The sequence below is a fragment of the Oncorhynchus kisutch genome, linkage group LG15 (assembly GCF_002021735.2).
Source record: "Oncorhynchus kisutch isolate 150728-3 linkage group LG15, Okis_V2, whole genome shotgun sequence".
In the NCBI taxonomy this organism is placed as follows: domain Eukaryota; kingdom Metazoa; phylum Chordata; class Actinopteri; order Salmoniformes; family Salmonidae; genus Oncorhynchus; species Oncorhynchus kisutch.
The window spans coordinates 69803318-69924985 of NC_034188.2; the positions used below are offsets into that span (position 1 = coordinate 69803318).

The 121668-nt window shown below is 44.1% G+C and overlaps 1 protein-coding gene and 1 long non-coding RNA gene across 4 annotated transcripts; one reads left to right on the plus strand and one right to left on the minus strand.

Moving 5' to 3' along the window:
* Positions 1 to 47331: 47331 nt before the first annotated feature.
* On the minus strand, positions 47332 to 94195 carry LOC109905795 (protein C-ets-1). 3 transcript variants are annotated; one of them, XM_020503400.2, is made up of 10 exons: positions 94085 to 94195; positions 92738 to 92832; positions 89886 to 90042; positions 61937 to 62056; positions 61060 to 61260; positions 60423 to 60500; positions 59577 to 59822; positions 57956 to 58216; positions 51086 to 51204; positions 47332 to 50625 (listed from the first exon to the last, which is right to left on the minus strand). In XM_020503400.2, the coding sequence occupies exons 2-10, from the start codon at positions 92804 to 92806 to the stop codon at positions 50410 to 50412; spliced, it is 1467 nt and encodes a 488-aa protein (XP_020358989.1). In that variant the 5' UTR covers positions 92807 to 92832; positions 94085 to 94195; the 3' UTR covers positions 47332 to 50409. The 3 variants fall into 3 exon arrangements, with proteins under 3 accessions (XP_020358989.1, XP_020358990.1, XP_031646870.1); XM_020503401.2 differs by lacking the exons at positions 89886 to 90042; positions 92738 to 92832; positions 94085 to 94195 and adding an exon at positions 80832 to 81265; XM_031791010.1 differs by lacking the exons at positions 89886 to 90042; positions 92738 to 92832; positions 94085 to 94195 and adding an exon at positions 74642 to 75346.
* On the plus strand, positions 93408 to 96929 carry LOC116353644 (uncharacterized). The gene is made up of 2 exons (XR_004203175.1): positions 93408 to 93515; positions 95010 to 96929. It is a non-coding gene; the product is annotated as an uncharacterized LOC116353644 (long non-coding RNA).
* The last annotated feature ends 24739 nt before the right edge of the window (positions 96930 to 121668 follow it).

A 121668-nucleotide genomic window follows, 5' to 3' on the forward strand; every position in this document is an offset into this window, starting at 1 on the left:
AGAGTTCAGAACGTGGTCCTGTCCGACTTAGTTTAGGGTCACTGAGACAAGAGCCAGTGAGGTACACAGCACACCTGATGGCTGGAACACAGTCTGTTTCTGTTGGAGCAGCGGGCCTCATATTTTGGCTGACGTGTGTTTGAGCAGAGTGGACCCAAATGAAAGACACATTGGGTCGCACAAATGCTGCGTTGGCAGTTGGATGAATGACTGTGGAAACAGGCTTGGCTGATCCCAAAGAATCGAGAACTAATGTCATGATTGAGTATTCTGGGCTGGTAGTCGAACACAAGGCAAAACAGTTCATCCTGATTTCTAAGTTTTATTTACTTGGATTATTTAAAAGCCTGATAAGTGTGTCTAACGCATTAAATGGACCTAGGCCTGCAGGGAGGCACATTGTTTGATAGGGGGCAGCAATAAGCTGCTGAGAGGGTGACGTGGTTTAAATGGATCTCCATCCAGTCAGATAGCCACACACTGAGGACATGCAGTCATGATTTTAAGTAGATCACACTCTTCCTAGTTTGTCCCATTTTGTCTCTGTTTGATTCTGTCAGCTTTAGAACGTATCCCCAAGCAAAAGACAAACTGCTACATCTTTTGCTACATCTTTAAACATTTTTGAGCATCTGCCAGCACTTTCGGGGTTGCACTCAATTCACCAAGAGAGTTAATTTGTCACTTTGGAACAAAGCATAATTTGAGATATAAAAAGGCTTGTAGCTCTAGGCATTCCAGTATTGTGCAATTCTTCCCTGTTGTTGACAAGGAGAGTACAGTGCTGAAGATGGGTTGAATGAGACTTTATTTTCTCTATAACTCTTTTCAGATTGTTGTACAGGTCCTCAAGGCCATTTTATCACAAGGCCTTTTCCACGTTGAAGAGACAAGCTCTCAGCTCACATGCTTTATGTACCCACAGAGCCACCTGCAGAGTTTACATCACCCCAAAGACACAGACTGTGAAAGGTGATACCCTCTATGACAGGGAGTAAAGACGGGGCCACTCACAGGTTTCTGCTTTTATTTCCCTGTCTTCATCCCACTGCACTGGCCTTCTGTGGTGATGCAGGTTACACATCTCCAAGGTCTATGCCTGAGCTCCACTTAGGTTAGATTTAGTTGACGTTCAGAAAGTGTACTACTCTTCCTACAGTTCAATCCTTTACAACAGTGTTATAACCATAGGTAGAAACACTACCAGGTCCTGACTATTTTATACTTCATCGTGGGACTTAACATTTGCCTTTATTTCATGGCTATCTTCCCAGTATAAATCCTATAAAAGCAGTTCTCTTCCCAGTATAAATCATATAAAAGCAGTTCTCTTCCCAGTATAAATCCTATAAAAGCAGTTCTCTTCCCAGTATAAATCATATAAAAGCAGTTCTCTTCCCAGTATAAATCATATAAAAGCAGTTCTCTTCCCAGTATAAATCCTATAAAAGCAGTTCTCTTCCAGTATAACTCATATAAAAGCAGTTCTCTTCCCAGTATAAATCCTATAAAAGCAGTTCTCTTCCCAGTATAACTCATATAAAAGCAGTTCTCTTCCCAGTATAAATCCTATAAAAGCAGTTCTCTTCCCAGTATAAATCATATAAAAGCAGTTCTCTTCCCAGTATAAATCCTATGAAAGCAGTTCTCTTCCCAGTATAAATCATATAAAAGCAGTTCTCTTCCCAGTATAAATCCTATGAAAGCAGTTCTCTTCCCAGTATAAATCATATAAAAGCAGTTCTCTTCCCAGTATAACTCATATAAAAGCAGTTATCTTCCCAGTATAAATCATATAAAAGCAGTTCTCTTCCCAGTATAAATCATATAAAAGCAGTTCTCTTCCCAGTATAACTCATATAAAAGCAGTTCTCTTCCCAGTATAAATCATATAAAAGCAGTTCTCTTCCCAGTATAAATCATATAAAAGCAGTTATCTTCCCAGTATAAATCATATAAAAGCAGTTATCTTCCCAGTATAACTCATATAAAAGCAGTTCTCTTCCCAGTATAACTCATATAAAAGCAGTTCTCTTCCCAGTATAACTCATATAAAAGCAGTTCTCTTCCCAGTATAAATTATATAAAAGCAGTTCTCTTCCCAGTATAAATCATATAAAAGCAGTTCTCTTCCCAGTATAAATCCTATAAAAGCAGTTCTCTTCCCAGTATAAATCCTATAAAAGCAGTTCTCTTCCCAGTATAACTCATATAAAAGCAGTTCTCTTCCCAGTATAAATCATATAAAAGCAGTTCTCTTCCAGTATAACTCATATAAAAGCAGTTCTCTTCCCAGTATAACTCATATAAAAGCAGTTCTCTTCCCAGTATAAATCCTATGAAAGCAGTTCTCTTCCCAGTATAAATCCTATAAAAGCAGTTATCTTCCCAGTATAACTCATATAAAAGCAGTTCTCTTCCCAGTATAAATCCTATGAAAGCAGTTCTCTTCCCAGTATAAATTATATAAAAGCAGTTCTCTTCCCAGTATAAATCCTATAAAAGCAGTTCTCTTCCCAGTATAAATCCTATAAAAGCAGTTCTCTTCCCAGTATAACTCATATAAAAGCAGTTCTCTTCCCAGTATAAATCATATAAAAGCAGTTCTCTTCCAGTATAACTCATATAAAAGCAGTTCTCTTCCCAGTATAACTCATATAAAAGCAGTTCTCTTCCCAGTATAAATCCTATGAAAGCAGTTCTCTTCCAGTATAAATCCTATGAAAGCAGTTCTCTTCCAGTATAAATCCTATGAAAGCAGTTATCTTCCCAGTATAAATCCTATGAAAGCAGTTATCTTCCCAGTATAAATCATATAAAAGCAGTTCTCTTCCCAGTATAAATCCTATGAAAGCAGTTCTCTTCCAGTATAAATCCTATGAAAGCAGTTCTCTTCCAGTATAAATCCTATGAAAGCAGTTATCTTCCCAGTATAAATCATATAAAAGCAGTTGGATGAACTTTGGTGATCATCAACAGCTCCAATAGTCTGGAATGTGGGTCGTTATGAGACTGACCGGATCTCCTCAGTGTTCCAATGTTGCAGTGTTGGCCTCCCTATCTCTCACTCCCCTCAGTGGCAGACAACCAAGATGGATGCTATGTTGCCAGGTCCAGGGGGTAAGAGAGGGAGGCAGCTCATTATAAGGTCCAGGGAACTGGCCGTTCTAACTGACAACCCCCACCTAGTGTACTCTCCTATTTAGGTCTGTAAACAGAGGTTGCATTGGGCCAAAAGGTCCAGGCAAGAGTTCATGCACTTGAGCTTATCATGTTTACATTCCTTGATAATCTCAGTAGATGTGTTCATGATATTTCTCCCTCATTGATTGTTTTTAGTTATTTTTACTCTAGCCTCATATCAGGATTGCCATGGCCTGATTTAGAGTTGATGTTGTTTGACCGTGTCAGAAACAGTCAGTGTTTTCTTCTTGCTAATTATTTGATCTATAATAGATTAGAATATTATAGATATCTATAATATAATAGATAAGATATAATAGATTGTATCTATCATATATTATAAAGGTCATAAAATATTATATTTGAAACAAATTCCACATATTTCAGTCCAGGCTAGTGTTTTATACACTAAAAGTGAAATTATAATATGAAAACAAATGCATTTTTGTATTTCTGCCATGTCTATTATATAATGAGGATAAATATAACTTTGTTTGGGCAAAAAGTTCAAAGACTGAACCAAACCATTGTAGATGCTGCGGCTGTGCTCTGACCAGACAGAAATGACCAGCTCTGTTCCCCTGGTAAACCTTTAAAAAAAACCTAGGCTACGTAATTTAGAGGGGGATCCATTTCCACTGGTCTCCATTTACTTTTAACCATTTCAGCCGCGCTGTCCCACACCTGGCCTCTGAGTGTGCCACTGAACAGAGCCTGCACTGTTCTGCACCAAGACAGAACTGCAGAGCCATGCGGAAAATAAATCAGATCCGCGTTCATTACACAAAAGCTGTGGGCAGATTTATTTCATTATTGGACCTTTCTCATTCTGAGCCACCACTTCACTGTTTTCTTTCTTTCTCTCCTTTCCCTCACAAGTGAACCTCTAGAGGGGGCAATGTCTATTAGTTTTGCATATCCACCTCCATGCTGTTTTGACTGTGGTTTTGGAGTGGTCGGAATAACACTGGCCAAGCCACCCAAATGACCCTGTAATGGCTGTGAAATGTCCCCTATCTGGAGCGAATCAACTCCCTGAAGACAAACCTTCATAAATACGCCTCTCTCCCCAGATCAAGAAGGAAGGCCCGTGGATATAATTGAGGTCAGATTTTTCAAAGCGTGCTACCTTCCCCAGATCCCTTGCTTATCGTTCTGATACAGCACCCACAGGCCCCAGTCCCCTGCAAGCACTTGTGATCAAATCCAAGGGCTGACTCTCGCCCACTCTCAAGTCATAGCACATTGATGAAAGTGTTGATTGAATATAATTCTGTCTTGATATAGCTGCTGACTTGAGGTCAAAGTACAGAGAAACTGTGAAACCACAGAGTCCAATCTACCATCCTAACAAAAACAAACAGCAAGACAGTTCTTCAGAGAATCACACTGAACAAAATATGAAGAGGCTCTAACACAGTAAATATTTCATTAGTTTATACATTTTCTTCTCATTGAGTGAGGAACGAGATCTAGTGGAATTATCCAAATAGGCATCAATTATGTGTCCAATATCTTGGCCAGAGAAGCAACATGAAAATGGCTCAAATGGCAGAGCAGTGCTCTCCAGTGTCATCAATTGATTGTGTTTGTGATCAACAATGACAAGAATCACAAACATACAGTGGGTTTCAGCACCCATTCAGACATTGCACAGCTTTTAGCTAATACTGTAGGCACCAGCGGCTCTACCAGATGCTCAGAGTGGCACCCAGCAGCAGCAGTGGTGAGACACTGAATGGGTAGCCTACGTAAAGTCACTATCAGTGCCGAGAGCATCCTCTCAGGAAGGAAGCAAGCTATGTTAGTGCCCCTCTGGCTTCACACCATCAGCTCCTGCGGTGACAGCGGTTGTTTTTGGACTGTGGGGGGGTCATGTTACGACTATGAGAAGACCCCTCTGACAGGAAATCACCCATCGCAACACCCAGCAGCTCCAGCATTCTTGGCACAGAGCCAAGGTGGGGCTTGCTCGCCCCAGGACTGGACAGTACAGGAAGAGGACAGCCTGAAAACCAAGAGAAGAGGCCTAATGTATCTTTGTATCTTTAATTATTTGTTATTCTTTTATCTTACTTTTTGTAGGTATTTTCTTAAAACTGCATTGTTGGTTAAGGGCTTGTAAGTAAGCATTTCACTGTAAGGTGAATACAACACCTGTTATATTCGGCGCATGTGATAAATAAAATTTGATTTGATCTCATCGTCAACTCTAGCTGAACTCTTCTCAATACCCTCAGCCCTCTATTACGTACGGTTGTACATGCAATGTCCCCAGCCAGCCCAACCACTCACTGAACCCATATTCACTTTCAATCTCTTTTCGATTTTTAATTCGATTATACCTTCCGGTAACCTGCCTCACCCAATGTGATACGGAATCACTATTATTTTTAATTTTTAGAACACATTCAAGAACCTCCAGAAGCTAACCAGCTAACTAGCTACAAGCTATTTAGTCATTGTTAGCCACTGCTAGCGGCTTTTACCTTCTGCACAGCCAGACAGTTTTTTTAACCTGGATAATACTCGCCAGTCTAGCTTCCCTGCCCCATCCACCGCTGCCCCCTGGACCCTGATCACTTGGCTACATAGCAGATGCATGCTGGACTGTCCATTAATCACGGTACTCCATTCTGCTTGTTTATGTTTTATCTGTCGGCCCCAGCCGCACTCAGGCTCTGTGTGTAGTTAATCCGACCCTCCCTGCCTAGTCAACGCCATTTTACCTGCTGTTGTTGTGCTAGCTGATTAGCTGTTGTTGTCTCACCTACTATTTTAGCTAGCTCTCCCAATTCAACACCTGTGACTGTATGCCTCGCTGTATGTCTCTCTCAAATGTCAATATGCCTTGTATACTGTTGTTCAAGTTAGTTATCATTGTTTTAGTTTACAATGGAGCCCCTAGTTCCACTATTCATACCCCTGATACCTCCTTTGTCCCACCTCCCACACATGCGGTGACCTCACCCATTACAACCAGCAGGTCCAGAGATACAACCTCTCTCATCATCACCCAGTGCCTGGGCTTACCTCCGCTGTACCCGCACCCCACCATACCCCTGTCTGCGCATTATGCCCTGAATATATTCTACCATGCCCAGAAATCTGCTCCTTTTATTCTCTGTCCCCAATGCTCTAGGCGACAAGTTTTGATAGCCTTTAGCCGCACCCTCATACTACTCCTCCTCTGTTCCGCGGGTGATGTGGAGGTAAACCCAGGCCCTGCATGTCCCCAGGCACCCTCATTTATTGACTTCTGTGATCGAAAAAGCCTTGGTTTCATGTCAACATCAGAAGCCTCCTCTCTAAGTTTGTTTTACTCACTGCTTTAGCACACTCTGCTAACCCTGATGTCCTTGCCGTGTCTGAATCCTGGCTCAGGAAGGCCACCAAAAATTCTGAGATTTCCATACCCAACTATAACATTTTCCGTCAAGATAGAACTGCCAAAGGGGGAGGAGTTGCAGTCTACTGCAGAGATAGCCTGCAAAGTAATGTCATACTTTCCAGGTCCATACCCAAACAGTTCGAACTACTAATTTAAAAAATTACTCGCTCCAGAAATAAGTCTCTCACTGTTGCCGCCTGCTACCGACCCCCCTCAGCTCCCAGCTGTGCCCTGGACACCATTTGTGAATTGATCGCCCCCCATCTAGCTTCAGAGTTTGTTCTGTTAGGTGACCTAAACTGGGATATGCTTAACACCCCGGCAGTCATACAATCTAAGCTAGATGCCCTCAATCTCACACAAATCATCAAGGAACCCACCAGGTACAACCCTAAAACTGTAAACAAGGGCACCCTCATAGACGTCATCCTGACCAACTGGCCCTCCAAATACACCTCCGCTGTCTTCAACCAGGATCTCAGCGATCACTGCCTCATTGCCTGTATCCGCTACGGAGCCGCAGTCAAATGACCACCCCTCATCACTGTCAAACGCTCCCTAAAACACTTCTGTGAGCAGGCCTTTCTAATCGACCTGGCCCTGGAAGGACATTGACCTCATCCCGTCAGTTGAGGATGCCTGGTCATTCTTTAAAAGTAACTTCCTCACCATTTTAGATAAGCATGCTCTGTTAAAAAAATGCAGAACTAAGAACAGATATAGCCCTTGGTTCACTCCAGACCTGACTGCCCTCGACCAGCACAAAAACATCCTGAGGCGGACTGCAATAGAATCGAATAGTCCCCGCGATATGCAACTGTTCAGTGAAGTCAGGAAACAATACACGGAGTCAGTCAGGAAAGCTAAGGCCAGCTTCTTCAGGCAGAAATTTGCATCCTGTAGCTCCAACTCCAAAAAGTTCTGGGACAATGTGAAGTCCATGGAGAACAAGAGCACCTCCTCCCAGCTGCCCACTGCACTGAGGCTAGGTAACACGGTCACAACCGATAAATCCATGATTATCGAAAACTTCAACAAGCATTTCTCAACGGCTGGCCATGCCTTCCGCCTGGCTACTCCAACCTCGGCCAACAGCTCCCCCCCCCCGCAGCTACTCGCCCAAGCCTCTCCAGGTTCTCCTTTACCCAAATCCAGATAGCAGATGTTCTGAAAGAGCTGCAAAACCTGGACCCGTACAAATCAGCTGGGCTTGACAATCTGGACCCTCTATTTCTGAAACTATCCGCCGCCATTGTCGCAACCCCTATTACCAGCCTGTTCAACCTCTCTTTCATATCGTCTGAGATCCCCAAGGATTGGAAAGCTGCCGCAGTCATCCTCCTCTTCAAAGGGGGAGACACCCTGGACCCAAACTGTTACAGACCTATATCCATCCTGCCCTGCCTATCTAAGGTCTTCGAAAGCCAAGTCAACAAACAGGTCACTGACCATCTCGAATCCCACCGTACCTTCTCCGCTGTGCAATCTGGTTTCCGAGCCGGTCACGGGTGCACCTCAGCCACACTCAAGGTACGAAACGATATCATAACCGCCATCGATAAAAGACAGTACTCTGCAGCTGTCTTCATCGACCTTGCCAAGGCTTTCGACTCTGTCAATCACCATATTCTTATCGGCAGACTAAGTAGCCTCGGTTTTTCTGATGACTGCCGTGCCTGGTTCACCAACTACTTTGCAGACAGAGTTCAGTGTGTCAAATCGGAGGGCATGCTGTCCGGTCCTCTGGCAGTCTCTATGGGGGTGCCACAGGGTTAAATTCTCGGGCCGACTCTTTTCTCTGTATATATCAAGGATGTTGCTCTTGCTGCGGGCGATTCCCTGATCCACCTCTACGCAGACGACACCATTCTATATACTTCCGGCCCGTCCGAGCTTCAATGCCATACAACACTCCTTCCGTGGCCTCCAACTGCTCTTAAACGCTAGTAAAACCAAATGCATGCTTTTCAACCGTTCGCTGCCTGCACCCGCACGCCTGACTAGCATCACCACCCTGGATGGTTCCGACCTTGAATATGTGGACATCTATAAGTACCTAGGTGTCTGGCTAGACTGTAAACTCTCCTTCCAGACTCATATCAAACATCTCCAATCGAAAATCAAATCTAGAGTCGGCTTTCTATTCCACAACAAAGCCTCCTTCACTCACGCCGCCAAACTTACCCTAGTAAAACTGACTATCCTACCGATCCTCGACTTCGGCGATGTCATCTACAAAATAGCTTCCAACACTCTACTCAGCAAACTGGATGCAATCTATCACAGTGCCATCCATTTTGTCACTAAAGCACCTTATACCACCCACCACTGCGACCTGTATGCTCTAGTCGGCTGGCCCTCGCTACATATTCGTCGCCAGACCCACTGGCTCCAGGTCATCTACAAGTCCATGTTAGGTAAAGCTCCGCCTTATCTCAGTTCACTGGTCACGATGGCAACACCCACCCGTAGCACGCGCTCCAGCAGGTGTATCTCTCTGACCATCCCTAAAGCCAAAACCTCATTTGGCCGCCTTTCGTTCCAGTTCTCTGCTGCCTGTGACTGGAACGAATTGCAAAAATCGCTGAAGTTGGAGACTTTTATCTCCCTCACCAACTTCAAACATCTGCTATCTGAGCAGCTAACCGATCGCTGCAGCTGTACATAGTCAATCGGTAAATAGCCCACCCATTTTTACCTACCTCATCCCCATACTGTTTTTATTTATTTACTTTTCTGCTCTTTTGCACACCAATATCTCTACCTGTACATGACCATCTGATCATTTATCAGTGTTAATCTGCAAAATTGTAATTATTCGCCTACCTCCTCATGGCTTTTGCACACAATGTATATAGACTCTCTTTTTTTCTACTGTGTTATCGACTTGTTAATTGTTTACTCCATGTGTAACTCTGTGTTGTCTGTTCACACTGCTATGCTTTATCTTGGCCAGGTCGCAGTTGCAAATGAGAACTTGTTCTCAACTAGCCTACTTGGTTAAATAAAGGTGAAATAAATAAAAATATATAAAAAAGTAAACCCCAAGGCATTTTTAACTCAAATACTTCTAGTAAGTTGAACTCAAAGTCAACGAAAAGTAATTATTACTTAAAATGTTACATAGTACTGACTAAAATCTAAATGAGAAGTCACATCAACTACATTTAAGTTATGATAACAAATTAACTATTTTCCCAGCAGACTTTTTAAAATTGTTTTTCATATCTGTGTTTTTGCATGTACATTGAGTGATTGATTGATTCATCTGATGCTACACAAAAATAAATAATATGCAATTTTCTAAACTAATCCAATCTTTTAGATATATTTTTTTGCACCCGTTACTGAAATGGGTGTTCCAGTTTAAATGGCACACTGTTCCTAACCCTGGCAATCAGTATGAATGCAGGTTGAGGGTGAATAAAAATGTCAACTGTTGTATATCCTAACTCTGGTTGGATTCCAATAGGAATTACACATCACGTTGAAGCCCGCAGAATGTGACTTGAAGGTATGGCTGCAAAATTATGTTGTTTTCCAGAAATCCTGGTTTTCAAAAACTTCAACCAAGATTTCTGGAAAATGTGGGAATTTTTGGAAAGTGATCAGAATTTTGCAAGGCCTCAAAATAAGGCCTTATGAGATATGTAATGTCATAATGAGTAATTACAATGATACAATTCACCTAGGAACTCACTTGTTGAAGGCCACAAGACTGAAAATGAATTCATTCAACAACCATGTCTCTGTCACTAACAAATACAATTCACTCGAAAAGCCAAAGCACACTGGGAAATGATATTGGAGGTGTGGCTTAGTGGTGGTGTTACTCAAAATGTTCAAACTGATACCATTTAAATCTGGACCCCCTACAGGGTCACAGTGACTCTATCGGTTTGAGGAATGACTGCAACATGACTTTAAGTAACTGTACTCAGATTAAGAGCAACAGGTTTCCATCAAAGTTTTGAGTCATGACAGCACATTGGTGTTTACAGTGTGGACATGGAGAGATCCAATGTGTTGTGGCTTGAGGAAACATTTAGGTGACTCCTATGGTTCTGTAAGTGATCTAGTGAAAGTTAATAGAATTTGACATGAATCAGATCACCACATGGCAAAGCAGTGACATGTTGTGATATGTGTTTGGTGAAGGCATTCCTGAGGCTGGGTTAGGAACCACAGAGTTACTACGCGGGAAATATCAAAGGCTTAGCACACACCACTGCTGTAGCAGAGAATGTAGGAGGTTTACGACAAACCCAGGATCCCAACCCATTCACCCTGAAAACGTGTGTGTGTGTGTGTGTGTGTATGTGTGTATGTGTGTGTGTGTGTGTGTGTGTGTGTGTGTGTGTGTGTGTGTGTGTGTGTGTGTGTGTGTGTGTGTGTGTGTGTGTGTGTGTGTGTGTGTGTGTGTGTGTGTGTGTGCGTGTGTGTGTGAATGTTTGTGTCTGTGTCGCCAAAGTAGTCATTTATTGGCATCCCATTGATCTGACCTCAGAGTGTAGAGGTTGTTTCTCCAGAGCAATTTCAGCAGCTCAGGTTACACTGTCCACCCTGAGAGAAGAAAAGATGGAGAACACTCCCCTGAGACTCCTCCCTCTCCCTCTCTCTGCCATGCCATGCCCTGTCTGTCCCTCACAACACATCACAACATATGGGATCCATTAACCCTGTTAGGTAGGGCCACATAAAAGTTTATTTCAATTTTCTACAACCCCACTCCTCACTGAGGCCCCAGCAGACAGTAAATTAAATGCTTCAGGGCCCATGATTGCTGCTTGTGAACAGCAGGGGAGATTTGGGTAGGCTGAGGTGACACTTCAGATCACCTGGCTCACTACGACTATTACACATCATTTTTGGGGGGGGGTGACCTTGGAAACAGAAATCTGGATTTTATCTTCCGACAATAGCTGACGAACGACAGAGTTTGCCCTTAACTTTGCCTGACTTTACTCCTCACACAACAATAAGTATTTTATAGAAACATGTTTTTTGTATTAAGTTCAAATGCCATGATACCTGACACTGTGATAGATGCTGTAAACGTGTGTATCTTTATGAGACTGAGTAGTACTACCCCAGAATGTGAGGTTCAGCTCTATGAGTGTGGTGGGTCAGTTCAGAACAATGAAAAGCAGTAGTGTTTTCAGGGTCTATGAATGTTACTAACACAGCAGGCATTTCATATAGTATTTATCGGTCTGGTTTGTTACTCTCAAACCACTACTCTATTCATGTAATTTACCTTTTTTACAATATAATTGTATGGCTGGAAAGGGAATATGAAAAGATTGGAGGAAGCTTAAAACAAATGAGAAGAAATTAAGTTAAAGTCGAAGTCACTTGTCTGAGATATCATATTCATCGGACGGCGGGTGGGGGAGTTGACCCCCCCATCCTCCTCCCACACTCCCCTGGCCTAGTAGTGGAACAGCCTTCATTTAAACCCACTGGAGGTTTATGAATGGTCTGTCTGGTTCTCCTACACCCTTGAAGCGCCAGCTGCTTCACATTACAGAGAGAGTGAGAGAGAGAGAGAGAGAGAGAGAGAGAGAGAGAGAGAGAGAGAGAGAGAGAGAGAGAGAGAGAGAGAGAGAGAGATGTAGCTCTACTCTGATGAGGCCCAGAGTTCAGTGTGCTGAGGAGGAGGTAGAGGAGGAGGGGGAGGCAGAGTACAAGGGAGGGGGGAGGAGAGGGAGAGTGAATAGGAGGAGGACGAGGTTGCGAGGAGGAGGGAGGAGGATGAGGGGGAGGATGGGGGGGGGTTGCTTCACTTCCGGACCTAATGTGTCCATCCCAGCCTAATATCTCTATTTTTTCCTACTCCCCTGTTCATATCATTCATCCATTTTATTGCTTTTTCTGCCCCTCTTTCTTCACCTGATGTTCCTCTAATTTATAGTAATAAATGAAAAGTGTTGTCTCTTTTTGTGAGCCGTAACCATTACTTTCCTGGCAGCAGACCAAAAGTGAGAATGGGAGATTTGAGCCTTCCAGACTGTTTGGGCCAGTTTTATGAAAGTGTATAAATCTGAGTGTCAGCAGAGACGTAGATGTTAAATCCACTGGCCTTATGTTCTCATGCGTTCTCATGTGTTCTCCTTCAGGAGACAGTGGGGGGTTGGGGAGTAATGAAACAAAGGAAATTAATATAATGTCACGTTATCACACAACGAAGAAGGAGAGCTTTAATTTGATGTATGTTTGGGTTTATGGGTAGATTAGACTATCCAGCAAATATCAGATTTGTAAAATACTTTTTAGGTCTTATATTTCCCTTTAGATTGACGATGAGAAAAGCCATAAATGCACTTCACCACAAATAACCTAAATGGGAACCATCATGTAATAACCCTACACACCACCACAACGGTTACAGTCCATATTCAGACCATCTGCATTATATTTATGAGTGTCAAAAAGCTCTGGGTGACTGACACTGGATAGCAGATCGTTGTGGTCAAAGCGAGGCAGAGATCATGTCCACATTTATGGTTTGATGTAACTATATTGTTTATTGGACAATGTGGTTTAGATTGAGCCCACTCAAAAACATCATCCCCCTCCTGCATTCCCATGGATTTAGTAAATTGCTTGATTTACGTAGTAGGGGATTATATTCTCATGCCCTCCCAGCTACCAGCAAATCCCCTTCAAACTGTGTTTTTAGTCTTTCTCTCATAAGCAACATGCTCATTCACAATAGCAGATCACTCTCTCTCCACCCCCTGCACAGCACAGCTCAATGCAGAACATATGCTTCCAATGAGCTTCCATTTGTTGTAAATGAGGGTCCTGTAGATCCTACCCTCTCTCGTTCACAGATACAGACACACACACACACACACATAAAATGCTCACTTATTTTCTAAATTGAATCTTAGGATGTCATTGAGGTTTGCCCCTGGAGATGTAATGTAAAACAAATCTGACAGAGGGCCCCCTTCCACATGGTGCAATTCTCAAACACACCACTAGAGGAGCCCCTACCTCACCAGACAAGTTCAGATAACCACTACCAGTTTTTGTGGTGAAAAGCACAAAGCATTGATAAGCAGGTAACATAATTTCAACTACATGACTTAGTGATATTGTTAACTACTTGTAAGAAGAAGTTTCCGAAACTTCCCTCACAGACACATGACATGATATGGCAATAAGTTATTTTATCTAAGATTTTCTCAATTCGATTTTATTTTTTTAATTTTTTTAAATCACCTTTATTTAACCATGTAGGCTAGTTGAGAACAAGTTCTCATTTGCAACTGCAACCTGGCCAAAATAAAGCAAAGCAGTGTGACACAAACAACAACACAGAGTTACACATGGAGTAAACAATAAACAAGCCAATACAGATTGCTGTATTGTGAATGTAATGTCAGAGCCCTGTGAAATAAATGTGCTATTTTCTAACAGGTAGGCTAATGATGAGTCAGAACTTATTTACCTACCCCATGAAGTGGATAACTACCAACAGGTAGGCTAGGTTATTTGTATAATTGTTTAGAATGACTAGTCATACATGATGAGAGAAGGTGCGCTAAGCCAGCAACAGCTCACTGGAGTCATCTCACCTCTCTCGTCCCGTCTGCGGCAAGATTTCCTGAGGCCAAGATGGTGTCGTTGTAAGCAGAAGCCAAGATAACGTCGTTGTAAGCAGTGGCCAAGATGGCGTCGTTGTCGGCAGAGGCCAAGATGGCGTCATTGTCAGCAGAGGCCAAGATGGCATCATTGTGAGCAGGGGCCAAGATGGTGTCGTTGTAAGCAGGAACTAAAAAGTCCTAAATTCAAACAGAAATTGAAAGGTTGCCACCAACTATGGAAGTTGTGGATAAAAAGACAAGACAAACAACTTCTCTCATCGATGATGAATCTAACTTTTAGCTTCTCATGACAAAAATAGTAATTAGAACACAAAGGCATTGGCCACGATATGACCTTGTTTTCAAGATTTTCTGATTGACTGATGATGATCATCGGAATCACATAATCAGAAGAGAAGACAGTTCTGATCAATTTGTTTTGTCCTTTTCCCCAGGTTAAGTTTACACCCCCTCTCCTGGCGAGGAGACATTTACAGTAAATCACCTTTTACACAGGTAATAAACAACTTCAACTATATAAAATCAATTCAAATTGTATTTGTCACATGTGCAGAATACAATAGGTGTAGACCTTACAGTGAAGTGCTTACGTACAAGCCCTTAACCGACAATGCATTTTTAAGAAAAATAAGTGTTAAGTAAAAAATAGATAAGTAAAAAATACAAAAATACAAAAATTAAAGTGCAGCAGTAAAATAACAGTTTCGAGGCTACAGTTGAAGTCGGAAGTTTACATACACTTAGGTTGGAGTCATTAAAACTTGTTTTTCAACCACTCCACAAACTATAGTTTTGTCAAGTCGGTTAGGACATCTATGTTGTGCATGACACAAGTCATTTTTCCAACAATTGTTTACAAACAGATTATTTCACTTCCATAGTTGGTGGCAACCTTTCAATTTCTGTTTGAATTTAGGACATTTTGCCGACATCTTAGTTCCTGCTTACAACTGTATCATTGTTCCAGTGGGTCAGAAGTTTACATACAGTAAGTTGACTGAGCCTTTAAACAGCTTATGTCATGGCTTTAGAAGCTTCTGATAGACTAATTGACATTATATGAGTCAATTGGAGGTAGCACTGTGGATGTATTTCAAGGCTACCTTCAAAGTCAGTGCCTCTTTGCTTAACATCATGGGAAAATCAAAAGAAATCAGCCAAGACCTCAGAAAAAAATTGCAGACCTCCACAAGTCTGGTTCATCCCTGGGAGCAATTCCCAAATGCCTGAAGGTACCACGTTCATCTGTACAAACAATAGTACGCAAGTATAAACACCATGGGACCACGCAGCCGCCATACCACTCAGGAAGGAGACGTGTTATGTCTCCTAGAGATGAATGTACTTTGGTGCGAAAAGTGCGAATCAATCCCAGAACAACAGCAAAGGACCCTGTGAAGATGCTGGAGGAAACAGGTACACAATTATCTATATCCACAGTTAAACGAGTCCTGTATCGACATAACCTGAAAGGCCACTCAGCAAGGAAGAAGCCACTGCTCCAAAACCGCCATAAAAAAGCCAGACTACGGTTTCCAACTGCACATGGGGACTAATATCATACTTTTTGGAGAAATGGCCTCTGGTCTGTTAAACAGTTTTTAAAAACTGTTTGGCCGTAATGACCATCGTTATGTTTGGAGGAAAAAGGGGGAGTCTTGCAAGCTGAAGAACGCCATCCCAAACATGAAGCACGGGGGTGGCAGCATCATGTTGTGGAGGTGCTTTGCTGCAGGAGGGACTGGTGCACTTCACAAAATAGATGGCATCATGAGAAGGAACATTATGTAGATATATTGAAGCAACATCTCAAGACATCAGTCAGGAAGTTAAAGCTTGGTCGCAAATGGGTCTTCCAAATGGACAATGACCCCAAGCAGACTTTCAAAGTTGTGGTACAATGGCTTAAGGACAACAAAATCAAGGTATTGGAGTGGCCATCACAAAGCCCAGAACTCAATCCTATAGATAATTTGTGGGCAAAACTGAAAAATCGTGTGCGATCAAGGAGCCCTAGAAACCTGACTCAGTTACACCAGCTCTCAGGAGGAATGGGCCAAAATTCACTCAAGTTGTTGTGGGTAGCTTGTGGAAGGCTACCCGAAACGTTTGACCCACGTTAAACAATTTAATGGCAATGCTACCAAATACTAAATCAGTATTTGAACTTCTGACCCACTGGGAATGTGATGAAAGAAATAAAAGTAAAAAATAAAAAATAAATCATTCTCTCTACTATTATTCTGACATTTCACATCCTTAATAAAGTGATGATCCTAAGTAACCTAAGACAGGGAATTTCTACTAGGATTAAATGTCAGGAATTGTGAGAAACTGAGTTTAAATGTAGTTGGCTAAGGTGTATTTAAACTTCCTACTTCAGCTGTATACACAGGGGGTACCAGTACAGAGTCGATGTGCGGTGGTATATTGAGGTAATATGTACATGTAGGCAAAGTTCAAGTGAATATGCATAGATAATAAACAGAGAGTAGCAGCAGCGTAAAAGGTGGGGGGGGACAATGCAAATAGTCTGGGTAGCCTTTTGATTAGCTCTTCAGAAGTCTTATGACTTGGGGTAGAGCTGTAAAGAAGCCTTTTGGACCTAGATTTGGCGCTCCGGTACTAATTGCCGGTGGCTGGAGTGTTTGACCATTTTTAGGGCCTTCCTCTGACACAGCCTGGTATAGAGGTCCTGGATGGCAAGAAGCTTGGCCCCAGTGATGTACTGGGCTGTACCTACTGCTTTCTGTAGTGCCTTGTAGTCCGAGGCCAAGCAGTTTCCACACCAGGCTGTGAATGCAACCAGTTAGGATGTTCTCAATGGTGCAGCTGTAGAACTTCTAGAGGACCTGAGGACCCATGCCAAATCTTTTCAGTCTCCTGAGGGGGAATAGGCTTTGTAATGCCCTCTTCACAACTGTCTTAGTGTGTTTGGACCATGATGGTTTGTTTGTCGTGTGGACACCTGCTTCACTACAGCCCTGTTAATGAGAATGGGGGTGTGCTCTGTCCACAATCATCTCCTATGTCTTGATCACGTTGAGGGAGAGGTTGTTATCCTGGCATCACACAGCTAGGTCTCTGACCTCCTCCCTATAGGCTGTCTCATCGTTGTCGGTGATCAGGCCTACCACTGTTGTGCCGTCGGCAAACTTAATGATGGTGTTGAAGTCGTGCCTGACCATGCAGTCATGAGTGAACAGGGAGTACAGAAGGGTCCTGAGCACGCACCCTTGAGGGTCCCCTGTGTTGAGGATCAGTGTGGTGGATGTGGTGTTACCTACACTTTTTTTAATATATATATATTTTTTTACCTTTTTTTTAACCAGGTAGGCTTGTTGAGAACAAGTTCTCATTTGCAACTGCAACCTGGCCAAGATAAATCATAGCAATTCGGCACATACAACAACACAGAGTTACACATGGAATAAACAAAACATAGTCAATAATACAGTAGAACTAAAGAAAACAAAAAGTCTATTTACAGTGAGTGCAAATGAGGTATGATGCGGGAGTTAAGGCAATAAATAGGCCATGATGGCAAAGTAATTACAATATAGCAACTAAACACTGGAATGGTAGATGTGCAGAAGATAAATGTGCAAGTAGAGATACTGGGGTGCAAAGGAGCAATATAAATAAATACAGTATGGGGATGATGTAGGTAGATAGATGGGCTGTTTACAGATGGGCTATGTACTGGTGCAATGATCTGTGAGCTGCTCTGACAGCTGGCGCTTAAAGCTAGTGAGGGAGATATGAGTCTCCAGCTTCAGAGATTTTTGCTGGCCGTTCCAGTCATTGGCAGCAGAGAACTGGAAGGAAAGATGACCAAAGGAGGAATTGGCTTTGGGGGTGACCAGTGAGATATACCTGCTGGAGCGCGTGTTACGAGTGGGTGCTGCTATAGTGGCCAGTGAGCTGAGATAAGGTGGGGCTTTACCTAGCAGATACTTGTAGATAACCTGTAGCCAGTGGGTTTGGCAACAAGTATGAAGCGAGGGCCAACCAACAAGAGCGAACAGGTCGCAATGGTGGGTAGTGTATGGGGCTTTGGTGACAAAACGGATGGCACTGTGATAGACTGCATCCAGTTTGTTGAGTAGAGTGTTGGAGGCTATTTTATAGATGACATCACCAAAGTCGAGGATCGGTAGGATGGTCAGTTTTACGAGGGTATGTTTGGTAGCATGAGTGAAGGATGCATTGTTGCCATATATGGAGGCCAATTCTAGATTTAATTTTGGATTGGAGATGCTTAATGTGAGTCTGGAAGGAGAGTTTACAGTCTAACCAGACACTTAGGTATTTGTAGTTGTCCACGTATTCTAAGTCAGAGCCGTCCAGAGTAGTGATAATGGACAGGCGAGCAGGTGCGGGCAGTGATCAGTTCAATAGTATGCATTTAGTTTTACTGTCACGGGCTGGCCATAGAGAGGCGTTTATTCTCTATTTTGGTTAGGCCAGGGTGTGACTAGGGTGGGCATTCTAGTTTCTTTATTTCTATGTTTTCTATTACTTAGTTTTTTGCCGAGTGTGGTTCCCAATCAGAGGCAGCTGTCTATCGTTGTCTCTGATTGGGGATCACATCTAAGTTGTCATTCTCCTTTTGGTGTTTGTGAGATCTTGTTTTTTGTTAGCTCTGTGAAGCCTGCAGAATGTGACGTTCATTATTCTTTTTGTTGTTTTTGTTTGGTGTTCTGAGTCATTAAAGAATCATGAACATTCACCACGCTGTACTTTGGTCCATGCCTTCTGACGAGAGACGTTACTGAAGCAGCGTGGTCAGGAGGACTGGACATGGGAGGACATCCTGGACGGCAACGGATCCTGGACGTGGGAGGAGATCCTGGCCAGAAGGGTTCGCCTCCCATGGGAACAGGTGGATGCAGTGAGGGAGTCAAGGCAATGAAGCAAGCACGAGAGGCAGCCCCAAAAACAATTTGTGGGGAGGCACACGGGGAGATTGGCAGAGTCAGGTTGTAGACCTGAGCCAACTCCCGTGCTTACCGTGATGAGAGAATGACTGGTCAAGCACCGTGTTATCCGGTTCTACACACCATGGCTTCGGTGCACAGCCACAACCCGGTGCACTCTGTGCAAGCTCCCCGCAGTGGCCATACTAGAGAGGGCATTCAGCCAGGACGGATTGGGCCGGCTCAGCGTTCCTGGCCTCCGGTGCGTCTCTTCGGCCCAGGTCATCCTGCGCCAGCTCTACGCACGGTGTCCCTGGTTCGCCAGCAAAAACCCAGTGCGGCCTGTTCCAGCTCCTCGCACTTGCCGGGCTAAGGGGGGTATCCAGCCAGGACGAGTTACGCCAGCTCTGCGCTCCAGACCTCCAGTGCGCCTCCACGGTCCAGTGTGTCCTGCGCTGGCTCTACGCACTATGCCTCCAGTGCGCCCTCATAGCCCAGTGCGTCCTGTGCCAGCTCTCCACACTCACCGAGTTAGAGTGGGTATCCAGCCAGGACGTGTTGTGGCAGCTCCACTCACTAGGCTGCCAGTACGTCTCCTTAGTCCGGTGAGACCTGTTACGGCTCCACGTTCGAAGCCTCCAGTGATGATTCATGGCACGAAGCCTCCAGTGATGATCCATGGCACGAAGCCTCCAGTGATGATCCATGGCACGGTGCCTCCAGTGATGATCCATGGCCCGGAGCCTGCAGTGAAGATCCATGGCACGAAGCCTCCAGCGTTGATCCGCGGTCCGGAGCCTCCAGCGACTGTTTCCAGTCCGGAGCCTCCAGCGACGGTCGCCAGTCCGGAGCCTCCAGCGATGGTCCCTAGTCCAAGCCTCCAGTGACGGTCCCCAGTCTGGGTCCTGCAGCGACAGTCCCCAGCGATGTTTGGTGGTCTGGTTCCTCCGGCGATGATCTGCGGCCCGGTTCCTCCAGTGAAGGTCCATGCACCAGGGCCGCCATCAAAGCGAAGGGATCTGCGGGCGGAGGGGGTTCTATGTCCTGCACCGGAGCCACCGCCGTGAAGAGATGCCCACCCGGACCCTCCCATTTAGAGTCAGGTTTTGCGGCCGGAGTCCCCACCTTTGGGGGGGGGGGGGGGGTACTGTCATGCCCTGGTCATAGAGAGGCTTTTATTCTCTATTTTGGTTAGGGCAGGGTGTGACTAGGGTGGGCATTCTAGTTTCCTTATTTCTTGTTTTCCATTTCTTTGTTTTTTGCCGAGTGTGGTTCCCAATCAGAGGCAGCTGTTTATCGTTGACTCTGATTGGGGATTACATATAAGTTGTCATTCTCCTTTTGGTGTTTGTGGGATCTTGTTTTTTGTTAGCTCTGTGAAGCCTGCAGAACGTGACGTTCGTTATTCTTTTTGTTGTTTTTCTTTGGTGTTCTGAGTCATTAAAGAATCATGAACACTTACCACGCTGCACTTTGGTCCATGCCTTCTGACGAGAGACGTTACATTTACTTTGCATTTAAGAGCAGTTGGAGGCCACGGAAGGAGAGTTGTATGGCATTGAAGCTCGTCTGGAGGTTAGTTAACACAGTGTCCAAAGAGGGGCCAGAAGTATACGGAATGGTGTCGTCTGCGTAGAGGTGTATCAGAGAATCACCAGCAGCAAGAGCAACATCATTGATGTATACAGAGAAGAGAGTCGGCCCGAGGATTGAACCCTGTGACACCCCCATAGAGACTGCCAGAGGTCTGGACAACAGGCCCTCCGATTTGACACACTGAACTCTGTCTGAGAAGTAGTTGGTAAGCCAGGCGAGGCAATGATTTGAGAAACCAAGGCTGTCGAGTCTGCCAATGACAATGTGGTGATTGACAGAGTCGAAAGCCTTGGCCAGGTCGATGAATATGGCTGCACAGTAATGTCTCTTATCGATGGCAGTTATGATGTTGTTTAGAACCTTGAGCGTGGCTGAGGTGCACCCATGACAAGCTCTGAAACCAGATTGCATAGCGGAGAATGGGATTGGTAATCTGTTTGTTTACTTGGCTTTCGGAGACCTTAGAAAGGCAGGGTCGGATAGATATAGGTCTGTAGCAGTTTGGGTCTAGAGTGTCACCCCCTTTGAAGAGTGGGATGACCGCGGCAGCTTTCAAATCTTTGGGAATCTCAGACGATATGAAAGAGAGGTTGAACAGGCTAGTAATAGGGGTTGCAACAATTTCGGAAGATAATTTTAGAAAGAGAGGGTCCAGATTGTCTAGTCCGGCTGATTTGTAGGGGTCCAGATTGTGCAGCTCTTTCAGAACATCAGCTATCTGGATTTGGGTTTCTGGAGAAATGGTGGGGGCTTTGGCGGATTGCTGTATAGGGTGCTGGGCAGTTGACTGGGGTAGGGGTAGCCAGGTGGAAAGCATGGCCAGCCGTAGAGAAATGCTTGTTGAAATTCTCAATTATAGTGGATTTATCGGTGGTGACAGTGTTTCCTATCCTCAAAGCAGTGGGCAGCTGGGAGGAGGTGCTCTTATTCTCCATGGACTTTACAGTGTCCCAGAAAATTTTTGAGTTAGTACTACACAGTGTAAATTTCTGTTTGAAAAAGCTAGCCTTAGCTTTCCTAACTGCCAGTGTATATTTGTTCCTAACTTCCCTGAAAAGTTGCATATCACGGGGGCTATTCGATGCTAATGCAGAACACCACAGGATGTTTTTGTGCTGATCAAGGACAGACAGGTCTGGAGTGACCCAACCAATATCTTTTCCTAGTTCTATTTTTTTTATGGGGCATGCTTATTTAAGATGGTGAGGAAGGCACTTACCACCTGGGGACGGCCCGACTGGATGTCCAGGATCCAGTTGCAGAGGGAGGTGTTTAGACCCAGGGTCCTTAGCTTAGTGATGAGCTTTGATGGCACTATGGTGTTGAACACTGAGCTGTAGTCAATGAATTATCGCATAGGTTTTCCTTTTGTCCAGGTGTGAAAGGGCAGTGTGGAGTATAATAGAGATAGCATCATCTGTTGGGGCGGTATGCAAATTGGAGTTGGTCTCGGGTTTCTGGTATAATGGTGTTGATGTGAGCCATGACCAGCCTTTCAAAGAACATCATGGATACAGACATGACTGCTACGGGTCGGTAGTCATTTAAGCATGTTACCTTAGTGTTCTTGGGCACAGGGACTATGGTGGTCTGCTTGAAACATGCTGGTATTGCAGACTCAGTCAGGGACAGGTTGAAAATGTCAGTGAAGACTCTTGCCAGTTGGTTAGGGCATGCTCAGAGTACACTTCCTGGTAATCCATCTGGCCCTGTGTTCTTGTGAATGTTAACCTGCTTAAAGGTCTTACTCACATAGGCTACGGAGAGCGTGATCACACAGTCATCCAGAACAGCTTATGCTCTCTTGCATGCATCAGTGTTGCTTGCCTCGAAACTAACATAGAAGTAATTTAGCTCGTCTGGAGGGCTTGTGTCACTCGGGAGCTCGCGACTGTGCTTCCCTTTATAGTCTGTAATAGTTTGCAAGCCCTGCCACATCTGATGAGTGTCGGAGCCGGTGTAGTACGATTCAAACTTAGTCTTGTATTGACGCTTTGCCCATTTGATGGTTCGTGTGAGAGCATAGAGCGATTTCTTATAAGCTTCTGGGTTGGAGTCTTGAAAACAGCAGCTCTACCCTTTAGCTCAGTGCAGATGTTGCCTGTAATCCATGGCTTCTGGTTGGAGTATGTGCGTACAGTCATTGTGGGGACGACATCATCAATGTACTTATTGACGAAGCCTCAATGCCATTGGAAGAATCCCGGAACATATTCCAGTCTGTGCTAGCAAAAAGTCCTATAGCTTAGCATCTGCTTCATCTGACCACTTCTTTATTGACCAAGTCACTGGTGCTTCCTGTTTTAGTTTTTTCTTGTAAGCAGGAATCAGGAGGATAGAATTATGGCCATATTTGCCAAATGGAGGGCAAGAGAGAGCTTTGTACGCATCTCTGTGTGTGGAGTAAAGGTGGTCTAGAGATTTTTTTCCTTTGGTTGCACATTTAACATGCTGGTAGAATGAGGTCAAACGGATTTAAGTTTCCCTGCATTAAAGTCGCCGGCCACTAGGAGCGCCGCCTCTGATTGAGCGTTTTCCTGTTTGCTTTTGGCTGTATACCGCTCATTGAGTGCGGTCGTAGTGCCAGCATTGGTTTGTGGTGGTAAATAGACAGCTACGAAGAATATACATTAAACTCTTTTGGTAAATAGTGTGGTCACTGCTTATCATGAGATTCTCTACCTCAGGCGAGCAAAACATTGAGATATCCGTGCTATTAGATTTCATGCACCAGCTGTTGTTTACAAATATGCACAGTCCGCCACCCCTTGTCTTACCGGAGGCAGCTGTTCTATCTTGCTGATGCAGCGTAAACCCCGCAAGCTGTATGTTATTCATGTCGTTGTCCAGCCACGACTCGGTGAAACATAAGATATTACAGATTTTAATGTCCCGTTGGTAGGATTTTCATGATCGTAGTTTGTTTGTTTTGTTATACAATGATTGTACGTTGGCTAATAGGACTGATGGTAGAGGCAGATTACCCACTCGTCGTCGGATCCTCCCCGATATCTCCGTCTCTTTCTCATGCGAATCAAGGGAATTTGGGCCTTGTCAGTGTCTGAAGTAAATCCTTCGCATCCGACTAGTTAAAGAAAATTTTTTCTTCCAGTACGAGATGAGTAATCTCTGTCCTGATATCTAGAATCTTTTTTCGGTCATAAGAGACAATGGCAGAACCATTATGTACAAAATAAAATAATGCAAAAAAACACACAAAATAGCACAATTGGTTAGGAGACTGTAAAACGGCAGCCATTACTAGTCTGCACTACAACTTCAACTGATAGGTTTTGCTACTTGCACTATGGGTTTTAAAAACTCCCAAATATAACATGATTAGCCCAACCTAATATGTGATAGCGTAGCTTTACTATGGAAGCAAGAGTAAAAGCAGAATGGCCTACATTGCCTTGTAATGCTTACCTCAGCGTTAACAGCTTAGCTAGAACACTAGGTGAATCTCAAGGGCCACACATGCTTCAAATCTTTATATCTCATCATACTGTAGCTACTGTGGTCATTGTATTGCAGGCCTTGTAGTTTGCCTGCAACTAAAGAATAGCCCTTACTAACCCTTAGGCAGGTCTCCTTGGGTCTCTCTGCATACTTGGTGGATGATACTAACCCTAAGGGTGGATTGATAAATCCTTTTGTCAGAAATCAGTTGGATAATCTAAAAGTCAGATTGCATTGCTAACATTTTCAATAACCCTGGGTGATAGGTTAACTCAATTCAAACATTGAGTGCATGCAGCACCATCAGCATCTCGGATGAAAACAAGGCTTCTTTTTTCTCTCAACATCATTCAATGTTCATACTGATGCTGATTTTTGTATGAAGCACATCATAGGTTTGTGTTCATGTTTAAAGTAAAGGCATATTTCTAGGCCATCATTGCACACGGTGATTCAATTTGCTGTTGCTAGGGCGACGCTCTAATTTGGCCCTTGTAGTAGACATTGTGGTTAGAGCAACAGGTGCCTGTTATTTTGGTCCCCTTAATGCATGGTGCTGTGTGTGTGTGTGTGTGTGTGTGTGTGTGTGTGTGTGTGTGTGTGTGTGTGTGTGTGTGTGTGTGTGTGTGTGTGTGTGTGTGTGTGTGTGTGTGTGTGTGTGTGTGTGTGTGTGTGTGTGTGTGTGTGCGTGTGGTGTGTGTGTGTGTGTGTGTGTGTGTGTGTGTGTGTGTGTGTGTGTGTGTGTGCGTACCTTTGTGTCTTCAGAGAGACTGAAATGCACGCCCGCAAGCTGAGACAAGAGGGAGCAAATGAAGGCACTGCGGTTCGCCGAGCGCCGCACCCAAGGGATCCACAGCATTTGTTTACCGGCTCCCCGTGAAGGTGTGAGGCTTGAAAAAAGTGTGTGCGTGTGTGTGCTTAAACCTCGATAAGCACACACGCACTGCACATACAACAACTCATAGTCCCTTTCTACCTCTCTCCTATTCACTCAAAAGCTACCAACTGCCACCCAGTTTGACCTTTCAATGTTTCCATTGCACTGCTCGGGCAAGGAGGTGAATGCTAGGTTAGATCAGAGATTATGTAGGTGACAGGGTCTCTACACTGGTTAGAGTGCATATTTTAGTTCTCTGGATTTGAGTGGGACACACTGCTCTGCACTGGGTTTATACAGAGGAGATGCTTATTTCAGTCTCCCCCACCTGGACGGATACCATGGATATATTCAGTAGTCATTGCTTTACAAATACAACTGTCTCTTTTGCAAACTGTCAGCTTAATGTAGCTAGTTGTGTGACCGCTCAATAAGATACCATCTGAATTGATAGTAATTGCCATCATCTGGAACAGATTGGCAGGGTGTTCCATAGCAGATGTGAGTTACAGGGCCATGCTGACAGGAAAAGAGATGGCTTAGGCCAAGAGAGGAAGAAGTGAGAGGTTTTACTCAGGCCAAAGTCTCTCCAAGAAAATAAGCCCATGAAGTGAGGAATTGTTGTATGGAGGTCTAAAAATATAAAAACAATCTATGTGACAGTGTGTAATTTGGTCAACAAAGAAATGTAATTGCTCATTTTCTAATTGAGGCTTATTTAATTGAATATGAGTTTTGTAATGGTTAGGTTGATATGAACACACTGATATAAATTGACGCACATGGCATTTCGGCAACTTTGAAAAAAAACGACTTTATATTGTAGTTGTGCCTGTTGTCAGAGAGATATATAGAGGACTCATCATGGACATAACCTGTTTTTGCATCGACTTTGCCATTGAGGGCTTCCACCATTTGAAAACAGTCAACTGGGTGTGGATTCCTATGAGTTGGGAGCATTCAGCCAATGAAGAAGAACATTTCAAATGGATTACTTTAAAATGGAGATATCCTCAAACGCGCTGCCCATGCTGTCAGAGACGCCATAATGGCACAGATGAAAGGTGAGTCCTCTATCTGTCTCTATGGCCTGTTGTTCACATGCGTATCTGCCCTGTCATTGGCTAGAATGGTCTCACCTGATCTCACCGTCTCCCGCCTGCCTTCCATCTTTGAGGACATTTCCATTGTTAAATCAGTCACTTAAGTATCTTGTCAATATAATAGACAATCGTTGCTTAGGCCCAGTCCTCTTGGAAATGGTTGTTCTGAGTTTTTCTCCAAAAACACCCAAATACATCCTTTTAGAAACTGAAAAGCTCTCAGTATAGTGATGCATGTCTTTTGATGTTGTACACATGAAATTGTGTCACTCCAAACTATATCCATAATGTTATATTCCATTTTGTTGCGATTCGAGCGATACCTCTCCATCCATTCTAGCGGCAGGCTATACAGAGAATGGAACTGCTGGATAGGGGAAACAGATTGAGTCCCACAAATTGGAATGTAATGTTGTAGATGAAGCTCAGAATGTATACAACATCTAAAGACATGATGTTAACATCAAAAATAGAGATTTGGTTGTAAAAAAAAGATAACTTCTCCTTTAAGTCTCTAACATGGAGGCACATGTCAGTTCTAATTGGTCTTCAGAAGTACCACAGCTCTCTTGTTTTAAGGGAATGGGGTCTACCCATACCCATCTTTTGAACTCTAGCTGTTGATCCACAATGTGGAGATGAGTTAAGGCCTGGTGTCTGTGGTCCCATATGAGTGGAGAGAGGGGGAGTAGTGTGTTGGTATGAGGGCTAGAATATTTATGGCCTGGTCTGGCCTGCAGCGTGCTGCTCTGCTCTGCTCTGCCCCTAGGTAGTTAAGGCAGTCAGCATGTCCACCTTTGAACCGCTGATCTCCTGGCTAAAGCCTGACACAGTTTGGGTCTGCAACTCTCTCTCCTCTCTCCCTGGTCTCCTGGATCATCTCAAGTCCCTCTGTGATATACACTTCCAGGGAGGGGGACTCCTCTGACCCTAACCCAGCCCTCCTGAGACCCCTTCCCCATGAACCTCTGTAGGAAGAGGAGGGAGTTGGGTTGTGCCCACGTTGCGTGAGGCACCACCGGTGTTCCCTGCTCTGTTATTCCAACTCTCTGGTTACAGTCCTAAACCCAAGGGGGTCTTTAACGTCCTGGAGATCATGACCCTGGCTGTTAACAGCTACAAGGAAAAGACCCTCTACATTCTGCCCTAGACTCTCCCCATGTTACCAATCCCCTCCTGTGGCTAACCTAGTCCCTTGAGGTGTGTTGCCTCCCTCTCAGTATAGGAACCCTCTTGTAGACCCACAGTATTTGCTTGCTTTGACAAGGCCACTGAGATGATTGTTGGCCAAATAGGATGAGGAACTATTTGCTCTGCATATCCCAAAATCTTAAACCACTAAACCACACACGTGGTAAAGATCAGACGGTGAAGATTATGTTATGTCCAACCACTGACTTACAGTATTATATCTTTATTTCATCAGATATTTGCACTGAGTCAAAAATTATATCTAGGCTACAATACAGTTAAAAGAAATTGAAATGTACTTAGATTTCACAGTTAGAAATAGATGTTTGCCCCGGTAGTTTGAGAGGAAAAAACGCAATCATGATCATTCAAATAATATACTAAATGTATAGCCTAGTTTTCAACTGAATATTCCTTTTTACTTTTGACCCCTGTTCTGACCTGGCCATTTGTCTTTTTGACAGAATGGCAGTTTTCAACCCAGTTAGAAATGTTGATTATCTCCCAGACTATTACCTTCTTATGTACCACAGTTGAACTTGTCAGAGCCAATTGAAATGCTGTAATTGAAGCTTGATCCAAAAAATGCCCAAGGCCCTTTTGCTATGTTTGTCTAAATTACACCTGTCATTGTTTTTTATCTATGAGCATGTCTTTCAAGATAACGATTGTGTGTTGGCCATGGGAAAGTTTTGTCTCCCCTGTCATTTGTGTGTGATCTCAAGTTCACTCACAGTGATAATTTAATCTCAAACATATTCAACAATAAAGAGAGAGAGAGTTTGACATCAGGTGCTCAACGGTAAACCATTCCGTTCGGCAACCTCAGAAGCTCCTAATTCATTGACTGGAAGTTAAGTAAACTTCGTTTTAAATGTACTGACTGATTAGATAATGTGTCTATATTGCAGAACAACTTGATACAGGCTAAAACAATCTACTTTGTATCTTTGCTTACAAACCACTACCAATGCACAAATGTGAGGCAATGCTTCCAGTTTGTGTCATTGAGTTCGACATTTTGGAGTGCATAGTGATGATCACATGTTACGTCTGGCCAGGCAGGGCAAGGATTTCCTCCTGGAAGTGTCTGGCAGGAAAGGGTGTGATGGTGCTTCAGTGGAAGGCTGGAGTCCTGTCTGAGGTAAGGAGCCCCCCATGGTGAGTAGCAGAGCAGCCCCCCCCCCCTCCCTCTCTAGTCAACCCCCACATCTCCCACATCTCCAACGGCCCTCTCCCCTCCTCTCCCTCTCTAGTCCACCCCCACATCTCCCACACCTCCAACAGCCCTCTCCCCTCCTCAGGCTCTCCTACCGTCTCTCAGCCTCTGACCATGACCCCATGACCTCATGCACTGTGGGGTGGTTCTGGTTCCTATTTATAAAGGTGGGTTTCCTCCAATTCCATTGTCATCATCCCATCCTCCTCTTTCCATGGCTTCCCTTCCTCTTTTCATCTGTGGTCCTTTCTTCCAATTCCTGTTTGTGAGATAGCTGGCTGCCAGGCAGGCGGGCGGTCATCTTGGGAGCTGTTTGGTCATCTCTCCTAATTATCCATGGTTAAAGGCAGGGTGTGGTGAGAGAGAGAGAGAGAGAGAGAGAGAGAGAGCAGACTGCCACTGGACCACTGAGTCATGTCTGGACCGGTTATATCCTATACTCATCTTCCTGGCTGGCTCACAATGAGTTGGGATGGAGTAGGCCTATGTACACACACATCAATGGAAAGTTTTTTACTCCAGTCAACATCCACTTGATTGGTCATGCTATTCATTCTATTCATTTTGACATCCCTGTGCATGAAGGTTATGGTTTGTAATAAATGTGGCCTATACTTATTTTTGAATATTCCATTTTTATTAACTTTGATACTGTTGTCTCTTGTATGTGGAAATATGTGTTCTCTGAATGTACTGTAAATAGGTCTAATTCTTTTCTAAAATGAAAATCTCAATTCGTCGTACTTTATTAAATGTGACTTTTTTTGGTTGGTGGTGCGGAAAAACATAGCTTTCTCAGTTGCATGGTTGAAAAACAGATATTTTTTAATGACGTGATTTAATGTATAGGCTTATACCATGTAAGGCCCCTCCATACAGAGATATACCAAACAAAGAAGTCTTATAAAAGTTAGCAACTTTCTTCAGTAGTCAGGAGACCTTTATTTCTAAATCTATAAAGAATAAGGCTAGTGCTAGCAGCATAGTTGTCTCTGATTACAGAGATTTCTGCCAGTCCCAATTAAGATCTCAGGTCCCCAGAGAAGCCTTTTTATAGTCAAACAGGAACCTACGTTCCCCTCTGGGCTTTGCTTCATCTGTGGGCATGACACACTTTCTTCATATTTAGTCTGCTTTTTTCTCCATTGTTTTGACGTCTTCCATTTGATTGACAGCTAATCTGAGCCAAGATTGAAAATATTTATATTTTTGTTAATGAAACGACATTGTCGAAAGGTGAGAAACTAGAATGTAGAAATGTTTTAGTGCATTAATTCAAAAAAGGAAGTTTCATGTAAACATCACATGTGCTGGAATGTGCAATGTTTACTCAAACAATGGACAAAGTGTTTAAATCAACGATTTAATATGAAGAATGCAAAGTTGATACAATAATCTAATAAAGAAATTCAACAAATTAATTCAAACTCAACAAAGAGCTAGAGAATGGTGATAATGCATGAATGGTTGACCATTGATACATATTTTGTTATTTGCTGCCTCCCATCAACTAGGAACTGATGCAAACGGCGACCTGCAGAGGTAAAAGCATTGTGAACAAGGGCCCCCGGAGAGGCCTTCTGACAATGGATCAAAATGAGACCCCAGACAATGGACCCCCAGGTCCCTGACAATGTTCCAGGCCTTGTCCAGATCCAGATGCTTGTCCCGTCCTGGGCTGGCCGGACGGAGTGAGAAAACGTGTATGGTTTGATTACTTGGACCTTGTGTTTGTTTGAGCCAAGGTTACGGCCCACCTGGATGTAAAAACGCCCAGTCAGACAGACGGGTTAAACTCTCACTCTGCTTTTATCTCACACGGACATCTGTTGCTGTGAGTCTCCCAGATGTTTCCTGCCCGGCTGGGCTGCTGGTGTATGGTAGTGGTGGTAGTAGAGCACTGGGCCCAACCCTGCTCACTCTCCTGTTCTCCTGGCCCTTTCATGCTGATAGTATTTTGGCAACTTGACTGAACAATTCCAAAATATCATCATGCGGAGGACGTTGTAATTTTTGTAGTTAATATGACTAGCATGTCGGCTCTTCCATGAGGACAAACAGGAGTGATGTCATTTTTCATTGTGAAGTGTTCTTATCCAGATACATTATGTAATTGTACTAAGAACCAGTGTGTCAAGTTGTCAACCACACTGCGAAGACTTAGCTAAAACAAAATGAATCAGGAATTAGGATTGCTAATCTGGCAGGTTCTGTATATCAGTGTAGGCCTACGTGACAACCTCCACACCACTCTCTCCTTTATAAAGGCCTTTGTTTTGGTTTATGGACATAACTTGGAGAAGCGCCAAAGTCACCTTTGCTCTAAGTACCCTTCCATACTGGAAGGTAAGGGATCATTCAGCCATTATATTTAATATGCTCAGACAGAGATGTGTATCTGCTCCTCAACCTGTTGGTATCAACAGGAGTTTAGACTAGTACACACTACCATTATTAGAATGATTCATTATATCACATCTTCATCTGTTTTTAAGTGTCTTACCTTGGGTAAACTAATTTATAGAAGAGTAGGTGTGTACATTCATCCACCCAATGTAAGATATCTGTCACGCCCTGGCCTTAGTATTCTGTGTTTTCGTTAGTATTTTGGTGAGGCCAGGGTGTGACATGGGGATTTATGTGGTTTGTTTTGTCTGGGGTTGTTTGTAGGTATGGGATTGTGGTTAGAGTAGTACTCTAGTTAAGTCTATGGTTGCCTAGAGTGGTTCTCAATCAGAGGCAGGTGTTTATCGTTGTCTCTGATTGGGAACCATATTTAGGCAGCCATATTCTTTAGGTGTCTTGTGGGTGATTGTTCCTGTCTTTGTGTTTGTGGCACCAGATAGGACTGTTTTGGTTTTTTCACGTTTCTTGTTTTGTAGATTGTTGTACTTTCATCTCTATTAAAGATGTACAAAACTAACCACGCTGCATTTTGGTCCGCCTCTCTTTCCCCAGAAGAAAACCGTTACAATATCCCTGTCACTGCAATATTTATTATTATTATCATCATTTCATTATTTATTACTATTTTATAGACATTTATGTATTTTAGGTATAACATGTTTTTATGTTTAACATGTTTTTATGTGGCTTTTTGTAATCTCATTAATATGGAACATGTTGTTAAACAAATAGTGTTTTCTGATTGATTTCTTCTGCTCTCATTCTTTTCCTTTACTGTGTACACCAACAGTTTATCCAGCCTAGTGGCTAGTTGTTATTCAAGCTAAATTATATAGGTACAGACTTTGAAAAACTGGTCCAGGACTTTGAACGTTGAACTCATTTCCACAACTGTTAAGTAAATTGGCTCCTTCTGAAGTGAGTATAGACTTTACAGTTACTGCAGTCTGATAGTAGGAGACAGTGCTCTTACGACAGGGAGAGTCACTCTATCATCTGTCAGGCCTGGAGTCTGCCTAGTTCCCTCCTCCCTAGTCTTTCCCCAGTCTGGGGTGCTGGATGAGGGGGAGCTATCTATGATGGAGGGGGACAGATAACAGTGTCTGGAGCCCAGAGGGAGCCATGATTCCATACAGTACACAGTGGCTAGAACCACATGAATCCCCAGAGAGGTTCAGACACATGGGGACCTGTCACAGTGAGCCTTTGGTTTGCCTCTCTGGCTCCATCTAACTTTAGCCTACATAGCCCAAATCCTGCCAGTATTGTTTGCTAGTTGTACGTTTATTTCATGCTGTAGCGACCTGGTTGTGTATAGCTGTGTGGGTAATGTACCTGTATATAGATCTTGTTTATATACAGCTCTACAGTTTGATTATCCTATCCATTAATGTACAAACAATCTCAACGTGTGGTTTGATCGCATTGCCCCAAGAAACTAATTGCATTCCATGTGAGATTTTCCTGTTATGGTATCACGTATCAAGGTAAGACGCAAGTGCAGACTGTGTGAAGTAACAATGTTTATTGTAACAACAGGGGAAGGCAAATTACAGGTCTAGGCAGGCAGTAGGAGCAAAGTACAGGATGGCAGGCAGGTTCCGGGACAGGCAGAGTGGTTAGGCGGGTGGGTACAGGGTCAGGACGGGCAGAGTGGTTAGGCGGGCGGGTACAGGGTCAGGACAGGCGGGCCGGTACAGGGTCAGGACAGGCAGAGTGGTTAGGCGGGCGGGTACAGGGTCAGGACAGGCAGAGTGGTTAGGCGGGCGGGTACAGGGTCAGGACAGGCAGAGTGGTTAGGCGGGCGGGTACAGGGTCAGGACAGGCAGAGTCGTTAGGCGGGCGGGTACAGGGTCAGGACAGGCAGAGTGGTTAGGCGGGCGGGTACTGGGTCAGGACGGGCAGAGTGGTTAGGCGGGCGGGTACATGGTCATGACAGGCAGAGTGGTTAGGCGGGCGGGTACAGGGTCAGGACGGGCAGAGTGGTTAGGCGGGCGGGTACGGGGTCAGGACGGGCAGAGTGGTTAGGCGGGCGGGTACAGGGTCAGGACAGGCAGAGTGGTTAGGCGGGCGGGTACAGGGTCAGGACGAGCAGAGTGGTTAGGCGGGCGGGTACAGGGTCAGGACAGGCAAGGCAAGGGTCAAAAACCAGGAGGATGAGGAAAAGAGAGGCTGAGAAAAGACAGGAGCTGGAAGGATAAACGCTGGTAAGATTGACAAACAAGACAAACTGGCACAGAGAGACAGAAAACACAGGTATAAATACCCAGAGGATAAGTGGGGAAGATGGGCGACACCTGGAGAGGGTGGAGACAAGCACAAGGACAGGTGAAACAGACCAGGGCGTGACAAACAGTTTTTTGGCTAATGGTTTCTTTGTATGTTAAACACCATCCACTTGTTTGCTCTGTCTCGTAGTGGAAAGAAACATATGGCTGAGTGCACAGAGAAGCGTGAGGTGCCTGTCACACTATCATCACATGATATCTGAGGGGCTCTATATCTAGACAGATATCAGAGAGAGACAGTATGTCACGCCCTGGTCTAAGTATTTTGTGTTTTCTTTATTATTTTGGTCAGGCCAGGGTGTGACTTGGGGTTATTTATGTGGTGTGTTTGGTCTAGGTTTTTTTTTTATAGGTTATGGGATTATGGTTGGTGGGGTTGTCTAGAAAAGTCTATGGTTGCCTGGAGTGGTTCTCAATCAGAGGCAGGTGTTTATCGTTGTCTCTGATTGGGATCCATATTTAGGCAGCCATATTCTTTAAGTGTTTCGTGGGTGATTGTTCCTGTCTCTGTGTTAGTTTGCACCAGAATAGGCTGTTTAGGTTTTTGCGGTACGTTTATTGTTCGTGGTTTATCTTTTATTAAACATGTATCGTAATAACCACGCTGCATTTTGGTCCTCCTCTCCTCCGACGAAAGAAAACCGTAACACAGTAGTACTGCTGGGTGTATTTGTTTTTAGCTTGCAGATTATGCAGAAACGTAGCCACCATCTTTCCTCTCCTCACAAGTAAAAAAACAGAACTGAATTTTCATTAGTTAATTCTAATTTTTAGTGTAGACAGGTTTCTGAAGAATGACTGTTATGAATGTGACTCTGAGATTGTTAATCTGCTCTGATGTTGGCAGACAGCCATGATAGATGCGGTTATTGACTCTAAAGTTTGATGTTCTATAATGTACCCATATGGTTAATGATTTTGCAATGTTTTGTCACTGAGGTTTTTGTGCTTGTACCACCCCATGCTCAACATCATTTATAACATGGATTTCACTCACCACATCACATGTTTCAGGTAGCTCAAATATGCATTGCTTGATTACACTTATTTGCATATGAGATCTGAAATAAATAAGCAAATGATCAGCCAAATGTTCCTGCACATTGATGGTAATGCATCATGCTTGGTAGACGACTGTTGACAAGCCAATGGCTGACATACAGGCCCAGTGTGCATGCTTTCAGATATTTACAGTGTCACTAGTTCAGCCTGGGCATTTTCTGAACCGTTTTTGAATTGTATTGGCTTGGAGGAACTGAAGACCATTTGAGGTGCTGCTAGATGTGAATCTGTGATAGATTCAGAGAGTTATTTCCAGTGAGCCTCTATTTCTAGTGAGGAACTGTACCTACTGGCATTGATATACAGAGGCTTTAAGGCATTGGGATCTATTTAATATCCTCCTACGTTTCATTTGAGTTCTAAGGATCACAGGATATTTATAGTACTGCCAAGATGTGTGATTCTTTCCAGACTGCTTGGCTGGGCTTTGGGGAGTGCCCAGGCCCAGCAGATGGTTATTTTATTCACCTTCTCTCTCTTCTTTTTCTTCTCTCTCTCCCTCTATGTACTTTTTCATGAAAACAATCAGCTGAGTATTTTGGAAAAACGTGAGGAAATCCATCAGATCTGCAAACCAGCACCCAACCCCAGTGTCATCAATTCTGGATGCTTCAAAGTAGCAGGAAGTGGAGGCCTAATAAGGTGTATCCTCCAGGCTTCCTGTTAGGCTAACCCTGGAACCCTGGGCCAAGTTACTTTAGACCTGACACTGGATCCTCCCATTTGACCCCCACACTTAAACTGGGGCCATTATGTTGTCAAGGCAGCAAACTCACCACTCAACATGTCTCAGTGGTCATTTTGCTTTAGAGTAGACCGCCAAGGTAGATCTTTGAGTCATTGTTCATTAAAAATACAATCCCATTACGCATTTAATGCAATGTCTAGAATTACTGGAAGAAAGTACTTTATATTATTTTCTCATCAAACTAAGAAAACACACAAAAGCCCAAGAAAGGTCCATGATTTAATTCCTATGTTCCTCTGCTCTCTGGGGACTGCAGCCTAGTGATGAAGGGGTAGACTTAGTCCGTCAGCAGGAGACCCCGCCCACCCAGGGGAGGAGGGGCGGCAGTGGGTTGCCGTGTGCATCAACACTCATCTCAGCTGGGCTGGAGTGTCTGCATGGTCTCATCTTCAAATTGAGCTTGGCTTTGAACCATTAGGATCAGCCTCTCCTCGCCCGGTTCAGAGATAAGATGCCTAGATTAGACATGTTGAAAGGATATGTTTTCAATTTGACTCGTGCCACCCTCCGCCTCCCCCACATCTCCAGCTCCCCCACCTCTCCTCCTGGCTCCCCTCTTTCCCTTCTCCTCCCTGTCTGCCTCCCTGTCTGCCTCCCTCTGTCTGCCTCCCTGTCTGCCTGGGCCATGTGTCTGACTGCTGACTAATTCTCCTGTGGAGAGGGGGAGCCAAACGGTGGATCGATAAATAATTTCTTTATGCATCTGCAGGTAAATAAAAAAACCTGTCTCTGGTTAAAAATACATGAATCCCTTGTCTGCTGTGCCACAGATGCTCCACATGAATGTCTTCCTGGCCTTCCCCGGAGTAGCTCTGTCATTTCTAAACTGGTTTTACATGCAGACCCAACAGACATGTTTTATCTCCACAATAGCACAGAGCTCTGCAGACCATTAAACCAAATGCAATGTTCAAGATGCAAAATGTGTCCCAGAACATAGCTAGTGTGTGTGTGTTGCGCATGTATGTACTGTATGCACATCTGTTGAAGCAGAGTTGCAGCTATTTAAGCTATTCAGGTTGACCCCAGTGGGCTAGTGAGTTGATAGTACACAGAAATTGTTTTAGTCAATTAAAAGATCCTATATTTCATTTTTCTAAGTAGGTGTTTCTTTCTCATAAGCTGCTTCTATAAGCCTTGATAGTAACTATACTTCATAAACAATCTAGCCCTGGTTGGGTAAATCCAACACTAGCTGCGGGTTGTAATAATTGTGTTTTTGTGTGAGTCTCTTTGAGGCTTTCCTTATTACATTTAACAAGGTCTGAAATATTCAACAATATTCAACAATCCAAGAGAGCTCTCCGGCCTCTAGGTCATCAGGCTGCTGATTATCCCACACACCTCTCACCATCGTCAAGCGCACCCGCGCCTCATGACACTCACCTGGACTCCGTCACCTCCTCATTTATCTTCCCTATATCTGTCACTCCCCTTGGTTCTTTCCTCAGGTGTTATTGACTCTGTTTCATGTCGGTGCGTTGTTTGTGTGTCGTGTTTATTGTTTTGTTTATTTATTGAAACACTCACTCCCTGTACTTACTTCCTGACTCTCAGCACACATCGTTACAAGTTCATTGAAAAGCCTATGTGGGTTTTGAATATTTTTCTCATGAGCAAGGCATGCTGTTTAGTACCCCACCTGCACACACTCTTTATCCCTCCAGATGTTCTCTCTAAGCAATGCAGTGTTGGGAGATATGGATCTCTGGCTCTGGTCTGGTAGCTTGCTGATAGTCATCAATTACAGTATAGTAATGACAACACACTCTCGTCTCATTGGAGCTCCTCAAGCCCCAGAGTTTACTTTCAAAGCAGCTGCCATCGCTGGAGTCTGCTATAAACAAACGTCTTTAGGCTGAGAACAGTTTGGTTTGAGACAATGTGTTTACACAACCAATGTACCACGCTGGTGTAGGTCAGGATGGGTTTTCAAATGATATGAGATTTAGTAATGAGATGCAGATGTGTGTCTGTAAATTAATTTGGATGCAAGACACTTTTGTTTACAGTTGCATTCATTTTTCTTGAAGCTTCTTACGGTCCAAAAATACTTGAGAATAGCGTTGGGTTGCAGGTCCCAGAGAGTGGTGTTGTTTTAGTTCAAACGCGGTGACGGCACAGAGCTCTGTGTTGTGGTGCGCTGCAGAGTTGTCTTCTGGGGTGTTGTCGCGCTGCGATGTGTGCCTGATAAAGGTGGTTTCCTGCCACTGCTCTACTTAGCTGGGAGAGATAGTGAAAAGTGCAATCACAGCTGAAAGGGAAGATCCAGTGTGTGCACCCACATGTGTATGTTCATTTTTTAATTTTATTTAACTAGGCAAGTCAGTTAAGAACAAATTCTTATTTACAATGAGGGCCTCTACCCCGGCCAAACCCGGACGTAGACGGGCCAATTGTGCACCACCCTATGGGACTCTATCACGGCTGGTTGTGACACAGCCTGGAATGGAACCAGGGTCTGTAGTGACGCCTCTTGCACTGAGATGCAGTGCCTTAGACCGCTGCGCCACCTGGGAGACTGTGTGTGTGTGTGTGTGTGTGTGTGTGTGTGTGTGTGTGTGTGTGTGTGTGTGTGTGTGTGTGTGTGTGTGTGTGTGTGTGTGTGTGTGTGTGTGTGTGTGTGTGTGTGTGTGTGTGTGTGTGTGTGTGTGTGTGTGTGTGTGTGTGTGTGTGTGTGTGTGCATGCATGTATGTGTGCTTGTGTGTGTGTGTGTCTGATCAGCGGAGCACGTCCTCTGGCCATTGTAGGGAAGGAGTGGCGATTTGAACAGCCCCTGTTGGCAGCTCTACAACACACTGATGGTTGCCAGGTTAATTTACCCAAAAAACAGACCTTTTCTCTCTCCTCCCTTATCTACTTTGCTGCATGGGGGGAAGAGAGAATGGGGTGTTCAAGCTAGAGTAGCACTCTTTTTGGTGCACATCTGTCCTTTGGCAGTGTTTTGGCAGTGCAGTCTAAGTTTAGAAAGTTGGTGTATTTGTAGTCTGCAGAGTATAGAATTGCACGTATTCATCAGCATGAACATTGCAGGAGGAGTTTGTTCTTGTCCACGCAAGCAGTTGTAACAAGAGAACTTCTCTCACCAGTATGTATGCTGCAGTCAGTGACTGTCCTGTTGTAAATCAGTCTCCATATCACCTAAAACTACTCACACCACTGCTGCACTGGTTGGCTCTCCCCTTCCCTGCCTCTCTCCTCTGCACTGGTGCTGGAGGCTGGAGCACGGGCCAAGTCCCCAACTACACATCTGCCTTTGGGCTGATCCGAGCCTTCTTGCTGTGCTGCAGGGGGAGGATGTGAGAACGGTGGGCCCTGGCCTTTCCCAGCCAACAGCCACGGCCCAGGAGATTGCCATAGAGCGAGTCCGCCTTGCCTCGCCTCGCTCAACCCTGTGATGTGGGAATGGGAATCGCCTGGGAGGGAGGGAGGGAGGTTGTTGTCCCACTGAGTGGACTGAGGCACCCAGCCCGGCCCGCACAGTTAAAGATAGTTAGCTCTGTGTGTGTTTTCTCTTCTGTTGTTTCGCCTTGCCTCATAGACCGAACAACAGTGCCACACAAGTGGTCGGGACTGGAGTCTCCGCGGCCAAGTGGCTCCAGGGGTTATGACCTCTTTCTGACTTCATTTAGGAGCCGTGTGTAAACATGTTAGCATTGTTCCAGAAAATGGTCACTCCAAGGTTAATAATTAATGTTATTCCCCCTTGTGTTCCTCATTTGTTTTTCTAGCATACTACACTTTCTGCCCTTTGTCCTTTTTCAACTCGTTGCTGTAGCTTCTCTTTATTCAGCTATCACCTCTCTTGTTCCTACTTCAAACAACTGTCAGAATTATTACAAGTATCGAAACCACTTATATTGTGTTATGACTCAGATCCAGCTACCTCAATAGACTACTGTTAGTGTGTGTTATGTATTACACAACCACTATCATAACTGAAGAGACTACAGGGTGGTTTGTGAGTAATCTTTAGTCTAACCCCACCATGTTACACTGATAAGGAGCAGGACTGTCTGCTCTGGCTCAGACCTGAGAACCAGACCCCCCTCCTCCCCTCGTTCCCTCCCAACACATCTCTGCTAGACGCCACACCCCCGAAGAGAACACTGGGGGCAACCTAAGGGCCAAACTTAGACCAGCAACCTTCATCTGGGCTTAGTGAGGGGTTTCAACATCCCTGTTCAGTCTATAGTGCTATGAGAATCAAGAGGACTACCTCCTTCGCCTACACCTCCTTTGTCATGAAGCTGTCATTCCTAGAAGCATTCCAGTTCCGACTGGAAAATAACTGCTTTTGGGCAGTCACACACACTCACAAACACATACACACACGCAGACACACACACAGACACATACACAGACACACAGATATAATACACAGACCCACACACATATACACAGACACACACACATATACACAGACACACATGCAGTCACACAAAGTTATGGGAAGTTCTTCCAACACTAACTCAATGTCCATATGTCACTGGGATCCTTGTGTGGGAAAGTGGGTGACCTGAGCTGAGTTTGTCTACTATGCAGTGTGTGAAAAACTGCTTTCCTTCCTTCCCCTCACGTTCCCTCACTATTGATTGTATGTGTTACATTGTATTTTCTCTCTTGTCTTTTAAAGTTTAATTGACTCAGTGGGGTGGTACCCAGCTGGCACAGACAGACGCCTAACTGTGGTTTATAGTAGGCCTTAGTCACTTGGAGGGCCCTGTTTATATTGCTGCCTGAGTCTGGGCAACGCATGCTTGGGAAGCAGGCCCAGGGAACCTTTCCTCACAATTTTTTACACTTTTTCTCTCTGGCTTTCATGAGATACACGCAATGTAGGCCTAAGGGCCTTGGGGGTGTATGGGGGGGATGCTAGGTCATAGGAGGGAGTTTGGACAGTGTCTTGTGATGTCACTCTCTGACACAGTGAGAGAAGGCTGATGTGTCTACTTAGTCATACAGAAAGATTGTGTGGAAAAATACTACTGGCAACGTGGCGTAGTGGATTGCATGATTTCAGCTTCCATGGAGAGATGCAGTGGTACTTACCAAACTATATTCTAGGTATTGTACACTGTTGGTGTGTGGAATGTTGCCATCCACTGAAAATAACCAGGGGAGATTATGATTTTGTAGTGTGATCGTGAACAAGGAAAAATATGTCACTGACTAACTTTAGAGCAACTTCGGGAATGACTTCAAGAAACCTCTGTTTCCAAATATAGACAGTCACCCTTTGAACTACAGTGAAAAGAGAACATGTTTCCATGTTCTTGACAAACTGAAACCTTATCTAGCCATAATCACCTGTCTATTAACTCCTTCAGATTTTTCCATATTACATCAGTAAGGTTGTGACATTTTAAATACAGAAAACGAATAAATGAAAACGTAAGGGTGACTATGATTTCTGACCTTTAGGAGCTCTTGCTAGTTCCCATGAAGAACATCGTATTTCCATTAGCAACTGCAGCACCAAAGAGCATTGATGTGGAACTCCACCTGTGACCAACTTCTGCCGTTGAGATGCCTACTCATGGGCAGAAAACCACTCAAAACCACTCAAAACCCACCAAGTCCCATTGGCCTTCTCCCCTGGCGCCCTAGCTGCCCTGACCACTGGCAAAGCCACCGACCAGCAGACCAATCAATTCAGGAATGTTTTCTTGTGTAAGTTTTTGCCCGCCTAGTTTATGGCTCAAGGCAGACGAGAGATATTTTACTGTATTATTGCAAGAAAATTAGTTAATTTATGTTGTGTGAGTTAATTCATGTTGTATGAGTTCATTCATGTTGTGTATGTCTTTGTTCACACAAACTCTAAACGCTCTTGTCCTTTCCCACAAAGCTTTAACCTCTGAGATGCCAAAGGTTGTCACAGATTTACTGAATGTGGCCATTGGAAGAGATAGGGAGGGTTGAATTCCTCCTGAGGACACTATCTGCTGTACTCTCTGGTGTTTTCAGTCAAAGTAAGACTGTGAACATTTTGCATTTTTTTTCTGTTAAACTGCTTACAGTTTAAAGTGTCACCCAGTTTGGGCTGAAGTCTTTTAGCTTCAGATGAGGACCCATTTGTTTGGCAGCTGTAGAGGTGTACTTTAAATTGACAACATAATTAATCAGCCTTAAAAAGATAGACAAATACTCAGGGCTCTAATAATCCCTATTGCTGAAGCGATTGAGCCAACATATGCAACATTTACCGTGAATGCTGTTTTTGCCAATGAGGGAGCATTGCCTTTAAAATGTCATTGGACTTTAGCGCAGAATTTCCATGATATGGATTGAATAGAGCCCTTTACTGTGAAGCGAGAAAGAAGCAGGTCACCAATTCCCCATGAGTCACTAAGGAATGTGGGATAGCAGGTGCTGAATATACTTTCATTTATTTTTCCCTTCTTCTGCTTAATTAGCACAGGCTGCAGTCACACACATTCATCTATATTTGTTCTGTGTCCATGTTTTTATTTTTGGTTATTGCCAGTGCTTGCACTCTGGCATCCTGGTCAGCCACCTCTGAGAGGGAGACCCCAATTCCCACAGTCAGAGGTAACCAAAGGGACACAACTCTTCTACTTTCACAAGTGCCTGTGCAGCAACTACAGGAAAGAAGACGGTCAATTAAAATACTCATAATGTTTTATTTGCGTTCAGTTCAGGTTGGATCAATGAGATTGACCAGAAAATGTCTTAGGCAAAAGACACAACCTAAAAACCCAGTCTGTAGTTTTACCCTAGTTCCCTCTTGACAGAGATAGTAGATTTAATGCCAGTCCAGGCCAGCCCTGAGATTACCCAGGAAGAGCAGTCAGCACTACTGGGCACTAAATCACAACAGCTTCAGCAGGAGCTTCAGCAGCAGGCCAGAGAGTCAATGAAGTTAAGGGTCAAAGGTCAATGGGAAGGAAGCTCAAGCACAGTCTGCATCTACTTCTGAGGTTACTCTCTGGCACTCACTAGAAAACAATGACATGTGTTTGTGCCTTGGCGCTAATATGTTTGTTGTACCCTTTATCAGTGGCTGTTCAGGAAATGATGGTAGTGTGTGGTTCAATTCTGGCATCAGAGCTACAGTGTTCGTTGTCCTTGATTTATTGATGTATACGACATCCATTGTGTTTGCACTGCACAGTACAGGTTGAACAGAACATTTTCGTGGGAATTGGAAAAATCCTTATCCTTTCTCTGACTAACATTTCTCTCCAAAAACCTGTTTCCCATGTTTAGCCTTGAAGCCTCGGAGTGGTTATCTGGCAGAAATAATACAGTAAGACAGCCTCCTTAGCGTGTGTGTTTTTGTTTGCCTACAGTGATTCGCCATGCTTATTTCTGAATATGTATGGAAAGTACCTGCTATGATAAGCAGGGTTTTCACTATTTATTGATTTGATCTGCATGGTTGAAAGTCACGCAAGAAGAGCTACAACTGACCACACATGAGGCTGAAATAGTTGAATTAAGGGGGAGGAGCTGGGAGTTGAAGTTAAAGGGGGAAAGGCAAGCTACATATGAAGAGAAAAGAGAGCGAGTAGAAGTCAAGGGGCTTTGGTGAAGAGGGTTGACCCTAGCCCTGTTTTCTCAGGGAGAGGGTGGGAGTGGGATTCCATGATCTAGCTGTGTGCGTGAGTGCGTGTGTTTGCGTGTTCACTTTAGCTCATTTAAGATATTCACATCTGATCCACTCTCTCTTTAACTACCCACAACTCTCACACCCACAATGGAAAACATCTTAACTCTCAAGCCAGTTATATTTCTAACCAAGGATATTAGAGAATAATATTGTTTTGATTTATTGTAATAATGACTTTATAACATTTAATGAAATCAACTTAATTTGCTGACAGACTCAATGTCCCTCAGACAACGCTAGACCATTAACCCTTCCCTTATTTGTTGAAGGTTGTTTGAAAGGTTTCATACTCCTTATGAATGTAATGCAAGGAGTTGTTACAAGCGAGAAGTGAATAGAAAGGGAGAGGGAATGGAGGTTCCTTAGCGGAGAGAGAGAGAGGACTGTGGGCCTTTGAGGGGTGGGCGGCAATGGCAGGAGTTGAGGGGGTGGCCTGCATGGGACTGGTATGTGTTCGTGAAAGCCAGACCGGGGGGGGTGGGAGGGTGGGTGGGGGGACTGCTCGCTGACTGTGATTGGAAACAGATGTTGGCGAGAGCCAAGGCAGAAAAGAAAATGTGGGGGAAAATTCTCAGGCCTTCTCTTTCTGGGCCCTGGCTCCAGAAGCCAATCACAGCACAGCACACGCTGGTCTGAGGGGTGTTCAAAACAGTCTGATTGGCCAAGGGCTCTAACGTGGGCGCTCTGAGCAGATGTCCTGGGAAAGTTGCTGAATCCCAGCCGACCCGCAGTAAAAGAGAAGAGAAAAAAATTTGGTCCTACAACTGGACAGTGACCAAAACCTGTTCTAACCCAGCTGCACACACACACGCACACAGGCAAGCTGACACACACACACACACACACACACACACACAATCCACTTGTACAAAGAGAGGAACACATGCATGGAATCACATTCTTATCACATTCTTATTTCCAACTGAAACGCTTCCTATAGACCTATACATTTAGACCTATAAATATAGACCAAAATTGGAAATTACCTTTATTCAAGAAAATAAATTATGGCGTATTACCTTTCCCCTTTGTTGTTGTCGTCTGGAGTATGCATTTTCTAATGAATGCAGGAGAGTGGCTCAATACCTTCACGACCACCCCTTCACCCCACCAACCCTCCTCACTCTCCCCTTAACCAGGAAAGACCACTCCAGTCCTCAGACACACATCTCCTCCTTCACCTCCTCACAAAGAAGCCCCCTTCATTGTGGCCCTGTGTCTGACAGGTGCTGTAGTGCCTAGGTTGTAAATCAATCACCATTACTAATGGAAAGTCCACATTACCATGTGAAGCCAGTCCATTTCCTGCCCAGAATGTCAGGTCCCTGGTACCCAAGCCCTTATGAATGCAGGGTGTGTGGCCCACCAGCCCCAAGACTGGCTCTCATTTCAACAGGGCTACCAGGAGGACCAGGGGTGCCTCTGGGAGTCAACGGCATATTAACTGGGGATGCGACAACAGCAATAAAAATGTAAATTGAAGCCCAAGCTGAGGATGCCCCAGCCGTGACCTTCATAAACCTGTATAATACAGTCCTCCACCTGCAGTGACATGTGGGTCAACCCATCTCCTTCACCACAATACACACAGTTGAATGAGAAAGGAAATAAAAAAACAGGAGATTGACTACCTCCTTTTCCCTGAGTGGGAAGTCAGAGTAAATAAAATGTATTTTTTTGTGTCAATGAAGTTTGTTACTTACATGTACGTTCCATAAACATCATTCTGCTTTATGGGTGCTTACTCAGTCTCTGACCACTGTGGTGATTGTGTAAATCCTCCATCTCTGAGTGATGTTCGGTAACAGCAGGACCCATGAGAAGAGTCAGACCGTTGGAAAATATGTGGTCTCTTGTAACAGGCATGGGGTAATGTGTTTATGTGTTCCCCAGACACCACTCCTACCCTGGGTCCATATTAACCCAACCAAGGAGACTCTACCATGAAGAACAATTATATTATTTTACCTTTATTTAACTAGGCAAGTCACTTAAGAACAAATTTGTATTTTCAATGACAGGCTACGAACAGTGGGACAGATTTTTACCTTGTCAGCTGTGGGATTCAATCTTTCAACCTTCCAGTTACTAGTCCAACGCTCTAACCACTAGGCTACCAGCCACGCAATAAGACCAGAATAGAAACCACTCTGTTGTGTTACCACCAATGGGGGGCCGAGGGGAATGTTGGTCATATTTCATGCCTTCTCTGCATAATGGAAGCAGTGAGCTGTATCTGTCTGCGTCACACTCTCCCTCTCTCCCTACAGAGGAGCTGTGATTAAGTACTGAAAGAGGCAGAGATCAGGCATCGTGGATCCTACCACCATCCTGTGTACACATTTCTTAACCAACTATGCAATAGCCCTGCACAACATACTTACTAAGTAGGGCTAGGAGTTTTTCCTGTTTAGGTCAGGTGGTTATGGGAATCTCATGGCCACACAGCCAGACAAACCTCCTGTCCTCCTCCTACTTTCTTCTTCCCCTTCATCTCAGTCTTTTCAGGTTAACCATGTCATCTTTAACTGTGTTGAGCAACACATTTCACCAGCCTATATAGCGCAGCTATCTATCTGAACCTTCGTGTGTACCATCCTCCTCCTCTTCCTCCTCCTCTTCCTCATCCTCTTCATCCTCCTCTTCCTCCTCCTCCTCCTCCTCTTCATCTTCCTTCTCCTCCTCATCCTTTCTCACTCATGGGAAGACTAGGCGTAGGAGACAGATGAAGCTTCGCAAGCGAGGCCATTAGATAAATATTTGGGTTGAAGTCTGACAAATGCGTCTCTCCCCGTTTCTGGAGCGGAGTAAGCTGTGAGCGACATGGGGTCTCAGGCAGGGAGGCAGACATCTCCGTCTCGGTGACACCGCCAGGCGCTACAGTTTTATTTTCTATTCCGCTGTTCGGTTCTCTCTCTTTTCTCTTTACACCAGTGACTATAGCAGTCTGTGAGTTGAGTGAGATACAAAAAAGAACCATGTGAAATCCCCACCTCGTCTGAATGTCTCTCTCTTTGGTTGTGAAACCAGCAGGTGTGAATGGTATCATAATGTGTTGGGTTATGTTCCAGGTTCTTTGGCACAAGGGGCTCCCAGAGCTTCCAGTGAAGTGTTTAAAGACTATGTTGCCTGGTTATAGTGTCTGGTCTGGATCACAGGCCCAGGGGGATGGAATGCTGAATGTTGGAAGAACAACCTGCCTAACTTAAGCTACCCTCTGCTAAATATATATTCATCCTGTCCAGGGGGAAATTAGCCAGCAGTACAGTATGTATGTGTGTGTATGTGTGTGTATGTGTGTGTATGTGAGTGTATGCGTGCATGCGAAAGTGTGTCAGTATCTACATCCTGTCTGCTATATTTATAGAAAGTTGCAGGTACGGAAAGTTTTAGTCATGTTGCATCCAAGTCCCAGTAAAAATAATACACTTTATTTTGTTAAGGAGTCTGAGACTATAGTTTTAACACTTCCTACAAATGTTCTATCAATGTCTCATTCAATGTTCTCCTGTTCTAACCTAAAAGTATTCACTGCAGCTTATTTGAACCAAGAACATACTGCACGCTATGATGTACTAGACAATCGTTCTAAATATGGTATGGATTTCAAGGACTAGCCTATGTCCTGATGTGGCATCTCAAACCAAGCCAATATACAGTATCATCCCAGTAAAGGAAAATAAAATATTTAATCTTTATGCCAATAACTTATCAAGTTTAGTTTGCTACAGACCATTCTGGGATAAAGACACTAGTCTGTATTGGGACTGGTCCTTGGCCTTTTGCCTTATGTGCTGTTCTAGAGGAGCCAGACAGCTGTGCTGTGCTGTGTCAGCCAGGGCAGTGGCTGGGGAGAGGTCACAGCATCTATGTTTTTTTTAATCTATAGTGGAATTACTAGGACCCTAGTTCTACAAACACATGAATGGGCCCGGCGTGCCTGTTTCTGCTTTGACGTCACCCATCGCCGTGGAAGTGACACTCTTGTTAGCCAGGTACACACCAGCGACATCCCAGCATGCCTTTCAGATGGGACTAGGATCTACCACCAAACTGGGTTCTGAGACCGAGAGACCAATCAATACATACTGTTGATCTGCACATTGTAGATGTATTTGGGTAGCCCAATTCAGATAGTTTTTCTACTAATTGATCTTTAGACCAATCAGATCAGCTCTGAAAAAGATTTGATGTGAAAATATCTGATTTTACTAGTCAAAAGACCAATTAGTGGGAAAAATATCAGAATTGGGCTGCCTTACACAGTCTTAGTGTTATCATGATTGAGTGAGATACTGACTTGCTCAGGCAGGTATTGGATGTGAATAGGCCTAGATGTGTTCATCAGTACATGCACAGGTGGTTATTAACATGAGTATGCAGAATTATTTTGAGGATAATGTGTAGGTACTTCTATTATGTTTACAAAACGATAGACTAACTGACCAACCTTTCTTTTGGCATGTAGTCAAGGCCAGGAAGCCAAGTACGACAGCAATCTGCGAATCTGCTTTCTTTAAGAAATATTTAACTTGTTTCCAATGTATGTAATTGGAATTACATTGTGATGTAATGTTTCAAAAGCCGTTTTTGCTCTGGTAATATTAGAAGGAATAACCACACAATACACACAAAGTATGAAATATTTGTTCACGTATATTTTTTTATAACGTAACATTTTTTAAGTACATTAAGAAATAGAAGCAACAGTTTATAAAACTTCCCAGCAGAAATCAATGATGGGCCAGCATCAGCCTTTTTCCTTAACAGACAGGTAGGTCTATTCTCTATATCGAAAGAAAATCGCTACATTTTTTTCCTGTGCTACCTTTATTTCCCATGAAAGCACCAGCTGTCTGCGTCTTTTTCTTTTATAAAATATAAATTATTGAAAAATATTCAAATGTTTGTGAACTAAATACATAAAAAATTATCTCATTAACAAAATACAGAAACACTATAAAATATACAAAAAAACCAACACCATCCATAACAAAAAAGGTTTCCTAATGGATCAGTCTGAGATATGCTAATATCGCAAGGTATCTGTGTATTTATGTATTTAGTCCATTTAGAAAGATCTGTGCAATACTTGTGTCCACAACTTAACGTATATGACATTTACTGAAACAAACTTGACTTGAAGTCCAAACAGACACAGTATATGTTCCATTTAAACAAAGATAATATATTCTGATCTACTCAAAATGGTGACTGGCTAGGAGCTGGAAGGCATCATCAACAACAAGTTAAGCATATATTTAAACATGAACAGTTGCCCTAACATAAAACATTTTTTGGAGGAAAAATATCTGAACAGTAATAATCAAACAGTGATGTGAATCCTGGAAATGTAGCGTGCATAATGAACCACAGAGATTGGGTGGATTGATTTGTTCAAGAGAATTCAATCTTCTCTACACAAGATTACGTGTGTGTGTGTGTGTGGTGTGTGGTCTGTGTGTGTGTGTGTGCGTGTGTGTTTGTGCTGGCTGACACTAGAAAAACCAACCCTGTGGTCAGTTGCCCAACAAAAAAGTAACTAATATGGACAGAAATCCCTTTCCTATAATCTCAAGAGGGAACTTCAGTCAGTCCAGCCAAATATCTTCACTGAGTCCTAACACTGAGTGCTTTCCAACAAATCAAAAGATCAAAGCAGAAACAACACTTTGAATGTGAGGGAATAACAGTTCCTGTCCTTCAAGATGGTGGACATACCCAAGGCTCTATCTATCGCCCAGACCTCACATGGGTTTGGTTATTATTCCTGCTTTGTCTCTTGCTTATTTGTTTCATCTGGGTCTTAATAAAGCGTTATGAAATACAATCTGTACAAATAAACATTTCAAAACCTATTTTCATCAGAATGGGTAACATTCAGCCACTGTAAACAATAACATTTGTATTTTAAGATGATATTTCTTGACTTTGGCTTTTCCCATAAGACCTGCATATAGTCATGTTCCCACTGACGACATTACTCAAAACCCAACCAGCACAACTACTGTGGCTCTTGAGTAAGCTGCACAAGTACATACAGTATTCAGGGCATGTCATTTCATTGATCCTTTCCATATACTGAATTGGGTGTCCTTATGTCTTAGAAATAGAACAGCATGTACAAAGCATGGTAAGAAAATAGCATATAATGCCACATCTCTCCCAGTAGTCCTTTAGCCCAACTGTTTATGGTAGTCCTGTTTCCTGTCGATCTCTACCTCCTCGTTGGTGAAATGGAGCATCTTTACAAACATTTCAGTTAACAAAAGACTCCAAGCTGTACAATAGCACAAGCATTAATGTCATCCTCATGCCATAATGATGATAATTCTCTTTCAGCCACTACTGATTAACTTCACAACTCCACGGTTCCCTCCCAAAACTACCAAGTCCTCCTCTCATCTCCCTCTTTTTCAAACAGTCATCCAAAGTTTACACTCCTTGCTTTGAACCCTTCTCTTTTCACCCTACTACCATCATGCACCTTGATATACCTTACCTAGCTATGGCAGCTTCCCTTCATTCAGAGAACACCACGTAACACACACAAATACAGTACACTCTACATTCCTAAGCTTTCTCTTTTGACTACAAAAACCATCCATCGTACATGGCTTGCAATTCAATTTGTTGACAACAGGTGCCTCCCTCTCTGCTCTCTTCTAAAGCAATGCTAAAATGGGGGTTTGGAAAACCACTCAATGTACAGATTGTGATGGGCACATTTGACTCTTTCATGTCCAAATACTTTCAAAACTCACCACAGAAAGGGTGTCTGAGGATTTGTATTACTTGTGGTAAGACAGTATATTTCTATAGTGAAGCGGCAAATGTGCAGAGCTGAAAGCGTCAGTTTTAAAGCAACGGTTACTTTCAGGTGTCTATCAACCGTTCTTGGTATGAGTAAGTAACTCTCCATCCAACCTATGAAAATGAGTAAAAAGGCCCGTGTCTAGTGTCATCTGATAGTCATATCAGCATGTTTCAGTTATTGGGCTTTCACAGAGAGGAGACAGGACTAACTTAACATTAAATGGTGCAACGTTTGGTTTCATAATACCTTCATAAAAATAAAAAAATGTAAAAAGGGGGAACCCTGGTCGTACTGAGACTAAACAGCACACCAGGAGTTGAATCTCAACGATAATACTGACACAAACATTATGCTTCTGAAACAATAGTAACAAAAACAACACTTTTTTGGTCCAAGCTGAGAACTCTACCCATGCCTATTGTGTGGAGTGTGGCAGAGAAACAGTGATCTATTTCCACTACTTTCCATTTTATATTTGGCAACAGATTTCATAGCAGGAAATCATCTCCATTCATGTCCTTCCTTATAATGAATCTTTCACTGTCTCTTGGCCCCCTTCCTCAATGTCAGTTTCTTGTGCTACTTAGGCTAAATGGCCACTCTATTCTAACTGATAGCTTTCCATGTGTCTTGAGCTACTAAGTAATGCCAGTATATACATACAGCTACCATACACACTATCTCAAATGCAACATATTATCAATTTTCACGTTTGGCATGTGCTTCCTTTTTGAACGTCATCTGACAACAGCTCAAAATGATACAGACCACAGTTTAGGTTTGGTCCCAAAATGGGCACCCTCTTTAACCGGACGGCATCAATCTCTGAGCCCTAGTCCCCTCGGCTCCTTTACTCTCCTATTCTTCTACTATTTCTGTTCTCTCATCCCTCTGTTTTCACTCGTCCACATCAGGCTTGACGTCCAGCATGGCATGGAGCTCCTCAGGGGTATATCCCAGCAGGCTTTTTAAGTCACAGACAAAGCGGTAGACATAGCGCTTCCCTGATGTCTTGTGGATTATGTTCTTGTCGTAGTAGTAGCGCAGGCCTCGGCTCAGCTTTTCGTAGTTCATCTTGGGCTTGTTTTTTCTCTTCCCCCACCGCCGAGCCACCTGAGTCACAGGGAAAAGGCACCCAGTTACACCATGTACCAACCTTGAGACAGAGCTATACACTAACCTCACATTACAATATTATCGTGTACATGTCTTCTCTTGACATGGACCAATATTTAATGTAGCTAAATGTACCTGATACCGCAAAGGTTTCTCTGAATCTAAGTAAGGCAAATAACGCTGTTGTTGGCGTCATATTAAAAAGACATCAAGCTCAATATCCAGGCTGCATCACATCAGGCCGTGATTGGGAATCCCATAGGGCGGCGCACAATTGGCCCAGCGTAGTCTAGGTTTGGCCGGGGTAGACCACCATTGTAAATAAGATGTTTTTCTTAACTGACTTGCCTAGTTAAATTTAGTTTAAATAAAGTTTAAATTTAAAAAAATTAAAATAAATCTGTCTAACTGTTTAGGGCCCCCATGCCATGTGAGGTCAATGGTGGTGACCTCTCACCTCGTCAGGGTCGGACAGCTTGAACTCCCAGCCATCTCCCGTCCAGCTGATGAAGGACTGACAAGACTTGTCCGTCAGAAGCTCCAGCAGAAACTGCCACAGCTGGATGGGGCCGCTGCCTGCAGAGCAGAACCAGGAGAAGGGAGGGAGAGGAGAACAAGGTTAGAACACAGAGAGAGGAGTCTTGTTTTCAGTATAATACAGATGAGAATTACTGAACATGACATCATCAGCCGCATGTAAACACAGCATATCTGTGACTGACTGTTCTCCTCATGCTTCTCATTAACTACTTGACTTGGGGTCATTCATCTACGACTATAAAAATATAAATATTGCACTCAGAATCAGACATGTACAAGGCATGATAGTGGAGAGAAAACAGTGTTTTCACAGACAAGGGTCCCATTCATCATGAATCCCTTTGTCTACACTTTTCCCTCTGCAGTATGTGGAGCTGGGCTTCACAGCGTGGTTTTGTCTGTCTGTATGAATTTCATGGCAATGAAATCACAGTGTTCAAAATAAGAGGGGATCTTCATATGAGGCCTTGGCTGTGTGTGTGTGTGTGTGTGTGTGTGTGTGTGTGTGTGTGTGTGTGTGTGTGTGTGTGTGTGTGTGTGTGTGTGTGTGTGTGTGTGTGTGTGTGTGTGTGTGTGTGTGTGTGTGTGTGTGTGTGTGTGTGTGTGTGTGTGTGTGTGTGTGTGTGTGTGTGTGCGCGTGTGTGTGCGTGTGTACAGTGCCTTGCGAAAGTATTCACCCCCTTTTTCCTATTTTGTTGCCTTACAACCTGGAATTAAAATACATTTTTGTGGGATTTGTATCATTTGATTTACAAAACATGCCTACCACTTTGAAGATGCAAAATATTTTTTATTGTGAAACAAACAGGAAATAAGACCCTTAAACAGAAAACTTGAGTCTGCATAACTATTCACCCCCCAAAAGTCAATACTTTGTAGAGTCACCTTTTGCAGCAATTACAGCTGCAAGTCTCTTTGGATATATGTCTCTATAAGCTTGGCACATCTAGCCACTGGGATTTTTTCCTATTCTTCAAGGCAAAACTGATCCAGTTGGATGGGTTCCTGCTGGTGTACAGCATTCTTTAAGTCATACCGCAGATTCTCAATTGGATTGAGGTCTGGTCTTTGACTGGGCCATTCCAAGACATTTAAATGTTTCCCCTTAAACCACTCGATTGTTGCTTTAGAAGTATGCTTAGGGTCATTGTCCTGCTGGAAGGTGAACCTCCGTCATAGTCTCTAATCTCTGGAAGACTGAAACAGGTTTCCCTCAAGAATTGTCCTGTATTTAGAGCCATGCATCATTACTTAAATTCTGACCAGTTTCCCAGTCCCTGCTGATGAAAAATATCCCCACGTCATGATGCTTCCAACACCATGCTTCACTTTGGAGATGGTGTTCTCGGGGTGATGAGAGATGTTGGGTTTGTGCCAGACATAGAGTTTCCTTGATGGACAAAATTTTTGTCTCATTTGACCAGAGTACCTCCTTCCATATGTTTGTGGAGTCTCCCATATGCCTTCTGGCAAACACAAAACGTGTTAGCTTATTTCTTTCTTTAAGCAATGGCTTTTTTTTCTGGCCACTCTTCCGCAAAAGCCCAGCTCTGTGGAGTGTATGGCTTAAAGTGGTCCTATGGACAGATACGCCAATCTCCGCTGTGGAGCTTTGCAGCTCCTTCAGGGTTATCTTTGGTCTCTTTGTTGCCTCTCTGATTAATGCCCTCCTTGCCTGGTCCATGAGTTTTGGTGGGCGGCCCTCTCTTGGCAGGTTTGTTATGGTCATTTATCATTTAAAAAAATAATGTATTTAATGGTGCTCTGTGGGATGTTCAAAGTTTTGGATATTTTATTAGAACCCAACCCTGATATGTATTTCTCCACAACTTTGTCCCTGACCTGTTTGGAGAGCCCCTTGGTCTTCATGGTGCCGCTTGCTTGGTGGTGCCCCTTGCTTAGTGGTGTTGCAGACTCTGGGGCCTTTCAGAACAGGTGTATGTATAGTGAAATAATGTGACAGATCATGTGACACTTAGATTTCACACAGGTGGACTTTATTTAAATAACTATGTGACTTCTGAAGGTAATTGGTTGCACCAGATCTTATTTAGGGGCTTGTTCATTTCACTTCACCAATTTTGACTATTTTGTGTATGTCCATTACATGAAATCCAAATAAAAATCCATTTATATTACAGGTTGTAATGCAACAAAATAGGAAAAATGCCAAGATGGGTGAATACTTTGCAAGGCATTGTATGTGTGTGTGTAATGTAGTGTAAACTCCCAGAGATCAGCCATTAGAAACATTACATTTAATCTCATTTGTAAACAAATGCCGCTTGATTTTCTGTTATGTTCAGGTCTGTATTAATAATGCAATGTACCGTAAAAGCAATTGAATGCATTTACCTACAATTTGATTGACATATTTTTTACATATATTTGTAGATTAAACAAATGGACCAAATGTGACGACCTGAACTTACAATCGTGTTGAAAAGAAAAATAAATAGTAGCAGGAGAGAAAAACTAAGTTTGGTTTGTGCTGCACTCTATTATCTTCTGTACTCTTTGATCTTGTGGTTTTCTGTACAAACAAAAAAGAAGTACCTAGTTCAAATCACACCTGGCTATGCAGCGCCTACTTAGCAAAGCTGTAGCGGAGCGGAGCTGTTACCTCCCAGACATGCCTCATAAAATCATACGACACACATCAAAGCTTTCAGAGAAATTGAAGTGTGAGTTGAACACCTGAAAGCAAAATAAGTTGTTTTCAGTCCAAGGCTCCTACTCGCTTCCCTCAGTTATGAACATGAATGCAAAGACGCAATACTCACATTTCAGAAAATAATAACCAGCTATATTCAACTGACTACTGTACAGTAGCTCTCCTCCAGATGAAGGCACATTCCAAAAAGCCTGCTACTGTAACCGTGGGCCCACATAAGGGTGATACAACAGTGCCCCATTCCAGCCCCCTCAGGCTCTCTCACACGAGAATGTTTGGAGACCCTAAAATGTTTTCCCCAAAATATGTTAAATGCCCCCATGTACAATGGGCCTCATTGAAAAAGCATATAGTGTGGAGAAAGGGTGGGGGGGCTTGCATTCATAGTACTGTTTAGGATCTGCCTTTAGGCTTTACAGAAGAGACTGTAGCCTATGCAGCGTGGACAGAGAGAGAGAGAGAAAGAGAGAGAGAGAGAGAGAGAGAGAGGAGGCTGTAGACAAGGCACAGTGACTGACTGCCTGCTGCATCCCCAGAGGTGACAGAAGTGTGATTGGAGATGAGAAACACAGTCAACCTCAGAGAGAGCTGACGACTGACTGAGCCTCACTTATCTCACACCTTCTTTATCACACCAGCTCATCACTGTGTGTGACTGGGAACCGTGTGTGCTTGTCAGTGCACAGCTACTGGGGAAGGAAGCCAAAACACACGTTTTCATCAAAAGCTATTTGAGATATTACATAAATGTTTTACTCTTTTCTGGGGAGATTCTCTGTTTTTCACATAGTAATAAAATGCATTTGTTGTTTGGGGGCCAAATGGGGTTGATCTTTCTCTTGGCTGCAGGACAGCATACAGGGTAATAACAGTTAATAACAATGGTTGTTGCCAGCTAGACACTTCATATCTGAATCATATTGAAGTATTTTTACCACTTATGTTCATTTTCTTCTCTTTAGTTCTGCATGACTCTAAAAGCTCTGATAAAGTATTCTGACTAAAATGAAAATATTGGAACATGGATTAGCCTCTGAACATGAGTCTATGGTAGTTTTATAACCAATGCTACATCATTAAACACATACAGTAGGGAAGTGAATTACTTTGCAGAAATGCATGAATGATGACATGCGAAAATAGCATAAATATGTAGGATCTTAATTTGAGCCAATTTGCTACAGCAGGAAAATAATCCTGCAGCAACAGGAAATGTTAAATATTATGTGGATTATTAAACCATTTTTCACAAGGGAAAATCAAGTCTGAAATGTCATAGTGGCAATTACAAACTTCAGAAGACTTTTTAAACCATTGCAGGAAAGTTATCCTGCAATAGGTTGGATCAAATGAAGATTCTACATCTGTACCACTAGCTGGCATTATATTACAAATGCATACTGTAGCCATGTAAAAGCATTCAATTAGGGCATGCCAATGTTTTATATCTGTCTTTCATTTGATCTTAAATGTCTAATGTACATCTAATGTACGTCTCTGTAGGTATGCAATTATGATCCAAAGATGAACGCATGAATGAAGAAATTGACATAATTGATTAGTACAGACAATTTTGCAGATTACAAATTACCATGAGATGCCAATTGTAGGCAATGAGTAATGCAATCTGAAGTATACATTGTCAGTGACGAACACTGTGTGTTCTGGTATTTCCCCTCTCCTCTACTAGCAACCTTGTGACTGCAATTTAACACAGAGGGGAGAAAGTCCCCAAAGACTAGATAGAAAATAGGAGACATTGTAACTAGTGTGTCTAGTGCATTAAAGATATTGAGAGACAATTTCCCCTTAAATTGCTTCTCAGTCTCCATAGATGTGTAGAGTGGATTTCGAAAGTATTCAGACCCGTTGACTTTTTCCACATTTTGATGAATAAATAAAAAATCCTCACAGTCTACACACAATACCTTGTAATGACATAGCTAAATCAAATTTTTTGACATTTTTGGAAATATCACATTTACATAAGTATTCAGACCTTTCACTCAGTACTTTGTTGAAGCACCTTTGGCAGCGATTACAACCTCGAGTCGCCTTGGGTATGACACTACAAGCTTGTTACACCTGTATTTGGTCTGTCCCAATCTTCTCTGAAGATCCTGGGGAGTATCGCTGCACAGCTATTTTCAGGTCTTTTCAGGGATGTTCGATCAGGTTGAAGTCCAGGCTCTGGCTGGGCCACTCGAGGTCATTCAGAGACTTGTCCCGAAGCCACTCCTGTATTGTCTTGGCTGTGTGCTTAGGGTCGTTGTCCTGTTGGCAGGTGAACCTTCGCACCAATCTGAGGTCTTGAGCGCTCTGGAGCAGGTTTTCATCAAGGATCTCTCTGTACTTTGCTCCGTTCATCTTTCTCTCAATCCTGATTAGTCTCCCAGTCCCTGCCGCTGAAAAACATCCCCACAGCATGATGCTGCCACCACAATGCTTCACTGTAGGGATGGTGCCAGGTTTACTCCAGACTTGACTCTTGGCATTCAGGCAAAATAATTCAATCATGGTTTCATCAGACCAGACAATCTTGTTTCTCATGGTCTGAGAGTTTTTAGGTGCCTTTTGGCAAACTCTAATGTGCCTTTTACTGAGGATTGGCTTCCGTCTGGCCACTACCATAAAGGTCTGATTGGTGGAATGCTGCAGAGATGGTTGTCCTTCTGGAAGGTTCTCCCATCTACACAGCGGAACTCTGGAGTTGTGTCAGAGTGACCATCGGGTTCTTAGTCACCTCCCTGACCAAGGCTCTTCTCCCCCGATTGCTCAGTTTGACTGGGTGGCCAGCTCTAGGAAGAGTCTTGGTGGTTCCAAACTTCTTCCATTTAAGAATGATTTAGGTCACTATGTTCTTGGGGACCTTCAATGCTGCAGAAATGTTGTGGTACCCTTCCCCAGATCTGTGCCTCAACAAAATCCTGTCTCGGAGCTCTACGCACAATTCCTTCGACCTCATGACTTGGTTTCAACAAATCATGTCCAATCAATTGAATTTACCACAGGTAGACTCCAATCAAGTTGTTGAAACATCTCAATGATGATCAATGGAAACAGGATGCACCTGAGTCTCATAGCAAAGGGCCTGAATATTTATGTAAATACGTATTCATTTATTTCTGCAAAAAAATTCAAAAACCTGTTTTCACTTTGTCATTATGGGATATTGTGTGTAGATTGATGATGGAAAAAAATATTTTATCCATTTTAGAATAAGGCTGTAACATAACAAAATGTGGAAAAAATCAAGGGGTCTGAATAATTTCCGAATGCACCGTATATACTTGTGCTCTATGTTGAAACATGGAGAATTCAATTCTCTTACGGAAAGAACACATGAATTTGTGTGTGAAGTCATGTGATTTTCCACAATCATGTAGTTTTTCTGTAATGGCTATAGGTCCCAAAATGTAAAATGCTGAATAGGGATTTAAGTAGAAAAAATGTCAACTTTATCACTACGTTTTTACAAAACAAACTGAAAACCTTGCCATAAAAATAATACAAAAATAGAATGTGCCAGACCTTGGATCTTTTTTAAAACTTCTAAGATGTGTTTCTTTGTGTTTGAATAGAAGATAGAGTAGCTTTTTCATCAGGCACTGTAGGTAGAAAGGGGCCTTAACAGATGAACAGATATATCTACTCTAGTTTTAAGTGCAGGTATTGTTTTGTGTTTGCACCCAGGTTGCCAAGACGACCTGGAAAATAGGTTGAGATGCGGCCACAGATAAAAAGGTGCAGATGAGAAAGTCAGAGGTGCAAGACGAGGCGAGATGGAGAGAAGAGGCTGAGAGCAAATGTCTTGGTTTCCTGTGAGTGCATGACTCTGGAGCTGCAGTGCCACAGGCTGTTATAGAGGTGTGTATATAAACGCTCTCAGCCAGAAGCTGTGCTGCCAGTTACAGAGACCCAATTACACTGAGGCACACCTACAGTATGTACATCAGCTGCAACTTCCTGGCAAACATGTAACATAGGGCCCAGTTGGGTGGCATAGAAACGCCTGTAAGAAGTAAGAAGGATGAACGTTTGGCCATATTTATTGTAGTTGATCGCACATTTTCCAAACTGTAACCTGTATTTTCTTCATTCATTTCGACTAACCTGTGTATCCTGCCAGTGCTGCGGCGGGGATGACAGGTTTGTCCTTGCTGAGGTCTGAGCACTCCCTGACGTAGTCCTTGAAGGTTCCCTTGGGCTTGTGTCCATGCAGGGTGCTGGGGTAGTCCTCGGAGTCGAAGCTGTCATACGATGGGACGCGCTGCAGACTGCTGAAGGAGGACTGGCTGCTCCAGGACTGGGTCAGACGGTCACAGCTTTCAAAGCTCTCGTTGCTCTCAAACGAGTCCTGGCCTCCCAGCTTACCTGAGACACAGAGAGGTGGAGAGCAGAATCTGTTAGTTTTATTGCCTCATAGTGTGAGAAGGAATGAAAATAGAATCTGAAAGTAAATAGTTTAGAGCAGTGACATTACGATTTGACAGAGGACAATATTTATGGCAGCAATACACAGACATTGGCAGTAAATTACACTCTCACTGAGCTTCTTTGTTCTGTATAACGTAATGGTATGGTCCTGGTCCCTTCATTTCACACTCAGTTTAGCATGTGCAACTGCGATTTGGTTTTGTCTAATTGGAAGAAGATCAATGCAAATTTCCTTGCTATTTCTGGCCTCGGCAAAGATAAAAGGAGCATTTCAACTGAGAGCTATTAAAGAATGAAAGATAATCCAGTGCCTCGACTGATACTGAAATCTTCAATTGCACAAATTGAAGCCACATGTGGTTTTCGGTGGTGCCACAAATACTTTCCCACATTTAGAAAGCACAATGTGCTGCCAAAAACCCTGGGATTTATTATGTACGAGGCCTGGACATACCTTGCAGGCGAATGCCCAGTCAGTCCACTGGACGGGCCTGTGTACTGTAAACTCCCTGACAGCCCTTACTAATTTGTTAAACCGGGGGATTTGAGAAGAAAATCCTCGCTTTATTGGTATTAATGTAAACCACGTTGTTAATTCTTCTCCAAACTATCAGTAGGAAAGCAAACAGTGGTGCATGTGGCAGGTAAACAGAACGATTCATGAGAACGAAAAACCACGCTCTGACACTCTCTGTCACTCTCTGTCACTTTATGTCCTTGCTGAGAACCACCTCAAGGTTGAGAGAAAAAAAAATTGAGAGAAAAAAATGTGGTTGTTCTTGAAGGTTACATCGCTTGGGCTGTTTTACATGAAAGCTATAGGGACAGACAGCGCTAACGCACCGTGTGGCTTTGTTCTCTTCTCACTCTGACATAAACAATTGACTTATTATCTCCTCGAGACGGGTTTGCTTGAACCACAAGCCAGCCTTAGGGCCTCCTTTCTTCTATCGTGGTACATCCAGTGATGTGGCAGGGCAAGATTGGAGGGCGTCAGCGAAATCACACGCACACAGTGATGTTCACAAACCCAACCCAATAAGCTAGACCTCAAGTTACAGTCAACACCGTGGAATGACTTATCATAGATTCATACTGTATGGACTGAATCAGAGGCTCAGTCTTATACAACTAAGACATGGACTATAGGCCTACTCACGTAATGACCCCAAGTTAGCCAAGTTAAATTGTTCCTCTTTGAGATAGGGCACCTAATACACAGCAGCTGTAACAGCCACACTTCACAAAATCTTTATTTCCAACCATTTCCTTCACTGTCTTGTTTGTGACCACTCACCTCTGCTGATGCGGCCCACACACATGTTGTCGGGGGAGACCACCTCCTGCTTGACTGAGAAGTAGTCCCCTTGCAGTGTGTTGAGGGGCATGTCCCTGAGGATGACGTTTGGGTATTCGCTCTCGTACTTGAGTGACAGCAGGTCTTCGGAGCTGATTGGGTGAAGGGTCTGGTAGGACTCTGTGATGAAGCCCGGCTCTGAGTATTCAGAGGGAGGAACGCACTGGGCATGCTCAATGCCATAGCCTGGAGAAACACAGGAGAAGGAGGGAGGGAGGGAGGGAGGGAGGGAGGGAGGGAGGGAGGGAGGGAGGGAGGGAGGGAGGGAGGGAGGGAGGGAGGGAGGGAGGGAGGGAGGGAGGGAGGGAGGGAGGGAGGGAGGGAGGGAGGGAGGGAGGGAGGGGGGGAGGGAGGGAGGGAGACGGGAAGAGAGTGAGAGATAGAGACAGAGAGGGAGGTGGATAGAGAGAAGGAGGGGGCGGGAGAGAGTGAGAGAAAGAGAGAGGGGAAGAGAGTGAGTGATAGAGAGAGAGGTGGCGAGAGAGAAGGAGGGGGCAGGAGAGAGCGCACGAGAGAGAGAGAGAGACAGAAAGAGAGAGAGAGCGAGCGAGAGAGAGAAAGAGAGAGAGAGAGAGAGAGAGAGAGAGAGAGAGAGAGAGAGAGAGAGAGAGAAAAAAAAATGGAGAGCTCAGTGTAACAAAAAGTCACTGGACCTAATGTGCTGAGTCATATCCCCATTCTTTCTGTATAGACATTGATTGACGTAACATATTACATATTAACAAGCCATTAGTGCATTAGAGCCAGACTACGTACATAGGATTTAGTCTCCTCAGTGGTACTTACTGACAAAGTAGTCTGAGGTATAGTGGGATTCCTGGAAGGTGGAGGTCAGGCCGTTGACAGGGAAATGCTTTGTGTCTTCTTCATGAAAAATAGATATCAACAGTCACTGACCCTGTCATTGATTTAATGTATCCTATAACAGTCGTAAACTCACTGCATCCAGTATGGCTGATTAAATATTAATGACCAGGAGGAAACGGAGGTCTTCCTCTTCATCTCAGATTACCATGTAAATGCTAACAGCGCTAACACTTGAAACCGTTTTGCACAAAGAGACTACAGTGCCAATGCTGTGCTTCAACACACACTACAGCTAATGTGATAGGTACAGTAGGCATTTCTGAGGCTTATGATTGATACCAGGGTTGGGCTCAATTTTGAATTGAAGGCAGTCATTTCAGGAAGTAAACAAAAATTGTAATTCAATAATCTTAAAAGGGCATTTATGTTCAGCGATTTCTCAATGAACTGAAAGGTAGAAGCTATTTATATCAACATTTTGGAAATTTCAGATTTTTTTTATTCAAATCCCTACCTGAATTGACTGCCTTCAATTCTAATTGAGCCCAACCCCGATTGGTATGTTGTACAGAGCATTGTGCGTACTGTATTACATCATGCTACAGCCTGGGCCTACCTTTTTGAAGCATCTCTAGATGTTCCCAGAGGATGTCGCCCACATAGTCAGGTGCTAGATCCAGGAAGCGTTCCTTCCCCAGGGCACACATACTGGCCCCGTTCATACAGAACTTGTGGAAGTCCACACTCTTCAGGCTAAACTCGTTCACCGTCCACGTTAGCCACTCTCCCACGTGGTTCTCTGTCCACTGCCTGGGGTCTGAGAGGGACATGGGGGGAGAGGGAGGGACATGTCACTGAAGGGCTACCTGAGGTCACAGTCATATACATGGTGACAAGAAACCTCCACTCCACTTTGTTTTAATCTACCATCTCCTGAATTAGAATGGAGGTGAGGTATTATCAGGCCACAGAGCTTCTGTAGCACATTCATTTTCATTAGCAGTTTCAGTGGGTCATATTTTAGACGTGCTGCTTCTGCTATTAGAGGTAAGAGGTGAGGTGGTGCAGATAAGTGGTGATAGTAACAATAGACTGACAGTGAAACCCCAGCTATTTGCAGAATGGCTGGGAGGGCTGGACTGGGGAAACCAAACATAGACATGCTGCATCCTATAATATCAAAATGGTGAGCTCTGTGGTATGCCTCAATCGAAGAACCATCATTAATCATTTCTGTCTGTCTCTCTACCCCGGCTTTCCCTGAATCCTACAGTCTGTCTAACAACCAATACACTCAATCTGTCATTTTGTATATAATGTCACCACTTAGCAATCTTTAGTCATACTGAGAGGAGGGGTTTAGATTTTGAGTGTGTGTAGGGAAACATGTCACAGTGGGTAATCAAAAAGTATGCATGTAAAGTGAGAGATAGGAAGAGAAAGAGAGAGAAAGACACAGAAAGAGAAAGTAAGACCTTGTTTAAGTGCTTTACCTTTGGGAATGGCCAGTCGTTGCTGTTCCTTTGTGAAGCCGCTGAACGTGTCCTTCAGAGCCTGAGACATCATCTCTTTACTCCCTGGAGTGAGCAGGGGCACGTCTCCACACTCCAGATCTGTCAGTCACACAAGAGAGAGAGACTAGCAGTCAGACTCACAGCGCACAGAACACAGGGCCACACACACACTCACACACACACACACACACAAACACACAGCCGCCGTGATGAAGCACTTGGCTGAACAATTACATCCTGTCCAGACAGACAGTGTATCGACTTGGGAGAGAATCAATTATACTATGGCAGCTGCCACAAATGCTTTGGTCACATACACGTGCACACCAACAACACATGCTCCAGCTTCCGCTGTCCGTGTTGTCCAAGTGCCTCAAAGCAAAGGGTTGTTTGTTTGGCTATATATTGCATGAATACCTCACATATGGACAAGGTAGAAGCCATTCTCACTGGGGATCCAGTGGGTAGGACTCACAGAGTGGGGCTGATACCTATCACTGTGACCTCTTATGCCCCCTTCCCCCCAGAGGTCAGGGACGATGCGATGATGTCACCCTAAGCCCTGCCAGGCTGGAGGGGGTGGGGGTAAGGGGTCAAGGGGGGTGGGTGGAGGGTGAGTGTCTCTGTGGTCCCGGACACACAGGCCCACTGTTTTCCCCTCACAGCCAGTGGGCATCCAGCATGAGACAGAGCACTCTTTGATGGCTTTAAACAGTGCCTGATGACTCGCATTGATCTAATTAGACTCTACCAGGCTACAGAGTGGTGGATGGAGGGAGGGGGAGAGGGAAAGCCCCCAGGGCAGGAGCGCTAAACTAGAGTGCTAAAACTTTACTTGGATCAAGACAGCAACAGAAAAAACTAAGACATGGAAAGAGAGAGAGAGACAAACACAGACAGAGAGACAGATAGACAGACAGACAATGACTGTGACAGTCTATTGTGAATGAATATATAAATCACCACATTCCATAACAAAGAAAGGCATAAATGATTACCACGGCTGTATGTCACTCTGTCTCTATCACCCCTCGCTGTGTGAGGTAAACTACCAGATCACAAGCAGGCCCGGAGAGAGGCTGGAGATATTTTGTCACCCCTCTGCTGTCTCTTGACGCCATAAATGTTCTGGCAACTCTGCCCTGGTTTGATCTGCCAGCCCAGCGAAGGGGAGGCCTTGGCGATGTGAAGTTCATGCGTGTTTTCACTGCTCATCGACGTTCCCAACTTCGTCTGGAATGCACAACAGCTGTCGTTCCTCTGTGGGCTGTGGAACTGTAACTCAACGCTGCCCGTCTGGAACCCAAGGCTCTCTCTCTCTATCTAACCGCTGGAAGCTGACAGGCCAAATTATGCAGAGTGCCCAAATGGAAGCGAACCATAACACTGCCGGTGTGTGATTCGATTAGGCCTCCATGCTCCCTCTCTCTCCATTTGGAAGTCCTGATTATACTACATATTACAGTAACTCTATTGGCTTGGTTACGCATTTCTACAGTATCATGATATTTTAGAATCATATTACAAAAGACTGAAGAGGCTATTGTCAGACAAGGCCCATTCTGAAATGAAAATAAAACGAGACCTGATGTCCATGTCCCTGACTGCACGGTCGTCTTAACCATCTCCACCGTGACGGCTGGTTGTTGATTGACTACGTAGGGTTAGATAGCGCTAGTAGAGCGCGCTCGCTGCCTGAGATGAGATGGAGCTTGCTCAGTCAGACTGTGTCTGGGCTTTGATATCTATCAAAGACGGAGACGGAGAGAATGTTGAAGTTTATTTTACATGGATCGAGTGGAGTTTGTCTGCACTTTGGAACCAGCTCGCGCTGCCCTCTCGTCATCCCCAGGCTGGGCTTCGCAGGCCTAAAGCTGTCTTAAAACCCATCAAAGACACACAGCTCATTCTGGGTGAGCAGGTGGGGGTTCATATTGTACAGACGCCCACCAGCTGAAACAGGCTTAACCATTGTGAGTGTGTCTGAACTGCATAACATTCATGTTTTAACTTCAACATGGTATTTCCTGGTGCATGAAGCTCTTATAGACTGAACTGAATTTGATTCTGTCTTACACATTACAAATTATTCCATTTCATACAGTATTCCATTAATGATACTCCCTCTCTAAACGACCCATGCAGTTCTCTGTAAGATAGCTAATGTACTGTGCATCTAATAACTGGGGAGGCTGGCTTGGGTATAGAGTCTCTGCTAAATTATGAGGCCCTGATATGGTTTCAATGCCTGGGAGTCTGATTAGGGCAGGTTGGGCAGGGTCAGTATCACTGAGCATTAAGTATCTGCCAGCCACCTTCACACACAGAGTGGTAGTCTGTCATAGGATAAGACCCATCCATTTAGTGGACTGATAGTGTGATTGGGTTTAATATGTAGTGTGATTATGACAGAAGGAGGGTAAGGTTGGTGATCTATGACACCCACAACTTAGATTACAGTGGAGAGAGGGAGGACCGTGCCTGCATGTGGCTTATGCTAAATAGTCTTATTGCCTACCAATTAGGACAAAATATGGATCATTCAATTTTTTATTAGAAGTGGTATGTAAAATGGGACTATATTATCATTGACAGACAGCGGGAGAGTGATGTCCTGTAGATTTACTGTAAAATATATTGATATAGTCACTGGTTGGTGTGCAGAGTGCCACAATGATATCTGTCCCCAGAGAAGCCCACTGAATAGATGCTGTGCCTGCCGGAAAAGCATCGCACTTCCCCCACTCCTAACCTTCCCTGCAGACCAAGGTTCCAGTCCACACCTATGGCCCACAGGTCTATTAGCAGCGGGGAACAGGAGGAGGGAGACACACGTGAACCAAATTAGTAGCCTTCTTCACCTGTGCGGCGGAGCGAGGATGTGAAATTGGGATTTTGCAGCCGGGGCCATGGCCCTAAGGAACCGTGGTGGGGCAGGGCAAGTCAGGGTGGGTTAGGGTGGGTGAGGGGAGTGGAGTGGAGGGAGAGTGGAAGGATGAGTCATTGAGCTGTAATGTGAGTCGATCACAGGACTGACTGGGAGGAGATGAATGAATGAAGAAAAGGGAGGCCTCAGAGTGCTCCCTCTGTCTGACATCAGAGTGGGAATGGTGCCATCTCCCTGCCTCTGGCTGAGACTGCTGTGTTCATTCATAAACCCCCTGCTACGACGCTGCCTCTGCTTCAGATGATGCAACGACATGCATGGAGCAGGAAACTTCTACTGACACAATGGGAGAAAGAAGCACTGTGCTATCATGTGGCTATAAATAGTCCTAGACTGAGTGTGTATGAATGTGTGGGTATCCATTTAGGTCTGTCATTGTGTGTGAGAGAGAAAGAGAGTTGGTGTGAGATCAAAGAAGGGAGGACGTCTACGGGGCTATTCAGTGGACTGTCAGATATTTCAGGAGTGAAATGCTTTTAAAGCCATAAAGGGCTGATTTATTTCAGTCTAATGTGAGATTAACATCTTGACAATACACCTGTCTTTCTCTTTCTCTCTCTCTGCAGTGCTTTGTGGGTGGTACGGCTGTATTTATGTATGCGATTGGGTCCACTTCCTGAGGCTAAGGTGTCACTTCCAAGAGAGAGAGAGAGGTGAGAGGTGGGTTGAGCTGGTTGGGTCTTTCAGGGCCAACCCAGGTTAACCCCTTTACCAAAAATATCCCTCTGAGGCTTTATGGTTTATTAGGCAGCGGTGGTGGGTACCACCAGGGGGTCCAGCCAACTCAGGGACCCCCTGTCCAGAGGTGACGCTGCTATCTGAGAGAGGCTTTGATGGAGATTTGTATCAGTCCCAGTCTGGGAGCACAGGGTCATAAACCCCGCTGACATAAAGAGAGACCATTCAGCCCTGCAGAGTGGTGGGGTTGGGGGGGGTCAGAGGGCACTCTAAGTCCTGAGAGGTCCGCTTGTTCTGTCGCTATTTGGAATTCCATGTGAGTGCCAGGGCCAGAGACAGGAATAGAAGTGACCGCTTGCCACTCGCTAGAGGAGGCTGCCGGGCCGGTAGAGTAGTGGTGTTACAGCAGGACCGACAGTGGGCCAGGGCCAGATGAGTTACAGTAGGACCGACAGTGGGCCAGGGCCAGATGAGTTACAGTAGGACCGACAGTGGGCCAGGGCCAGATGAGTTACAGCAGGACCGACAGTGGGCCAGGGCCAGATGAGTTACAGCAGGACCGACAGTGTGGGCCAGGGCCAGATGAGTTACAGCAGGACCGACAGTGGGCCAGGGCCAGATGAGTTACAGCAGGACCGACAGTGGGCCAGGGCCAGATGAGGGCCAGCAGGTCCGACAGTGGGCCAGGGCAAGATGAGTTACAGCAGGACCGACATTGGGCCAGGGCGAGATGAGGGCCAGGGCCAGATGAGGGCCAGCCCAGGCGCTGCTCTGAGGTCACAGGTTGGGGCTATCCCCCCATTCATCTAGCCATCCATTTCATCCTGTTGAAACACGGTTGCTATTCTTAGGGCTCCACTGCTGTCTGCTGGGCACCCTCTCCCTTCACAAGCCTGTGGTGCACAGCCTCCAGACCAGACCTGTAACTCCTATTACTGTTGACCAGACCTGTAACTACTATTACTGTTGACCAGACCTGTAACTACAATTACTGTTGACCAGACCTGTAACTACTATTACTGTTGACCAGACCTGTAACTACTATTACTGTTGACCAGACCTGTAACTACAATTACTGTTGACCAGACCTGTAACTACTATTACTGTTGACCAGACCTGTAACTACTACTACTGTTGACCAGACCTATAACTACTACTACTGTTGACCAGACCTATAACTACTACTACTGTTGACCAGACCTGTAACTACAATTACGGTTGACCATACCTGTAAATACTATTACTGTTGACCAGACCTGTAACTACAATTACTGTTGACCAGACCTATAACTACTATTACTGTTGACCAGACCTGTAACTACTACTACTGTTGACCAGACCTATAACTACTACTACTGTTGACCAGATCTGTAACTACAATTACTGTTGACCATACCTGTAACTACTACTACTGTTGACCAGACCTGTAACTATTACTACTGTTGACCAGACCTGTAACTACTACTAATGTTGACCAGACCTGTAACTACTATTACTGTTGACCAGACCTGTAACTATTACTACTGTTGACCAGACCTGTAACTACTATTACTGTTGACCAGACCTGTAACTACTACTACTGTTGACCAGACCTGTTACTAGTACTAATGTTGACCAGACCTGTTACTACTACTACTGTTGACCAGACCTGTAACTACTATTACTGTTGACCAGACCTGTAACTATTACTACTGTTGACCAGACCTGTAACTACTATTACTGTTGACCAGACCTGTAACTACTACTACTGTTGACCAGACCTGTTACTACTACTACTGTTGACCAGACCTGTAACTACTACTACTGTTGACCAGACCTGTTTCTACTACTACTGTTGACCAGGCCTGTAACTACTACTACTGTTGACCAGAGCAGTAACTACTACTACTGTTGACCAGACCCGGAACTACTACTACTGTTGAAACAGACCCGTAACTACTAGCTGCAAAATCTGGACCCCTACAAATCAGCTGAGCTAGACATTCTGGACCCTCTCTTTCTAAAATGATCTGCCCAAATTACCAGCCGCTATTTCCAGCCTGTTCAACCTCTCTTTCGTATCGTCTGAGATTCCCATAGATTGGAAAGCTGCCACGGTCATCCCCCTCTTCAAAGGGGGAGACACTCTAGACCCAAACTGCTACAGACCTATATCTATCCTACCCTGCCTTTCTAAGGTCTTCGGAGGCCAAGTTAACAAACAGATTACGGACCATTTGGAATCCCACCGTACCTTCTCCTCTATTCATTCTGGTTTCAGAGCTGGTCATGGGTGCACCTCAGCCATGCGCAAGGTCCTAAACGATATCATAACCGCCATCGATAAGAGATATTATTGTGCAGCCAAACTCATTGATCTGGCTAAGGCTTTAGACTCTGGCAATCACAACATTCTTATTGGCAGACTCAACAGCCTTGGTTTCTCAAATGATTGCCTCGCCTGGTTCACCAACTGCTTCTCAGATAGAGTTCAGTGTCTCAAATCGGAGGGCCTGTTGTCCGGACCTCTGGCAGTCTCTATGAGGGTGCAACAGGGTTTAATTCTTGGGCCGACTCTCTTCTCTGTATTCATCAATGATGTCGCTCTTGCTGCTGGTGATTATTTGATCCACCTCTACGCAGACGACACCACTCTGTATACATCTGGCCCTTCTTTGGACACTGTGTTAACAAACCTCCAGACGAGCGTCAATGCCATACAACTCTCCTTCTGTGGCCTCCAACTGCTCTTAAATGCAAGTAAAACTAAATGCATCCTCTTCAACCCATCGCTGCCCGCACCTGCCCGCCCATCCAGCATCACTACTCTGGACGGATTTGACTTAGAATATGTGGACAACTACAAATACCTAGGTGTCTGGTTAGACTGTAAACTCTCCTTCCAGACTCACATTAAACATCTCCAATCCAAAATTATATCTAGAATTGTCTTCCTATTTTTCAACCAAGCATCCTTCACCCATGCTGCCAAACATACCCTCGTAAAACTGACCATCCTACCGATCCTCAACTTTGGAGATGTCATTTACAAAATAGCCTCCAACACCCTACTCAGCAAATTGGATGCAGTCTATCACAGTGCCATCCGTTTTGTCACCAAAGCCCCATATACTACCAACCACTACGACCTGTATGCTCTCGTTGGCTGGCCCTCGCTTCATACTCATCGCCAGACCCACTGGCTCCAGGCCATCTACAAGTCTCTGCTAGGTAAAGCCCGGCCTTATCTCAGCTCACTGGTCACCATAGCAGCACCCACACGTAGCACGCGCTGCAGTAGGTATATCTCACTGGTCACCCCCAAAGCTAATTCTTCCTTTGGCCGCCTCTCCTTCCAGTTCTCTGCTGCCAATGACTGCAACAAACTGAAAAAATGACTAAAGCTGGAGACTCTTATCTACCTCACTAGCATTAAGCACCAGCTGTCAGAGCAGCTCACAGATCACTGCACCTGTACATAGCCCATCTGTAAATAGCCCATCCATCTACCTCATCCCAATACTGTATTTATTTATTTATCTTGCTCCTTTGCACCCCAGTATCTCTACTTGCACATTCATCTTCTGCACATTCTACCATTCAAGTGTTTAGTTGCTATATTGTAATTACTTTGCCACCATGGCCTATTTATTGCCTTATGTCCCTTATCCTACCTCATTTGCACATGCTGTATATAGATACTTTTACTACTGTATTATTGATTATATGTTTGTTTACTCCATGTGTAAATCCGTGTAGTTTTATGTGTCGAACTGCTTTGCTTTATCTTGGCCAGGTCGCAGCTGCAAATGAGAACTTGTTCTCAACTAAACTACCTGGTTAAATAAAGGTGAAATAAATAAAAAAAGTAATAAAATACTACTACTGTTGACCAGACCTGTGACGACTACTACCGTTGACCAGACCTGTAACTACTGCTACTGTTGACCAGACCCATAACTACTACAATAACTACTACTATTGTTGACCAGACCCATAACTACTACTATAACTACAACTACTGTTTACCAGACCAGCAACTACTACTATAAGTACTACTACTGTTGACCAGACCTGTGACGACTACTACCGTTGACCAGACCTGTAACTACTGCTACTGTTGACCAGACCCATAACTACTACAATAACTACTACTATTGTTGACCAGACCCATAACTACTACTATAACTACAACTACTGTTTACCAGACCAGCAACTACTACTATAAGTACTACTACTGTTGACCAGACCTGTGACGACTACTACCGTTGACCAGACCTGTAACTACTGCTACTGTTGACCAGACCCATAACTACTACAATAACTACTACTATTGTTGACCAGACCCATAACTACTACTATAACTACAACTACTGTTTACCAGACCAGCAACTACTACTATAAGTACTACTACTGTTGACCAGACCTGCAACTACTACTACTGTTGACCAGACCCATAACTACTACTATTGTTGACCAGACCCATAACTACTAGTATAATAGCTACTACTACTGTTTACCAGACCCTTAACGACTACTATAACTACTACTACTGTTGACCAGACCCTTAACTACTACTATAACTACTACTACTGTTGACCAGACCCATAACTACTAGTATAGCGACTAGTACTGTTGAACAGACCCATAACTACTAGTACTGTTGACCAGACCTGTAAATACTATTACTGTTGACCAGACCTGTAAATACTATTACTGTTGACCAGACATGTAACTACTACTACTGTTGACCAGACCTGTAAATACTACTACTGTTGAACAGACTTGTAACTACTACGACTGTTGACCAGACCTGTTACTACTACTACTGTTGACCAGAACCATAACTACTATTACTGTTGACCAGACCTGTAAATACTACTACTGTTGACCAGACATGTAACTACTATTACTGTTGACCATCCCTGTTACTACTACTACTGTTGACCAGACTTGTAACTACTATTACTGTTGACCAGACCTGTAACTACTACTACTGTTGACCAGACCTGTAACTACTATTACTGTTGACCAGACATGTAACTACTACTACTGTTGAACAGACCTGTAACTACTACTACTGTTGACCAGACCTGTAACTACTATTACTGTTGACCAGACGTGTAACTACTATTACTGTTGACCAGACTTGTAACTACTATTACTGTTGACCAGACCTGTAACTACTACTACTGTTGACCAGACCTGTAACTACTATTACTGTTGACCAGACATGTAACTACTACTACTGTTGAACAGACCTGTAACTACTACTACTGTTGACCAGACCTGTAACTACTATTACTGTTGACCAGACGTGTAACTACTATTACTGTTGACCAGACTTGTAACTACTACTACTGTTGACCAGACCTGTAACTACTATTACTGTTGACCAGACCTGTAAATACTACTACTGTTGACCAGACCTGTAAATACTACTACTGTTGACCAGACTTGTAACTACTACTACTGTTGACCAGACCTATAACTACTACTACTGCTAACCAGACCTGTAACTACTACTACTGTTAACCAGACATATAAATACTACTACTACTGTTGACCAGACCTGTTACTACTATTACTGTTGACCAGACCTGTTACTACTACTACTGTTGACCAGACCTGTAACTACTATTACTGTTGACCAGACCAATAACTACTACTACTATTGACCAGACCTGTTACTACTACTACTGTTGACCAGACCTGTAACTAATATGACTGTTGAGCAGACCAGTAACTACTACTACTGTTGACCAGACCAGTAACTACTACTACTGTTGACCAGACCTGTAACTAATATGACTGTTGAGCAGACCAGTAACTACTACTACTGTTGACCAGACCTGTAACTACTACTACTGTTGACCAGACCAGTAACTACTACTACTGTTGACCAGACCTGTAACTACTGCTACTGTTGACCAGACCAGTAACTACTACTACTGTTGACCAGACCTGTAACTACAACTACTCTTGACCAGACATGTAACTACTACTACTGTTGACCAGACCTGTAACTACTACTACAGTTGACCAGACCTGTAACTACTACTACTGTTGACCAGACCTGTAACTACTTTTACTGTTGACCAGACCTGTAACTACTACTACTGTTGACCAGACTTGTAACTACTACTACTGTTGTTCAGACCTGTAACTACTATTACTGTTGACCAGACCTGTAACTACTACTACTGTTGACCAGACCTGTAACTACTACTACTGTTGACCAGACCAGTAACTACTACTACTGTTGACCAGACCTGTAACTACTACTACTGTTGACCAGACCTGTAACTACTACTACTGTTGACCAGACCTGTAACTACTACTACTGTTGCCCAGACCTGTAACTACTACTACTGTTGACCAGACCTGTAACTACTACTACTGTTGACCAGACCTGTTACTACTATTACTGTTGACTAGAGCAGTAACTACTATTACTGTTGACCAGACCTGTAACTACCACTACTGTTGACCAGACCTGTAACTACTACTACTGTTGACCAGACCTGTTGCTACTATTACTGTTGACCAGAGCAGTAACTACTATTACTGTTGACCAGAGCAGTAACTACTATTACTGTTGACCAGAGCAGTAACTACTATTACTGTTGACCAGAGCAGTAACTACTACTACTGTTGACCAGACCTGAAACAACTCTTCAGTCTGTCTGTCTCTCTTTACAACACAAGCACATAGCTCTCAAGGAACACCACTCTGATGCTAACAGAGACTAATGCTCCATAGCTGCTCTTCTCTCCTTCTCTCTCTTCTCTATCTTTGAAATCACATTAGTTTCTGATGTGTAGTAAGTGCATTAAGTCCATATTGTTTACCAGTCTTAGTTATTGCGTGATGACATTAGCTGCCTTTTTCAATTGATCGCTGGCTATGCCTGGTGGAGTGTATTTCTCTTGAATGCTGGTGGAAATTCCCTGCTTTCTGCAGAAGGGATAAAACCGAGACAAAGCTCTTACTAATGGCTCATGGTCACCATATATGCTGCTCACAATCATACACTCAATGCTTCAATCATAGAGAAAGACCAGATGGTTTTATGCGTCTTCAAAATAGAAGTAACGACTGGGTTACAAAATGTCTCACTCTGCAAAACTACATACACAGATTGTGCAATGCCCCAACTCTCTATGAAAAACACCTACAGCACATTTCAGCATTTCACAGCACTCCAATCCACCCAAGGCAAGGAACAAGGGATAAAAGCAGGAGACGTCTGTTCTATGTTGTTTGTGAGTTAACCAGGGCTCTGGCTAGCTGTTAGAGTACATACTAGAGAGCAGAGCAGGTGGTGTGAGATTAGCGGCATGTAGCAGCTTTCCCTGGCCCCAGCCTTGCTGTAAACACACAGGGGATGCTCTGGGGGAACTGTTTAGGCGTTAAAGCAAACACACAAAATATCTGACAAACAGTTTACTCGCTCGCTTGCATTCTTCTAACAAACCCACCAGGCCTGACCCCTTTTGTCTAAACTGCAACATTCCGTGAGTACAGTTTCCTGACACCATTCTGAAATATGGCGGGAAGCGATACCGACTGAAAGTAGGGGGAATCCGTCCTATTAATGGAATATTCATTCATTCAACAGTTCTCTTTGTGACATTCTACGCACACAAACACCATGAGCCATGGATACAATTCTACATCACACAGCGTAATGCGCTCTGCTCATTCTAAAGCATGGGAGACAGATAGTGGATAAATAAATTCCCTGCAGACCACATTGTTTTCCTGTTGCGTGCCATACATTCCTCTGGTGTTTTACAATCACTAATGTGTTTCTCACAGCTTTCTTGTGTGCCTTTAGTGTGACCGAAAATGACTGTGGCCCTCTTAGAAAATGGTTGGAGGTCAAATACTGTAGTTGAATTACCCTCTATTTTGGATGGAACGTTGTTGTTTTCGAGTTGAAATTAGTGTTTGTAAAACATATCAAACGTCTGGTTACTTCTTCTTCTTTAAAAAAAAAAACTATCTCAATAGAGGTGGTTTTTGATGCAATGCAACACTTCAGAGAGATATAGCTGTGTGTGTGCTGATCTAATGATGTGTAACAGATAACAGCAACAGCAACAGGAAAATATGCACGGAAGCGTACATACCCTTACACTCACTCACACACTCATCCAAATGCAGGTATAGGCAAAACATTGAGTAGATGTGACTCACACTGTCAAAGAATGACTGGACTTAACATTGTGTTCCTCTTGCCGTGAGTAAACATGACTAAATAAATTAGGCTTTCTAAAAGAATGTTGTTATTTACTCACTATTTGTAATTTATTCCTCAGAGGTTCCCATAAAAACACACTGGAGTCTGAGGTCTGAGTGTTGAGGCAGGAGCATGTAGAGAGACCTCTTAATGTGGTTTTATGAGAAACTGCCAGTGGACTGTGTCCCAGCAGCTCTTTAGTGGTAGAAGTGAACGGTGTCAAAGACAAGTTCTCAATAGGATGGGCCCTTGGGACTCCTCCAGATGCCCACAGTAACTGTTATTAGCAACACTCAGTCTGGAGATTGCCAGGCCAGGCCACTCACTCCATCCAAAATATGCAGATATGAAGAAAGAGAGAGAAGGAGTCAGGTTGCAGTTGTAAATGAGAACTTGTTCTCAACTGGCCTACCTGGTTAAATAAAGGTGAAATAAATAAATAAATAAAAAATCTAAGGCATCCAGCTGTTACAAACACCCAAATCCCAACCAACCACAGCCTGAGCCCCAACCCCAGCCCCAACCCCCCTTCCTTGAGGTGCCAGAGCAGAGCACATGTGCCTCCGATTTGACTGTGCCTGCATCACTGAGGCTCGACTCGACGTGAGAGCGCCACAGAGTCTCACCTACATCATATAACTCTCCTCCCCCGCCACAGCTTTCCTTATTGTTCTCTGCTAAGGAGAGCAGACCTGCTTGTCAATACCCCTCTGATGTAGTAGGGTTGACATACAGTCTGTGGCTCATGGGACGTTCACTACTAGCCTGATTACAAAAGCAGACCAAATGCTGACTCCAAAAACAGGTGGTCTGCAGAAAACTGAAAATGCTTACCGAAAGGAATTAGGAAAATCTGGGCCACTGGCCGTAAGCAAACGACTGGGCCTTCTGCAGAGGACACAGAGGACACAGAGGACACAGATTGATGTCTATACCAGACAAAACATAGTTTACTCTGGGCAAACAACCTCCCGATGAGGAACTGTAAAACAGCAGTATGGGGACAGAAATACATGTAGTGCAACACACAGGGAATGGTGGGACGTGTGGGAGGTGGTTGGCCACACCTCCAGACACAGCTATGGTTTGGTGAGGCAGCGTGGAGCCCACCAGTTAGCTCTCCCAGTCAGCACAGTAATGTAGAGTAATGGGGAGAGGAAGGGCCTGTAGCGGCAGGAGGCAGCCGGTGGCACGCGGTGGTGTGGCGGGTGCTGTGACTCAGTGATTAGCAGAGACTGACAGACGGCTGGGATGAGACAGGCCGACGCCACATCAAGGCCTGAGGTGACGTTAGACTGAGAGATGCTCATGTGGCCCACAGAGGGGATGGAAAAGAGGAAGGAGAGGGGGAGAGGAGGAATGAGAGGGAGGAGGCTGTAAAAAACCTTCAAGCTTGTTACTTCTTCTTTCCTAACTCGTGGACATGCTGTTTCTTTGTTTTGGTTGGCGTCTCGAGAAGGCTTACTGGTGAAGGCTACACTCCAAGAGATGAATCTACTCTGTTTTTGACAAGGTCTAAAGAAATCATCTTACAAGAAGTTGACATACCGTTATAGAACTTCAAAAAGATGTAGAGTACAACCAAATACATTTTTCACCCCGATTCCACACATGCCTATGCTTTCAGCACATCTTACAGTATGTGCCACACCTTCAAATGCCTTTATTTGCGCTCACTCTCCACATATGCTTACTATTTAGCACACTGATGTATCACAAGGTAGCACGCCTACTTTTATATGACTAAGTTCTGAAAGGCTAAATTAATGCGTGTAGTCACAAGAGAGACATCCCGATTTTGCCCACGCACGATAATGTTTCACAGATTAACAGGGCAGGACTAAGGTCAGAGAGATGAATGAACGAAGGAGGAGAAGGAGGAGGGAGGAGATACCCATTTAATGATATTATAGGGTGACATCATAGCCCATTCACAGCAGAGACACTGGGTCATTGTGGCCAGTAGAAAAGTATTCCTCTTCATAGACAACCATTCTACCAACAGCCCAGCCTTTGAAACATCTGCCCCACATGAGATGAGTCTGAGGCACATTCGGGAGACTAGGCATTCAGTGTATCCACTGGGCACAATGGCAGCCTGGCATCATGGAGACATTGTTTAGCTAAACACTGTCTAATTACTATGGGCAAAGCACCAAATACCAGACACCAAAAAGTGCTTTTTGATCGAACATCCTGGTTGGCCATTACTTGATTCGGCAAAGTGAAATGGACTTCAGCATACCTGTTTGTTCTGTTGGGTCCAGCAGCACCAACCCACATCAGAGGAGCCTGAATCGCCCCACCGCTATTTGCACAGCTGCCAAACGGCCAGGCGGGCTCAAACACGGGCACATTTAGCATTTTACACAGCACTACTGGAGGAGTGCTGACACTGTCAAACCAGCCCTGAGCTGACACATGCTTATTTTAGCCACCCTGCCCAGAAGGAAAACACTCCTCACCATACCAACAGGCACCAAAATGGGGAGGGACAGTCGGGCGTCAGCCTCTGGCTCCTGGCCCATTGTGGACCCTGGCTGGCTGTATGTGACATGGGTGTGTGGTGGCATAGGGGGCCCTGAGTGTAGCCGCCCAGCCCGGTGGTGCAGCATGCCAGTTAAGACAAGCAGCCGCGTCTTAACCAGATAAAAGGGAGACTCGCACCCAGCAGGCCTGCCTGCCACACACATTCCTCTCAGTCAATGAACCCTGACCTGCAGACCTGAAGAACAGAGAGAGAGGGATCCTAGACCATGCAGGGAGGACTCAGTCAGTACATGAAAGCACATGTCCTTATACACGATACAGAGTGGTAGGAATAGTGTAAGTACAGTACTGTAAAGAAGCCATGAGCTACATTCTTTTGAAATCAGAAAAAGGGGCCCTGTTATTTTGCAATCCAACACCCCCCATCTTGAGAAGGAATCGGACTTATCTCAGCATTCGCAGCTCCACTCCTTAGCTTTATCGTTTTGTTATGGCTACTTGATAAACTGAGTAATCAGCTACTGCACCATGCTCTACATTGGACTGGGCTTACAGTCAAATCGAATTCAATATAGCAACACTTTATTGCCAAGTATTCACTTGCTTGTAGAAATCTTTCACTAGTATTTCCCAATATATCATCGACGCTACTCATTTCAAATCTGACTTCTGTGTGGGAATGAAGGATCTACTATGTCAGTACTTATACAGTAACACTCAGGAACCTGCTTTTTGGTATATAAACAGCTTTGTTTGGGATCACCCTTAACCTCCACAGTCTGTAGGCACTTAAAATGAATTATCTCAGTGGGATAGAGTGAAAAAAGCTTCAGTAAACTGACACTCACTGCACCTTCACAAAGATAGAAAAATAAACAAGACAATGAGATGTACTCCAACCACTTAATCCTATTGTCTTGCTGTGTGTGTGTGTGTGTGTGTGTGTGTGTGTGTGTGTGTGTGTGTGTGTGTGTGTGTGTGTGTGTGTGTGTGTGTGTGTGTGTGTGTGTGTGTGTGTGTGTGTGTGTGTGTGTGTGTGTGTGTGTGCGTGTGTGCGTGCGTTGCACCCTCTACAACCGTTGTGATTATTACTTGACACTGTTGGTCATCTATGAACGTTTGAACATCTTGAAGAACAATCTGGCCTAAATGGCCATGTACTGTTATAATCTCCACCCGGCACAGCCAGAAGAGGACTGGCCACCCCTCAGACCCTGATTCTTCTTTAGGTTTCTTCCTACGTTCCTGCGTTTCTAGGGAGTTTTTCCTAGCCACTGTGCTTTTACATCTGCATTGCTTGCTGTTTGGGGTTTTAGACTGGGTTTCTATATAACACTTTGTGACATCTGCTGATGTAAAAAGGGCTTTATAAATACATTTGATTTGTGTGTGTGTGTGTGTGTGTGTGTGTGTGTGTGTGTGTGTGTGTGTGTGTGTGTGTGTGTGTGTGTGTGTGTGTGTGTGTGTGTGTGTGTGTGTGTGTGTGTGTGTGTGTGTGTGTGTGTGTGTACATAGATAGAGAATAACAAAATCCTCTGCCTAGGTATCATCACTCTATGGCTCACTTAAACCTTTCCACCATTCACAAAGATCCTGTCATGTTCTGTCATGCCTACTCAGTATAACTCAGCCACGGGGGAACATCACAATTTCCTCTTTTGATCAGACGGGGCAGGAAGGGTTCACTTCATCAGTGGGCCACTGGTCTACTGTCCTATTTGCAGTGAGAGAAGCTAGCTACATGGAAACAGGGAAGGAGTAGATGTAATGTGTATGTCTGATATAGAGAGTCTTGGCAGCTACAGCCTGACCCCAGCACACACGGTCGGCAGAGAAAGCTAGCATTGCGAAATGGCTTTGCAAGATAGCGGTATGTTTTGGCAACCCCACTGCAGCTGTCAGCAACTTTTTGATATGAGTGCGTTACCATGAGTGTGTGTGCGTATGTGTGTATGTGCGCACACACACGTGTGTGTGTGTGTGTGTGTGTGTGTGTGTGTGTGTGTGTGTGTGTGTGTGTGTGTGTGTGTGTGTGTGTGTGTGTGTGTGTGTGTGTGTGTGTGTGTGTGTGTGTGTGTGTGTGTGTGTACGTGCGTGCTCTCCTCCTGCAGGTGTAATCTGAGTTAAGGTGGTGAACACATCTCCGGTGCTTGACCTCAAGGAGTCATTACACTTTCTTCTTATTTTTCTGCATAACGGGTTACGGAGAAGTGTATGTATCATGTTTCTTTGGCATCTCAAGCCTTTGCCACCTTAACAGCTGTCACACTTCTGAAGCCATAAATGTATAGATTTGAATATTAGCCTAATGTTAGCTATTAAAGCCCAGTCAGCCCTCTCAATGAAGGAAGAAAGAGTGAAATCAGCCTGACTCTGAATGTAAAAGAACAGTGTCACTTTGAAGGGAATTAAACCACATAGTTCTAAATACAGACTCAAACACTGTGTTGTGTGGGCTTGCACTCCATGCCCCAGCCCAGTGCAACCATGACCTGGCCTTACGGGCAACAGGCAGGATATCCAGCCTTCAGGCCTGCACACTCATCAACCCCGTCTGCCTCTGGTTCTCTCTAAACCACTCAGCACGAGGAGAAGAGGAGAGGGGGAAAGGAGAGGGGGAAAGGAGAAGGGGAGAGGAGAGGAGAGGAGAGGGGGAAAGGAGAGGGGGAAAGGAGAAGGGGAGAGGAGAGGGGAAAGGAGAGGAGAGGGGAAAGGAGAGGAGAGGAGGAGAGGGGGAAAGGAGAGGAGGAGAGGAGAGGGGGAAAGGAGAGGAGAGGGTGAAAGGAGAGGGAGAGAGGAGAGGGAGAAAGGAGAGGGGGAAAGGAGAGGGGGAGAGGAGAGGGGGAAAGGAGAGGGTAGTACTGATGACTGGGCACCAGTGGTGGTTTCCCATGCAGACAGCAGCATGCCTGATATGACACCCCCTCCCTGGACTGGGGCTACTCTGGGTGGCCAGGGAGGGAGATGGGATTATGATAGTAGGTGCCCGGCAAGGCACGATCTACTCAGCATGAAAGAGAAGGCTGACTCTAGAGAGGGAACTCGTTTGAAAAGGGAAGAAAATACACCAAAGGCACATACTAAAGGCACATACCAAAGGCACATACTAAAGGCACATAATAAAGGCACATACTAAAGGCACATACTAAAGGCACATACCAAAGGCACATACTAAAGGCACATACTAAAGGCACATACTAAAGGCACATACCAAAGGCACATACTAAAGGCACATACCAAAGGCACATACTAAAGGCACATACTAAAGGCACATACCAAAGGCACATACTAAAGGCACATACTAAAGGCACATACTAAAGGCACATACTAAAGGCACATACCAAAGGCACATACCAAAGGCACATACTAAAGGCACATACTAAAGGCACATACAAAAGGCACATACTAAAGGCACATACTAAAGGCACATACTAAAGGCACATACTAAAGGCACATACCAAAGGCACATACTAAAGGCACATACTAAAGGCACATACCAAAGGCACATACCAAAGGCACATACTAAAGGCACATACTAAAGGCACATACCAAAGGCACATACTAAAGGCACATACCAAAGGCACATACTAAAGGCACATACTATAGGCACATACTAAAGGCACATACTAAAGGCACATACTAAAGGCACATACTAAAGGCACAAGGCTACTGTACAGCTCCATCAATAATGTGTTCAAATTAACAAACGTTTTATGACTGAGTAGAAGTGTCAACTGTCAAATGAACATCTTTTTTTTTCTAAACACACAGGAACTTTTCAAACACTAGTAGGCAGAATGTCATACTGATTGCTTTAGTCTCATCATGTTCTTTGCCATAGTTGAACTAAGTGTTCATATAGGTTAAATAGTTAAATCATGACTCCTCATAAATTAACTCTTCAAATCAAATAACATTTTGTTGGTCACATACTCCTGTTTTTTATGTAATAAATCCTGCCTCCTCATAAATTAACTCTTCATCCATGAAATATGATTGTCAGTCTAATGCAGGGTTCAGCAGCTGCAGCTTTAGCCTGCAGTCTAGCCGTGTGACACAGAGCATTAGACCGGTATGTTGAGAACATGAGATGGACGATTAAGAAATACAATTATGTAAACGGGAATACCATTTAGCCTAAATTGCATACGAGTAATAATGTATTTCCCCTTGTCCCTTATTTTATCCAGCACAACTTTATCCAGCACAACTGATCCACAAACATTTATCCAAAAACGTTGTCTTATTCGTTTACACAATAAACAAATGAATGTTTTGCATGCACAACAATTGTGAAGACGCGATAGGACACGGACATATCCCGTTAGGCTAAATGATGGCTTTATCATAGAAAAATACTTATTACCTCCACTGATACATGTTGCACTAAATAGGATGGCATTTGCCTTATAAAAGTTGACCAGAGTTTTAAATGCAAGCCGCTATGCGCCGCACAACATGAAACATACGGAGCGATCATAGGCAACAGTAATTACAATGTTGGATGTCAAAAAACAAAAGTTGCTGTACTCACCGTCCATTCTTTCAGACTTTATGATGGTTAATGTCGGTTTCATATCGACAGCTGCCGTCATGATCATCAGATCAATTTGTTCGATAACGGGATGATCAATTTAGTCTCTCTCTCTAACACAAGAATTCCGTGATAATTTACAAAAAAAATGCTTTCTTCCCTTGCCGTCCAATAAAGTTTTGATTTACTCAAAAACAATATTGCGTTTTTCCTGTCCTCCCGCTTCAATTTATCTCCACCAAAATGTATCCAGTAAGTCTACAAACTTCTCTTTCAATCGCTCTCTGTCCGCTACTCTCTCTCTCTCTCTCTCTCTCTCTCTCTCTCTCTCTCTCTCTCTCTCTCTCTCTCTCTCTCTCTCTCATCCCCTCCCTCTATCTATCTCCGTCAGGGCGTTTCTGTCGCTCTGACTGAGCAGTACGAAAGAGGTTGTGTTGTTCCCTCCGTGGAGCCTAAATGTACCACCGGCATCTGAAGGGGCGGCGTTTCTACCGCCAGTGGTCAAACTCGTTTTGCATGGCCCGGTTCCCCGGGTAGGCATAGTTCTCATTTTACACCATTCCATTGGTCTTTAAGTGAATTCTCCAACATACCGGAGCATCGGGCCATGCAAACGAACTCCACCAGTGATTCACAATTCAATTACATTCTTGCCTGCTGTCTTTCTATGATAATCAATCATCCGCATGTTCCCGCAAATTAGTCCAATTCGGAGGCTGGTAGTAGGCTATTTTGGACAGCTGATTAGTTAGGCTATTTCTTAGGTCTGAATACTTTCTGAAGGCACTAACAAGCATTTCAGTCTAAGGGGACCATCTGTGTCCAACTCCAAGGGTCCACGCGTCCTCATAAACACCTCAGAGTATTTCCTGTTCACCTTGTACTGATCAATAAAAACCAAGCCTGTCTTTTTACAGAACTGCCTCTCAGGCTTTTGAAAAAGGATGACGTCTTGGGAGAATGCACAGGATTTGATGCTGCTGAAACTTGAAACATATCCTAAATCAATCAGTGGCAGTGGCAACCTGTCATTCAGGGCAGGTGGGGCAGAGCATATTTTGCCCCCCCCCCAAAAAAATGTTGCCCCTGTTTTGCATGTTATTTTGGCACTAATATGTGTCAGATATCAGTTTGCAAACAATGTAAAAATGTTTTATCATTGAGTTAATAAAGCATCCATACAAACAGGTGTTTCAGCCTAGCTCAGTGCTTTCTGTGGTGTTATGTTCAGCCAGCGGAACATATGGAGTGTAGGGGTTGGTAATGTTCTGTAGTTGCACCTGTGATTGGCTCAGTATTCTATCACTCATTGGGACACTACGCCACCGCAAAATCTATGGGGAGAGCTCGAAGATTTAAGCTCCTTGGGTGCTGCTATGACAGGGTTACATTAGAATTGCCCATCCAAGAAGGCTCATGGTCATTGGCGACGTATAAAATGATGTCAAATCACGTTATATCTACCGTAGCTTTGATTGGACTGATTATGTCGACATCATACTTTCAAAATCTTAGCTAGCAAGCTAGCAGTCATCATCATTAATCAAATCGACAACCTACTGGAAAATCCTTTCATATGAAGAGAAATTATACATAAAACGTATTGGTGCTCATCTACCATTGGTTAACTGCAAGCATTGCAAAGAAATCACTAGCCTGCTATTCAGTGGAGTGGGCGCGTGGTCCAAATCTGGGTTTAGGGGTCTCTTTCACAAGCTTGAAAGGATAAACATTTAACATTGGGCATGTTGTCAATCCAGCTGGAAACTTGGAACCGGGAAATCTCATACTACAGTCAGTTCAAGACAACTGGGAACACTGGAAAAAAGAGCATCCAACTCAGAATTCCAAGTCGGGATTCTCGGGCTCTTTCTAGAGCTTCGACCTGAAGATCACTGACGTCATGATTCAACCTTGTTTTTTTCAGAGTTCTCAGTTGTCTTGAAAACCCCATAAATACAGAGAATGCCAGACTTTCATGATGAAGTTTGATGACAAAATTAGCCTACGAAGGACCGCCGCACCACCTTCCTGTTGAAGTGAGCACAGCACAACAAGGCTGAATGAACTGTTTCGCTGCCAGACAAGGCTCTGCTAATATCCAGGTGTAGCAGTGGTAAGGTGTTGGGACTGCTGTTGGGACTCTGCTGTTGGGACAGCTTTATGTAGGGCCCAACAGTTTGTGGGCACCGTTTGTCACCATTATAGTGCAATTCATGTATTGTTTAGTGTTGTGTTGTGTAGTGGATTTCCTGGCATGCATAAAAACATTTTGGGGGGAGTTTGCCCCACCAAGATTTAAATGCTAAAACCACCATTGCTCAGTGGACACAGAAAATTCCAAATAAATTGATCTATTGGCTCTTTATCGACACAAATCAAATTGGGGCCCCTGTCATCATGGCCATCACAGCTAATTTGATTTGTAAGGGTTACTGTTTTATCTAGAAGTTCCATTTCATGTGTTAGTCAGTTTTTTAGGCTACTCCGATGAGGGACAATCAGCGTGTAATTTCGGAAATTGAATCAAGATTTAGTTCTGCCTCTTGTAGGAAAATGGCTGAATATATGAGCAAGAGTGAAAGGGTGCTGGTGCTCCACTTGGCACAAAGACAACCATATGGAAATTACCTGCCATGGCAACAGATTGTCATTGCAATTGTCACATGCAGGTCTCATTGCTTCTTTAGTGGAACCTAGCGATGTTGACAACAGTAAGACGGTCTGTCCAAGACAAGATTGCTGGTAGAAGTAGACAGCTAAAGTACAATCGTTTCATTGTTTGTGAGATGTGGAATTAATTCCTCAAACAAACAATACAGTGACATTGGATTTAGCCAGTGTATCAGCATCCAATGTACACAGGTCTGCATACACAAAATAACATAGTTAGCTAGATAAGTCAATATGGTCCATCCTAATATGCAAGGCAACATGATTATGCATGTACGTAGCTACAGTATACCTCTAAATGGGATTGGGAGTTAGGGGAGCCAGGGGTATTGATCATGTATGGATTTTTAAATAGAGATCTTTCACCATCTCCATTAGCGAACCTGGATAATGTTTCACTTGACAGATATCAGCCGTAGTGGAAATGCCAGGCAGAGATGTCGTGTGGCCTCTGCGGTCTCACTGCTCCTCACAAGGGGCCGTCAAGAGGGTGGGAGGGATGGTTTAAGGGTACCTTTCAATTCATTTCAGTCAGTCAGTCACTCTCCTCTCTCTCCCTCTCACTGCCCATCTTTGTTTTGGCTTAATGAGCTCCTTGTATCTACTCCAGATCCTTTGTACCTGAGAACAGCCATTAAGACTAATAGCGTTGCTGACTAATATCTGGACTGGAGCTAGCAGAGTGGCCTTTTCAATGGGGGTGCGTTATGCCCCCTCTCGCTCCCTTATATGTATCATCCATGTGTTAATGGTGAACATTTAAAGTGGGTATTAATCTATCTATGCACTTAATATATTAGCTTGAAACTTACTCAGTTCTGCAAATAGGTCAAGTTGAATATACATTTCTGTTTAATGTTTTGAGAGCTCCATAGACACATATAAGCGCAGGCAGACTGATGTACCCATTTTCTACTTGGTTGATACACTCTAGTCTTCATTCAGTATTATCTTTCTGGCCTGCTAAACTCATTTCCATGAGCGTTACAACAAGTGAATAAGAGCTGGGTCTCCCTTTACTAAAACACTTCAAAGACATAATCTGAGAGGAAATATTAAAATGAATAAAACATTATCATTCTAAAAGCCAGGTACAGATGTAGGATCTTAATTTGCAGGAGTGAAATTCAGGAAATGTACAACTTGTTGCTGCAGGAAATGTTATTTTATGCTTTTCCTGCTGTAGCAAACTGCCTCAAATGAAGATCCTACATTTGTAAGAACTAGGGCTATTGTTGTTTACCCAAAGATGCAGTTTCCTGGATACTACTACGTCAGGTAGCCTAGTGGTTAGAGTGTTGGGCCAGTCATTGAAAGGTTTCTGGATTGAATCCAAGGTAAAAAAATAAAATAGAAATTCTGTCCCTGAGCAAGGCAGTTAACCCACGGTTCCCTGGATGCTGTTAATGTTGATTAAGGCAGCACCCAGCACCTCTCTGATTCAGAGGGGTTGGGTTAAACACATAAGACACATTTCAGTTGTACCACTGACTAGGTTTCCTTTCCCATATATGTTAGTCACTGTAATTGTACTGTAATGTATACAATGTATACAATTACAGGAAGAACGGGTGTTTATGGGAATGAAAAAGTCTATACATGTCATTGTACGTGTAAGTGACAGCCCTCCCATGAGACTGAGCAGCAGCACCACCATCATCTCCCACTGATCAGGCAACATGTGCACTTGGGTTTCAATGTCTAGCTTCTTTACCTGGCAAATGCTGTTGCCATGGTTTTGACAGTTAGGGGTTCATGCAATAGCATTGCAGTTTAGCAGCTATAGCTAAAGCTGATCCTCAGGCACATCTGTTATGGCTGCCTGCTTTTCCTTAATCCAGACATATAACTGGTACACCTGCTGCTGCTGCCAGGGGTTAATTGACAGCTAGCTAGCTGAAAGGACCAACTGTTGCTACCAGAGGTTAACTAACAGTTAGCTAGCTGAAAGGCCCTGCTGCTGCTACCAGAGGTTAACTGACAGTTAGCTAGCTGAAAGGCCCTACTGCTGCTACCAGGGGTTAACTGACAGTTAGCTAGCTGAAAGGCCCTGCTGCTGCTACCAGGGGTTAACTGACAGTTAGCTAGCTGAAAGGCCCTGCTGCTGCTACCAGGGGTTAACTGACACCAGGCTAGCTGAAAGGACCTGATGCTGCTACCAGGGGTTAACTGACACCAGGCTAGCTGAAAGGACCTGATGCTGCTACCAGGGGTTAATTGACAGCTAGCTAGCTGAAATAACCTGCTGCTAGTGCCAGCCAATGGGTATGGCATGACTGGATTGGCCTCCCTGTGCTTAGACACCACTTAGCGAGTAATTGATCAATCACTCATTGACACACACACACACACATACACACACAGCACACTGGTCTCTTAGCCGTCAGGGGATGCCATAAACTGGATGCAGTTCTGCTGAGATCATAGGCCTCGAGTAGGGACAGGACCACAGGCTGTGTGTGTGTGTGTGTGTGTGCGTGTGTGTGTGTGTGTGTGTGTGTGTGTGTGTGTGTGTGTGTGTGTGTGTGTGTGTGTGTGTGTGTGTGTGTGTGTGCGTGTGTGTGTGTGTGTGTGTGTGTGTGTGTGTGTGTGTGTGTGTGTGTGTGTGTGTGTGTGTGTGTGCACGTCTGTGTGTGTGTTTGAGTGAGTATGCTGGGGGTGGTTCTGGGCCTCCCTGAACAAAAGCTCTTTCTGAACAATTGCCTTCGCTAAAAAAGACGTATCTTCCTCCATTAGCGCCACCACGTGCCCCCCATCACTCCATTGTGCAAATAATTCAATTACCCCCCCCTCCCCCGGAGTCTCTGAGCCTCCCAGGTCTCCCTCCTTCTTTCCATCCCTCCGACCTTCTCTTTCACAGAAAGAAAGAGAGAGAGCTCACTGATGAAGCTCAACCACCACCCGCAGCTAAAGGAAAGCCCCTCGTCTCCCCAGTTAGACTACAGCCTGTTTATTATAAGCTGGTCTGCATTACAATATAGTGTTAACATCACTAGATGGATTCATTGGTTGACTGTAAAAGCTCACAATATACCAAATGTGATATGATTATAATACCATTTTGATAATAACAATATACTCATTACCCATTATCTACACTGACACATTGTTCAGTCCTGACACACTCATACGCGTGTAATGACAGTAGGTATTACTAAGCCACATAATAGCATTTTTACAATAGAGGTCTTTTCTTGGATCATACCCACATGTTCCACCTTTCCGATGAGCTGGCATTAGTTGCATCACCTCTTCCCATGATGGTACTGTATTTCCTTGATGACTGAATGTTCTGTATATGTGGTCACTTGTTAGTCACCGTAGAGGAATTGACCCCACTTACCCTTACCAGAACTGGTCTATGCAGCTATGTACAGAGGCTCTCTAGAGAACAATTTGTACATATGCCTAATGGCTGTGCCATGCCCGGCCCAATGCCAGCTTATCAGCTATCCCTACAAACAAAGTCAATGTCACTACTACAACCCCTCACAAAAACATAGCCTAGCGAAGTGGGGCTGTTTTGCGACCCTCTGCTTCAGAGTTGTCTCTCTTTTTTCCCCTCATTTTGTTTTATTGTTGGGGGAAGTGTGCTTCGGCCTGATTAGCATCACTGTTTCCTCCTTTCCCATAACCTCCAGACCCCCGCAGGCTGCTTGTTTACTCTTAGAAAAAATAAATAGGCCTGCGCCCGTGAGGACGTGCCCCTCATCAGAGGCAAAGACGCCCACCCCCCCTGTCCCCAATCTCTCCCCCCTCCCCTCTTTACTCCTTTACTCTCCTCCTCCCTCCCTCCCTCCCTCCCTCCCTCCCTCCGTCCCTCCAAACCACCACCCTCAGCCCTGGCCCTGTGACCATCCCCCCTCCCTACTATCCAGCTGTTAAATCACATAAAATAAAACCCAGACCAATGGTCCCTGGGTTCCATATCACAGCTGTGTTCTAAATGGGAGTGGATGTTTAAATGTACAGTGAGATCCTGAGTGCCTGGGAGTGGATGTGTGTGGAAGTGAGCTTTTTACTGAAGTAATACAATACATGCCAGAGAACTGGTGTGAATTAATGAAGGACTATGTGGGGTGTGAGCGACTACCGGAAGTAAAGTGTGTGTGTATGTGTGTTTCTGTGTTTCAGTGAGACTGTGCAGCACACACATCATGAATCTCTAAGTGGGTGTTAATGATCAGACCCAGCGGTGTGAGAGTGGCTAGGTTTCTGTGAGTGGAGAAGAGAGGAGTGGAGAAGAGAAGAGAAGAGTGAAGCAGAGAAGACTGGAAAGGAGATGAGTGGAGAAGAGAGGAAAGTGAGAGGGGGGTTATGGTACGGCGGATGTCAGGAAGCTGTGTGTGACAGTGGGCTCAGGGTCAAACATGCAAATGCCCTTTAACATACAACATCCCTTCACCACATCAGCTCTCAGGTCTCTCTCACAGTTACTGTAGCAACAAGCTATAAATCCAAGCGATGTAAACTAAAAGGGTGTTACAGTACTGTGTTAGGAACTCAGTCTTTCAAACTTTAAGTTGTGTTCCTCTATAAAAAAGTAGAGAACATTTTCATTACCGGCCCCAGTACTCAGTGCACCTAGCTGTCATTTCTATGAAAGAGAACCAGGGCAGTTTGTATTGGCCGAATACATAGTGAAACACAAAGAGGTTCTTCACAAGTTGTATACTGTATTGGACATTCTAGATGGATGCTGACACACAGGCAGTCATTTTCCATAATGTTAGCGTGACTAAACAGCAGTTGAGGTGGTATCTGTGTTTAATTGCATTGGTTCCACGAAAGGAAACATGTAATAGCTGGCAAAATATTCATTAGCAGAAATATGTCACCAATTAATTGTGCGCAGTGACTTGGGCTGTAAAATATGAAAGGGAAGCACACGCAAATGTGTTCAAAGCTAAGCAAGGTGTAGAGGGGTCTCAAGCCAAACTTACACACACGGTAGAGCATGGCTACAGGAAAGGAAGAGCATGTTTGCTGGTGGCACAGACAGCCAAAGAAGACTTCTTCACTTCTATCCTTACTATATAGTTGGTTTTCTCAACAGGTTATTGAGATGACCTCAAACGACTGTGGATAAGAAGTCAAAATATTTTAGTTTGAGAAACATATAGGTCAGATCAACGGTTTTAGGAAGTTGAGTATGTCAAGGGTTACTGATTAGGAGGTTTCAGCTCCATACACTGGGAGGCTACACTTCAATGACAGCAACAACATGTATATGACACTGTGGGGTCACCAAATTACTCTAATAGCGTCTACAGGTGGTTGCATTGCGCGGACGAATGAACGGCAGTGGTTTGCTTGATCACCATCAGGAGGGAGAGGAGGTCAACTGGAGGTCGTTTTTTTCCATGTGATAATGTTTATGTCAACGGTTTAGCACTGGAACCACTGGAGGCTCCAAAGGAGTGTGTCTCCAGCAACAAACATCAGCAAATCCCATCAGATCAAGCCCCGACCTTATCCCCCGGGGGGAACCAGAGGCTTGGGAAAAAGACGGCTGTCCTTTTGTCCTCCTTTCCCTTGTGCCCCTGCATCCAGCCTGGGAGGAGACGGAAGAAAGCTGGTGCCTGGCCTAAGCACCACCCCCCCAATCCCCCATGGCGTGTGTCCCAGTCCCCTGAATAAATCACTCTTAAGAAAGAGGGAGGCCAGAGTCAAACAGAGGCAATGCACTGGGAGGAATGTTCCAGTTTAAAATAAACGGCAGAAAAAAACAGAGTGCAGGCAGAAAAATGCGGGGCATGTGGAGGTCCCCAGAGGAGGAGAGGAGGAGGCATCTGGTAAAGGCATTCGGCCCTGGGGTCAACGTCACCATGGTCCCCAGGGAGGAGGAGACCCACAGGGGGCCTCGGGGCTGCTCAGCCGGCCGCTCTGTATGCAGCACTCTGGAGCAAGACAGACTGCCTGGACTGGTGTGTGTGTGTGTGTGTGTGTGTGTGTGTGTGTGTGTGTGTGTGTGTGTGTGTGTGTGTGTGTGTGTGTGTGTGTGTGTGTGTGTGTGTGTGTGTGTGTGTGTGTGTGTGTGTGTGTGTGTGTGTGTGTAAGATGTGGTGGACGAGGTGTGTGTGTGTGCCTGTATGTGAGTCACAGTTAATTTGCCACACCTCTCCACACAAAGTAATTTGTTTGCAGTGAACACTTAATCCACAATGAACAATCTCTTTCATCCCCAATCTCAGTTCCATTTTACCCCAATATAGTTTCTGTTTATATGAGGCTATCCATGTGTTCCTTTGAGAAATTTAAAAGGCAGATTTCACTTTGCTTGCTTAATTCACTGTATTAAGTGCAGTGACCTGAACAAACAGGCAAACAACTGTGTTCTGTAGGATTTGTTCTTAGTCAGAGGCTTACTTTGGCTCCTACCTGTGGGTATGAGGTCGTGTCCATTGGGGACCTCCTGAAGGGTGATGTCCTGGGGGTAAAGGGTTCTGGGTGGGGGGTAGTGCGGCTGCTGCTGGGGGTGAACCACCATACCAGGGAGCTGGGTCAGTGGTCCCATAGCCACCCCTCCACTCTGCCTCTGTAAAGGCAACACAAAACCACAATGAACATACCGAGCCTGGAAATGGTCTAGGGCTGGGCAATTTGGCCCAAAATATTATATCACAATATGTTTCTTATTTTTGACAGTATGGTGGTATTTGGTGGTATTTTATGTTTCTGAATAACATGTTTTAAATGTTTTATGAATAGTGCATGACCCTAGGATGGCAACAAATTAATTCTAGGTAGTTTTAATGGGCTTTCTCCATCATGATAGTTTTATAATCAACCAAACTAGGACAAACCTGACAGTGAAGTAGTCCAATTTGTAGAACTTTTCATTTATTTAACACTGTATTAAAATACCTTTATATTTAGTACTGTAAAAATCCATACCGGTATGTGGATCCATACCTTAAAAGATGATATATCGCCCAACCCTAACCTGGTTCCTACTGCACAGCAACAGCCAGGCACAGATGCAGTATATCTCAACCTCACATTTTGTTTACTTTTAAACTGTGTTTGCTTACTGTACATGTGAGTAAAAGGTTTACTGACATACTGTAAGAATGTCAATGAGCTCTTGAGCTCGATTGTAAGGGGGGAGAGACCAAGCTAGAGTTTAAAAAAATACTATTTTGGAGTGGAGATGGTTTTGTTTTACACTTTCAGTACAGATAAAATGATGGCTAAATTGGATTCAATAGGTTTATCTTTGTTTCAATCTGTTGTCCCCTCAGATTGGACTGAGGGGAAGTCCAAAGTGAATGAGTAGTTGGGAGGAGGACCATATAGGAATACTGTACGTATGTGGATACAAGAAATAGCAGGAGAGTAGATAACGGGTCAGGACTACTCTGAGAACATTTTCCATTGACTCAAAATCGCACTAAGCAAGCACATGGAACATGATGCAGTTCTGATGCAGTTCTGATGCACTACTTCAAGAAATGGGTGATCATACTCTGGTGACACTCTGAAAGTGATATCTGATGCATACCTGGTAGGGATGTGATGACCAGTAGCAAGAAGCATGGGAGCCTCTACAGTAGCAGTTTCCATCTATCAGCTCTATCAGCTCACCATAGGGACAATAGTGGTGTTTCCTGTAACCTCACCACTTAACTGACTACCGCCTGGTCGGTCTTCACAACAGGCATGGCTAGGAGTAGAGACCTCAGCAGTCAGGGTACCTGACTGCTGATAAGGACTCTTGTTAAAGCGATGCCGGGTTTATCAGTAGGCTGTCAGCTTTACAGCCACCTAATAGTGAGAGGGCACTATGGAGTCTAATCTAGGGAAGTCTCCAGGGGGTACGTGGGCCGATGACGGCACTATCAGTCCAGTCTGGCAGGGAGAGGGGAGTGATAGCCAGGGGAAGAGGGCAGTCGTATCGGCACTGTTAAGCACAGGAGGTGTGTGGCACCTTAATTGGGGAGGACTGGCTCATGGTAATGGCTGGAGGGGAATAAGTGGAATGGTATCAAATACATCAAACATATGGTTTACATTTGTTTGATGCCATTTCATTTGCTCTGTTGCAGCCATTATTATGAGCCATCCTCCCCTCAGCAGCCTCCACTGCTTTAAAGTGATATTGGAGGACCAGCAAAAGTAGATTGCCATGAGTCCTCCATCCCTTGTGTGGATGAACCTTTGATGCCACACATCTGATATGTGAAAGTAGGAGAGTCAGGGGCAATTCAACTACAGCCTCTTCCACAGTCTCATTTTACAGGACATGGTCACAAAACATGGAAACCTTGGCCATTTCTTTCACATAAACAACCTCCAGAATAACATGGAAAATCACAAAAGCAGAGGGCGGGGAAATCAGAGGACCTTTCTCTACTAATACATGTCAATTCATAGGAAACTCTGTGGCAACCTAGGTTCACCTTTTGACCACGTCTGGCCTCGGGTACAGTAATCTCAATTTCAAAGGCATGCAGAACCACCTGAGCCAATTAGGGGCGAGGGAGCTTTATCCCTCCATGTTTTGTACCAGAGCCAGGTTGGGTTGATATTTGCATGTGACCTCGTCCTCTTTGTCTAACAGGGCTACATTCTGCATACAAATGGGAACATTTCTGCCAGCGCTTCTCGGCCTTCACCTTTCAGAGCTCACCTGACAGGAATCCCAATGTCCCTGATTCCTGTGATCTGACAGGCTGTATTCATATGGTCCTTTCATTTGGATGGTGTTAAAAAGACTGTGTTTACAAATAGCCTAAATAACCTGCTCTATAGCACATCAATATGGTATTACATGGTAAAGGGTTTTCCTGTGAGGGTGCTCTGCATGACTCCAAATAGACTCAGTGATGGTTGGGCCCCACACTTCTAAGTATTTACTGCCGATATGGTTAGGAGGTAATAATTGTTTTGCAGAGCAGAGTTGATTGAAACTATTGGTTTCAGACCTTGGTCTTCGTCGTCCATCTCTTATTCCACTCCAGACTCCCAAGACAATGTTAACCTTACATTCACCTCTGGTCCATAGTGGTCTAGAATGAATAACTGATAGTAGCATTTTTTTAACGACAAATAATGTGCAGATTTTTTATAGTAAACTTAACAACGCTCCAGTGTTGCAGAAGGTTGATGGAATCCAGAGGTGCATTGCTAACACACACTTGCATACTCCTCCTAACCGTGGCATGTGGTAGGTAGCTAGCCCGTCCGCAGGCTGTAACAGGAGTGTGATTTATGGTGGTCGGGGGTCTTACCATCGCGCCCAGACGGTCACAGGGGTGAAGGGTCGAGTAGGAGGAAACTGGATCCATGTAGTAACTCATCCTGGGGTCTGGATGGAGCAGCAGGCCTGTGGAAGGGATCAGCATACAAACAGCCGAGGCGGGGCCCCTATCAATCACACACTGTTTACACTGTGTGTGTGACTACAATAAGCTGTCACCACAGTTCTACAGAGTGGCACCACCCACACTGCCCTGTGTAACATCTAATGCAGACATCCCAAACAACATTGCGATAATTCTTCCTTTTTGCAATGTTGACTTTAAATGACCTAATCACTTGATGGAAATGCGTTTAGAAATAGAGGATCTTTAATGAATAACAACTTCATAATTTCCTCCTCTTTGCATGGTCAAAAAAAATAATAATAAATTAGCATGGACAACAATGCAATAACAGTACTAAATTCTAGCTGACAACATCCCAGTCAAGATTTTAATGAATTCAGTTGCTAGTGTGTCTCCATATTTGGACATTTATATGAGGCAGCTTTTTCAATATTCAGGGCTGAACATGTTAAGTCACACTATCTCCAGCGTTGATAGATAATTCTTTGCCTGATCCCCCCTTCTTTACCTCCCTAGTGCTCTCCTCCTCCTCCTCTGTCCCTCCCTCCCACTCTCCTTCCTTTCCTCCTACTCACTTTGGGCATCTCATTATCATGTGTTTACTAGTAGAAACATCAACAGACGGGGAACAGGAACCCAGCTGAGAGGAGAGCGTTTCCAGGGGAGCTGACAGACAACGTGGGTAGGGACAAGTGGCCTCGAATGTATGCCTTATTTACCACACATCACAAATAGTTTATCATTGTCAAGCGATAACTATTGTAATTGACTACAAGAGGAAAATATGTATCATAAATCTCTGCAGCCAAAGTCACAAAATTACATTAGGACACCAATAGTTAGCAATCAATTCAAGGTGTATTGTGAGGTAAAACATTTTATATAAACATATATATATAACACAGCAGATAATCCAAACAGATACGCACGTGATATGCTATTGCATATGAATGCAGATATACCACAAATATTATTAAGCTGTAATTAACTTTTTTTTCAAAACTATTTTTACGTAGGTTTGATCAAATAAACGCGGTCTTCTCCGTTTAGTTCAAAATGCACCAGATTGCACAGTTCATTCACGCTCCAACAGCATTCCTCTCGGGAAGCACGACTGCACTTCAAAGCAAGCTTTACAACCCGACAGACACATCACACTCCTGTTGTTTCTCCTATTTATATGTAAACAATATTATTTTCTACCAACATATATCTACTGGATTTGTAAAATTGGTAAGAGTATAAATTTACCGTGTGTTGTGAGTGAAACTTCCTGCAGGTTGGTTGAGTGGTGCGCTCTGTAGGCTAGTTGGCTGTCACAGTTCAGCTGTAGACAGACTCAATGCACTGATGCTGTACCTGGGCTTATAGTGAATCCAAGGAGGAAGGAATATGCACTTGCCGGATTTAAGTCCCACCCTCGAATCATACCGAGACCCACTCAAATTCCCTTTGGGGTTTTCCACACAATCGCTGAGTACCCGAACTGTTACTCCAAATAGAAAAACGTGTTATTGTTTAGTGACACATCTGGGTTTTCACCATCAGTCCTATGCAGGTTTGTCAATCATATAGACTTTTTTCAGTGTCATCTTGAATTCTTACCATCAAGCCAATGATATGATCATCTCGCTTGGTTTTGCAGGTGTAGTTGGTACTTGGTGACAATGGATAGGCTTCCTGGGTGGCCTGGAAAAAGTCCCCAATTATTGGCACACAGGCCACACAGTATCACATTAGTGAAGTGTCAGGAAAGGGTGAGACCTAGGGAGTGGTCAGTCAGTTGTTAGGTCAGTCAGTTGCCCTTTCTATCCTGCCTGGTGTCAGAAGGCATGTGCTCATCAACAGTGTGCCACCACCAAGGTGTCTCAAACAGCACATGTAGTTGCGGCTCATGGCTGCCTCCAGGTCTATAAAGGTGGCAGTGTAGCCTAGTGGTTAGAGCATTGGACTAGTAACCGAAAGGTTGCACGTTCAAATCCCCGAGCTGACAAGGTACAAAATCTGTCGTTCTGCCCTTGAACAGGCAGTTAACCCACTGTTCCTATGCCGTCATTGAAAATAAGAATTTGTTCTTAACTGACTTGCCTAGTAAATTTTTTAATTTTTTTTTAAAGGATACCTTTGAGAGGCATCTGGTTCCTGAATATTTGTCATCTATTTGCCCCCTCCACAGCTCTCTAGTGGCTGGTGCCCCATCGCCGTTCAGCCCCGTCCCAGGCCATGCGTGTGTGACGCTGATTAGAGACTTGACGGAAACCTCAGCCAGTAGTCTGCAAAATGAGAAGAGGTGATTCCACATGCTGGGAAGTCTACAAGCCCTCTGTATCTGATAGGGTGCTGTGATACACAGGAAACAACATGATATGTATCTATTCATTTGGTTATTAACTGCACTATAAGTATTTTTCTATCTGTAAAAAGCATTCTACTGGAAAACATGATGGTGAAATGCGAAAAGCAGGGATTTATCAGCTCAACACTTGCGACTCATCTGAAACACCCTGTGACTCTGTGATGTTCTCCTGACCCTGGTAGAACATTTGTTTTAATGATAAAGTACCAAGCCCCTGGCAGATGCCGCCTCTTTAAAGTACATCTTGTTCAAGTCCAAGGTGAGAGGCGTGAAGGAGTGCTGTAGATGAGGAGCCCAGTGGCAAGCTGGGATGGGGCGCGTGATCTGCGCTTTCTCAGCACCCCGTTTGAAGCTCTGACGTTCTCCCCTGGCCCCCTCAGGGCACAGATGGACAACACGTCGGGGGCAAAAAGGGGAGGGGATGAGTAATTGCCATGCGAAAAGAGGAGATCGGGCTCGCCCCTCTGATGAGCTAAATTGAATAAAGGGGCAGGAATGCGATCCAGATCTATTCTAATGCCCCCTCAATGCTGTTTCAATTATCGGCATTGGGAGTTCAAAGGGGAGGCCCCAATACACTTCTGCTCCACATGAAGCAGCTCTCATCACTTAACCTCATGCCATTGTTGTGCCACCTTTTTACGCTCAGTCACTCTCTCTCAATCTTTCCTTCTCTCTCTGGCTCAACTGCATTCATGCTTTACATTAAACAGACAGTGAACACCATGCCATCACCACCAGTAAGCCCCATAATTCAAAGAGTAGGAACTTTTTTTATTGCCAACTGTACCTTTCACCAAAGTCATGGTGTTACTTGACGTTCATTTTTTCCATCCTGTTTTTTGTCTTAGTGAAACTACAGTTGCATGTACTCTGGTTATTTATTTCACTATGTTTTACTTTGAGATGGCTGTTTGCTTTTTTGCTTCATGGTTAGCAACGTCTTCTTCTGCATGAAGCCCAAGTCTACCCTACTGTTAGTCACTAGGCCATCAGACAGACCCTTCTGGGTATTAAAGGAATAGTTCACCCAAAGTTTGGCAGACATTTTCATACCTCAAACGTGGTTTGAAGTCAAACTGAACCCATTTCCACACCATCTGTTGTCTATAGGCATCAGGAGAGTTCTGCAGGTCTCAGTCCTCAGTGAACTGGCACAGGATTGGCATGGTAAAGTTGGAACACTATTGAAGTATAAAAACATCTAACAAACTAAGATTTTGGGTGAACTATTGTGTTTAAACTGAAGTGAAAAGTAAGATCAGTGCTCTCCAGATGAGCCAGTAGAACATGAGTAAATCAGTAAGAATATTGTTATGGCAAATAGAAATCAAACCTGGATGGTTTTCAAAGTTAGATGGGTGTCACGCTCTGATCTGTTTCACCTGTTCTTGTGGTTGTCTCCATCTCCTCCAGGTGTCGCTTATTTTCCCCAGTGTATTTATCCCAGTGTTTCCTGTCTTTCTGTGCCAGTTCGTCTTGTTATTTTTAAAGTCAACCAGTGTGTTTTCCTGTGCTCCTGTTTTCTATTATCTTTTTCTAGTCTTCCCGGTTTTGACCCTTGCCTGTTTGTTCTGGACTTCGTACCTGCCTGCCTGACCCTTCTGCCTGCTCTGACATCCAGCCTGTCTGCCACTCTTTACCTCTTGGACTCAGACTCTGGTTTTGACCTTTTTCCTGTCCACAACCATTCTCTTGCCTACTCTTTTTGGATTATAAATAAACTACAAATACTCTAACCATCTGCGTCCTGTGTCTGCATCTGTGTCTCGCCTTGTGCCCTTATAATGGGAGAGTTGAGTGGTGCTGAAGGGTGGGACTAAAATATACTGTATCAGTAAAATGTATATAGGTTCAGAGCTTTTGTGAAACAGAACAGTTAAAAATATATGGCAAATAGAAATCAAAACTGGATGGTCTTCAGAGATATATGGAAGGGGTTGTGGGTAGCTGGATGGGATTCAAAACAAACAAAAGATAACTATTGTAAAGTATACATGTCCGCAAAATGTAAAGAGAGTATGTAACCTGGAAGTAAAATCCTAAGTGTTGTTGTCCATTAACTTACTCCAATTAGGGTGGTAGGGTTAGGGGAATATAGTAGGGTTAGGGGAGTATATGGGAATATGGTAGGGTTAGCGTTTTTATACTCCCCTAACCTTGTTAAGTTTACTTTTATACTCCCCTAACCCTACCATATTCCCATATAGAGGTTTGGACACCTACTCATTCAAGAGTTTTTCTTTATTTTTACTATTTTCTACATTGTAGAATAATAGTGAAGACATCAAAACTATGAAATAACACGTATGGAATCATACCAAAATAGTGTTAAACAAATCAAAATACATTTTAGATGCTAGATTCTTCAAAGTAGCCACCCTTTGCCTTGATGACAGCTTTGCAGGGTCTTGGCATTCAATCAACCAGCTTCACCTGCAATGCTTTTCCAACAGTCTTGAAGGAGTTCCCACATATGCTGAGCACTTGTTGGCTGCTTTTTCTTCACTCTGCAGTCCAACTCATCCCAATTCATCTCAATTGGCTTGAGGTCGGGTGATTGTGGAGGCCAGGTCATCTGATGCAGCACTCCATCACTCTCCTTCTTGGTCAAATAGCCCTTACACTGCCTGGAGGTGTTTTGGGTCATTGTCCTGTTGAAAAACAAATGATTGTCCCATTAAGCGCAAACCAGAGGGGATGGTGTATTGCTGCAGAATGCTGAGGTAGCCATGCTGGTTAAGTGTGCCTTGAACTCAAAATAAATCACAGACAGTGTCACCAGCAAACTAGCCCCACACCATCACACCTCCCCCTCCGGGCTTCATGGTGGGAACCACACATGCAGAAATCATCCGTTCACCTACTCTGCATCTCACAAAGACACGGCGGTTGGAACCAAAAATCTCACATTTGGACTCATCAGACCAAAGGACAGATTTCTACCGCTCTAATGTCCTTTGCTCGTGTTTCTTAGCCCAAGCAAGTGTCTTCTTCTTATTGGTGTCCTTCAGTAGTGGTTTCTTTGCAGCAATTCGACCATGAAGGCCTGATTCACGCAGTTTCCTCTGAACAGATGAGGTTGAGATGTGTCTGTTACTTGAACTCTGTTAAGCATTTATTTGGGCTGCAATTTCTGAAGCTGGTAACTCCAATGAACTTTTCCTCTGCAGCAGAGCTAACTCTATGTCTTCCTTTCCTGTTGCGGTCATCATGAGAGCCAGTTTCATCATAGCGCTTGATGGTTTTTCCGACTGCACTTGAAGAAACTGGCAGGTGTGCCAGGCCGGATTGACTGGCACACCGGCTAATTGAAATGCATCTCAGGTGACTACCACATGAAGCTGTTTGAGAGAATGCCAAGAGTGTGCAAAGCTGTCATCAAGGCTAAGGGTGGCTACATTGAAGAATCTCAAATATAAATGTATTTTGATTTGTTTAACACTTTTTTGGTTACTACCTGATTCTATATGTGTTATTTCTTAATGTTGATGTCTTCACTATTATTCTACAATGTAGAAAATAGTAAAAATAAAGAAAAACCCTTGAATGAGTAGGTGTGTCCAAACTTTTGAATGGTACTGTATATATATTTACAAAATAAATATATGGGGGATTGGAAATAATGCACACAATTACATTGATGGAAACTACAATCTATCTGCAATATTAAATAAATATTAAATATTAAATATTAAAGCTGAATTAAAAATAAGAATATAATTTAGAAGATCTCTCAGTCCTGTGTGTTGTACTTATGTCGCCTCATTGACAGTATGCCTTTGTCATCCCAATTCCCAATATTGTTTTAATCAACACCCCCCCCCCCTCTCCCCAATGGTATGCTGTGGTATGTTGAGTGGGTGGAGACCAAGAAACCTTTGTCTCACTTTCTCATTTTTGAATATTCTAGAGATGACAGGTGGTATTAAAGGTATTTTATTAGCAGTGTTCTGATTGCTCTAGGTAAACCTGCCTGGGCTGCGTTTGTCTCTTTCAGGGGAGAGAATGACAATGGGGAGTTCTCTTCCCACTCCCCTCACACAGGAGATGGCCATTTTCTTTGATATGACGCCCGAATCCTTTCCCCACCGAAGAAACTGCCCCACAGATGTTGCTAGGCCAACTACAAAGAAGGAGCTCTTTATGAGGAGAATGTCTATTTGGGTCCCTGTGTGTTTCTGTTTCCGAGATGTGGTGCTTTGAGAGGCAGAGGCCTAATCTTTCTGCTCAAAACATGTTTTATTCCTTGCCGAGATATTTTTAGATTAAAGACACAATTCAAATGACTAAAGTGAGGATGTAGTATTTTATGACAGTATCAATGTGCGATCACTATGGTAGAGTTTTAGGTCGTTGAAAAAGCTGAGACGCTATATTGGCATTGGTAAAAAGAAAGAAACACTGGAGTACTAAACTCAATGAATACTCAAGTCATGGAAAGGCTCTCTGTATTGGTTTGAGTGGGTTTATACAGAAGTGGCAGTGGTTAGATAGGTTAGGTCACACTCTGACCCAAAGAACTGTGATTTTGTTGCAGTCTGACTATGAAGCAGAGGTCTTGGGAGATATATTATCTTTAATTAAGGAACCAATCCCTTTGGCAAGTTGTCTAAACAGGCCTAAATAGGGCTACTAAATCAGACTAACATCCTCAGTATTTGATCGTTTGGGAGCGTGCACTCGCCCCAGATGGTTCATGTTTCTGTACCTAGGACAGGGATCTTCTGTTTAAGCATTGCCTTGACAGACCCGGTTCCACAGACTCACATGCTGAGTCTGCATCACATGCCCCCCCCCCCCCCCCCAGTCAGGGACTGTGTTTAGTTCAATCTGAAGAGCATTGTTCCCTGCATCTGACCTGGGATCAGAGGATAGTGGTTGACTGTTGCTCAGCTCAGCAGACAAGTTGTTGTCTTGAAATATGACACTGACACTGTCACAGTACTATTAAAACAAATGCTTCCCACTTCACCTCTTGAGTGAAGGACCAGAAAGTAAAAGTAAAACCTTTTAGAAGAGCAATTCACATGTATGGACTTGACTTGCCATTTTTGGAGATGGTGGCACGTGTACAGAGTTTGATTTTGACCCAATAGAATGTTTGTTCTCAGAATTTTTATTCAAGATCATCAAATGTACCAAGTGACTGCAAGTTGCAACACAGGGATTAAAATCATCCCCTCCTTATGTCTCTTTTCAAATACAACAGTGTGATGAAACATTTCAGTGAGTTAACTAACTGCATTAAACGTAGTTCTAGCTCAAGAAGCAGAAAAGAAAGATGAGAGAAGGGGGAGACAGACGGGAGACGGAGTAAAGAGGAGGGAGAACAAGATGCTCAGTCCAGCGTGCCCTTGATAAGCTGCTGGCAGAGCTCCAAAACAAACACCCACGCAGCCCCCCCTCCCCTCCTCTGTTCAGCCCCAGCCTGGGCCCCAGTCCCAGCGCCAGCACTAGCTATTCTTCTTCATTAGCCGCCCAGAACTGCTTGCCATGTAGTTAGAAGAGGGGTTTTCTGAATGCTTGTGAAACACACTCTCATTAGAGACGTGCAAGAAAGCTGGTGAAGAGAGAAGAGGGCTGGAGAGGAGGATGAGAGAGAGGGGTCAGCTGGAGGTGCTTGCTTGCTTTGAAAAAAGAGGGAGATGACAGTGTAAAACAGCCTCCCTTGTGACTCCCTCTTCGGTGTGTTTTGGACAATCAGTAACTCCATCCTAGTCCAGTTGTGTTAGCACTGATAGCAACATAAGTGGCACAAGCAGATCTGTCAGCCTCACTCAGCTCATCTACGCTGTGATCTGTGAAGGTGCAGCGAGGCTTATCAACGGCAGGGCGATGAGAGGGAAGACGTTGCTGCTTGTCAGTGAGTGATTTTCACCAGGGTCTGGGTAGTGTCCAGTCCAGAGCCTGTGCTGTCTTCCTGTCTGCCCAGGGAAATACATCACTCCTGCCACCCCTCACTCATACTCTCCCTTATTCTTACCAGGCCTTGATTTCATTAACATATCTGAATGGATGTGAACTTTTCTCTACAACCCTCCACAATACTACAGGTACTCCAGCTGCAATAGCAGAGTTCAAGACAAGACACACTTTCCCAACAATGGAGGCCTGCTAAAGCTCATCCTGAGAAAAGCAGAAGCCCCTAACCCCTGGTTCCCTCTTCCCTTCCCTCCTCTCCCTCCACTCCCTCCTTCCCCTCCATCAGGCCAGGCTTAGCGAAGTGTTTACAGAGCCAGAGCCTGTAATTAATGACAGGATAGTTCATTTGAGTCCTGGTTATGTCCTGTGGAGGTATATAGATATAGCCAGGGGGTTAGATTACAACCCCCCCCCCCATCCCATCTCCTCTCCATCTCGCCCCTTCTCACTCACATTCAGTCTTATCCCATCACAACCGTCCTCCGGAGTAGAGTTTCTCACTAGCTTCCTCCTGACTGTCCCACTTGGCTCCCCTTCCCATGCCCACCTAACCCCCCACACAATTTCCTCCCATCCCCTTACCGTGCAGCGCCGGGGGTATTTTTATCCCAGAGTTTATGTTTTAAGAATGTATAGACCATCCTTTACCGTGAATCTCTCTGTGAGGAAAGGGGCTGTTCTCTGTCTTTCCCCCTTCTTCTTTCCATCCTTCCCTGCCTCCCCTCACATTATCTCTCCCTTCACCACTCTCTTTGATTACCCCCCCCCCCCCCCCCCCACTCTGTCTCTCTCTCTCTCTCAATTTGATTCAAAGGGGCTTTTTTGAATTTTTGTTTACATTACCAAATCAAGTTAAATAAACAATAAACAAAAGTGAGAGGAAACACAAAATAGCATCAATCAAATGTTTTTTTTTAAATGTACAGTATTGTACTCATAAAATTGAATTTATTTATATAGCCCTTCGTACATCAGCTGATATCTCAAAGTGCTGTACAGAAACCCAGCCTAAAACCCCAAACAGCAAGCAATGCAGGCATGAAACACGTTGGTTAGGAAAAACTCCCTAGAAAGGCCAAAACCTAGAGAGGAACCAGGCTATGAGGGGTGGCCAGTCCTCTTCTGGCTGTACCGGGTGGAGATTATAACAGAACATGGCCAAGATGTTCAAATGTTCATAAATGACCAGCATGGTCAAATAATAATAGGTCTGGGACAGGTTGCACATCCGGTGAACAGGTCAGGATTCCATAGCCGCAGGCAGAACAGTTGAAACTGGAGCAGCAGCACGGCCAGGTGGACTGGGGACAGCAAGGAGTCATCATGCCAGGTAGTCCTGAGGCATGGTCCTAGGGCTCAGGTCCTCCGAGAGAGAGAAAGAAAGAAAGAGAGAAAGAGAGAATTAGAGAGAGCATACTTAAATTCACACAGGACACCGGATAAGACAGGAGAAGTACTCCAGATATAACAAACTGACCCTAGCCCCCCGACACATAAACTACTGCAGCATAAATACTGGAGGCTGAGACAGGAGGGGTCAGGAGACACTGTGGCCCCATCCAATGATACCGCCGGACAGGGCCAAACAGGAAGGATATAACCCCACCCACTTTGCCAAAGCACAGCCCCCACACCACTAGAGGGATATCTTCAACCATCAACTTACCATCCTGAGACAAGGCCGAGTATAGCCCACAAAGATCTCCGCCATGGCACAACCCAGACAGGAAGATCACATCAGTGACTCAACCCACTCAAGTGACGCACCCCTCCTAGGGACGGCATGAAAGAGCACCAGTAAGCCAGTGACTCAGCCCCTGTAATAGGGTTAGAGGCAGAGAATCCCAGTGGAAAGAGGGGAACCGGCCAGGCAGAGACAGCAAGGGCGGTTCGTTGCTCCAGAGCCTTTCAATTCACCTTCACACTCCTGGGCCAGACTACACTCAATCATATAACCCACTGAAGAGATGAGTCTTCAGTAAAGACTTAAAGGTTGAGACTGAGTTTGTGTCTCTCACATGGGTAGGCAGACCATTCCATAAAAATGGAGCTCCATAGGAGAAAGCCCTGCCTCCAGCTGTTTGCTTAGAAATTCTAGGGACAATTAGGAGGCCTGCGTCTTGTGACTGTAGCATACGTGTAGGTATGTATGGCAGGACCAGATCAGAGAGATAGTTAGGAGCAAGACCATGTAATGCTTTGTAGGTTAGCAGTAAAACCTTGAAATCAGCCCTTGCCTTGATAGGAAGCCAGTGTAGGGAGGCTAGCACTGGAGTAATATGATCAATCTTTTTGGTTCTAGTCAGGATTCTAGAAGCCGTATTTAGCACAAACTGAAGTTTATTTAGTGCTTTATCCGGGTAGCCGGAAAGTAGAGCATTGCAGTAGTCTAACCTAGAAGTAACAAAAGCATGGATAAATTTTTCTGCATCATTTTTGGACAGAAAGTTTCAGATTTTTTGCAATGTTACGTAGATGGAAAAAAGCTGTCCTTGAAACATTCTTGATATGTTCGTCAAAAGAGAGATCAGGGTCCAGAGTAACGCCGAGGTCCTTCACAGTTTTATTTGAGACGACTGTACAACCATTAAGATTAATTGTCAGATTCAACAGAAGATCTCTTTGTTTCTTGGGACCTAGAACAAGCATCTCTGTTTTGTCCGAGTTTAAAAGTAGAAAGTTTGCAACCATCCACTTCCGTATGTCTGAAACACGGGCTTCTAGCGAGGGCAATTTTGGGGCTTCACAATGTTTCATTGAAATGTACAGCTGTGTGTCATCCACATAGCAGTGAACGTTAACATTAAAGGTAAAAAAACTCAAAAACGTTTCAAAAGGATAAAGACATTTCAAATGTTATATTATCATCTACATACGTATGTACAGTGTTTTTAACAATGTGCAAATAGTTGTAGTATGAATAATAACGGAAGATAAGTAAACAGATAAGTATTGGTTGTATTTACAATGTTATTTGTGCTCCACTGTTAGCCCTGTTTTCATGGCAACAGGTCACAAATCTTGCTGCTGTGAGTACACATTGCGGGATTTTGCCAAACAGATATGAGAGTTTATCAATGTTAGATTTGTTTTCTTTGTGGGTCTGTGTGATCTGTGGGAAATATGTGTCTCTAATATGGTCATACCTTTGGCAGGAGGTAAGAAAGTGCAGCTCAGTTTGTGGGCACTTAGTCTTTCTTCTTTCGAGAGCTACGTCTGCTTATGGCGGCCTCTCTCAATAGCAAGGCTATGCTCACTGAGTCTGTACATAGTCATGGATTTTCTTAAGTTTGGGTCAGTCACAGTGGTTAGGTATTCTGCTACTTTCTATTCTCTGTTTGGGGCCAGATAGCATTCCAGTCTGCTCAGTTTTTTTATTTATTCTTTCCAGTGTGTCAAATAGTTATCTTTTTATTTTCTCAAGCGAAATGTGTCTTCCGCTTTCAACCCAACCCCTCTGAATCAGAGAGGTGCAGTGGGCTCCTTAATCGACATCCATGTCATTGGCACCCAGAGAGCAGTTCATTTTGGAGGTTAACTGCATTGCTCAAGGGCAGAATGGCATATTTTTCCACCTTATTGGCTCAGGGATTTTGAACCAGCAACCTTTCGGTTACTGACCCAGCACTCTTAACCACTAGGCTACGTGCTGACTTCCGAGTCTAGTACGGTGAGGCGGGGTGCTACAGAATGTTCTAGTACCCTTGCCAAATCATTTATATACTGTATATGTTGAAAAGAGTGGGGCTCAAGCTGCATCCCTGTCTTACCCCACAGCTCTGAGGAAAGAAATCTATGTGTTTATTGCCCATTTTAACTGCACACTTGTTGTTTGCATACATTGATTTTATAATATTGTAAGCAACACCGTTGTCCATTATTCCAAATCGAGTCAAAAGCTTTTTTGAAATCAGTCAAGGATGTGAAGACTGCTTTTGTTTTGTTTTGTTTGTTTGTTAGTTAGGGTGTGTAGGGTGTATGCCTTGTCTGTCATACAATATTTAGGTAAAAAGCCAATTTCACATTTGCTCAGAACATTATCGGAGTCTGCTGTTGAGGATTTTTCAGGGGTTCCTGTTGATGCGGATTCCATTGGTAATTATTGGGGTCAAATTTGTCTCCACTTTTGTGGATTGGGATGATAAGACATTGGTTCTAAATATTGGGGAATATGCCAGAACTGAGGATGATGCTAAAGAGTTTAAGAGTTTTGGTCTGCATATTTTATCATTTTGTTTAGTATACCATCAACATCACATTACTTTTTGGATTGGAGGGTTTGTATTTTGTTCTATAGCTCATACAATATAATTGGAGAATCCAGTGGTTAATAGCTGATTCTAAGTTTTGCAAATGATCATGAATATGTGTTTGCTTTTGGTTCTTTGTTACAGTTGAAGTCGAAAGTTTACATACACCTTAGCCAAATGCATTTAAACTCAGTTTTTCACAATTTCTGACATTTAATCTTCGTAGAAATTCCCTGTCTTAGGTCAGTTAGAGTCACCACTTTATTAAGAATGTGAAATTTCAGAATAATAGTAGAGAGAATGATTCATTTCAGCTTTTATTTCTTTCATCACATTCCCAGTGGGTCAGAAGTTGACATACTCTCAATTAGTATTTGGTAGCATTGACATTAAATTGTTTAACTTGGGTCAAACGTTTCGGGTAGCCTTCCACAATTTTCCCACAATAAGTTGAGTGAATTTTGGCCCATTCCTCCTGACAGAGCTGGTGTATCTGAGTCAGGTTTGTAGGCCTCCTTGATCGCACACGCTTTTTCAGTTTTGCCCACACATTTTCGATAGGATTGAGGTCAGGGCTTTGTGATAGCCACTCCAATACCTTGATTTTGTTGTCCTATGCTTTGGGTCATTGTCCATTTGGAAGACCCATTTGCGACCAAGCTTTAACTTCCTGACTGATGTCTTGAGATGTTGCTTCGATATATCCACATAATTTTCCACCCTCATGTTGCCATCTATTTTGTGAAGTGCACCAGTCCCTCCTGCAGCAAATCGCCCCCACAGCATGATGCTGCCACCCCTGTGGTTCACGTTTGAATGGTGTTCTTCAGCCTGCAAGCCTCCCCCTTTTTCCTCCAAATGTAACGATGGTCATTATGGCCAAACAGTTTTATTTTTGTTTCATCAGACCAGAGGACATTTCTCCAAAAAGTACGATCTTTGTCCCCATGTGCAGCTGCAAACCGTAAACAAGCATTTCGCTACACTCGCATTAACATCTGCTAACCATGTGTATGTGACAAATAAATTTGATTTGATCCAACTTTTTTATGGCGGTTTTGGAGCAGTGGCTTCTTCCTTGCTGAGCGGCCTTTCAGGTTATGTCGATACAGGACTTTCTTTACTGTGGATATAGATACTTCTGTACCTGTTTCCTCCAGCATCTTCACAAGGTCCTTTGCTGTTGTTCTGGGATTGTTTGCACTTTTCACACCAAAGTACGTTCATCTCTAGGAGACAGAACGCGTCTCCTTCCCGAGTGGTACGACGGCTGCGTGGTCCCATGGTGTATATACCTGCGTGCTATTGTTTGTACAGATGAACATGGTACCTTCAGGCATTTGGGAATTGCTCCCAGAGAAGAACCAGACATGTGGAGGTCCGCAATTTTTTTTCTGAGGTATTGGCTGATTTCTTTTGATTTTCCCATGATGTCAATCAAAGAGGCACTGAGTAAGTTGGCCTTGAAATATATCCACTGGTACACCTCCAATTGACTCAAATGATGTCAATTAGCCTATCAGAAGCTTCTAAAGCTATGACATAATTTTCGGGAATTTTCCAAGCTGTTTGAAAGCACAGTCAACTTAGTGTATGGAAACTTCTGACCCACTGGAATTGTGATACAGTGAATTATAAGTGAAATCATCTGTAAACAATTTTTGGAAGAATTACTTGTGTCATTCACAATGTAGATGTCCTAACTAACTTGACAAAACTACAGTTTGTTAACAAGACATTTGTGGAGTGGTTGAAAAACAAGTTTCAATGACTCCAACCGAAGTGTATGTAAACTTCCAACTTCAACTATATATGGCGGAAAAGGTTGGAGAAGTGGTTTATCCATACATCTCCATTTTGGATAGATAGCTCTTCGTGTTGTTGTTGTTTTGAGTGTGTTCCAATTCTCCCAGAAGTGATTTGATTCTATGTATTCTTCAGTCACATTGACCTGTTTTCTGACATGTTGTTCCTTCTTTTTTCTTAGTGTATTTCTGTGTTGTTTTAGTGTTTCCCCATAGTGAAGGCGTAGGTTCTGTTTTTTGGGGTCTCTGTGTTTTTGGTTGGATAGGTTTCTGAATTTCTTTCTAGGCTCTTGCATTCTTCATCAAACCATTTCTCATTGTTAGTTTTCTTAGGTTTTCTGCTAGAATTGTATTTATTTGATATGTTAGCTGATAGGTCAAATAAACTGCTCAGGCATTCTACTGCTAAGTTTACACCTTCACTATTGCAGGAAAATATTTTGTCCAGGAAGTTATTTAGGATCGATTGTAATCGTTGGCCAACTGTTTTTTGGTCGGTTGTCTACACTACCCTCCTTCAATCTATTGCATTTTTTAATAACTTGCAGTTTGTTCGTCTTCAACACCTCATGGTTGAGTATTGATCTTTTCAAGAAGATTGTGATTTTTTTCTGTGGTCTGATAGGGGTGTTGTTGGCTGACCGTGAACACTCTGAGAGACTCTGGGTTGAGGTCAGTGATAAAGTCATCTACAACACTACTGCCAAGGGAAGAGTTGTAGGTGTACCTACCGTAAGAGTCCCCTCAAAGCCTACCATTGATTATTTACTGACCCAGCGTGCAACAGAGCTGCAAGAGTTGTGACCCATGTTTATTGTTTATTTGTGCGTAGTTGTGTCTAGGGGGGCATATTTGGGAGGGAATGGTGTCACCTGCAGGTAGGTGCTTGTCCCCCTGTGTGCTGAGGGTGTCAGGTTCTTGTCCAGTTCTGGTGTTTAGTGACCACAGACTTGTACATGTCCCTGGGCCTGGAAACAGTTAAGCTCCCCCTCTAGGATGGAGAAGCTATCTTCATAAAAGTATGGGGGATCTAGTGGGGGGATTTAGGTAGCACACAGAAGGACATTTTTCTCTGTTAAGATTATTTCCATTTTCATTTCTAGCCAAATGTAAAATGTTCTTGTTTTGATTCATTTAATGGAATGGGTTAAGTCTGATCTATACCAAATTAGCATACCCCCTGAATCTCATCCCTGTGTAACACCTGGCAGTTTGGTGGATGGGACTACCAGCTCTCTGTAACCAAAGAGGACAACCAGGACCATGTTTCTTGTAGGATGACAATGTCTGTATTTCTGAAATCTGGGTTCCTGATTTTTAGGCCAAAGGCAGATGACCTCAGACCTTATATATTCCAGGATGAGATAGTAAAATATTTGTTTTGTGTTCCATAGTGTCCCTTGTTGTTTTTGTGTGGTTTAGGCATGGGCCATTACTTTTTCTCTCTCCTGCCCCGTTGCTGATTGTGTAGACTCAGAGTGTTGTTATCAGTGTTGGTGTCATTGTGGTTTCTTCTCCGTCTATGTTTAATCTAAGCCTCTCATCATTCTGCCTGCTCACCCTCACCACCAGAACCGTCTGTGGGGGCCAAGGGCGCTGTCAGCACACCACTAGGTACATCATGTACCTTTATTCTGTACATGTTAACTGTTTTATGTTTGTGGACATACAGGTAACTGACTAAATAAAGGAAACACCAACAGAAAGTGTCTTAATAGGGCGTTGGACCACCACAAGCCAGAACAGCTTCAATGCACCTTGGCATAGATTCAACAAGTGTCTGAAACTCTATCGAAGGGATGCGACACCATTCTATCAAGAGAAATTCCACCATTTGGTGTTTTGTTGATTGTGGTGTAAAACGCTGTCTCAGGCGCCACTCCAGATTCTCCCATATGGGTTCAATTGAGTTGTGATCTGGTAACTGAGACGGCAATGGCTTATGGTTTACATAGTTTTCATGCTCATCAAACAATTTAGTGACTACTCTTGCCCTGTGGATGGCGGTATTGTCATCCTATGGAGGCATAGCCATGGTAGCTAAAATAATGGCCTGCCCAGCATTTTTATACATGACACTAAGCATGATGGGATGTTAATTGCTTAATTAACTCAGGAACCACACCTGTGTGGAAGCACCTGCTTTCAGTATACTTTGTATCCGTCGTTTACTCAAGTGTTTCCATTATTTTGACAGTTACCTGTATATTGTAGGTGATTACCTTGTTGAGTCTTACTTAGTCTTCTAAATGCTATATTCGCAACTGCATGTATATGCAGGAGGTATCCATTTCCATACAGTATGTCATAACACTGACTATCAAGAACACCTGTGACTAAACTCTGAACTCTGATCTCTGGGCATGTTTGGTCCTCAACTCTAACCTCATGTCTCTGCTATTGGAAACTGAACAGACCCAGTAAGATTGGACTCGTCTCTCATGTCAATCATATCAGTTGTCACTATGCATAAATTATTCAAAGTCTAAATGTTTTTAAAGTTGGTCTATATTATGTTTGTTCCAATTCATTGCAGTCAATTTCTTTATTACTTATAATGGTCCTCTGGTTACTAGCATACTAATGGTGAATAGACTTACATGAGGTTCTCAGTTTGTTCCAAAGCTCAACTGTGCCCTCTATCAGTGGAACGCCACACTACGGCCATTTCTCAGCCAGTCCTCTCAGTAGCATGACAAACTGAAGAAGTGCAGTACTGTTTCAAGTGGCAGATTACATTTGGATAAACATGTTTTTCATGAGACCTGCTCAAGCTGAGATAATTACTTTGACTCAGGCATTTTCCACATTTGAGTCTATTTATCTTTCCCAAAAACAATTTAATATAGGATTTTTGTTTTTTACACCAAATGACTAAAGTGGCTATGATCAAACACAGTGCTGAATAAATTGTCTTTATGTACACAAAGCCCATTATAAGAACTAGTATGGCCACCTGCTGGTTTCAACTTGTCTTACAGTCAGACCCAGAGAACAGCACCATATGTTAACACTTTATTCTCCAGATACACATATGATGACACTGACACTATAAGAGGCAGGCATGAACACAGTGGTTTTGCCCAGGCGTTTGGGGCACTTCCCTCACAATTGCACACAAACGCAACCTCTCTCTCTCTCTCTCAATTCAATTAAATTCAATTTGAGGGCTTTATTGGCATGGGACACATATGTTAACATTGCCAAAGCAAGTGAACTAGATAATAAACAAAAGTGAAATAAACAATAAAAATGTACAGTAAACATTACACTCGCAAAGGTTCCAAAAGAATAAAGACATAAGAAATGTCATATTATGTGCAAATAGTACAAAAGGGAAAAGAAATCAACATAAATATAGGTTGTATTTACAGTACAGTGGTGTTTGTTCACTGGTTGCCCTTTTCTTGTGGCAAAAGGTCACAAATCTTGCTGTTGTGATGGCACACTGTGGTATTTCACCCAATAGATATGGGAGTTGATCAAAATTGGGTTTGTTTTCGAATAGTTTGTGTATCTGAGGATTTCTGAGGGAAATATGTGTCTCTTATATGGTCATACATTGGGCAGGAGGTTAGGAAGTGCAGCTCAGTTTCCACCTCATTTGTGGGCAGTGTGCACGTAGCCTGGCTTCTCTTGAGAGCCAGGTCTGCCTACGGTAGCCTTTCTCAATAGCAACGCTATGCTCATTGAGTCTGTACATAATCAAAGCTTTTCTTAAGTTTGGGTCAGTCACAGTGGTCAGGTATTCTGTCACTGTGTACTCTCTGCTTAGGGACAAATAGCATTCAAGTTTGCTCTGTTTTTTGTTAATTCTTTCCCATGTGTCAAGTAACTATCTTTTTGTTTTTTCATGATCTGGTTGGGTCTAATTGTTTTGCTGTCTTGGGGCTCTGTGGTTAGGGGGCACTTCTCCAGGTTAATTGCTCCGTAGGTGATGGCTTTGTTTTGGAATGTTTGGGAATCGCTTTCTTTTAGGTAGTTGTAGAATTTAACATCTCTTTTCTGGATTTTGATAATTAGCGGGTATCGGCCTAATAATGCTCTGCATGCATTATTTGGTGTTTTACGTTGTACACTGAGGATATTTTTGCAGAATTCTGCATGCAGAGTCTCAATTTGGTGTTTGTCCCATTTTGTGAATTCTTGGTTGGTGAGTGGACCTCAGACCTCACAACCACCAAGGGCAATGGATTTATTAACTGATTCAAGTATTTTTAGCCAGAATGTCAAGTTCTGACCATAGTTCTGCTATTTTATCTTTGTTTTAGTATGGTCAGGACGTGAGTTGGGTGGGCAGTCTATGTTTGTTTTTCTATGTTGGTTTTTGAGTTCGGCCTAGTATGGTTCTCAATCAGAGGCAGCTGTCAATTGTTGTCCCTGATTGAGATTCATACTTAGGTAGCCTGGGTTTCAGTTTTGGATGGTGGGTGTTTGTCTTCCGTGTCAGTGTTTGTCGCGACACGGGACTGTTTCGTTCATTTCACGTTTATTGTTTTGTATTTCATAGTGTTCAGTTTATGTTTTAAAATAAGCATCATGGACACTTACCACGCTACGTTTTGGTCCTCCGATCCTTCTTGCTTCTCCCCTCAGAAGAGGAGGACGAGGTTCGTTACAGAAACACCCACCACAAAAGGACCAAGCAGCGTGGTATCGGGCAGCAGCGATCGCAGGACTCATGGACTTGGGAGGAGATTCTGGACGGCAAGGGACCATGGGCACAGGCTGGAGAATATCGCCGCCCCAAGGCTGAGCTGGAGGCATTGAAAGCCGAGAGGTGGTGGTATGAGGAGGCAGCACGGCCCCGCAGCTGGAAGCCCGAGACACAGCCCCCAAAATTTCATGGGGGGTGGCACACGGGAAGTGTGGCGAAGGCAGGTAGGAGACCTGCGCCAACTTCCCGTGCTTACGGGAGAGAGAGAGGGACCGGGCAGGCACCGTGTTATGCAGTGAGGCGCACGGTGTCCCCGGTGCATGTGCATAGCCCGGTTTGGTACATCCCAGCTCCTCGTATCGGCCGGGCTAGAGTGGGCATCGAGCCAGGTGCCATGAAGCCGGCTCAGCGTATCTGGTCTCCAGTGCGTCTCCTCGGGCCGGTGTACATGGCACCGGCCTTACGCATGGTGTCCCCGGTTCGCCAGCACAACCCAGTGCGGGCTATTCCACCTCGCCGCACTGGCCTGGCTACGGGGAGCATTCAACCAGGTAAGGTTGGGCAGGCTCGGTGCTCGAGACCTCCTGTGCGCCTTCACTGTCCGGTCTATCCGGTGCCACCTCCACGTACCAGCCCTCCGGTGGCAGCCCCCCGCACCAGGCTGTCTCTCCGTCTTCTCCCTACAGGTGCTCCCGCCTGTCCAGTGCTGTCAGAGCCTTCCTCTCCAGCGCTGCCAGAGTCTCCCATCTGTCCTGAGCTGCCAGAGTCTCCCATCTGTCCTGAGCTGCCAGAGTCTCCCGTCTGTCCTGAGCTGCCAGAGTCTCCCATCTGTCCTGAGCTGCCAGAGTCTCCCGTCTGTCCTGAGCTGCCAGAGTCTCCCGTCTGTCAGCCAGGACCTGCCAGAGTCTCTCTTCTGTCAGCCAGGACCTGCCAGAGTCTCCTGTCTGTCAGCCAGGACCTGCCAGAGTCTCCCGTCTGTCAGCCAGGACCTGCCAGAGTCTCCCAACTGTCAGCCAGGACCTGCCAGAGTCTCCTGTCAGTCAGCATGGAGCTGCCAGAGCCGTCAGTCAGCATGGAGCTGCCAGGGCCATCAGTCAGCATGGAGCTGCCAGAACCGTCAGTCAGCCAGGAGCTGCCAGAGCCGTCCGTCAGCCAGGAGCTGCCAGAATCGCCCTTCACTCCGGAGCTACCGGAGGCTCCCGCCGGTACTCAGTCCGAGGTCGGCGGTGAGGGCCGCCGCTCTTAAGAGGCCACGGAGGTGAATAGAGAGGCGGAGAAGGACTATGGTGGAGTGGGGTCCAAGTCCCGCACCAGAGCCGCCACCGCGGACAGACACCCACCCAGACCCTCCCCTATAGGTTTAGGTTTTGCGGCCGGAGTCCACACATTTGGGGGGGGGGGGTACTGTCACGTTCTGACCTTAGTTATTTTGTTATGTCTTTGTTTTAGTATGGTCAGGGCGTGAGTTGGGTGGGAAGTCTATGTTTGTTTTTCTATGTTGGTTTTTGAGTTCGGCCTAGTATGGTTCTCAATCAGAGGCAGCTGTCAATTGTTGTCCCTGATTGAGAATAATACTTAGGTAGCCTGGGTTTCAGTTTTGGGTGGTGGGTGTTTGTCTTCCGTGTCAGTGTTTGTTGCCACATGGGACTGTTTTGTTTATGGTTTTGTATTTTGTAGTGTTCAAAGGGCTTTATTGGCATGGGAAACAAATGTTTACATTGCCAAAGCACGTAAAATAGATAAAACAACATTTAAATAAATAATCAGAAATTAACAGTAAACATTACACTCAAAAGTTTTAAAAGAATAGAGACATTTCAAATGTTACATTATGGCTATGCACTGTAATGGTTTTCGTCGTCGGATGAGGAAGAGTAGTCGGACCAAAGCGCAGCGTGGTAAGTGTTCATGTTTGTTTATTGAACTGAACACTCATACAAAATAAGAGAATAAATGAAACCGAAACAGTCCTATAAGGTGCAAACACTAAACAGAAAATGACTTCCCACAAAAACCCTGTTTGAAAAAGCTACCTAAGTATGGTTCCCAATCAGAGACAACAATAGACAGCTGTCCCTGATTGAGAACCATACCCGGCCAAAACAAAGAAATACAAAAACATGGAAAAAGGAACATAGAATTCCCACCCAAATCACACCTTGACCAAACCAAAATAGAGACATAAAAAGCTCTAAGGTCAGGGCGTGACATGCACAGTGTTGGAACAATGTGCAAGAATGTAAACTACAAAAGGGAAAGTAAATAAATATGGGTTTTAGTTACAATGGTGTTTGTTCTTCACTGGTTGCCCTTTTCTTGTGGCAACAGGTCACAAATCTTGCTGCTGTGATGGCACACTGTGGTATTTCATCCAATAGATATGAGAGTTTACCCAAATGTAAGTGTTTTTTCATTCTTTGTGTATCTGTGTAATCTCAGGGAAATATGTGTCTACAATATGGTCATACATTTGGCAGGAGGCTAGGAAGTGCAGGTCAGTTTCCACATAATTTTGGAGACAGTGTTCACATAGCCTGTCTTCTCTTGAGAGTCAGATCTGCCTACCCGGCCTCTCTCAATAGCAAGGATAAGCTCACTGAGTGTAAATAGTCAAAGCTTTCCTTAATATTTGGTCAGTCATAGTGGTCTGGCCAAATGGCATTCCAGTTTGCTCAGTTTTTTGGATAATTCTTTCCAATGTGTCAAGTAATTATCCTTTTGTTTTCTCAGTATTTGTGTCTAATTGTATTGCTGTCCTGGGGCTCTGTCGGGTCTGTTTGTGTCTGTGAACAGAACCCCAGTACCAGCTTGCTGAGAGGACTCTTCTCTTGGTTCATAGGTGATGGCTTTCTAATGGAAGGTTTTGGAATCGCTTCTTTTTAGTTGGGTGTAGAACTTAAAGGCTGTTATCTAGATTTGGAAAATTTGTGGGTATCATGTATCATACTAATTCTGCTCTTCATGCATTATTTGGTGTTTTACACGGAGGATGTACAACGTAAAAAAAACAACCATTTGGTGTTTGTCCCATTTTGTGAATTCTTGGTTGGTGAGTGGACCCCAGTCCTCACAACTGTAAAGGGCAATGGGTTCTATAACTGATTCAAGGATTTTTTGCCAGATCCTGGTATGTCGAATTTTAGCCTAGAAAGCCCTACTTGCCTTGTCTCTCAGATCGTTCACAGCTTTGTGGACGTTACCTCTGGTGCTGATGTTTAGGCCGAGGTAGGTATCGTTTTTCGTGTGCCCTAGGTCAACGGTGTCTTGATGGAATTTGTATTTCTCTCTCTCTCTTCCTCTATCTCCTCTTTGAAGCCTTGTCTTCTGGAAGAATGTGTGTTGTTGTTGCGGCCTGGCTGTCTGGCTGGCTTGTCATCAGTAAACTGCAGCGTCTGTTTACCATTTCACACATTTGTTAGTACTGCAGGCAAACTGGGGGGGGGGGGGAGAGAGAGAGAGAGAGAGAGAGAGAGAGAGAGAGAGAGAGGTGGGAAGCTCTGCTTTGTACCATTGTTATCTTTTGGTTCATTAACAGCACAACCTTCTAAGGATGCCAGATAGGAAACAAATACACTTTCTTTTCATGTTGAAGTTGAGTCAGATACCTAATTTCAGCACTTGACTTGTTTTTGTTTTAAAATACTTCACTAAAGTATAGCAGATCTGATCAGTCTGTATTTTGGGGAATAATAAGTGAAAGGATAAAGGCGTAGTAGGATATACTAATTTCTTGTCAAGTCTCGTGCAGATCTGCCAATGAAACTGAACATATTGTTCACATCTATAATTACACGTCTTGGGACTGCTTCTTATCTTCAAAATGCTTTGTAAGATGGCTACAACACTAAGCTAGGTGAGTTGCTCTAGCTTGGACCAGAGAGCCCTCTAGTGGTCTGAGGATGTAACAACTCCTAAAAGAGGGAGATCAGTAGTGGGTTTGTTTATTAGATCCAGATTTGACCGTCTGAAAGCACAGATTAATGATTTTTGTAGTCTGGTAAACAGCCCACATTGAGAGAGTTCAGGCTGTCAGACATATCTGGGGGGGACGGGGGCCTCAAAGTAAATCCCTGAGAATGCATGGTAAACCTGAGAGCCCTACCGCCTTCAGCCACCTTCTTCAGGAGCAAAGCAGTTAGACCAAAATGAGAGGTGACAGCATATTCATTTCAGCCTGTGTTTTTCTTTAAGTTCTTTTTAAAATGCTGTAGAAGGATGAGCGGTCATCAGATTTATATTCCAGGGATGATTTAGGCTTCCTAAGTGGCAGTACTCTCTACTGGTCGCTCCCTCTTTTTTTCATGCAGTATATGCCTTTTTGAAGGCTTTATTTCATTCCCATGTAGTTTATACAGGGATGAATCCCCTTGAGTTTTTATATTTTTAGTAAGTGTGTAAAACAGCACCTTGGTTCCCATATGCAGTAAGGAAAAATATCAGCCTTCTTTGCACTTTTGTACTCACACAGAGAAACATAAACACACAGGATAAGTACAAGGGGGATACACGTTGAAGGTGTGGTGAAACAATGGTAAGGCATGTATTCACCACACACAGCCATCCTTTCAGGGATTTTGATTAAACGGATAGCAGAACATGTTGTGTATAATGAGAGCATATATTTTGTCTCCACGCCAAACTTTGATCTAAAGCATCAAAGGTCCTCTCCCAAAGTGCTGTCTGAAAGATAACCCCCGAGCCGAAGCCAGCGAGGGCTTCATATAAGGGACTGCTTATGCCTCCATGAGGTCAAAGAGGGTGTATTATTGATATTCTCAGAGCGTGATGAGTGGCAACACATCAGGTGGCTCGCGGCCTCCCGTTAATTTATAGGGATGCCGTTACCTTCATAAACGGCCTCATGAAATTACTGCAGCGCTTTAATTTAATACTTCCCCCTGCTAATTAATATGACACATGTTAGCGTGCCTCGTTTACACAGGGTGGGATTGATGGGGGCATTTTCCTCTCGTCTATGAATTTATACTACATACCATGAATCTGGAGGATTCTTCTTCAAGATATTCAACTGTAACAGTCTTTCATGAAAAGACGAATGATGAGACTTATATAGGTCTTATAGTCTTCTCTACTCATAGTCCATAAGCCCCCCTCCACCCCACCCACTCCCTCCTTACCCCTCTCCTAGGACCAGAACTCCCTTCCCCAGAAGTCACGGGTCTTTGGGTTTAACTGCGCTGCATCTGGGCTTGACGGGGGATACAATGAAAATATGTCATATTCCGCCCTGCCTTGCCTTGCCTGGTGCCACACTCCCATTTTCTCTGCCCCTGATGAGTTAAAAACAGGGCTGCGGTGGGAGCTATCTCCATCTCCAGATCATCTCTCCTGGTAGCTCCTCCAAATAAATAACCAATTACAGTTCAGAGTCAGTAAGGGGCTTCATTTACTCCAGTCCATGTAATCAGAGCTGTCTGTACGACATTGCTGCCACAAAGTCCTAAACACAACTGTTTTGGTGAAATCCCAGGAGAGGGTGTAGAACTCTGGAACAACCCATGATGTTAACACCAGTTAGGGGGCCATGGCCTGCCAGTGGAATGGAGATGTGGCACAGACCTGACTGAAGACATGTTTCTTACAGAGCAAGACAAAGTGAATGGCTAGAGCCAAGAGACACAAAGAGAAAGCTAAAGCTTAGCTACTATAACAATTGAAAATATGCAGATTGTGTAACTGTAACATCACAATGACCATCCTCAGGTGCACAACTAGCTTACAATTTAATACAAATCTAAGCAATGGTAACTGTGAGGTTGTTTTTCTTAGAAACCTTCTGAAGATAGATTGGAAGGCAGATTGGATGGCATCTCTCTGATTTAGCATCAGATTAGCATTACTATGGTTTTTATTTTTTGTGAAAAATTGTTTTTATTGTGTCACAAAGGCAATAATAACCCTACCTCCCATCCCAAACATACCCCTGGTAGCCCCACCCCATCTAACCCTACCTCCCATCCCAAACATACCCCTGGTAGCCCCACCCCATCTAACCCTACCTCCCATCCCAAACATACCCCTGGTAGCCCCACCCCATCTAACCCTACCTCCCATCCCAAACATACCCCTGGTAGCCCCACCCCATCTAACCCTACCTCCCATCCCAAACATACCCCTGGTAGCCCCACCCCATCTAACCCTACCTCCCATCCCAAACATACCCCTGGTAGCCCCACCCCATCTAACCCTACCTCCCATCCCAAACATACCCCTGGTAGCCCCACCCCATCTAACCCTACCTCCCATCCCAAACATACCCCTGGTAGCCCCACCCCATCTAACCCTACCTCCCATCCCAAACATACCCCTGGTAGCCCCACCCCATCTAACCCTACCTCCCATCCCAAACATACCCCTGGTAGCCCCACCCCATCTAACCCTACCTCCCATCCCGAACATACCCCTGGTAGCCCCACCCCATCTAACCCTACCTCCCATCCCAAACATACCCCTGGTAGCCCCACCCCATCTAACCCTACCTCCCATCCCAAACATACCCCTGGTAGCCCCACCCCATCTAACCCTACCTCCCATCCCAAACATACCCCTGGTAGCCCCACCCCATCTAACCCTACCTCCCATCCCAAACATACCCCTGGTAGCCCCACCCCATCTAACCCTACCTCCCATCCCAAACATACCCCTGGTAGCCCCACCCCATCTAACCCTACCTCCCATCCCAAACATACCCCTGGTAGCCCCACCCCATCTAACCCTACCTCCCATCCCAAACATACCCCTGGTAGCCCCACCCCATCTAACCCTACCTCCCATCCCAAACATACCCCTGGTAGCCCCACCCCATCTAACCCTACCTCCCATCCCAAACATACCCCTGGTAGCCCCACCCCATCTAACCCTACCTCCCATCCCAAACATACCCCTGGTAGCCCCACCCCATCTAACCCTACCTCCCATCCCAAACATACCCCTGGTAGCCCCACCCCATCTAACCCTACCTCCCATCCCAAACATACCCCTGGTAGCCCCACCCCATCTAACCCTACCTCCCATCCCAAACATACCCCTGGTAGCCCCACCCCATCTAACCCTACCTCCCATCCCAAACATACCCCTGGTAGCCCCACCCCATCTAACCCTACCTCCCATCCCAAACATACCCCTGGTAGCCCCACCCCATCTAACCCTACCTCCCATCCCAAACATACCCCTGGTAGCCCCACCCCATCTAACCCTACCTCCCATCCCAAACATACCCCTGGTAGCCCCACCCCATCTAACCCTACCTCCCATCCCAAACATACCCCTGGTAGCCCCACCCCATCTAACCCTACCTCCCATCCCAAACATACCCCTGGTAGCCCCACCCCATCTAACCCTACCTCCCATCCCAAACATACCCCTGGTAGCCCCACCCCATCTAACCCTACCTCCCATCCCAAACATACCCCTGGTAGCCCCACCCCATCTAACCCTACCTCCCATCCCAAACATACCCCTGGTAGCCCCACCCCATCTAACCCTACCTCCCATCCCAAACATACCCCTGGTAGCCCCACCCCATCTAACCCTACCTCCCATCCCAAACATACCCCTGGTAGCCCCACCCCATCTAACCCTACCTCCCATCCCAAACATACCCCTGGTAGCCCCACCCCATCTAACCCTACCTCCCATCCCAAACATACCCCTGGTAGCCCCACCCCATCCCCAACCTGGGTCAACACATAACATATATAAAAAATACATATTTTGTTTTAAATACAACTCTACAATGAAATAAAAAGTACACACAGTTAGATTTATGACCAGTATAAATAACAACATCAAGAAAGCCATTTTATCCCAAACCTGCACCTTCTCCAGCAAATGACAGATTTCTGAAGCAGCTTCTTCCCACATTTCCAGAGTAGTATGTTTGGCTTTATTCACCTGGGCAGTGGATAACTCCAACATAACCACATCCTGAAAGTATACCAATCATCCTTATATGAAGGTCATGTGGTGGCAACTAGCATTGAACAACAAGTATTTTGGCAGCAATCAACTCAGACAACCAAACCTTAAATGTGTTTTCATTCAGCTACAGACCAGAATAGACATTAAAGGGAAAAACATTTTTACAAAATGTGGACTCTTATTGGAAGCAACCACTCCCCCCATTGTTGCCTAGAAATTAGCTATGGCTGGGCTAATAACTCACTAACTAGCAAAGAATATGAACAAATGTGCACAGGTGTGTACATGCAGCTCTCGCTTTGATATCAAAAGAAGCGCATCTACTCGCGAATGCCCCACTCAAGCAGTTCTCTGGCCATCAATCGTTACTTTTTGTTTTTGATCATATAGACCCCTTTCTGTCTTTGCAAAGGGCGATGGGCGCTGTGCAAGTTGGTGGCAGAACAAAGGATAGTTCTTATACTTAAAAAATACTTCAACTTCAACCAGTAAAATGTCTCTTTGGCTGTCTTTTGCTACAGCCGATATCAAAGAGCGTTAGCATTCAGCTAACAACTGCTGCATCCAAAATAGTTATTTTGCAAAGATCACAACCAAATATAGTCTTAGTGACTGTTCAAGCAAGAATCAAAACATAATTGTAAGCATATGAGAACCCAAAATGTTTTTTTTTATGTAATAACATTTTTAATCTAGGCTATGTTGAATGGGTTTCTGAGGGCAATGGCTTTCTTACTGCAGCCAATATGTCAGTGTGTTGTGTACGGAAAAAGGTCTATAAATACAGCAATTCAACGTGAATTGCACAGATCCATTTAGGGCAATGGCTATTTGCATATCGGCCTAGTGTAGCTCTCCCACAGTTAGTTTTCCATACTAAGTCTTGCATAGTTTGTTTTGTTTCGGTATGTTACATTGAAAGTGGCTAATATTGCGTTGATTCAAGCACAATTTCCACAGTTGAGCAAAACATTGATAGTGTTAACTAAAGGGGAAAACTCTAAAAAAGTTGAGAGAAAGTTGAGTGACGTTCAATCTAGTGTGTGCCAACCATGCAGGTTAGAGGGAGCATTGTTGGTCATTCTATGTTATGGAAAGAGCTAGTGTTCTTAATGTTTTTTATACTCAGTATGTGAAAATGCACATTTCTATGTTTTGCAGTAAAAAAGGATAGAGGAAGTTAAGCGTTTCCAGTGACATCATCAACTAATTAGTATGCAATTAGCAGGCAATGCCTACTCATAATTAGTTAAAATCACATACTGAGTTGCACACACATGATGTCATTGCAAACACTTATCTTCCTCACTATTTTTGACAAAAAAAACATAGAAACTGCCATTTTCACATATGTTAATGTTGGGGTGGTGCTGGAGAGTTGTACAATTTTGACATTTTCCTTTAAGGCTATTGTAGATAACTATTGAAACCTTCTCAATTTAACTTTGGTAGTCCTGCATGAAATGACGACCTTGATGAGGCTGTAAAATCCAATGCTTGGTCAACTTTTTTTCACGGTGAATTGCCCAACATCCTTTTAGGGACACTTGGGTGGAGGATAAGGGCACTGTGTAGGAAAGGAAGTTGGTGAACTGAGTGGGGTCAACTGAACAGGAAAGACTCTCACTGGAGACACGTGTTTCTGTCACGAGGCCGTGAAGCGCGGATCGTGCTATGGCTGCCGTTATTCCTGTGGGGCGGGAACTATCACATGAGGGGGCGATGGAGCATGAAAAAATATATGCCCCAAAGAATATCTGCTTTGCTGGAGATACATTCCAAAGTAAAATCTGAGAAATTCTGATTTTTTTTTCTAATGGATTGGCATTTAATTAAATGGGCCTGCGCTGCGTAAAGGGGAGGAGAACCAATTCCATCAGACATGATGTTAGCACTGTTTG

Coding starts and splice junctions, on each gene's coding strand:
- LOC109905795 (XM_020503400.2), bottom strand. CDS start 92,806: ATGAGTTACTACATGGATCCAGTTTCCTCCTACTCGACCCTTCACCCC. Junction 59,823..60,422: donor TACCTCAGACTACTTTGTCA/GTAAGTACCACT, acceptor GTGTTTCTCCAG/GCTATGGCATTGAGCATGCC. Junction 51,205..57,955: donor AGCACTGGCAGGATACACAG/GTTAGTCGAAAT, acceptor TCTGCTCTGCAG/GCAGCGGCCCCATCCAGCTG.